Source organism: Cygnus atratus, chromosome 11 (assembly GCF_013377495.2).
Source record: "Cygnus atratus isolate AKBS03 ecotype Queensland, Australia chromosome 11, CAtr_DNAZoo_HiC_assembly, whole genome shotgun sequence".
Lineage (NCBI taxonomy): Eukaryota > Metazoa > Chordata > Aves > Anseriformes > Anatidae > Cygnus > Cygnus atratus.
Window position 1 is genome coordinate 11,671,288 of NC_066372.1, and position 122,698 is coordinate 11,793,985.

A 122,698-nucleotide genomic window follows, 5' to 3' on the forward strand; every position below is an offset into this window, starting at 1 on the left:
TGCAGAGGCATTCCTGACAGCTCAACATCACAGCAAGAGCAAATACAGAGAGCATACATTTGGGGTCAGACTAGGAGAGGCAGCACAGGGATTCCTGGAAGGTCATCCCTTATCGTTCCTCTAGTGAGCATGAAGCAGCCAAAAATAATTGCCCATGTCACAGCTATGCACTGGTTTAACATGCTGGTATTAAACCTGATCTATTAGATTGATGCAATCCCATAGAAACACTTTTCCTGCAATTTAAGAGTGGCTTAACACATTCCTAATGAACCGAATCTGGGATAGACCTGACTAAAGCTAGAAAAACAAAAGAATCGGGATTAACCTCAATAAAATAGCTTTTTCACAGGTCTTTTGCACCCCTCTAACCAGAATGACATTGAAAAAGTGTATTTTATATTAAAAACAGAGCAAAAACCCTAAGATCACTCAACAGCAAAAAGGAAGCAGAAGATGGAGCAGGGTCCTCCATGCGAAAGCAATGAGCACTGTGACGGGAGGCCCTGACCACCTGTATTGCTTGCAGCTCTTCACGGGGCTGTCTCCTGGCTCCCAGCTGACGCGGGCACCGGCTGCGCAAGGGAGCTCTACAGCAGCAGGGGAGGAGAGGAGAAGCGGGACGAGCTGCCTGTTACATGATCGAGTCTGTCTGACTTGCTATCAAATAAGAAGACTAAAAATGGAGATTGCTTGCTCACAACCACACACAGTCTCTGACGTCATTTTCAGTTTTGAGAAGTCTGATCTAACCCCGCATTATGCAACTGTTGAATATTCCACACTGGCAAAGTCTAATTTTCACACGCCTACATGCTATGTACCTGATTTTTATTTTTATTTTTAAATATCAACAGCCTACAGCATTTTTTTTTAAGAGACTTAAATGGTCATACTGGTTGTAAAAGGTCCTAGCTTCACATCTGTTGTTTAAAAGGATTAAAAGCAAAAATACAAAAAACTTCAGTCTAAACAACAGGCAATGATGATAACACAACAGTAACAGATGAAATGAAAATTCAAGGGACAATTGCAAACAGAACCTATCTCCAGCATGTGGGTTATATGCCCATGTGCAAAAATTATTCAATGCTTGTTTCATGTATAACCCACATGTCTTTTAAAGGTCACTTTTATAATAGAGATGTGCTGAGAATAAAAAACAAACAAAAAAACCAAAAAAAAACCTAAAAACAATATGCAAACAGCATGGCATGGGGATTTTATATGAGTCACTGCTGGAATGCACTAACCAGATGCTTAACCAAGCTTTCACCTGATATAAATAAATAATATCCCCTAAACAGAAGTTCTGTCCTGAATGAATTCAGATGCTGTGTAAACAGAATCTCAGACCAGGATACAGAGAAAGAAAAGAAAGAAACTGACAGCAGTCTTAGGGATAAAAGCAAAACTTAGGCTGAATTCTCCTCCCTGGTCCTCTGTACATCAGTTGGTGATGCAGAGACGGTCCTTCTTGCTGGAACCTGATGTACGACCTTGCATTACTCAAAATGTATTTAGAGCTGCTGAATAATCAGTGAGAGACTACAACCCTTTCTGCCTTTGTTTTTTTTTTTTTTTTGACAGTCTAACTTTGTGACTAACACCCACCCCCTGTCCCCTGAGGGGGGGAATGCAGAAATCATAGGAAAGAAAGACTTTGGGTTTCATGCAGTCATTACCTGCAAGTCTCCTGAGCAGGAAGCTGTTTCTGAGTAACACCCTTCCTACTAACTTTATGACGCTTGTCACATCAATGTCTCCTGATCTGCCACTGTGGAAGCTGAACAGCAGTGATCAATGTGCACAGAGGTGCATGTGCCCTGCATACAAAGCAGCAGTACGACTCCTTCCAAAATAAATATCTGGTCCCAAGACACAGGTGTGCATTCTTCAGATACACATAGTGGCTGAACTATACAGGTTCAAAACTGAGGGCCAAAGAGAGATGATCTTGCTAAGAAAGGGAAGCTGTTCTCTCCTACCAGTTAAGATGCTTGGCTTGAAGTAAGAGCTGGAATTCATTTCTACACTGTTAACTTTGCGTGGACCCAGGCAAGCACATGCTACCTGAACTGAAGGTTACATGAAATCCTCCGGATTTTTTCTGCGAATCAGGCCTGATTGACATGGTCCCTAAAGATACTGGCATGCGTGTGAAGTGATTCACTTGACTGCAGCTCATCACAGGCGCATTTTACCAGGTTGATTTACAAACTGCAGGAGCTCCATCTAATCTTCTCTTTGCTCCACCAAGGAATAAAAGTGTATGTTGCTAGGAGCGCTGATAGTCCGGACAAGAAAAAGACTTGTTTTCTGTTTCTATGGTTGCAACAGCCCTTAAGAAAGATATAAATTTCCCTGCAACAACTAACTGCATATTCATTTTAAGGTAGATCTAGTTCCAGATTCCTGAGACAGAACCCTCTACCTGTTCCCAACCCCACAAAGCCGGAGCAGCAATATAGAAAGTTTCTAATCTCAACAGAATTCAGTGAGCAGCATGATTGGTTTGGAAAACAAACAAACAAACAAACAAAAAACAAAAACCCAAAATAACCCACAGCAAATTTTCAGCCTCTATGTACAAAAATAATGCAAACAGGTGGAACATTCTAGTTATATTTTGTAAAACACACGTTTGAGATCAACAAAACATCAAACATCCAGACGCTAGATTACAAAAATCTATTGCCATCTAGTTGTCAACCCCAAGTTTAGACAGTCCTTGTCGGAAATCGTGTAATTCATCTATTTTCCCGTCTAGTACATCTAAAAAATTCTTTAATTCAGTTTTAAGGTTGGTCTGCCTATGTTTGCTCTCTTCAACTTCTGTCCTTAGTGTTCTGACTTTCTCTTCAAGATCTTTGTTCTTATTCTCAGCATCCTTAAAGACAAAAAAGACAGTAAGATGAATCATGGAGAAGAACGGTGAACAGCATTTAACAGAGTAAAGCAACAAATGGCACCAGATCAGAAAAGTTTGCTTCAACTTCTGCAAACTGATTAACACAAGCACCTCTGAAGCAACTGACAAGTGCTAGTCAGATTAAAGGGAAAAAAAGCCCATGCAGGAAAGGACACATTAAGTGGAAAAGATGCTTTGCATCAGATTTTGTCATTTGGTTGATATCTTAAAATTCAGCTGGATTTAAATCACACAGTGTGCATATATTTCTGTCATTGCTACACTTGCAGAATTAGACACTGTGCCAGCAATTACATACAGAATTATCTATGGCGGTTTAACCTTCAAAGACAAGCTTTAGAAAACACTGCCCGAGGAATAATATTGCTTTATTCAGTACTTTGGGATTTAGTGGTACTTTTTTAAAGTTCTGCATCGCCTCTGTGCAAGAGCTCAGGCATGCTATGGGGCAGCCCAGTAACACTTCCCTTGCTGCATTTTGCTCCTGCTCCTGAGCTGTCCTGCCTGTTCTCCATTTCATGAGTGTAGGCACATGCCTACTCTCCCCAAAAGTCAGAGGCATCATACTTCACCACGCTGAATCAAACCATCTGCAGCACCTGCCACCCCTCAGTAGCCTTCTGACTGACTTTACATCACTTAGATTATTAGAGTGGTGGCATGATTGATTGGATGTGATTTTGTTCATGAGCCTGCTTATATCTGCCCTCCTTCCATGTATTAATTTATTGCACTTTAAGCAAGCCCTGACTCTAACAAGTGTTGGCCGTGGCAAGCCATGAGCCCCGCTGGGTGTGACCACCTCCAGCCCCGCTGCAGCCAGCAGTGCTGAGATGAGGCAGACACATGCAGAAGGCAAATGCGGCATCCTGGGAACTTTGTCCCTGGTGGTATGCAGCTATGCTCATCTGCTTCTTTCCTAAAAGTCTCCCCTGGTGTCACCGTAGCGATTAGCCACAGGTCTTGGTGTGCTGCTCAGCACAGGCAGCTGCTGGCAGCTCCACCAGCATGAAGTAGTGGAAACATAGGATGGGGAATAGCCTGGAATCGGCAGGAGATGGATGCAACATGAACCTGGGTGAACCAATCTGTGCAAACAGCAAGGGAAAGAAACAGAGTTATTTATTTACTCCTGTGCTGGAAAGGGCACAGTGAATTTTGCAAGGAATTAGCATTTTTTGGTTTTGCAAAATGGAACTCTTTGCCTTCAAACCTTGAAGCCTGAGCAGAGAAAAGCATGTAGTTATAAGAAAGAAAATAGATGAATCAACTATTCGATAATTAATTTCATTGCTAAACTGTACCTGTAATTGTTGAGATACAGATTCACATTCTGACATTAGCTGTGGTATAATTTCACCCTGCTTTCGGAGCTCTTCCAGTTCCTTTGAAAACATGAAAGAAAAATAATTAATGCAAGTTTCAATTTAAAACATAATGAAAATTTGAGAATATGAAAGGACTTTGCATATTTTATTGTACTCAGCACAGTATTTGGATGTAAAATAATCAAAATAGCATGTCTGCATTCAAAAACACATGCTGATTTTCTGCTATAATACATTTTTTGTTATATTTTTGAGTTTGTTCTTCTACAACAGACAATGTAATTCAATATCTAGCATGAATGCCATTAATTATATTAATGAAATCTTAACCTAAAACACATATCCATGCGAAAGATACATTCAATAGGAGGGAAATCTGAAGTGCTGTAATGCTACAAGCAATTTATAGATGGTAGCAAAGAGCAAATTAGACATGAATTTTCAATGATATGTGGCAGCAAAAAAGGCCAGCGAAATTATGAACTGCATGTAGAGAGGCATCATTACAGAGCACAGCTGTGATGTGCTCTTCTCTGTCGCATAGCACTGAGCAACACCTCCCCAAATTTGTGTTCTGTTCTGTCACTGCAATCAAAATGGCTAGGACTAGCTGAAAGGAGTTCATGAAAAGAGCAATGTGACTTGAGAGGAGACCGTGTCTCTGGTGGAAATTAAGAGTGCTGACTACATTAACACCACAAATGAACACCACCAAAGTGGGTAGTAGGGAAAGACTCTAAGAAAGCCTGTGCATTTTGCAGAAGGATTGTCAGAGTGAAAAGCACGTTTGCAGGCTCAAGAGAAACTCTGTGCCTTGAAGAAAGTGCAAGATCCTCCTGCAGAAACTCTGCCCACATGGGTCATGGTCTCAAGAGCAAATACGTGTGTGTTGACACAGCACAGCAAAACTATTCCCTTCTGGAAGGCAGACTTCTTGGCTATGAAACGTAATTTCTTTCCCAACAGGTGAACTTACAGCATGATACGAGTGTAACAATACACAATTCATGCTCTTCCGCAGAGCCAGACAGTAACGCTTTCCAATACTTAGAGGGGTCTTATAAAAAGGATAGAGAAGGACTATTTACTTGGGTAGGTAACGATAGGACAAGGGAGAATAGTCTTAAACTAAAAGAGGATAGATTTAGATTAGACGTTAGGAAGAAATTCTTCACTGTAAGGGCAATGAAGCATTGGATCAGGTTGCGCAGAGAAGCTGGGGATGCCCCATCCCTGGAGGCGTTCAAGGCCAGGCTGGACGGGGCCTTGGCCAATGTGATCTAGTGGGTGGCATCCCTGCCTATTGTGGGGGGGGGGTTGGAACTTGATGAGCTTTAAGGTCCCTTCCAACCCAAGCCATTCTATGATTCTATGTTTTGCCCAAAGCATCATTACATGAATAAATTAGTTTCTTTTTGAGAAACTCTCTACTTCCAAATCTAAATGTTTTTATTTTTTCCTCCCAATTTTCCAGCATTAGTTTACATTCACATAAAAAGACACATCACTTAATACAATAGATTCTTTTTGTAAACTGCACTGAATAATTTGTTTAACTGATGTAAGAGTAATTATAGCCAGGCAATATCCCAGCCACTGATATGGGGAAGGAAAGTGTAATTTACTTTTTATATTGAGATATAAGTTCCCATGTGCATATATATATTTATATATGTATATATACACATAATACCTGGAAGCTCACGTTAAAATATAAATATATTATAATATATACACTATCATACTGTATACTTACTATATATAGTATGCATTTGCATATATATACACTATATATATGGTATATGGCATATGGTATATGGTATATAATATATATGTCTATACAAATATTTCAATAGATAGTTTTGTCCTGGCTCTCATGTCTTTACATTTCTCTCTCCTCATTTCCTACATGAAGAAGAATATCAGCAGTTCTTCCCACACGGCAACATCCGTGAGCGGACTTCACGCTGGTTTGAATTGCAAACCATGAAAAGGTCACTTATGGGTGGTTTAGAACTAATCAAGAACCTGCTAATGTAAGTATGCAGTTGGAAAACAAGTTAATATATTGCCAGTGTAAATGGATGATAGGCTGTAATATTCACAAGTCAATTGATTTTCTGGTTCATTTGGTACCACATAAGTGTGAATCTTGAGGAAAATGCTAGCAAATAAGGGTTATTATACATGCTATTACCACAGGAAGGCTGGGAAGAAAGCATGACATTTTCCTTTGAAATATGGTGCTGAAAACCATATTATATTTATAACAGTGCATCAAAATCCATCTCCCTAAACTATTTCCTTGTGCCATCTTAAAGCCCCTTAACAGTATTGCTTTTAAGAGCACCAGCTGAGATGCTGTAATGGCACATGGCAAACTTTACTGCACCTGCTGACAGCTTTTTCTCTTCAGCCAGTACAGAGCGTTTGGTCACTGTAATAAAGGAAAAGACAAGGATCCCATTATTTTCCCCACGGTTCAGGGGCTCCAAGCCATCAACATCATTCTCCTTAGAAAAATGACCACCCTGTACGTCAAAATTGACAAACTGAGGTACTCAAAATGAATCTGAATTTCTCACTCCCGGCATTAGTCTTGAGATCAGAGGGAGACTGTAAAATGGCAAAGCTGAAGCATAGGAGCCATTTGGGGGAAAAAAAAAAGAAAAAAAAAAAAGAGGATCCGTTACGCAAATGCCAAATAGCTTTGTAAATGATGTCTTTTTAATGACAGGTCCCCCTGCTCCTGATGTCTGAGGGAACACAGTACACAGGCACCGGCAACTGAAACTGTTCTCAGCGGACATCTGTCTGGCTTGGGGCAACTCGTTTCACCACTCCAGCTCTTCTATTAGGAGTAAAGCACTGCATACCGAAACCACCAAAATAGTGTGCTGTCACAGCAATAACGCATCACGAAACAAAGACCTGAGGAAAACTATTGCTGAAGAGTTCTGCCCGGAAAATCTAGAAACAGGCAACACCCCAGACTTTGGACTTTTTCTGGCTGTAGGTGAGTCAGTTCATAAATCTACATCCACAGTGAGAAGGAGACAGACCAATTCAAACTATAAAACATATGTCCGTTCTGTAATCATGGCACTTACGAGCTCTTTGTCTTGAAGCTCTGTTTCCAGCTCCTGGAGACGTCTGCTTAGCTGTGCATTTCTCTCCTTCTCTTTATTTATTTCATTGCACTGCTCCTCCAGTTCTTCAATCTTTAAGAAAAGTCAGACAACAGGTGAAATAGTCAGTTTTCTGAAAGTCTGGGGCAGATCACGGCTGATGTGAACAAGCATTGCTCCACCGAGCACAGGGAAGCGTGGACAGTGGATTTAGCTGTCATGGATCTGTTTCCTAGATCATAGCACTTGATTACTGCAACAAAATCATCGCTTCTTGCCTTAGAAAGAGTCCATGTACACATCCACGCGGGAGCCCTGGGGCTGTGTTTACTCTCTCACGCACAGTATCTCATATAATTACTCAAGGATGTGCAAAACACTGAGCTGCTAATCTAAGAGGGGCTGGGGATAAAATCTGCACTTCATTTCTGTGAAACCAGCACAGGATGGTAACGGTGGGCCTTCTCAACACAGAAAGGAGAAGAAAACTCTCCTGCACTCCCAGTTTGGCCTCCTCAGGGGTTGCTTGTCATTCTGGCTGCAGTAAGAGGGACAGGGCATCCAACCCTTGCTGGCAGAAGCTGGGAGCAGTGTTTGCCCTGCTGCTCCCTCGCCCAAGGACCAGCTTTACTCCTCCCGTGCCTCCTTTTCCCCCTCTCCAGACATCGCTCCTGGGAGCTGCACTTCCCACAGGCTGATGGACCAGCTCATTAAAGTGTGTATTTTAATTCTCAGCTTCACGCTGCTTTGGGATTATAACTTCACTCATTTGAAGGTAGAGCAATATGCAAAAAATGCTGACCCAGTTAATGAAGGGGAAGGAGCTTCCCAGGGCACTGTGATGGGGCCCTGTGAGTGCCTGGTGAGGAGGAACCTGCATGGGGAAAGGCTGAGAAAAACCTCTCTGCATGCAGAGAGACAGTGTGTTGTACAAACAGTGCTGCTGCACGGTCTGGCTAGTCTCTGGCGTGGTGACTTTGCAGCTGTAGCAAGGTGGTGCTTTGATAATCTCTTCATATCTCGGCTACAGCTACTGGGAAGTGGCATATTTCCTTGGGTAATGTTGGTGAGGACAACTCTCTGCAACCATACAGAAAAGTAAAAAGCTACACTGCAACTTAGGCTATTTTCTTACAACATGCTGTTCCAGGCTTTCACTTCTCCCCTACCCAAAAAGAAGCTGGATGGAGGAACCCAAATCATCTCACTATTAATATTGTTTGTGTAACATCAGCTAACATAGCTCCGATTTGATCTCTGAATTACCACTATGCACACCTAAAATACACGCAAATAGGCAGAGAATATCTGCCTGGGGAGAAGGTTGCTTTGTGGGGAATTTCAGTGCTGACAGACAGCCCAGGTCACTGCTGAAATACTATTTGCAGCCCACTGACATACAAAAAGATATGAAATTCCTTCCTTGAAAGCAAACACTAAGCAAACAAAAATCCTCAGCAGACTGATACAACCTGATCTCTACACCACATCCCGGAGATCCACATAAGCAGACAGGGAAAGGATGCAGCTTTTTTGAAGAAGTCAGAGATGGATAGAGTGAAGTGATCCCTGCAAGTGATGCTCCTGGAAACCAAGCTCCCCCGTGCTCAGGCTGGTGCCATCACTATGTGGGGCTGTCACCGGCTCCTGGCAGACAGCACGGTGTTATTGAGGAGCAGTGCCAGGGAATACTCTAAACTGCAGCTTTAGAAATCTGAACTTAAACTTCTCAGCTGTTCTCTGTTTCAGCTGATGCTCACTCCTATCATTACACTACTGAGAAATGTGCTCTATAATGGAGGGGAGTAGGCTTTTGCTGATGCCCTCTTGCACGTTTCTGGACAACATGTGCTCAGCGTTAGCACTGAAGCACCAGGCTCTCAGCCCAGCCCTGGCTGCACCCTGCTGCAGCAGCTCCTGTCCCTGCTGCCCACTGCCAGGCCTGGCTTTATTGCTGCGTGGTTCTCAGCTTGGCCTCATGTGGGTAACCACGCCATGACCATTCCTTCTGCTCACTCACCCTCTGGCAGCGCTGAAGTGAGCTTTGAAAGACGTATGCAGCTGTAATCATGCTTTTACCACCTTTATCACCCTGGCCAGCAACCCAGCTGACACCGAGTTGCTCAAGCCAAGAGGCTGGGAGCTCCATGTGACGCAGCAGCACGTGTCCTCCTGCTGATCCCAGCCCCTTGAACTCCCCTGCCTGCTGCCTTAGCTCCTCTGGACAGCTTTCCTTTCAAAGACAGCATCTGTCCCCCAACACACATGAAGAGACAAAGCAGCAGAAATGCTAGAGAAAGAGTAATGAAAGGAGTAACTAACCCAAAGAGATGTGCGTGCTCTGCCCCAGGTGAGACAAGGGGAGCACATAACAGTGTTCAAAGTGCCCTGGAGACAACTTTCCCAATTTCATTTAAGGCTCTCACTACAGACACCTTCTCTCCAGAACAGACATTTGTATCCATGTCTAAAAAACCACAAATTTGAACCTGATGGCTGCATCTCAGTGTTGGCACTATTTTGGCTACTCCCATCAAACAAAACCTCTGCACCTTGGCTTGCTGGCGCTGACAAAGAACAGAGCATGAGGGTGCCCTGGCACCCCTTCGCTGCAGCCAGCACGGGGGTACCTTGCTCCTGAGCTGGTCGTTCTCCTCCTTGCAGGCTGAGAACTGCTTCTTCCAGTGCTCTATGCTGGCGGCCGACTCTTGCAGCGCCGTGGTCAGCCTGGCGTTGCTCTCCCTCAGTGTCTGCAGCTCCGTCTCCCACTTCTTTACATTGGAGGAACTGGGAAGAACAGGATGCCATTAGGTGCACTGAGCATTAATCCTGTGTGTTATTACTCTCTGCCTGTCTACAAACTCACCCACTGGCGGCACACGTATGCTGACATAACATCAAGCATCCTCAGATATATGTAACTGCCTCTAGTGATTACCCACCTAAGGAGAACATAAGCCTTGATTTGACTCCTAGCAATACAGATGGGTCCACCAACCCCAGCAACAGAGACCTGTGCTTCTGGAACAGCAGTCCTGCAGCCAAGTCAGGCTGTTGAGCTAAGCCATCACCTGGGATCTCTGCTGTCTGCAAGCAGGGGTTTTACCCTGGCTTTGAGCACATTCCCTGCTGCCATGTGGAGGTGAGAGCTGTGCCTTGTGGTGCTTCAGCCGCATGTGCCTCGCCGCACTCCAGCCGCACTTGAGGCCTGGGTGTGTGGGAGCTCGCAGCAGGGCATCGCTACCCCTTGTCAGGCAGTGCTGGGATCCTTCAGCATGCGCCACGTCAAGGGGTGGACACCACATATAACTGCTTATAACTGTTTATGCTCAGCCTTAAATAGAAAAGCGTTACGCAATGCTGGAGAATGAAACTACTCATTCCCCAAAAGCTTCAAGCTGCCGTGCAGAGCCAGAGATCCAGGAGTGAATGGAGGCTCTGAAAGTCCTCCCACACCAGCTGCTGCATGCCTGTGGAGGTGTCTTCAGCAGGAAGAATGAGCAAGCCTTACGATTTCAAACAGGTTTGGTTGTTGAAATGTCCGTAAAGAGATGACGTACTTTAAGTGTAATATGTGCAGCCTTAGAGCTGGTCACTCTGTAACACTGCTCATGTCACTGCTGCCTTAGTTTTTAAAAGGCTTTATAAGAGTAGCTCGATCCTGATGTATTTTCTTTCCATTCACACACAAGAGGCAGGCAAGGCAATAAGATCCCAGAAGAGCATTGCAATATTTTAATGTTACAACTTTGCATATTCTGCCTCCTGTGCTTTCACTGTGGTAGCAAATTACGCTTCTCAGTATTTCCAATAATTTATCAAAGTAAATAGCAAAATATGTGACTTCAAGAGGCATTGTCTGCAGGTTCAGGAACATCCCCCTAAGACTTCTAAGCAGCCCAGTGAAACTATATTTTTCACTTCAACTTTTTATGGTGGAGCTCTTTCCCTTTAACAATTTTAAATATCCCGATCTACTTGCATTGAAGTAGACATAGCAAACTCAAAGAGGAAGAGCAGACTGGTTTTCCATGTTACCACTAGTAATTGCTCCTAGGTGTCATTTCTGTAGCTCTAAAACTCTGCAAACAAAGGTGGACTATGAGTTGGCATCACCAGAGTGGAAGAGATCTAATCTCATCATGAACCAGAGCAGGAAAAAAGTAAATATCTCCCAATCAGACACCAGGAGGTACTTGCTAAAATCTGCTCATTCATTCATTCTGCTGCATCATTTTAAATTAATGCAATTACATTTGAATAATTTCTGTTAATACCATTAGCCATCAGATAATTACAGCATGCTATTTCGATGCAATTAAGGTATTAAAGGAACCTCACCTTTGGGCTAGAGCAATTTTTAGTTTATCATTCTCAGACTTGAGATGTGTCTCAGCAGGACCGCCATGTGATGCCTTTTCATCATCTGTCCCATTCACACTAGATGCTCGGGTGGAAGATGGTGTTTCACGTCCAGATTCCTGTAGCACAACACCCAGATTAACAGGGGGCTTCTTTCTGCCTCCCACATCGCCTGCAAAACAGCCTGGGTTGCCTCAGCCCAAAGGCAGCACAACTTGCATGCAATGGCTACATGCAACAGGAGGATGGTGGGCTTTCCTTTGTGTCAGCTAAAAAAGGGTCCTTCAAGTCAATGTGTCAGTGCAAGTAGGTATGCGTGAGCAGGACAGATAATGTCCTCCATAAGAATTGCAAAACTGTTCTCTTTAAACAGGATGAGAGAATGATAATGATGCACAAAACAGAAGATTCAAATGTTCAATAATAATAATAATAATACAAAATCTTGTATGTTTTAACTGAAATGTCTTGTGGTTTCTAAAGGGTTTTTGTTTGTTTGTGTTTTTTAAGATAATGAAACAATATGGTACCCCTTAAAGCACACAAAGACCAAACAAAAATATACAAGATACTGCTACTCCAAATATTTGACTTTCACATACTGCTTGGTGCTGACCACGAATGCAGAACCAGCAGAGAACCATAAAGGCCATGACCAAAGTCTTTAAAAAACACCAGTATCCAAAGTCAGCCTCTTAGAGCTGTACTTGGGGACCCCACCAAGGAGGCTGGTTGCAGGAGTAAATATTCAACATATTTTTTCTAAACATACAGCTGAATTTCCTGAACAAAATTAATCTAACCTTCCTCCAAATACCAGCACAGGTCAAGTGCTCCCACTGAACCAGGGCTCATTCTTGGCTAATGCAGTGCTCATGAAATTACAGTAAATTGATTACAGAGAGACTGGGACAACACCCAATTTCCTCAGTTTGTAAGAAACCCAGCTCTCACTGGACACAGAGGCACTTGGCTTTATTGAGGTATGCTGCCTAAAAAAGTATATTACACAGATTGCAAAACAAGCTTCTTCCAGCTACTCACTAAAGCATGGCCTGTTTCTGCACCACAGCTTTCAATTAATCACATCTAGGCAATGAAACACACAATGGCCATGAACAAGCCTCCGCACTGGCAAACTGAACTCCTACGAAAGTAGATTAGACGTGACAAAAAGGAATACCTCAATAAATCTTATTTATTGTCTGTTGCAGAACTATGCTGATGAGCTTTCTAGTGACCCAAACTACATGTATCAGTACAAATCGAAGGATGTACAGCTTCTCCTGTTATTAAAGAAGTTATAACACTTCAAGAACTGCTGAAAAAAATTACATTTAAATGAAGGCAAAGAGCATGGATGGATGAAAAATATTCCTCTGACAATGTTAATGTCCAGCAGCTGACAATTACCTTTGGCAATCTTCATTTGATATACTCTCAGCTTGCTGCCAGAGGCTGGTACAGTCCATTAGAAAATTTAGCTTTAAATTATTTATCCTGTATCCATACAGGTATTAAAGATAAATTACAAACCTGGGAATGATTGCTTGAGGTCTCAATTTTCTCTTGAGATCTGTCTCTTGCTAGTTTGGCAGCCTCTTTCACTTCTTGGAATTTTTCTGCAAACTGGAAAAAGCATAAAAGATACTTATTAAAATCACAGAATCACAGAATCACAGAATCACAGAATCGTCTAGGTTGGAAGAGACCTCCAAGGTCACCCAGTCCAACCTCTGACCTAACACTAACAAGTCCTTCACTAAACCATATCACTAAGCTCAACATCTAAACGTCTTTTAAAGACCTCCAGGGATGGTGACTCACCCTGGGCAGCCCATTCCAGTGCCTAACAACCCTTTTGGTAAAGAATTTTTTCCTAATATCCAACCTAAACCTCCCCTGGCACAACTTTAGCCCATTCCCCCTTGTCCTGTCACCAGGCATGTGGGAGACATGATTTACCATCTATGGTTTAAAAAATGATTTACCATCTATTAAACTGTTCAGATTACTATCTTGATACAGTTCATAGATCTCCAGAAGTAAACAATTGATTTTGATAATTTAAAATTTTTGGCAAGAAAAGGCATTTTAATTCTTTGGCATGGAGGTACTTCCAAAAGGAACAGCAGTGTTGTTTCTAAAAGAGGGACATCTCTGCAGCTCTGGGTGGCCATAGTAAAATCCCACAGAGAAAAAGGAGCTATTGGTGCCCCTTGGTATGATGTGGTGTTTATTTCTTCCCCCTTCTTTGTCTCACTCAGTGTTGATAGTTGAAAGGACATATGATTCCATAGTTTCAAGTTTAGTATATAAGATCATAGAATCATATTTGGATAAAAGAATTATTATCAGTCTTCTGTTCCTAAGAGCAAGTCAATTAAATTAAAGAATGCAAATGACTCACTCAGACTGACATTATATCCTCGGATAATTCGGGACACTTATAACAAGATCGTAAATAAAAGCCTGACAAAAATCACATTACATAGTCAAGGAATGGGAAGAATCATCCACTTACTATTCTCATTTTCTAACTTTTAGATTTACAGCTGGTATTTAGTGTGCTCTCTCCCAGTAAAATACTGGGACTATAAATACTGATAAAATCAATCTTCTCCAACTGATCTAAGAGAAATCATACATACATGTGGAGGTACCTGTATTTTGTGCAGCACACAGAGAGTGGAAATTTCCAACAAACACATGCATTGCATTCTTAAATCACACGAACAAGCACATCCTCAAAGCCAAGTGAAATTTCAGGTGTCACTTATGAAGAATTGTGGAGTACAGTCTGTAATGATGTTTATAAGTGAAGATGGAGCTCTTGAATCCAGCTGTCTTCTATACAACAGCTGGAATTGCATATGCAAAGTATTTAGTTGCTATCTGATGGCATGTGTAGTCCCTACACACACAAATGACTTGACTACGTCTGTAGCTCCATAAAGATCATTAGGAACATCTACTTTACATTTTGTCTTTCCATGATTTAATTCCAACTTTACATAAAATATCTCCTACTGTGACAAAACGGCTATAGTGTACTGATTATTTCTAAAATACGGTGCCAACAGTAAGTTCTACACTTGGGTTTCTTGCAAATAGTAAAGAGCTGTTTTGAGTCTCTCCTTTACAATAAATCTTTATGGGCAAGTATGAAAAAATTATGAAGGTTCTTCATGGACTGTATGAACTATGAAAAACAAACAAAAAGAATTGGAAGTGATCTATCAAAAAATTTTATTTTGTAACTATCTTCATAAGGCACACGGGAGACTGCTGTGAAACATAATGTGAGCCACGAAGACAAGGACAGTTTTACACAGTTCCATAATAAAAATTGTATATGGCTAAAGAAAGCCAATCTTCAATATAAAACTGATGAAGTTTTCTTTGCACAATAGATTTCAGTCATGTCTCCAGTTTACCAACACATGTATTTAACACATCTGCTTTTAGAAACAAGCACCAGTAGGTGGGTTTTTCACCAACTCAAGAGACAGATCTTTGGCTTTAAGAGACAAAATATTACCCTTAATTCTTATCATTGTCATAACGTAAAGACTTCTGTAGCAGAATATGCAGTGAAAGACGTCTCTGTTTTTTGTTTACCCCATATATTTGGAAGCAGTCCATAAAGAGTTCTGCTGCTGCTCCTTTTTTATTCCTGGCTAATTAATAACTGCTAGATTTTACTCACAGTCTATTTTTGAAAGCTACAGAGGATCACTTGGCTTGCTATGAAATTAAAGGCCTTCGTTTGATTATTCTGCTGAGCGCAGAAAGACGATGGTGACAGCCCAAACTTGTGCAGCGTTACCAACACTAATTGCTACACTGACAGAGCAGATGTTCCGGAAACCACCACGATCCTGAGGCCGTCTGTGAGGGGGATGGCAGGACCACAGTATCTGATCACTGGCAGAAATCAGAAAGATGCCATCTCTCCAGTAACTGGCTTGCTCTGCCCCAAACGCAAATAACTGGCAAGTAATCGGTATGAAAAAATTCATGTGTCAGTTGGCTTTGAGCTATCAAACCGTTGCAACAACAGAGAGTGCTTTTAAAATGGGAAATCCTAGTTTAAAAAGTGAAATAGCCTTCTATTTTGTAAATGAAAACTTGGTAAATGTGGTCTCAAGAGGCAACAGCACATGTAAATATCCCAAACCAACTACAGAAATCATCACACTTCTTCTCCTTCTCTGCTCCCTTCACTTTCCCTTTCCTCCACCCTGTCCTTGGGCAGACACAGCTCCCCAGAATTAGCAGAAGACAGACCAGAGTAGGAGAAACACCAGCCAAACACCACGTCAGTGGCCCATCATGGCTACTGATGCATCTCCCCTTGCCCTAGAAAGCTGAGGCCAAGCTGCAGAATGGATTTGCAGCTCCCAACACTTGCAAAGCCCTTCAGTCCAAGGACATGGCAGCACAAGAGCGCTGTGTGATTATGAGTCTTGGCCAGGGAAATTTAGTGGGGACTCAAAGATGCTACTGTGCATTGCACGGATTATTTAAAAGCTGTTCAAATCTGCAGCCAGCCTGTCACCTGGAGAAATATATATATAGAGAGAGACCTTCTTAGCATTTTATACGTTAAGAAGCATTATTTATGTGCATGTAAATTTTAAGCTCCTGATCTGGCATTTATGTCTCCTCCTGACAAATTGTGGTGGTGTCAGACACGTGGAGCAGCTGCTCCCGCCCGCAGCAGTCCCATACATATCTCAGTGCCAGGCAGACCAGCAGGGGACGAGAGCATTTGCTGCAGAAAGCGGCCGGGAGCTTGCTGCAGCACAGCAAGGGCACTGCTAGCATGGTCGGGCTGGGGGCGAGGGTGGGCTGCCTGCGCCCTGCTGGGCAAATACCGCATGCCGCACGCATAAAACACACATGCGTCAATCAAAATTTAAGGTCTGGTGCTTCCCAGAAGCCGTCTGCTGTTACTTTATGATGTGCAAAGTCTGAGTTTGCTGGGCTTCTCACCTGTATAAATCTCCATCCCCATGCCCTTGGCCACCTCCAGCTCCTCAGATTATCATGTCTGTGCCAAAGCACCTTGACTGATAGCAGAAATTTTGCTTAACAGCTTGGTGTGCAAAACACATCACTACTTTTACAGCATCTGCCCTGCCTCTTCATCACGGCCAGCTGCACCATTAATTCTGTTTTGATTCCTGCTTCAATTTTCATGTAGCAACATTTGAGTAATGTCCTGAGACCTTTTTGAGGCATGGGGCAGGAAGGGGGAAAAGAGCAGTGGGTGCTGGAGGGAGGGAAAAGGACCCCGAGCAGGACATTAACTATAAACACTGTGACTCTCCTGGTCAATGTGAATGGCAATTAGGTTACTAGGTCACTGAAAGCAGTTTTCATTAATGGCTCATGTTTAATTTGAACTGCTTGTCCCTATAGGTATGGATTAATGCTTAAGTGTCTCCAGGGAGGCAAGGCATTAGAAAGAGGCATTATCTTTTATTAGGCCAGCCAATATGCTTGAAAGTGCAGAAGTTTTTAGGTGTGCTAACCTCTTCTCATGTCTCATTATTATTCTTTGTTTTCAGCAGATATTCTTCAGTTTTATTTACTTATTTATTTATTTTAAGCTAGGCTATTGATCTCTGGTTTAGAGGAGCTTTAGCATGTCCTCCTAACCCCTGGCTAAAAGCTTCAGTTATTTCCAGTAAAGCTGGCAAGCTTTTATTTGTATCTTTTATGAGTGTAATGACATCAGAATAAAATGAAACTTGATTTTACTATTCCCAATACACTTATACTTCTCTAATCTCTTCACCATCTCTGATCTTTTGTACTAATGGTTTAATAATTAAACTGAGGAGCACGATGATAAAGGATATCTTTGTCCCATTGCTTTGCATGGCAGTAATAAGACAGATTTTCTAACATTTTCCAGACAGACAACCATCAGATTTTTTTTTTTTTTAAATAGATCATTTTAAGCCATTTTCAGAAGTGCCCCTTAAGCCATCTCTCTTCAATATTCTGGCCAGAAACAGTCTTTCTGCTGGTTTTGAAAGCTTTTCCTGCAAGTAGAAGGCTGTAGTACTGGCAACAGGCCCTTCAGCAGGTCACACTGTGCAAACAGATGTGCAAATGGATCTGGAGGGGAGCACAGCTGCTCCTGAGGCCCCTGTGCCCACACAGTACTTTTATCAGATCCGTTCCTGTCTGCTCACATCGTAGTGGCCAGCATTGTGGCTGGTATTTCTAATACCAGCATTAAACTTATTCTAGGTGTGTGTTTGGACAGTGCTGGAGAATATGGCAAAATCTCTCATTAGGGTGCAAGGACCTCCAAAGGTGCTAATTCTTTCATTTGGTGTCCAAATGTGGCGTTGTATCATGCTTATCTGTTACTCAAAACCAACTATTGCCCTATGTCTACTTTAACCCTCCCATATTTCCATACTGCTTATTTAGCTATTATAAATGCCTCTTTGTCATGGGAATGGAGAATATCCACAGGTGAACTGAGCACTCCTCTACATTTGATTAAGTCTAAGAATCATAAAACATAACTGTCACCAACATCTCCTTTTTTAGAAAGTTTTGCATGTGATTGATAGGCTGGCCTTAGCATCCCAGGATAGCAGATTATTGCCATGCCACCTTTATGGACGTCTCAAGTTCAAAAATTAAATAACATGTAAAATAAACTATGCTTTGCATTTAAGAAACGCTTGAAAAAAAAATCCAGTTATATGGAAATTGCAAGAACTTGGTAAGATATTTTTAGAATAATAAAATCCTGTAGCAATTCAATTGCTTAAAAGTCTTCCTTGAATTGCAGTGGCCTGCCTCTGGTATTTTAGACACTACAAGAAACTTCTTGTTCTCAGGCTTCCTTTTGAATCAAAGCATGCAAGAGGACAGCAGCATGAGAGACTGCGTGCCATGCCCAAGGACACAATGTTTAGTTAACTGTTAAAACCTGGTGCCAAGTAGCCATGCTTCAAGTGTCAGCTATGTGCTAGATAAGTAATTCTTTTTTGTTGCATGAACAAAAAAACATCTCAGCCATTTGATGAGCACTTGGCAAGACCACTAATCTAATGACAGAGAGTGTATTTTGAACTGCTGGTTATTCATTACAAGAGGCAGCCCTACACTTTCCAAGCCTGCTGCTGCAGCCAGTCCCTGCCCCAGAGCAGCCCTGTGTTAATACCAAGGTCAGGGTGCAGCTCTGGGGGTTGCAGCTCTGGGGGCTGCAGCCCTGGTCCCACACTTGAGACCAGCTCCCTGGCTGCTCGTCCCCCAGCTCTGCCCACACCCACCATCCCCTGCCCAGCGCCAGGATCCAGGAGCTTTGGGCCAAAATCAATGGCTGAATGCCAGCAGTCCCAGGACAGGGGTAGTTCACTTTGCTTTTAGTGCCGCTCTCTGCAGAAATGAGCAAATAGGCCAGGGAGATGCCACAAAATACTTCAGAGTTGGATTGTTTCTGCAAACATCTGGAAACACAAATGCTTTCAGCCACACTGGGCAAGAGATCAAGATCACCACAGCAGTACTTTTGTCAGTGATCCGATTTAATTTATGGTTTTGACCATGAAGTTTGCAATACAGCCTGCTTCTATACATACAGATGCTAGAAAAATATAGGAAATAGTCAACTTCCATGGATGAAAAGGACATGCAGAAACATCCAGTCTGGAAGAGGTGGGATGGATACATGCAGTTCTTCACTCTTAGCAAACAAAATAGCCTGTGCAGAAATTCCCCGCGCCCCGTTACCTTGGTCAGCTGCTGCTCAGAGGGAAAGCCCAAACCAAACACAGTATTAGCTCTGCTGTCCGCCCACTGGCCGAACTTCTGTGATGTTTTAGTAAAGGTCATGTTGGGTGTGATTGTACTGTTTATGATCACCTGTTTAGAAACAGATCAAAAAAGGATTAAAAAGCAGAAGCCACATCAGAAATGTATATCCTAGCAACAACATCATTCAAAGCAATTAGCAGGTTGACTTGGGAAATTGCTGCATTCCAAAGAATTTTTACCGAAACAAACAGTTTCATATTTTGTCTCACTGGATGTAAGAATTTGGATCTTTTCTTGTCTTCTTTTTCCAAAGTACCATCATGGTCCTTCAGTTTAACACCACTGCAGGAACGCCACTGAACACAAAGCAATAGCAGGGACAGGAGGTATAAAACCACCCTGGCAGAAATGCAGATTCAAAATCCACTTTTTTTCAGCATTTCAAAGCTGGAGTCTCAGTGTGGGAGCGCACAGCCACTGCCACTGCCTGGCCAGGCACCAAGCCTGGTGTCCACCAGCAGCATCTGCCTCAGAACTGGAGAAGCAAGGAGATATTTCTGCATTTCCCCATCTGGCTTCAGGCCTCCACATGTGGGATGCCAGACACATGTGGGAAATAGAAAAAAAAATCAAGACAAGGAGAAACTGATAGCTTAACAATGAGCTTAACTTGGGAAGGTTATAAAGTGCGTCACCAACAATGCATATGCAGTTTCAAATGTGGGCGTCTTCAAGATAAATATTCTGCCACTTTTACACAAGTTAACTAATATCTGGTTCAGCAGCCTTGAAAGCAGCACTGGCTCTTTTAATTAAAGAAATAGCCAACAGGAGGAAGGCCACTGGGACAAAGTCTCTCAGGAACCGACCAGAAAAAGCATAAAATGTAATCGTACAAAAAGGAATGAGATATATGCCAGTTCATTATCAAAAATCTTAACTTTATTTCCAGATACATCGTTATATGAGTCTAGAGACTCCTTCGCTTGGAAATGAATTCCTGCACAATGTTCTTCCTCCTAGCAGAACACAAGCTTTCTTCGGTAATGCGCGCCATCATTTCCAATATGCAAATTATGCAGTAATTAAGCCAAAACTGTGGGACAGTTTAATTAACATGATCAGGAAGTATCCTGGCAACATCATTTACTATGTATTCTGAGCAGTTTTTTTCTTAAACTCTCTCTTACATTTAGCAAAAAGTGTGAATTAAATTTACCAGAGAAAGAGCATTCCTTGCCTCCATCCCCTCCTTAACTTCGGACCCCTGTGCTGATGCTTTTATTTTCTTCCTTAGAACTTGTTCAACCTCAGTGGTTCCCCCTGCTTTGCACCGTCACTTTCCAACAAACATCCTGCCACGAGCACAGGTAATGACTTTCATGCAAAATGAGTCGCTTCAGACCAAGTTCAAAAGCAGTCTGAAAACATTGTCGCTGAAAGCTTCAACCAAAAGGATCAAAGCAGAGCACGGCCAGGTGGCTGATGCTCCTGAAGTAGGGTGGTGTTTTTTTTTTTTTTGTTTGTTTTGTTTTTTTCATGGGAAGAATTGGGACGAGAAGGGAGAGAGGTGATACTTCTTCAACCAGTGCTGGTTGACACATACTGTATAGAAATGAGCTTTTGGAGACGAAACCTGTTTTTGGGTGGCTGTCTCATAGGTGGAGGCATAAAGAAAGCTGCCCAGATGTGCTCTGTTCTAGCTGAGTCACACAGCAGAAATGCAGCCAATATAAAATCTAAGCGCAATTGCAGAGATTTAAATTAAAAGAAAATCAAAGCTGTCAAAGACTTTATGTATGGTTTTGACAATTCAAAGGGAGGATGACGATATGAGGACTGTATGATACAATGAGTCACAAGAAAGGGAGGGAAAGCTACCACCAACCCAGAAAAATCAGGATGTTTTCCCAAAACTTTAAAGAAAGTACTATATGTGTACTCAAAAATCTAACGTCAGACAGATGAACTACTTAAACATTCTTGCTTTCCTGAGTTACTGAATTTATTTTAGGAGCTCTAAAATACCCAGAAATTTCAAGTGATAAAAGGTATTATTTCAGTCCTTCTGTGCCTATCAAATTAGCCATCTTTGGGAAAAAAAGTAATAAAATGACCCCTCATTGAAAGGCAAGAGTGTCCTCCATGAGACGCAGCCTCTGAGAACAGCAACATTCTTCCATACCTCCTAAAATAATAATTTAGTAAATTCAAATAGAAAAAACACACCAAAGAGATCACTTAGACCACGGTCCAATATTATCAAAGAAGTGATAAGAAGAATAAAGAAGCCTGCAAATTGTAAACTGTGAAACATCTTATTGAGCACAGAGATGAAGCACATTAGCTTAGCACCTTAGAGGTTAATTTTTTTTCTATAGCCAGCGCAGAATCCAAGAAAAGGTTGTGGTGATCACACACCTTCAAGAAACTGACAGTTCATCTGTTAAATTTATAATAAGCTGCAATTAGTGAAACTGCTTGGAAGCCAGCTCTACCTTTTTTTCAAACCCTCTCTGTCAGTCAGGCACTCCAGACATCCTGCACTCCTGCAGACAAGTGAAAACCTAAGGAAAAGTTTAGGAGATTAACTCAGAGCTGCACAGGAACAGTCCAGAGAAGGGGGACACTGCACTTGCCCACCTGGTCCTCCTCCCCACCCTCACCCCATCACCCTCGCAGGAAGATGCTGTAACACTGAACTGGAGGAGCACTCAGTTCCTCACCTGTAAACCTGCTAACCTCTCAAGAGTGGGGGCTATGCTCCTGACCACTCCTCCCTCTCTCCAGAACAACATTTCCAGTCTGGGGAGGAGGTAGGGGAGGCGTCTGTGGCCATCGCACCAAGGGTGCTCAACCACAGCAGGAAGGTCTCCTTTTTTGATGCAAGGATGAGCCAGAATTTTCGACTTTCAAAGGAAGAAGGAGCTGAGAGGAATGGCGGAGGAGGGCAAGGGCACTGTCTGAAAGCTGCTCCTGGCAGAAGGAGCACCCCACCCCCCAGGCTCCTGTCCACCCCTACCTGCAATCCATTACCATAATCCTTTAAGAGTCCACTCATCAATTCAAATGTGCTCTTATGAGACAGCTTTGTGGTCAGTCCTCATTCCTATAACACGTCGGAATTCCAGCTGCATCAGAAAACTGGATAAACTTGTGGACTTTCATCCAGGGGAATGGATTCAAAAGCCACGCAGCTCTCTAATCAACTGCAGTCAGTCCCTGAAGTGGTTAAAGAGTTCTCCCTATAGACAAAGGCAAAGGGGAGCATAATATAATAAGCACCATACAGAATAATAAACTCATTCATCACACTGACTGCGTTGTCTACATGTGGTTAAAAAAAAAATCTGCCTATGCTCTCATCTAGATGCCAGTGTATCAGATGGCAAACATTCCTGATATATCTGCACGAGCCAAATAAAATCTCATACTAATTTCACTTCCTTTGGGAGAAAAACAATCCTGACAGATCTAAATTTTTATTTAAAGATGACACTGAAGAATTTTCACAGTACAAGGTAGTGCTACATCAACCAGCAATGACTCCAGACGTTTAGGAACACACCGGGCATATTCATCAGATAACAGCAATGCAAATAAGCTGGTGGAGAGCAGAACACTCAGAGGCTGTAACAGACCCATCTTGCTGCCTTCCCACGGAGAGAAACTGCCAAATAAATCAAGCAGAGAGGTCACACGATGACCTGTGCAGAAGAAAAATTGTTATTGGCAGCTCACACCGCTCATACCCTATGAGCAGTGTATGTATACACAGCCGCCTTTTATTTTAGGGGACTCCTCGAGTATTTAAAGGGTCCCTTCCTAAACTACCTGTGTCACAACACCGCACTGATGATTATTCTGAGATAATAGTGCCAAGTTAGGAATTATTCTGGAATTTCCCCTTTAAAATCACATCAGCTTTTATTCTGAAGTAACCTCACCTCCAGAAAAGCCCTGAGGCTCAAGACCATAGTATCTACTCATTAAGAAGTCACTACATTAAAACCTCCCTGTTTCATTTTCACACCTCTCAATATATGCTTTCCAGTTTGCAGCCCTTGTGAAATTTAATTTCCCCAACCCACCAGGCTGCTAATCTTCAGTAAAGATGTATCTCAGTCTAAAAACAGAATTAGGAGGGAAGGAAGCTGCCAGTCCTCTGGCTACAGCGATCACAGGCTCAGCAGGTTCTTCCAGCTCACCAAGTCGACACGAATCAGAAGTGCTTTGTGACCCCGGATGTGAAGACAAGGAGATGGGGTGGATTTGCTGAGAAATTCTCCCTCTATCCCAAATGTTCAGCAACTCCTTTGTAGAATTTATCCACCTACATTTCCATGATTTGCACTATCCTTCGCTATCTACCATGCTTTGTATCTCTGCTGACAACTTCCAGACTTACATGCAATGTCTTTTCACCAATGTATTACTGGCCTAAGGAGGCAGAAACTGCAGATTACACAAGAGTGAAATCACATCATGAGGAAGGTGCTAACCTGTGTGGTGTTTAGAGCTCTTTGTCTCCTTCCAAATTAAAAAAAAAAAGTAACCTGCAGTCTGTAGCAGCACCTGCACATCAGATTGCATAAGTAAACTGCTTAGCTGTGACCCCAAGATGTCAGATCATCTTCTCTCCAGTCCTACAAAGCTAGCACACAGACACACGCACTGTTAACCAGGACAGCACTACTAAAAGGAAAATAGTGTTCCCAGTTCAGTCTCTCTACCAGAGGGGACCAGGAGAAGCACAAAGATACACTCATAGCAAGAACTTGGGACGGAAGAAAGAACAGCCTTTGGCCAAAACAGTGAACCTGTAACGTAGGAGGATTAAGTATGGTTCTTTTACAAATCAGGGCCAGCAGATATGATGAAATCTGTCTCCCCACCCTATTTGCTAAGTCTTTGTAAAAGGTCCTTAAAAAAAAAAAAAAGGCATGGGAAAACAGCAGCATCTGCACATGTTCTAGCTTTGCTTTATCTGCTGCATCTGCCACATAGGTGGTGCTTCACCTGGGACAGGCTGAGGGTAGGGGTTTAGTAGATTGGAAGCATCATAAACATGTTAAAAAGACCACTGAAATTCTCAGTGTTTCTGTTCCTCCTGCTCCACTGTATCACTTGGACATGACTGGGGGGCCTGGAGCTGCCAGGACATCCACTGCCAGCCTCTTGCTCCAGCCACTGAGCACTGTACCCCCACAGTGCTGGCAGGCCAGGCCAGCCGCTGCTTTTCAAGAATTTCTGTTCTACCCAGTTAACCAGGATGCAAGTATTTCACCCATCCATGGCTTTGAAAAGCTTCCATAACTGCACAGTGCTAAGGAGGCAGGAGTGGAAAGGGAAGCGCAGTGATTCACACACACTGCGACCAGAAGGATGCCAGGGCTCCTCAGAAGCTGTAGAGGACTTGCTGCAGTCCAAAGCATTTCCTTTTCAGCCTGAACTCCCCCTACAGAGAGGAGATTCACATTTTGTGAGTAACACCTCTCACGTGCTGCTGCTGCTGCTTGCTCTGCATGGAAAAGGGACGTTTCTACAGCTGCATTTAGCTTTTTTTTCCCCTAGAGATCCACCTTCCATCCCCAGCATAATTCATTTTTAACCCCAGAAGGCAACAAATCAAACAAAAAACATGCATGACTTGGATGTGGAAGTAGCTTTTGGCCTCCTTTATGAAAAGAGATGTAAAAATACCTTCCCCCCCAGATAAAAAGACTAATAACTGTTTTTCCTCTATTAAAATATTTCTGTTGTAAAGTCCTCACCAAGAACCTGTCTAAATGCAACAAAAGTGGGTTCACAGTGATGTGAATTCTATTAAGCAAATCTCCTGCTACACCTACTCCATTGTGCTCTTTTTCTTCCTGAGGTAATTAACATCTCTGCAGAGTTGGTTTCCCACCTCCTCCACCCAGTCTAAATCTCTAAAATCTCCTATTTTTGCTTTGACATCTGACTAGAATTTCTCTTCCTTTTCGGCACAGCACACACATCCACCCACCCGACTCAGAGCACCAGCAGCTGTTTCATGAAGCAAAGCTACAGCAAGGCTTTTCAGACCCTCTGCTCTGGAACAAATTGTTACCCAGGAATTTCATGCAACGCTTAATAAAATGTACAGACCAATATGCTTGTGTGTTATTTTCACATGAGAAAAAAGATTTCTAACCTATCAGAGATTGGAGAAGAACCCAGTGGAGATCCTTTTTTTTTTTCCTCGTGACTACAAATGGGGTAGAGGAGAAGGTTGCTTTATCTACAGTTATATACAACAAAAAATACATAGTTATATCACATTCATGCTTTTGAGGATTTAATAAAGCATCTTGTCTTTGTGTAGAGTATCACTGAATGCCTACATGAAGCATTTAAGCACACATCATTGTCTGCATCCTTGAAGCTGCCTCACAACATCCTCCTGCGATTCTCTTCAACCTGAAGGCCCCTGTGCAGAGGTCAGAAATGACTTGTCCCAGGATCCCAAATTGTCCTAGTGCTTATGTGTCACAATAGCACTTGCAAAAGGTAGGAGTAGTTAAAGATGCAGAAACTGAATGAGTCAGACAAAGAAAAGATGACCAATACTACTTAAAGACAAGGCTGAGATGATGTCTGGGAAGGAGAAGCCAGCAGCCTGGAGCAGGGATGTAGGACATGAGCAGTATGACACGGGAAGAATGACAAGTCCATGGCCAAGTGGCATCCTTAAAAACTCCTCTATTCTGATTAATAACCCACACACCCCAATGAGCAGTCAGCAATGACGTAGTTTACTGCTGCCTTGCTGAAATCTGGAGAAAAGTGTCCCTTGGCATGAGGAATGACCACGAAGAACAGGTACACTGTTCTTGGGAGAGGACAGGATCTACTTGGCATCTTCTAAAGCACACAAAAGCGGTCACGGTTAGATGACAGTCTGACATGGGCAATCAGGTCTGGCAACACTTAGGAACAACACGCTAACCTAACTGAAGATATGCGGTAGCCATGAGACAATGTAAAATAAAAACCCTTCTGCATCCTCAGAGATGGCTCATCGCTTATTTTACTGTTAGAAAATAAAGGTACGTGGAGGTTATCTGGGGCTCGTGAGATCATTTTGTTCACTCCTCAGGGAGAGCCAACTTTGGATGTCATTTCATTTTTAGCGGTTGACAGTCTTTTATACAATTCCTTGTTTTCCAACTAACAACATTGTTGCCATTGGATGCAACCCCAAAATCCAGAATCAAGGAAGGAGTGATATATATTTTGGTTGCTGTTGTTTGCTTCATTGTTGTTTATTTATTTATTTATATTTTTTGAACTAGCAAAATGTTACATTGAATTATGTTTGATGCTTAAATTTTAAGAATACACAATGCAGTGTAGTTTATTTATAAACTCCATCTGGCATGACTTGATTAGCACGTCTGATACGTTAACTCTCAGAGTGGGGATTTCCAAGTATTATATACCTCTGGCACTACAGCAGGGGGTAGAAGGGAACAAATAATTGATGCAGTTGCTTCATTGGACAAGCAATCCTTAGAGCTTCATAAAGCACAGCTTATAGAAATCATCCTTTATTACTTTCAGTAGCTGAACTTAAAAAAAAAAAAAAAGAGGGAGTAAAAATCTCATATTAGTCAACCAACAGTTAACGAGTGCTGCATTCATTGCAATTCTTGACAGAAGTCCCTAATATAATGCAGAGAAGGCAGAGCTTCTTGTAACAAATCAGGCAAGGTCCTTCTGGGATGAAGCTGAGGAAAGCTCAAGGGGACAGAACGTGCTCAGCCCACCTCCAGGCACCAACCCCCTCAGCATCGCTTCTGAAGGAAAAAAGCAGCACGCTGCAAAGCCTGCACCCAAGCTGAGCACCACCACGCTCCCTGAGTTTTGGTGAGCAAGTATGAAAGCTTTAATGAGGTAAAAACTCACCTATCCCCAAGGTTTTGCTCTGTATATCTAATGAAACCAAAAAGGTAAGGGAAAGCTTCTGCAAACTCTTCCACGTTTTGCCTGTGCTGATGATCTTACTAAAAATCTTGTGTTTTTTTCCTCTCAATTTTCACCTCATTACAGTCATGGATTGTTTTCTCAAAAAAATTGTTACAGATTCTTCAAAAGCTCTGCTAAAATCAAGGGCTGTCACCTGAAACAGAGCTTTTCCAAGAAATTTTATGGAGAGGTTATAAAAAGGGAAAACCAGTCAAGACAGAAGTCTCCCTGTTTGCTGGTGCAACGAGAAATCCGCTGGCATGGATTTTTAACTTTTACTTTTTAAAGAGTAATAAATTGTGTTTATGAGAAGGTTTCCGCAGCACTGATGCTGTGATTCAGTTGTGTGTGCTCTCTCCACAGGGCCTGTGGCACATGCATGCACTGTAGAGGCTAGGAGGAAAATCAGCCAGATAGGATCAAGCAGTGGCAGATGTGCTTCCATTCTTCTGTCAAACGTACAGCTGTTGCCAGCACTGTGTTATCTGTTCTCCTCAGCTTACTAACTGGCTTCTGAAGGATTTCCTTCCAGAAATAATCCAGACAATGAGCAGAGGATTTTTCACATTTCAAATGTAATAACTTGGAAAGAGATTAACAGAGAAACATCGAAGCGATACGAGTTGTACAGCTCCAACCAAAACACACCTTCAGCAGGCACTCAGGACTTGTGGCTGATGCAGTCTCAGGGGACCCACCACATTTCCTAGTATTTACTTTGCTCCATTTCCCAGCTTCTGACAAGCTCTCTTTCACTCACAGCCCCAGGTCTTGTTTGCACAAACATTTTTAATGCTTCCCTCCGTTCCCAGCTCATCTCCACTGGTATTAGCAATTCGGAAATAACTGCTGCAGTTAAGCCTTAACAGCACTTTCTTTTTTCTTTTTTCTTTTTTTTCCCCCTCACTCAAGGACCTGCCTGAACAAGCGCACCCAACGTTACCAGCTCTACCTATCCAAACCAGTCTTGGCAACCGCTGAATTTCTGAATATTTGATATCACCTTAAGCAAATAAAGGATGATGCAAGTGGGTAGTCCCATGTTTGGCTGACAGCTCTGCTTCTCCCTTATGCCGTATTTCCTCACCACCAAACTTCAAAGAAAATATTCTCAAGTTATTTTAACGTCTAGAGAGAAACAAAAACATAAGTAGCTTAGTCAAGCGGGGCACACTACAAACATAGATAACACAAATATTTAAAGATCGCTGGGGGTTGTCATTTTACCTTAATTTCATTCACTCTTATTTCAAAGAAGTCTTTAAGAATATGAACTCTTGGTTTATGCAACAGAAGGACCCACTGCACACCTCGGTGTGCTGGCTGCATATAGCTATTTATCTTCATTTTTAAATGTGCATTTTGTTTTCTATTTGCACGCTGCATCTGCCAGCTTAGTGACTCACTGCCTGACAGATTATCAGAGGCATTTTCCTGGTGTCACCCCAAAATTCACATTTCTCTGATATGCCGTAGGCTGAACGAGTTGTGTCTCGTGTTTGGTGGCAAGTTTCCCTTAAACTGAGAGTCCCTCCTGAAGCCCTTCACTGTGATGCTACAAATCTGGAAGTTAACCTCACTACAACTCTACATCTTTAAATGAAATTGGGAAATAGATGTTAAAACCAGCACAGCAAAAATACAAATTCTTTACTGTGAATTGTTTCACTGAGTGAAAGAGACCACAGCTAGGGTTAGACTGGTGCACTATGACCCAGGGCGGGACAGATGCTCTCCTGCTCTTAGTCTGCTCATCACACAAAACCGATGAAAACTTCGCTACAAAACCACCAGCTGCCTCTCATACAGCAACCCCATCCAGCCTCATTATTTACAGCAACAGCAAGCCCAAAAGGGATGGTGAGAAGCAGCTAGAGACTGTTCAGGCATCTCTTCCAAAGTACTTTGTGTGGTGCAGTTAGTGCTAGGAGCTGTCTGGGAGACGAGCACCCACCTCCAGCTTCTGCTTGGAAATCTGAAGTGGGAAAAGCCCTACTGCAGCTGCCCTACCAAGCAAACTGATCGGATGGCAGTGGATTAAATGGCATCAAATCATTTTAAAGGCTCTAATATGGATTTGCAGAAGTTTAATATGTACACACAGGTATGATTATAGTTGCTATCTCAACTACAAAGTACTTGTCTGTATTATATTTACGTATTTATAAAGATCATAAAGCCACAACTGATGTTTTCACTTACTAGTCATCTCACTAGCAGAAAAGCAGCAAGATGTTTATTATAACATACAAACTGTGCACACTGGAAGACAGAATTATGCATTACAATTGTTTTATACTGTGTTTTCATATTTCAAAAGATGTTCTTTTTTATGTGGGGGTTAATTAGTTCCATTTGTTGGAACTACTCTGTTATGGCTCCAGGATCAACTCCAGTGCTAATGATCATGTTGAAATTAGTTGCAATAGTTCAAGATATACTTAACATACTATGATAGGGATAAAGAGAAGATGAAAGCAACCAAATACACTCATTTTTCTGTATTATAGTACTGAGCTAGTTCAGTACTGGAAATCTCTTGGCACGTGAAGCTTTCTGGATCAGGAACACTGCATCACTCAGAGCTCCAGAGCTCAAAGCCTGTTCACCTCTCCTCTGCCTTACCCCAAAAGTGTCCCTCTTGAGCTGGGATGCGCCTTTGGGGCTCCTCAGAGAGTAGCAAGTGTCACATGTTGCCCTCTTGATGAAAGGGCCTTTTCATGTTGGTTTTCAGTGTCAGAAGTATAAGTAGGATGGAGCTCATGACCCCCATTTTATGGTGAGCAATCCTTCTGGGACAACCACAAAAGAAGCCTGGAAGAAATGACATGAAGGGCAAGAAGAGCACGGCAGAAAAAAAAAAATAAATTTTTTTGGAAAAAAAAAGAAATATCCAGCTCAGCTACTCAGCAGTGAAAAAAGCCTTGTGAAGATGGAATAAGAAGTATTTTCTGCTAATTTAACCAGATTTTACCAGCAGGGTCTCTCTGGAAGTGACAGCCTCACCAGTACTACCGCCAGCAGGGTGAGGAGCAGGGCCTCTCAGCGTTTTGGCAGGCACCGGGCAGCCAGCTTGACCCCGGCAGCACACGACATGGGTGACAGGCAGTGACAGTGTGTAAAACTAGGGCAGGCAAAACGGGAAATAAAAGAATCTCCGTCCCTTTGACAAAACACATATTTGCTCACACACACCTTTCAAAATCATAACGTTTAATTTAGGATTTCTCTATGAGCTTTGAAAGAGGTAGAGGGAACACTTCACCTTCTGAGGTCACTTCTAACATTCTTTTACCTCTCTGGCTACCCAAGGCAGTAAAACACCCTCTGATCATTTCAGTACCAAATTACACAACTCATTATCTGCTTACAATGGAGCCAAGCGCTGTGAAGGCTGCAGAAGTGCTGGGAGGTCCCACGCTCGCCCTGCCGCAGCCCTGGATGCCCCTGCCTGCTGCTCAGCTCCTGCCAGCTCACCCAGCACGGGACCAGCAAACCCACCACTCTGAATGTGATTCAACCCCTGTCGGGGTTGTTCCTACCACTCTTCCTTGCAAATCACATCCCTGAGGTCTTAGAGATACAGTTAAAGGCTACCGTAGCAATGCAGCGCTGTTGCACGGCACACGTTGCCAGAAGCCTGCTTTTAATTCAGTGCCAACTTTGTAATATCTAAATTACTTGTTAGTTTTTTCCTGAGAAACAGTTGATATTGGTTTAATGGCTGAACTTACGTCAATGCAAGAAAAAAAACCACACACATATAAACTAGCCAAATGAAGAAATTTCATCCATGTTACTATACCCCGCATTTTTTTTTCCCTGTGAAGGAAAGCTCCTTAAATCAAAGAGTCACCTTTTGGCAAAGTACCCTAGAATATTTTTAACAACTCCGACTTAAAATGATTTCATTTCCATGGGCAAAGGAAATTATTTGTTTTGAATCTCTGCGTACAGAACTGGTAGAATTCAGAATTTCCTATAAATGTACAGAGGATGCCAGCCTCCATTCGCTTGTACAGAAAAAGCATGGTCATGAGGTGGGGGGGAGCAGCTATTACATCGGGTACCAATTAGGCCTGGTACAGGAAGTGAGACAGCCAGAAATACACCAAAGATTAGCAGATTTACGCATCATCCATTCTTACTGGCCCAAATAACAGCTACCAAAAGCTGCTGGGGCTCTGATACCGTACGCTTCACTCTGCTCTCCAAAACGCACTGGCCGTTCTTGTCAGGATGTGCCCTGACAGATCCTAATGTAAGGGCATATGTTCCACTTAACAACCAAACAGCTTCACCGTACTGTATTGTGTACTGTATTCAATTTGGGTAACAGTATATGAATATTGATTGGCAAAATTTGGCCCGTATTTGTATTCTTACTGACTGCAATTTACTTCAGAAATAGATCCACTGATTTTGCTTTCCCAGCACAGCAATTTTTCTTATTCTCTCTTCAATACTTTAGCACTATTATGTCCAATTTAGTGGCTGATCTTTAATATTCAAGGTAATCATTAGGTAATAAATTCTTTTAAATCATCTAGCAACTGGGAATGAGTGTCAGTCGACCTTTTTTTTCTCTGAAACACAAAGCCCTTCTTTCTGTGTCATGTATTTATCAAAACTACTTTTGCAATCTATTAGTCTTTTGACCCCAATTTTGATTCTTTTTTGGCCATCTGACTAAACATCCCATAGCAACAACTTCAGACAGGCACCTGAGATGACTCTTTCTGCCTCAGTTTTCTTTGTTGCAGCTGTCAAAATGTCCCACTCTCAAGTTTATTGCTGGATATTAAGTTTTAAAGATAGCTATGTGTTCCTTATTAAGAACTTATTTTTCAAAATATAAAAACAATGCTGTTGCAATCCCAGGTTTTATAGGCATATAACTTTAGAACATTTGAAACTGAGGGCAGAAGCTTGTTTCTGAGGTGCAACAGGGTTACATTTCTTTCTCAAACTCTATATGGAAACAAGTTTCATATCCTCTCCCTCATCTATTTGGCTTGGATAATGCATATTTCCAATTCATAACAAATAAAAACAAACAGATTCACCGGTCAGGACACTGCCATGCACTATTTCAGAGGATGACAGAGGATATCGGCCTGTGCAATTTCCATGCTTTCAAACTTCCTTTTCACCTCTAAAAAGCTGCATAATATAGGTCACTTTTAATGAGGAGCCTTGCACATGGCTTCCCCCACACACTGCAGAGCATCCAGGCACTTCTGAGTTCATGTTCTCCCTGTATCATTGCCACAGTTTGTCATTTTTCAACAGGTTTGACTTTTGCCCACAATGCTGGGGACTTTCATATGGTAAAGTTTCTTGGCTGTCTCATTAACTCCAGATCAGTGTGTGCCCTTGCATTTTAGTGTATCATTTCCTCCAGCACTCATTATGCTGCACTTTATACAGCCTCTGGCTGGAAACTTCTTAAAACATCATTATGAAATTACTTTCTCGACAGCATACAAGTCAATTATAATGTAATTAAAAGATACACTAATGTATTCCCTTGTTTGGTAATGGTATCTTGATTAACATCATCCAGTGCATGCATTTATCCTATCTGTGAAATCTTTTGCTATAAATTGTAATCTACTGTCCACAGCACCTGTTTTTCTGTAAAAGATGTAGGAACTATAAAACTCATTCTCTCCTAGCCTTGGAACCAGAGAGGAATTAAAATGGTAAAAGCTATTATGAATCCTGGGTAGCCACTTTTCCTTGCTCGACTCCCCAGGCATTTCAGCAGGGTTTTTTGTCACCACGCACAAAGCACAGCCCACCAGGTTGGCGGAGCCTCAGGAGGGTGCTGAGCATGCCTTTGGTGCATGCCATGCAGCCTGCCCCGTGCTCTGTAGGACAGTGAGGGTTTCGGCAGCCACATCTTATTCTGCACACCTGCAATTCAACGCAGTGCCCAGGGCAACACACTGAATGCCTGAAGCTTATGTGACTGAGTAAGAACAATGTTTAAGTGAAGCGCCCAATATTCTTAATAATTTTAAATTATTTTTATTGTTGCTATCTAAGTCAACGTAAGGTTAAAAAAGAATCCAACAGCTGCATCTGAGTTGGATTTAAATGAGATTTCTCTTCAATCCAGTGTGCATCACACGTGTTTGTCCCACACTGTTAGAACAGCCACTTTGCAGCCAAGACAAGGATGAAGAGTTGTAAGAGATGTGTCCTTCATCTCCACCTTCCCTCCAGGCCCAAGTCCCTCCTTTCACTTGAGCTTCGGCTTTTTGTCATTAAAAGAGGGATAATTTTGCCTGCAGCGATGCTAATCTGCCTGATACTTGCCAACACACGAAGATTCTATTCTAACAAGTGAGATGCATGGAAAGCAGGACAAAGCCAACCAGCGCTGCCTATATTCTTCCTCACAGTCCTACCAGGCTTCATTTTGGACTAGAAAAGTAGGTCACAATGCTAAACAATAGTTGTTTGAGGGGAAAAAAGCAGCTTCTATCATTAGCTGGGTACAAACACCGTCCTTTTTCCAAATCAGTGCTCTTAAACAGACACGTCAGGCAATGGGACTCTCCAGAGGCAAGCGTGGAGGCACCATTTCTTCTCGACCTGCTCCTTAATCAGCAAAGGTTCAATACAAGACGAATAATTCATGTGGCGAGTGATTGATTCTCGCTCGGGAAGCCACAGGAGAGAATTTTAATGGGGAAAGGCTCTCCGTCTTTCGGGGTACACGCGACCGGGGGGACTGGTTCCTTCTCGGTGTCTTTTGGGCTGATGGAGTGGAGCTTGGACGCCCTGCAGCACTGGGCAGGACCCTCCAGCTGAGGGAATGCATTGCCCTGAGCCCCCCCACTCCAACACATACAGCAATAATTGCTTGCTTTTCATTAATTGCTCTTAACGCACACCCACAACCCCAGCAGCTTGCGCAGGGCTGGGCGCTCCCCAGCAAACCAGGAGCTTTCTGGAGCTGAGCACGCCGGCACTGACAGCGTAATGATGGCAATGTATTCGTGCTGTACCTATCTCAATGGAACATCACCATCAATTTCAACAGGTGGTTTGGCTGATTTATAAGCCAATATATAACCAAATGCAGCACAGGGGATGTTTGGAAAAACAAGCATGTGAAGTAGGCATGACAGATAAAAGCGGTTTATTGAGGGATGATTTCTGAGGTAGCTCTCTCCCAGGATGGTGACATTTTAAACACCCTAATTTGAACAGGAACACAGATGAGCAGGCTGTAAACTTGTCTCATTTTTCTGTATTTTGTGCTTTGGCTGAAATGACAGAAATGACCAATGATTTTTGTACAAGAGTGAAATGTTTTACCTTACACTTTTGCGATCTACTACGTGAAAGTGGTCACCTTACAAGTTAGTTTGGAGGGACGAATCAGAGGGAGAAGGTGCTAAAGGTAGTAAAATGGTTGTCTGAGCAACCCACTCAACCCAAGTGACCAGGATTCTTGCAGGAAATACTTCAGCACACTGTTTGGGAATGCAAAACAGAGTAAGAGAAAAAGCATGGGCGGCAGGGAATGTCTACACGCCTAATTTGTCACCCAAGGCTGATGAACCTCAGTGCAAAAGCAGTAGAATATTAAGTGCTAACCTGTAAACATTTCAACCATGCAAAATGGAATACGCAGTTGGCATTTAAATCAAAAGCTCTTGTCTACACATATCTGTCTCCTTGTTCCCCTTAAAAAGAACATTTTTTCACCAAAAAGGCCACACTGTTATCTACCTAGCACAGGTGGTGTGTTTAGATACTGTGCTACAGACAAAATTTTGGCAGTTAAAGCTCTTGGCTCATTAGGACTGAAGTCAAACTAGTCGGTGATAAAATCCTGTCTAGGTCAATTCATTTTGGAAAAATCACTTTTAAGTTGCTCTGTGTTTTTTCAGTTGTCACTACAACTGTCCACAATGGTTTATATATTAAAAAAAAGTGAGTATTTATGAACTTATGTGTTCAATGCAGCCCATCTATGTCTATCGCCAGCCAGGGCTGACGTCCACGATCCTCTCCACACAGTAAACACATCGGGGTACCATCAGCCTCCTACCTTGGCTCCATCCACACTGATAATCCGATAGCTGTTTCTCGTGCTGTCATAGAAGTAGGAAACAGTTACAGCCTGCTTGCTTGCGGGGACCCAGTTCTTCTTCGTGCTGGGGTCAATTTGGAAGACATGGGCTCTGGTGGTGAAGATGGGCTGTTCTCTGGAATAGGGAGGGACAGGAGAAATGGATGCATGAGTCTGTGGAAGATGAAATGTCCCGGAAGCCCAGACCTGACCAGGCAGCACAAGGCCAATTTTTCCTCCTCTTGTTACGCTGTGTAACCCACCTTTTCCTCCAAACACTTATTTCCAGGAAAGGATGCTCATATGTGCGCTTTCCTTCCCCATCCACACATTTTCCTAAGAACCACAAACCCCACACGGCTGGCTTTCCTCCTGCTGCTCCTCGCTGCGAGCTGCGGTCCTGCTTAGAGACAGGACCCCTCCGCAGAGGCACCAACAATGCTACCAAAACAAAGGCAGGGTGCCATTCCTGAAGTACTAACTCTATCCTGAGAACTGCACCATTTTGTGGATGTGCCTGAAAAGCTCATCAGATGCAAATGCAGTTAATCTGCCTGGGGAGCGAGGTGGGGAAGAAACAGGCCCAAGGCCCTGCCAGTGCAAGGGGCCATGCCAGGGCTGAGGTAAGGCCCCCGGCACCCCAGCCCTAACCAGCACTGCTCCTCAAAAACATTTTGTGACCAGTGTTTCCACCCTGAACACGTGGCAATGCAAACCACATGTAGGAGCGGAGAGGATGCAGGACTGAAAGAACAAGAACTTGGTGATACACACCAAGCCATCCAGATCAGAATTAAGACTTACTCAAAGGCTGTAAAACTAAATTCACCTCAAGTTATTACCTTTAATCCAAGTTTAGAAAAAGTGAACTGCAAATAAAGATGTCGTGTTCATATAAATATATATGGTATATATTTTTATGCTTTTTGTTCTTAAAAGCTACAGTATATAATGGTATATATAAAGTGTACCATGATATTTTCTTATCCCATACAAAATATTTTATCATTAATAGAATTCTGACAATATTCAAAAACAACTGTACTGCAATAGACTCCATTATTAACTCCCACAAATATTTACCTCATGCAAACTGAGAAGGCTGCTATGCTGAATTTTGCACAAAGCAAATGAAGGTAGGTATGTGAAAGTCCAGATGATCTCTCTCTCACAAGTCATTCTTTCATATCCATGTAAATAATTCTCTTCTGTTATTCTCAGTCCCATCATTTTGGAACTATATTTTTATTAATTTCTACAATCTTCAGCTCCTTTTAAATCCACTTCTACGTTTTTTAGAATATAACAAGTTCAGGTTCTGTATGTGGGAACTGTACAAAACACCATGCACAATCTTGATCATTACACTTTAAATAAAATTGAGGGAAACAATTCATAAACATCACACAGATGAAGCAATCTAACTGCAGAGCTAGCTCAGGAAGGCTGGTGTGATCTTGCAAAGCCCCATAATGCCCCAGAAGGGATAAAACGAAACATTTTTTTTTCCTTGCAAGACATATGCAAGGTTTTACATTTTTCAGGGGCTGCCATGCATGCTTCTAGATAGACAGCTGTGCCAAACTGTAAAATACTTCTATTTAAATTACAAGGGGACTGTCATGTCACAGCTGTGAAGGAGCATCATTTACTTCAGCTCCTCCTTACCAGTAACGCAGGGAATCTGCCTCTTGTTTCCCATGCTACTGTCACTGCAGTCCGTAGCTGGAAGAAAAGCAGGGCCGGGGCTCCATAATATGTTTTAGATACTTCCATCACACATTACACAGGGTTAAGCAAGGGAGGTTTCCCCCAAGCTACTTACTGTTTTGGTCTAAAAAATATGTACATTCTCTGAGTGAAGAATAATTTTGAATTTATTTAGCCTTCTACTTAGCTCTGTATTTGTAGTGGATTGTATTATTAATTGTTTTTGCTAATGGCAATATGACCTATATATCACAGCCTAAACTTTCAAAAGTTTCAGACTTTTCCTTCATGAAAGCCCAACTCACAAATAACTTTATATACATATTTCTGTTAATTCACCTTAACAATACCAGAAAATACTGCTAAAATTATGCCTGGCCTCTCTGAAGCAGCAGCAGCAACCATATAAAGTAAATCTGGAGATAACAAATGCAGAACAAAGGGAACAACTATCTATCTCCATTCCTTCAGGAGTCTTGTAGCAGCTACCGCTGGCAGTGAGGGCTTTATACATGCATCTGAGTGGGTAAATTAATGGATAACAACATTCAGGACTTGAGATAGCCATCTATCCAGTCATTTGTTGCTGTCATTAAAAGCTAAAAACAAAAGCCGACTATATTTCTAATCCTTATGATTATTCAACAACGACAAAGGCTTCCCCTTGCACTACGCTGTCAGCGATGCCAGCAGCCAGTGAAGAACACACAGGCAACTATAAAACTTCAATTTTCCAATGAAATGCTGTTAGCCTTTTTTTTTTTTTTTCCTAAACTACACCATGGCCTTGGAGACCTCCAGACTGATGCTTTATTCCATCAATGCCTCACTACATTACTTGCAAACTTTGATATTCAGGAAAGCACTTCCATGACTAAGAAATGACTTTGTTTTCCACAGTTTCTTTCCTTTTCACTTTAGCCAAGATTTATCAGGTTTTATGCTAAAAATGGCTGCAATGCTAGCTTGAAATGTTGGCAATGTCATTTGGTGTGTGAGCCCCTGTAACCTGGTCATGATGTGAAAGTGCAGTTGAGAAGCACTGGCTCTGCCAGGCACCCAAACTGTGAGTTGTAAATCAAAAAACAGAGAATTTATGAATGTTTAAAATCTCAAATCTATTAATGATCGACTAAATAAATTTCTCTTTAGAAAAAATCTGTTCAGAAATCTATTTGACAGTAATATCCAGTGTTTCAAGCAAAGCAGCTTGAAATCTAGCAAATGGAGACCTAAATTATAGTTAATGGTTCTTTGTTTAATAACGCAGATTAAGACGGAGAATGCACTTTGATAAGCTTTATTATTACATGTGGCTGGCATGTTTTATAAATATGATAATAATTTTCAAGCCGTGGTTTTATCTATTTTAGTTGACTTTTAATTTCCATCCTTGTGTTATGTGAGACAAACCTCACATAATAAGCAATCATTCTCCATTAATTAAGGAATATGTCACTAACCTTTTCACAGGAATTATAAAAGCAAAAACTAAGGCTCTAAAGCTAACTAACTTCATCCACAGCTGAGTGAGGTACAGTGCCACTTTCTGTTAACATATAACCATGCCAAATTTTACGAGTGTGTGACGAGCTCCTTTAAATACATCTTCATATAGCTGACATCTGGTGGAGGATGTACGTACCTCCAGACCGTGCGGCAGAGTAGAGTTTTTGGAACGTGGTGCTTCCCGCTACGGGCCACCTTTGTGCATGCGCTGAGCTTTACACAGCCTGACAGATCTGCAGTGATTTGCTACAATGAGCAATAGATAATGAGGGTCTTTCAAGAAAGAAGAAAAGTAGGTACAAAGATAAAATCCTACATTGCAACATGCCCCCATCACTGCAACTGATCATCATACAAAAAATATATTTGTTAAACGCAGCCTGATGAACATGGTGCCCTCAGTCCCAAACAAACCTGAACCAATCCATCCTGCACCCTGAGAGCAGAAAGCTCTCCACGCGCTCCCCCATGGCCTCAGAAGCCTCCAAGTGCACCTAAAAGTACACAGAGTTATAGTCACATCATCACACGTAATCGGCACACAGAATTTGTCTTTCTCAAAAGACAAATTCTCAAAAGGCTGTCCTCCAACCAGTCTTTCCAGGCAGTGGAAAACCACACGAATTAGTTTCTTAGTGCTGACGCTCACTTTGTCCTTGCTCGAACTGCCAACCTTGCCACACGTGCTCAAGTCAGCATGAGTACATCCTCCTGACATGTCATGAGCAGCCCAACGCCCCAAGATACCACACACTCAGTGTCCATCACCACGGGGTCAGTGATCAGAAGCTCCCTGCCAGCAGGGGACAGGGATCCTCTGGTGTCCCCACTGTGAGCTCCTGCGAGCTTTCTGAGCAAGGTACATGGGGCAGGGCACCTCTTCCTTCACTTAAATATAGTAACAGCAGGTGGAGGGGGGGTATTTTTGCTTTATTTTAAATAAAGCTGTTTACACACCTCTGCAAGATTCAGCTGTCTGAAAACTAACCAGTGCTGCCATGCTCTCCGTGCAAAAGCAGCTGGGATTTTCAGGCATGCATTGTCACCATCAGGTAATGCAGCAAAAAGCTGGGCAGAGGCAAAAGCTAAGCATGGATGTTTTACAGATGCGATAGCAGCAAACCAGCATTACGAAACGAGGCAGCTCACTACCTTCCCAAATTGGCATGTGCTAATTAATTCGGGTCAGTCAAATCTCATCAGATGCAACACACAAGTCTGGGTGCCGGCTGCCAGCACACATAGCCATCAGGAGCAGAGAGCCTGCTCCAACGTGCAAGACTGCAAAATTGGTAGCATGGAGCAAGCAGGTGGTAATGGCTCCATTTTACACCTGAGGAAGCAGCCATAAAGAGCGAGATGGCATCCCGGTATAACAGAGCCAGTAGCGAGCCTGGAAATAAAATTAAATCGCCTCATTTCCTCTCCGCAGCTTTGCTATTGCTAACATCAGAGGGTGGCTTGGTAGCAGATCTCTCACCCTGGGAAGTTTTTGACTACATGAGTGGAAAAATCTAAATCAATAGTTGAATATTCACCACTCAACAAAAGCGACTATTGTAAAAACCAACAGTCTTCGCAGACCAGAGGGATGCTGCTGGTGGCTTTAACAACAGCTCCCACACAATTCAGAGGCTGGGGGTGGCAGGATGACTGCCCTGCAAACTGGGTCTGCTCCTTGGTGGGACACTTTCCTGCACCTGGTCAGCTCCTGTTGGTCCTGAAATGCAAACACACCTTCAAACACAGCAACTTCCATCGCAAAAATTACTTGGAAGGACAGAGCAGCAACCCTGAGCAAAACAGGCCAGGCAGTATCAGGGCAGAGAGAAAATCAGAGTATCTGTTGTGCACAGTGGATGGGAGGACTGGCCCAGAGCGACAGGCAGGGCTAGCAAGGGACAGCTGCACTCATCTTTGGCTCTGCTGTTTTCTGCCTGTAAGAAAATGCAGGCACCCCTACAAGTGCATTTTTCAGTGCTATGGGACCCAAGCCTCTGACCCCACACCTCTGGCAGTGCCGAGCCTCAGGGTGGACTGTGATCACTTACAGTGCAGACAGAGCGATTCTTGGAAAAACAAGACTATTAGGACAGAAATTACACTGCCCCCCCCCCAAAAAGGAAAGAATGAGAAAAAATATTTAAAAATATATAAATTTACCCAAAGTCCTTCTTTTCAATACTCCAGTTGCTGAAATCCCTGGTCTGTAGGCAGACCTCTCTCTCTCTCACCATGACTGCGATGACAAAGTTGCAGCAGTGCTAACCAAGGGCAAGGTCGTGCAACTTATTCAAATGACTACAGACATAACTCTCTAGTGCCCACTTTATGCTAGATTTGATATCTTTGCACCTGCAGAAGTGTATTAAATTCATGCAAAAAAAAGACATCTTTTTAGCTCCCTTCATTTACAGGCATTATTATTTCAACAGACAATGTAATTAACAAAAGTGCTTCTTACATTTGTAGGAAACATAATAGTTCCAGTTACTTAGACAAAAAAAATAAGAAAAAAAATAGCTAGCTAAAGAGGAATTTTCTGTCAAAAGTACAGATGTTAATTAAACTCATTTTTGGTTCACAGCTGAGTAAGTCCAAAAGAATAAGTCTTCAGGACAAAAGCTCTCAGTGTGAAAGTCGCTGTAACATCTGGGAGCTCTCACAATACCATTATGCCTTTGTGAAGTCAATACATAAACGAAAAGGCTTAGCTTGGGCAGTGGAAAAGCTCACACTTAACTTTTGGGCTATCTCCAGATGGTTATTCACCTTTTAAGACAGTCCGTGAATAAACACACACAGAGGATAGAAACTGAAAAGACCCTGAACTACTCCACCATAGGTAAGATTGTTCTGAAAATAAAAAACAAGTTCGGGCATGTGTGAAACTGGTCCTGCTACTCTGGTTATTTCACAGATCCTTCTTGAGAAGGCACTGAAAGAGGTTCCATAAATTTGCACCCCTGGAAATGTTTACACAGCCTCCTGTGTACACAGGGATAAATTCAAAGCTAATAAAACTGGGAAAAAATGGAAATAACAGTACTCTGTTTACCCCCTTTGCCAGGATAGACGCAAACTCTCCTAGCTTAGTTGACAAATAAGGCTGTGTCAGCACATAAACAGACCCCCAGAAGCTTTCACATTTCTCTGGATAGGTTAAAAATTACATCTTTGGGGCTCACCTCAGCCCCAACAGCATCAATGCTGTTAGCAGAGCTTCCTCCATAGCACAGCGCTCCCCTTGTAGCATTTCAGTGAGAGATTTCGATCAAACTGGAAGTATAAAATTTGGAGCAGAGAGGCCAGTTTTGTAGGAGGGGGGAGGCAGACTGGCTCCCCACCTCACCCCGATGCCAGCATCTCCCGCCCAGGAAGGAGACACCCGCCTGTTCCTTACGGCTAGCAGAGCCATATGCGTGCACCACAACTGCTCCAGCTGAGGAGGATGAAGCCAGCTCGCTGCAGACATGCCCTACGCCAAGTTCCTTGAGCAGCACCCCAAAGTGACAGCCAGCATCCCCCGGCCTTGCATTATGCAGCTGCTATGGATTGGCACCCCTCTCGTGTTACTGTGGTGAGAAATTATCAAGGAGGAGAAAATAATGCAGACAATGCTGGAGGAAGAGTGATTTATTTTGCATTTGTAAGCCAGCAGGAAAATCCCTCACTCTCTATTATTATTATTAATCCTTTACAGGATGCCTTCTATGTTTCAGAAGGTCAGGGATATTTTGAGGTTGTGTGTGCTCTTTGGTGTCCATTTAAAAAATAGAGGTTAAATATCAGAGGATATACAATCAAAATATTTTGTACCTACAAACACAACATTGGAGTGAAAGACCATGCATGTCTTTGTGCAAGCAAACCCACTGCCACCAGCAGGGCAGCATCTTCGTGCTCAGGACATTTTCCTTCCCCACATCACAAGAATTTAAATGGCAGATGAGATTATCTGCGCACAAATCCAAAAAAGGTGATTTTAATCAGCAGCATAATCAAAGCCTCACTATTGCAAAATAATGTGGTTAAACTCCCCATTATCTTACGCACCACAGCACCAAGCAGATCCATGGAGAAGAACTCTTCCGTGCACTAATCCACACATGTAATTATTGATATCCTTTCCCATCCCCTATTCAAACGCTCTCCCTTGAGGCTTTTCTTCCACTTAAACTTGGAGGGGGCAGGGGGAGCCTATCAGCTCTGTTTAAAGAACAAGCTGGATAACTCTGATCTGCTGCCTGAAGGGGCAAATAAGGAATTCCATCAAGCATAACACCAGCAGAAAACGCTAAGGCTTTGCTTGTCCGGGGCCGGGTGCAGGCCCTGTGCCGGGTACACGCTGTGACTGGAGCCGCTGCCAAAGCACCAGGGAAGCGCAGAGGACACTCATGGCCAGGTGCTTTGTTGGAGGACATGAAAAAGGTGCCATGGGTGGTTTAATACAGGGATTCACACCTTTATTGAAGCTGAAGCATGTAAAAATTAAAGGCAATTAAAGAATAAGCAATTTGGTCTATAAAGGATTAGGAAGACGCAAACCCGTACCTACACAGGGCTTTGGGTACGTGTTTCAGCTTGCCCGTGCTGGGAACAGCAGCGGGCTGGCAACAGCGCTGCCCTGCTCCACCAGGTCTCTCGTTACAGCCTCCTCCCAGATTAAGCCATCCAGAAGACAAAAACAAAATCACCAAATGCAGTCAGGAACACCAAAGATTGCATGTGAGAAGCAGAAAAGACTGGTCTGAGTGCATCCGCCACGCTCAACCTGGAATGGAAAGGTGCTGGACACAAGCGAGTGCTGCCAACATGAGTGTCCTCCACTCGGTGCAGGTTAAATTGGACTACGTGGAGAAAGGCAGGCTTCCTTTCTTGGGGAATTTCAATAGTATAATGCCAATGATCATAACGTTTTGGCTGCTGCTGGCATGCAACAGCACCTCTCTAAAGAGCAGAGGAACATACTTAAAGCTAGCGCATTCGCCTTAGAGATCACTAAATGGCATATTTTATCTGCTTCAAGTTAAAAATACAAAGGGAATTCAAACATTTAGAAACTAATATTATTCACTGATAATTTTAATCTTTACCAATACAAAGCTATCTGTTGCCGCCAGATTTACAGTACAGATCTCAGAAGTGTACACTGCTTTGTTGGCATAAAAAAACAGAACAATACTGAAGATCCTCTGGAAATCTCCTGAGCGTCAGAGAAGAAAAAGTACTAAATCTGAAAACCAGAACCAGCAAGTTGCGCATGAGAAACAGCATCTATAAAACAAAACAACGACAACGACACCCCCTCCAAAAATACATCAGCAAAACCACAAAACTAACCCCCTACAACCTTCTAACTCTGCAGTGGAGCACACTACAGTGTTGTGGATAACACTGGGAGAAGATCCTTCCAGAAATTCCTGAACCCAACAGCCACCTGTTTGAGATCCCCACAGTCCCATTCCCTTAGCTCCAAAGCCCTTGACACTTTGGATTTCTGGGTGCCTCTGCCCCAGGCCTCATGGGCTATGTGAGGTGTGGGCTATGTGAGGATTTAATTCCATCAACAGCATTCTTCCAGTGACTGCATAATGCAGGTTACATTACTACAGGTTATGATGAGAAAAATGTGAAAAATAGCATTCTTATGTCAGCAGAGTCGCAGAAATTAGCATGGGCTGGCTGACAATCCATAGAACAAACAAAGTGCAGCACACATTCTTGTTATAAACTAACAGTCCAAGATGTGTCGGGGTAATATGTAAACCAGATCAGTTGTTCAAGGTTTTTTTTGGATGTGCATAGGCCATTACAAATTAACCCAAGGTTCGAAGAGGCCAACCATTCTGCGTGGCCAAGCCAATCCATACCACTGCCAGGGCTGAGCTTCGAGGAGAGTGAGAAGTCGGACCACTCACAGTGCCAGAGCATTTGTGGTTTAGAAATAAGAAAGTCTTGACCTGATTGCAGAATTTATTCCCTCTGCTGAGAAGCCATCTTCTCACTTTTTGAGAGGCGAACAAGAACCATTGGAAGAATAAAATCTGCTGCCATGTATCACGCTAATGATCATGTTTCTCATGTTGCTAACATTTAGCTTTTGCTAAGTTAATACAACAAGAAAGCACTTAATAGCCATTTTTCCCCTGTTGACACACACTGTCCTCTTGGTATTTCTTGACTGAAAGACTGCAAGAAAAACCTGGCTTTGTCTTATTAAAATTAAGGCCTACTGGACATAAAAATCAAATCAGTACTTCCAGAAATTAAGGCATACCATTTTTCATTTACATCAGTGCAGACTTCTTTACCTTTCTGCCAGGGGTGAAGGGCATGGCTGAATGATGTGTTTTTTTCCATCTCATTTATGTATTGACTGTAATAAGGGCAGACAGGTAGGCCTATACAAGCGCTGATTCTGTCAGCAACCAAAGTTGCCAGGACTGTGAATATTGTCACTTATGGATTGATAAATGGACTACATGGACTAATTGCATTTCAGCCTCTCAGGACAGATGGCAAATCTTGCAGCCATATGGCAATTATTTCCACTGCACCAAAAGCATATTAACACTTACCAAAATGTTTAAAGGAATAAGATAATCTCTTTTTTTTTTTTTCTCCATGAACTGGGACAAAAACAATTGGCTTGGAAGGGCTGGTGCTCAGGGCCAGGCTCCCTCCCAGGGTTCCCACTCGGCACAGGCTCGATGCCGGTGGGCATCACACTGTTATTGATGAAACTACCCGGGTGCACCAGGTCGCAGCTGGATATAGCACTGCTGCTACAGCCAGAGGATAACATGCCTCACTGCAGCTGTTCAGCATCGCCCTTGCGTAGTTGCCACTATTTGCTGCTTGATATTCCAGCTGCCCTGAGAGTTGGCGGCACTGGTACATGTACTTACTTTTCCAAATCCTTCTCTCTCTGGTCTAAAACACACTGGAGTTATTTTCCTTACATTTTTCAAGGCAGCCACCTGGCCCATGCAGACGCAGAGGACAGCCCCACACATAGCAGCAGGGTCTCTGCAGGAAGACCATACATGCACTGCATTCATTCAGCTGTCTCATACCTGCTCCCAAGAGAGGAACCAGCTTGGAGAGGGCAGCACCATGCTCCAGCAACACTGTGAAACCACCCCGATTGGCTGGATCGCAAGCAGAGGCTCATCCCGCTCAGTGCCAGCCAGATAAGCCATGGCTAAGTTCGGCAGTGCCACTTCAGCACAAAGCCTGGAGCTCATCACATTTACCAAAGGCAAACAAAGCACTCCATGGGTGATACGTCATGCCGACACGCATCCCCGATGACACAACCTGCTTACGGCCATGTCCTTTATTAATACTTCTGCTGTAGAGCTTTGAACTTTTATAGGATTTAAGTGGTGGTGAATTCACCCTTGAAAACCACAGGAGAGTGCACGCAGGAGAGCTGATCCTCTCTGTTTTAAGTTACTGCTTATTTATACCAAACAAATGTGAGCAAAATCAGCTCAATAAATTCTAGATGGGCTTTTTATGCCAGAATAATAAGCCATATTACACAATTCCAATGATTTATTTATTTTTTCTTCATTTTCAGAATTGAACTCTGAACATTTGTTTTAAAATAGGATTAAAAATCATCTCTTGTATTACACAGCAATTTGTTTCAAGTGTGCTCTCCTGGTATGAGACTCCTTGCTAGCGGAGGCAGATGCCTCCCTTGCTGGAATAGACAAAGTGCATGCACCAGCTTCCCAGTTGCCTTAAGTAAATTATAGCAAGTAAAGAGCTGGGAACTGTGCTCTTCATAGAGCCCGTGGTCTAAAATTAGTGCCTGGTGTTAGCATGCAGCATGGATCAACTGCTCACACAGCCGCTGCAGATAAGGTGCCAATTGGTGAGAAATTCTTACTAGGCTTTTTGCACGTTCACACTTTAGCACCCCAGGAATTCGATCGATTTGTCTCATCAGGCCTCTATTACAGATCTCTAAACACTGTTTTCTTTTAGGAAGCTTTACTACCCTTAAGCAGCAGCCAAAAAAAAAAAAATTTCTATTGCTCATTTCTCCCTAGACAAACAATTGGCTGCCTTTATTTCCATGTGGCCCCCCCAGCAAAATGCTGCTGCCCCACTAGGCTGGGCTGTGCCCCACAGGGAGCCAGATGCAGCAGCACCACGGAGCAAGGACAGACAGAAGGAGATGGAGACAGAGATGGAAGGGAGGACAAGAAACTTAGATCTGGGGTGCAAAGTCTGGACCAGCCTGCTTAACTCCCATAAATCAGTCATTCTCCTAAGGAATATGAGGCAACACTGAGCCATCCAAGCTGTGCCCAGCCGCCGTGAGCCTGTTCTCTCCTCTGGCCAATAATTCAGAGGACATTCAATAATGGAGCTGACGAGCATAAACTCTTTCCAGTACAACCCCGTGTCATCTATGCTAATCTAACAGTTATTTGAAAGGGCACTGTAAATCAGTGCAATGCTGCTTTTATATTTCGTGGGAGAAGCCTCCCAGAGTAGCACTATCTTGCTGTACCTCCTAAGGACAATGGTGCCAATTCATAAGGCAGAAAGGAAAGATCAAACAGGGAATGCAAAGTGGATTAGATATTTTGATTCCGTTCCAAACTCTAATACTCTAATTTGAAGCTTAAAATATAAGAACTTTGGCAATTCCTCCCCCACAGAATTTGAAATGCTAATTTCTAAGTCAATGGAGAGAAGATCTTGCAAGCAGATCTAAACAACGCACACACAGGGTTACTGCTTGGAGACCAAAATTTCAGATCAGACCTTCTCCATAGAGGGAAAAGCAGGTGACTACAGCCATGGGAGAGGTGGTTACCCTGGGCATCATGAGGGGCTCAGTGCAGCCAAAGAGGGCTGCAAAACCCTCTGCAAAACCACGGGCATTGCAGAGAAGCCTGGGGAGGACAAGCGGGGTGAGAGAGCCTGGTGGGAGCATTGGGCTGGGTACTGCTAACGAAGTCCTTGAGAGCTGATGCATCTTCTGTGATGTGCAGTTCTGAAGGCCTCAAAAACCAGCTGCTAAGAACTGTCTGCATCTGGGGAACATCTCTGAGCATCGCAACGTGAAGGGGGCTGTGCGGAAACTTTAAAGATGTTATTTGTCCTTCGGATCTCTCAAAAGAGAAAGGATTTTACATTATGCACAAAAGCCCATTTGCCTGCTCTGAAGCACAGAGGAAGGTGGAAGAGGCACCGAGAGAAGGCTGACGGAGGACGCACAGACCCACGCAGACTTCGGATGTGCGCAGGAGGCCAGTCTCGCCACCCACCCCCAGACCACTTCCCCAAACCAGCAGCTCCCGTCCTGGAGCGTGCAGTGTGACCCTTGCCCACAGCTGCTGTGGTTCCTTGTGCCTGAGATAAGAGATTGAAGCTTTTAACTGAATTCCCTTGAATTTGGGTGGGTGTAATGAAGTGTCAAGTCCCTGTTCTCAGCCAAGCCAGTTTCTGTTTGTCTTGAAAAAGACCATAAACCAAATTAGAGTCTTTTTAAGTATTAGCGTTTTCAGAAGATCCCTTAAATACAAGCTTATGGAGACCACCTCTATAAATGAACAAGAGAAACAGGGCTGTCTCCTGTAATGGACTATACGCAAGTGACAGACAGCTGTCAAGCACGCAAGATAAAATAATCATGAAGGGAGAGCTCTAGTTCACCTCTGTGCCATAACATTTAAGGCAGCTAAATCTCCTTTATTGTCCCATGAAAGAACAAATTTCTCCCTCTTCCAGCTGGAAGAGGGGATTAGTATGACAATCATTGGATTATACGTGTACATAAATAGTGTCCAAAGGTGCCTTTATCTCCTGTATACCCAAGGGCAGCTGTTGATCTCCCCTGTGAGCTCCTTGGGGCTGCCTCTTCTATGCAGAAGCTTCCTGGCAGGTCTGGGAGTGTTTTGGCTTTCTGGTGCCAGGGGTTTGGCATAAGGGGAAGGTGTATGGTGGGGACACCTCTTTACCCGTCTCCTGGAGGTGAAGTATGTAGGTACATCCCAGTTAGACAGGGGACAACACCAAGGCAGGGGGACACAGAGAGCAGGCAGATGTAAATCAATGTATAACTAACATGAGGTCCCTAAGCTGTAGCACCAGCAAGCTTTGCACTAGTGCCTGAGCTACCTACCAGAACAGGGTTCCTGCCTCATCTTTGGGCATCATCATCACCGATAGGGACAGTAATCGGGTATCCCACTCCTGTGTTTCCCCGCACACCCTGCACACAGCACAGCGGCCCCTGCACAGCCCTGGGCGCTGGTGGGTGAGATGTTGCACAGCTCAGCTCAGAGCATCTCTCCCCCCCTTATTATTTTTTTTTTTCAAATGCTCTCATTGACAGTTTTCAATATCACAAAACAGATCACATGTTCCCACTTAAACAACTGCAGGGAGACATTTTAGATGTGCGCAACAGATTTATAGTGGGAAGCCTGAATACAAAATCCCAATAAAACAGACAACAATAAAGCATTGCTGTTGCAGACTATAGAGCAACTCACCAAAAGCAAAGAACTTGACTCAGTCACTGCAATGCAATTAATACGAAGGAGAGAGCATGCATCTTGGTTGAAGCACCACGTTTCCAGAAGGAAAAGCCTTGCTGAATACTCCCAGCTCTGGCTACACTACCTGTCCCTCTTCCAAGGCAGGAACAAGCAGTAATGAATACTGAAATTAAGATACTCACACCTCCACATGATGAAATTAATGTTTCTGAGTCTTTCAAGACTTACATTTCATATTTTTCCCCCAAATACAGTGTTCCATGTCTGTTGAGGATCTACTGCTAAGCGTGAAACAGAGGCAAACAACAAATATTTACACAGTAGGCACTTATACACACACCATTTCACAGTCCACAAGGAAGGATCCTCAGCGCAACTAGAAGTAGCTTTAGGAAAAAAATATTGTACAATCTGGCTACATATTCTTGAATGTATTCCAGAGAGGCCTTTGCTGTCTTTCTGCATCGATGTACTAAATATGGTCTGATAAGAACGCAGTGGCAGGACTCCTATTATTATTATAATGCAATCCTAATGGGAAGCAACATCTAGCAGCTCCAGAGGGCTCTCTCAGGCCCCTCGACGTGTAGGCAGAGGAGTGCAACTTCTACAGAAAATTTCTTTCTGAATTGCAGCAGGGTTCGAGTTTCTAAATCCTGTAGGCTGTGGTGAGAATTCCAGACGGAAATAAAACAGTTTGTCACTTCAGAAATTCTTACAATCTTGCATTTTGATAAGCTGCATCAAATAAATAACATCAGACTGGCGTGTGGGGGAGGCAGGAAAGGAGGATGAGTTGCCACAGAAGGGAACAGGCTTTGCACAGTAACCAGCAGCCACTTCTGCTCACACCTCCACTGCCAGGCCCTCTTTCCCCTGTGTCAAATCTGCTCTCTTCTCCATGATAAAGCCACAGTTGTTCTGCAGCTAAAGCTCCTAGCCTTGCCAGCCTTCACCATGAAGCCCACAAATCCTACAACACCTACACAGCAGAGCCTACTGCTCCCATATGAGTCATTAAGCAGGCTGTCCCGCTTAGTGATGTCATCCAGCAACACCATTTTTTTTTTTAAACAAATCCTAAAACGCCCAGAGCATCAATTATTTAAAGTATTTCCTTCATTTTAATCCTGACCCCAGTGGCAGAATTACCATTACGAAGCATTTGCCAGTGATGCAAGAGGGCCTGATAGCCCCTAATAGCTGCTACGTCAGTAGGAGCGAGCAGCCAGCCACTCGTGTCACACATGAGCTAAGCACAGAGCATCCAAGCCAGCAGCATTGGGCAAATCTTTCTCCTACCAGCAGTCAGAGAGCAGCTAGGATGCGTCATCAAAAATATAATCAAAGATCAACTGCATCATCCAATCTCATCTCGTACATTTTGCATGAGTAGCTGTTACACAAGCCCTCCTCAAGCCGTCCCTAACCTGCACCGGGTGATGTGTGGTTGCGGTGCAGCAGTAACCTCCCCTGATGTTAATGGCCTATTCCCTACCTAATTGCTCTTGCCATTAAAAGTGCTTCTTTAATGCTCAAGCTTAAATGCTTCCTGTCTTTGTTTGAAGGCAGTGCCCTTGCCCTGCCACATTCTGAGATTTAATAACAGGATTGTCAGCTATTTACAGCACAGAGCTGAATTATTGGGAGAAACTTTGCTGAAATACGTTCCCTAAGCACATTTACATCCTAAAGAGCCACCACCAAAGCACAGTATAAATAAGCCGCGTGCTGTATTTGCAGTGCACAAAGGTGATGGACAGCATTCAAGGTGAAAGCAGGCAGGGATCTGACCACAGAGCAAGCTTCAGCACCAAAGACCTTCCCACTCAGCAAACTCCCTATCAAAAAGTCAACAGGAAAACCAACAGCTGATTCAAAATGCTTATGCTTCCTTAAATATAGTTTCAGGGGTGAGGCTATTTATTGTAGGCACTGCATTAATACAGCCAAAAGAATGAATAAAAAACAATGCAGAAAGTCACGCTGCCAAACCAGGCTGATGCCCTTGCTCTTGGGTTCTCAGCAAACTCATTGCTCCTCTCTGCCCCTTTCAGTCATGCTGGGAATGTGCTCAAACAATTTAAGACAATTTGTCAGACCTTGAACCAGTTAAAACAACTTTCAGTTTAAAGGAACTGAACATCAAATAACTTTTCAACATTTCAAATGATGCTTTTGTTACCAGGAGACCTATTCACCATCCTCTATTCAAATAGAAAGAGGGGCTTGAGGGACATCCCAACTTTGGGGAGGATATTTTATTTATAAGCTTCTTCTCAAGTGACAAACAAATTAACAGCAGTAATTAATTAGGCTAGTAGCTAAGAGAAACTTGACTACGATCACTCTCTCTGCATTAAGTTTTCTTTTTGTTCACCTTTTCTTCAACATTGACTACCTGAGCAAATTTTGGTGAAATTTGCACCAGGGCACTTGAACCAGTTGTACTGGTGGATTTTTCCTATTGGAGCTTGTTGAAGTTATCTCTAAACCCACTGTCTATCTCTCATGGCAGTCATTCATTCATCATTTCTTCCTGCTCCTCTATTAGCTTGTTTTGCAATTTCTCCCAATTTCTCATTTTCCTCAGCTTTTACTCACCCATGGGATTTTTGCCCTAATTCAGTTATGTGCATTTATCTGCAGTGTTACAAACTCCTCAGATAATTGTGCATAAAGGGACAAGAGCTCTCGCCTGATGGCAAACCTGTGTGAAAAGCTCCAGCATGAGAGGTTTGCTCTCACCTGAACACACCACACCAGCTCTGAGCACACACAAATCCTTATCACAGTCTATCCACATTGTCTCCACCCCAGGTCTCCAAGCTCCCTGCCTCTCCAGCCTTATTAAAATTGTGTTAAACTTGTTAAAGAAGCTACAGAGAACAGGTTTTATAAACACCATTGAGGTCAGCTGAGTTCTCCCATCCATTTCAGTGAACTCAAGATAAAGCTTCAGAACTTAAAGCCCTCTGGACCTGACTTTTCCACTGGATTTTGTACAAACACCTCCTTGATCTGCACACAGAGATGCTAAATTCCCTGAATCAGAACAGCAGCCATTTATACCCACTCTGCAAAAAAATGGGAATAGCTACATAAGGAACGGACACTGTGAAGAATCAAGCATTCCCAGGAAGCTGCCTTGAAAATCCCAAGATTGACAGCCTTAGCGTCTGTCAGGTCTCAGTCTCTTTCCCTGAACACCAACACGATCACCAGTTGGATGCTGCCTGGTGTAATCTACCCCCCTGAGCTATGCTAGGATCTGAACTGAAGCTGCAGACCATAAAACCGCCTAAAATAGTCCCACAGTGCCAGCTGGGCTGCCTGCCTTGCCCCAGCCCTGTCTGAGGGACACCAGCTTTGCGGTCGCAGCCAGGTGCTGTTGCTTTGGGAATGCAGTGCTGTGGCTGCTCAGGCACATCCAGCCCTGTTCCCCCCTTCCCTGGGGACAGATGGCTCGGCCAAACTTCGGAGGGAGGCAGCGCAAGACTCCCATGGATCCCAGCGGGAGCTGGATGAAGGCCAAGGTGAGTTTCCTCTGCAACACGCCATTCCCCGCTATGGAGCGTCTTAGGCGAAGCTTATCACCATGGTATCTAAAGTACTGCCGGTACCGGGAAAGGCCAGCTTGAACAGCATCCAAAATTAATGCCTTCCCATAACACTAATTTCATTGTATCTTTTGCCTCTGTCACCTTTTTCTTTCCTCATCCTCCCTTTTGTCTTTGTTCCCTGGATGGCTGCAGCCATCCATTGGCCGATGGACACTGCTGCTGCCAACAGCAGAAGGGAAAAGTGCAAGGCAGTCTTCCCTGGTGCTCTTAAATGTCACTGCATAATAAAAGCATTACATATGACTGCTCTCAGAAATATAGGCTCCCAACCGTACCTTTTCATGATAAACACTACAGGAGGGACAGAGTTTTGCTCATGGGTCCAGAAGTCTCCTTAAGACGAGGTTACTTCATCGCTGAAGCCAGGCTTGGAAACTCACCTTCTGCACCTTCCTGGGGGAGGTGGCGGCCCGCAGCCCACCTGGGGCAGGCAGAGGCACCTGCTGGGTTGGGGGGCTGCCAGCCAGCCAGGGCTAGCGCACCACGTTAGCCCCTGTAGAAGCAGCACAGAGAAGCAGCTCTCACCAGCCACAAGAAATGTGTGCTAATTCATCATTAACCTATATAGCACGCACATATACATACACATTCATGCGGCTTTTACATCGGTACGCAGCTTTCCGCAGTAATTTCTAACAGTCGGAGGCCTGATTTTCATTTGATGTGATTTATAAAAACTGATTCGAAACTCAAATTTATTGCTAGAGAATATTTAAATTAGTGGAATTTTAATCCAACAGATAATATAAATAACAGCTTCAGCAGCAGTGATTTCCACATCTAATCCAAACTGGGTACTTGTCACATGCCTCATAACAAGAAATATTTTGTCACTGACAGATAAGGAAATACAAAGACACTAAAGAAACGAAAATAGTAAAAGAATGTAAGCACAGAGGAAGCAACTAGGCAATATCTCCTTAAAATCATCTAATAACTAAGTCTGAGGCATCTTTCTAACTGGAAAGTTAGCTTATACTGCTTAAATTGAGGTCAATTGAATCAGATGCTGGCTATTAGATTAGTATGCACAGCTCACGGAAATCGGAGCCCTAGACAAGCTTGCCATTTTCTTGGGTTTGTTTGGACTTTGTTTGCAACACCAAGACACAATTCAAGCTATTTTCAGACAAAATAAAGCCTCTGCAATGGGAAATTTGTTGTTACATTGTGGTTATTTAAATAACTAAAGTTCAATCCCTGGTACTGTTGAGGTAAGGACAGTTGCCAGATATGTTGGGTAGAAGAAAGCGGTGATTTAGAAAAAGTTTTTTTCTACAAAGTAAACGTTTGTACAGTGGGAGCTCAAACAATGGCTTGACCCAAAGACAATGGTTTTTGGTCAGCAGGAACCTTCACGTTGACTTTAATGAGCACTGAGGCAGACTTTTTTGCCTAAACACCTTAAAAAAAAAATATTGTTTTCACATCCCCTGAATTACATGCATTAATTTTTTCAAACATGTAAATGACTTTTGTAAAACTTGACACTACCTTGCTGCCTTATTGAACTAAACCAACAGTTTAAATAGCTCAGCTCACAGCTAATAAGCAATTTAAATAGCTTTGCTGAGCTCAAGTAGCTATATCAGGTTTCATAGCACCATCAGTCACTGCCAAATCCATAGGCAGCATTTAAATGAATCATTAGCAATGGTCACCCCCCCAAAAAAAAAAATCGTTTAAGTGCTAAGAGTCAAATTATTGTCGCAATTTCGTTGAGAACCTGCCTATGTGACACCAGAGCATGCCCAGGAAGCAAACCCTGCTGGAATTCCTGGGACAAAACCTGTTCCTTCAGATACAAAAGGCTGGGCACCGTGCTCCCATCGCAGAGTGCGTCACGGGGACAGACGAGTACAAAGGTAGCCATTTCACAGAAGGCAAGGCTGAAGCACACCCAGGTAAAGGATTTGCCAGTGGAGGTGGAGCAGAGAGGACACAAGGGGTGGCTTCTGTGTCAGGTGTGCTGAGCCCCTGCTGCAGTAACCTGCACGGGCAGACTCTGAAGTTCTCTATATCGGAAAGGTGGATGGTGAGATAATGGTGGGAGACACAAAACGTATATCCAGCAAACACCTCGCCTGCACTCCGTACAGAGCGTACGAGTGTGTACAACCCACGCTGAAACCCCAGGAATGAATGGTGTCAGGAGCTTATTCTTCCTCCCCAGCATCGGTGTCAGGCTGAAACGACTCAATAGAAGTCAAACACGTTACATCGGGGTACCGAACCGGACCGGCGAAGGTGCCTCATACCTATGCAGGTGCCATGGAGCAGGGCAGCACAGACGGGTGCAGCCACAAGCACACCCGGGGCACTCCAGAGCCCCAGGCCCCAGGGAAGCTCTGCGGGCAGAGCAGCACTGTGCTGAGCCAAGGGCCAGGGCATTGCTGCTACCTGCCCCACGGCTCCCTCCACGCCACAGCAAAACTTCACAGCTGCACTCATCCACCAGCACAGAGCCGGATCAAACAACAACGACAAAACTATTTGTTTTTAGAGACACCCGGGTAAAAAGAATGGGGGCGAGTTCCCTTGGGCTTGATGTTTCTGTCCAGCCTGGGCTCAGTGGGGCCATGCTGCTCCAGCCAGGCGTTGATGTTCCTTCCACAACCCCAAGCTGTAATGCTACCTCTGCTATTTCCAGTGGAACTTTACATAATGAAGAAGAGCCCCTCGTAATCCTGAAGTGAAACATCGGGAGACACTCTTCGGATCTTATTTCTCCCCTCTGACCCTGCACTCGTATTCAGTACTGCTGGGTATCAGATTCAGGCACATGCGTGGCATTTTAATTCATTATTTATCCACGCTGTCTCAAATGGTAGCACTTTGACAATAATCAACGCATCTCGAGTGGGAGGCTGCACAGCTGGGAGCAGCATGAGGATGCCCAGAAAGTGGAGAACGGTTCCTTGCCACAGGGGGGTGAGGAGAGGCAAGGAAAAGGTGTAAGGGACAACAATAGGATAAAAATAAAGCAAATTAGACGTGTGGGTTTGGAATCCCCCAAGACATTCTGGTCGAGAGGATGGGTCTCTAACCCGCATGCAGTTCCAGCCGAGAGCACCACGTTAACCTCCCTTTCCTACCGTTCAGTTCACGAACTGCTCTAACGCCAGCAAGCGGTTTTTGCCCCCTATTAAACTTGGAGGCTAGGAACAAGGCACGGCTGATTTTCGGAAAGCTCAGGCTCAATTCTCCGGGAGGAAAAAAAAGGAGGGGTGCGTGTGCGGGGCAGCTCTTTGCCCACACCCCCGCACGGCTCCCGCGGTCCGGGCAAGTTGGCGGCGGCCCCCCCCCCGGCGGGGAGCCCAGGCAGAGCCCAGCACGACCCCAGCGCACCCGCGGAGCCCCCCGGGGCCGGCAGCGCTGCCCCCGCCGGGGCCCCCCGGCTCTGCCCGGGACCCCCCAGCTCTGCATGTGGCCACCAGCAGCGTGCCCGAGCTGAGGTTGTATTTTTTTATTTTTATTTTTCTTAATTTTTCCCCTCCGCTGCGCTCCCACCCCCGCCGGCGCGGCTCGGGCGGGCGCCCCCCGGCCGGGCGGTAAGTGCTTAATGAATTAATTGCTTTAACGAACCGCCGCCTCCCGGCTCGGCAGCGGCCGGGGCGCACCTGCGGAGGGGCCGGGGCGGGGGGCGAGCACCCCCGCGTGGAGCCGGGGGGTGCCGGGGAGGGGGCGGGACGCGGGGGGCGCTGGGGGCCCGGCACACTCACCCCATGTCTCGGCACCTCTCGGCCGGGGCGGCGGCACCCCCGGGCGGCTCCCCGCGCTCGGCGGCCGGCGGCGGCCGCGTCCCCACTTCGCACATGCGGCCGCCCCGCTCCCGATCCCGCTCCCGCTCCCGGCTGGCTGCGGCTGCACGGCGGCGGCAGGCGGCGGCGAGGCGTCCTGCTCCTCCCGCTCCTCCTCCTCCTCCTCCTCCTCCTGCCGCCGCCTCCCTCCCCCCTTACATAACCTCCCTCCCGGGCGGCGGCGGCACCGAGCAATCTCCCGCCGCCCCCTCGCTGCTGCCTGGCGGGGGGGAGCGCCCCCGGGACCCCCCCCGGCTCCGGGACCCCTCCAGCTCCCCGGCCCCGGGCATGGGCAGGCGGCGGTGGGGGGAGTGGATGAAGCGGGGGGAACCCCCGAGGGCTTCTCGGTGCCCACCCCCGTGGATAAGGGGACGAAGGTGGGGTGGGTTTGGGGTGGGGGTGACCGGCCGGGGGGGGCCGGGGTGGTGAGAAAAGTTTGGGGGAAGTGCCGGGGGGGGCCCGAGCACCGGCTGCGCTGTCCGGCTGCCGGGAGCCGCAGCTGCTGGGGGTGGGAATGGGGGGACACACAGCTGGGGGGGCACCTTTGCGCTCTTTTCATCCCTTTCGCCAGGGAAGCGAAGAAAAAATCCCACTCCCCCCCTTTCCTGCCCCGCCGCCCCGTGTGATTTTATCACGATGAATTGGGATGGTTCCTTCCCACCGAGGGCAAAATGGCATCACCGTGGGAGAGCCGTGTCCTGGCTGCCCCACCGCCAGGGTGACACTGCCGTGGCACTGTCACAGGACACAAATCATACAAAAGCCACAGCCCCGCTCGTGCCGGTCCTCACCACACAGACACCGCTGTTCTCTGCTGGGGACAAGGCGCCCCATCCACACATCAGGAGGATTTTAACTTCTCCCACACAAAGTTATAATTAATACCTTGCCATCAAGAGGGATTACTTTCATCTTCCTATTATCTCGCGTAGATTTATCCTTTCTTTCACAGAAAGTTTGGAAGCTGTGGGGCAGGCTTTAGGTTTGCATGCTTTAACCTTGTGCGCAGTCGCTGGGGTTATGCCCAGGATCAGCTGGGGATCCCATGGGGACCATCAGGGAAGGAAAACCTCACCAGCAACCTAACACCTTCCAGCTACGGACCATGGAGCTGCCTCGCTCTCTGACAGCCAACTGTTGGATGTCTCCTGATGCCTGGAGCACCAAAACGGAATTTCAATCCTATATGCTCAAATAAAGTCAATGCAGTAGGGAAAAAGAGCAGGGTGAACACATTTACAAAGGGCTGTGAAGCCGCCCAGCTGTTTCCCCGGGCTGTGGGGTGGCACCTCTCCAGCATACCTGCGCTTTTTTCAAGTTGCAATGGGAAGGGGACCTCAATCCGTGCTTAATCCCTGCAGTCTGAAGACCTCACATGTCCTGCTCTGCCTGCTGAGTTTCCCCTGGATAGTAATGGGAGAAGTGATAATCCTTTCACGTTCATGATGGTCTGTAGCCTTGAATATTGCTTTGACAGAACTGCTTCCCTCTCCGTGGGGAAATGGTGAGGACTGTCTTTCTCTGAGGGGAGAATACAGCAGCCAGGCAATCTTGTAGAAAAAAACTCCCACCAGAAATCGTATGAGTTTGTCTCACTGGTTTGCACCATTTACTTCATTTCATTAAATTCCATCTACCATGCATGAGAGAGAAATTGTCTTAGTGCTCTCTGGCTTATTAGCTCATTTTGGTGAGCATCAGAAAGCTGTGTGTTATGAACCAGCACTGTGTGGGACTTAGAAATATCCGATGGAATTGGACCAAGATGGAGTAATGCACTTAATGCATGTTTCGTGATAAGATGGAAACTGGAAATTGGAATTGAAGCTTCTTAGCTTTTTCTAATGTTTTAGTGTTTTCCAATCTTGCACTGAAGTGCATTTTCATCCCCAGCTACAAAAAAAAAGGGTTAAGCTTATGGAAGCTTATCTGGCTGTGAAATGAACATGACATGATATTTTGTATATTGCTTTTGTTCTTAAGGTCTTGTCCACCTGTAAACCTTTCTCTTTTCAGATCCATATTCTGGAAGAGACGGAGTTGTGGACCCATTTTCTCAAGGACCCTGAGCTATGTTGTCTAGCAGAGAGAGTTAACCCCAGCTTTCTGCATGTATTTGGGTTTCTCAAAGCACACTTTCTTCTGAAATTCCCTCTGTTGCCCCAAACAGATGAGAGATTCGCCTTTATGAAGTGTAGCACACTGGTGTCTTCTTGTGGCTGCCAAACAGAGGATGAAGTCCTGTCCCCAGCTGAAGTCAATGACAAAAGTGTCATGGACCTGGATGAGGCCCAGGTCTCGTGCAAAATGTTTAACCTTATCAGTAATGGATGAAGTGATTGCTCTACGGCTGATTCCATCCTAACTCCTCCACTGCTACAAAGAGTCCTAAGTTGTGTATAGTTCCCATTGATTCGACTGATTTTCGTATGATGTAGTTTTCCATTTTCTTAGAGTATTTTGAGATCTCTGTAAACAAGAACTATAAATATGCTATCAAAATTAATTAGTTCTTAAGCTTTCATATGCAACATGATATTTCACTTCCGATTTGCCTCCAGCGCAGGATGTGTACGTGATGTAATTCAGTTCTCATTTCGCATTCACAAGTGTGCTCTTATTGCTGTGCCATGGTTCAGGAAGACTCCAAGTACCGAAGGCACAGGATCCCTCAGTACGATTCAAGCTGAGCAATAAATAGGTCTCCATTCTGTAAATGGATGTAACTCCTTTAGACAAAAAATTTCTCCTGTTCCCACGGGCCTCCTAAAGATATAATTTTTGATTCCTAGATATAGGGTGAATATCCTTTTCAGAAAGCTGATCTAGCAACCAAGCGTATGTACCCAGTCTGCATTGTGAAAGGCAAAAAGCTCACAGGTCTCTTCCTCTCTCTCAGTGTTTCTGTTCTCTCCCTTTGTTTGGCTTTCACTATTGTCATCTTTTGCCACTCTATTTTATTTTATATATAACTTTATTTCAGGAAAACTGCTGCTTAGTCTTTTTGAACTATTATACTTCAAGACAGTCTTCTCCCTATTTCCCGTGGCAGATAGTATTAAATAAAATATTCAACACTGTGATTTTCTCTTTTTTTCAACTAGACTGATGAAATCTGCATTTTTTTACTATAACAGAACCATGCCATTTTCCTTTTTTTTTTTCCCTCCTTTGACAAATAACCAACCATTTTCATGCTTTAAATGTTATCCAGAAGTTTAACCAAAAAAGGCTATGGGGAATTCTTCATTTTTACATTTGAAACAGAGAATTAATTTTCAACATCCCCAGATGGCTGGAGAATTAATGTAATTATAATATCATTGGATATAAAATTTTAAAGATGAGTAACTGAGAAAAGAAAGAATTTTAAGTTAGACTGTTGAAAATGCTCGGATTTATGATTTCTGTTAACACCTACTTAACCCAATATCTAATAAACAATTTGGACAAGGAATCCAAAGGGATCTATTTGTTTAAAAAAATCAACACTCCTGTCCTTTCAATTAAAATGTCAGAGCTCACAATAAACATCTGAGACCTTCAACAAGTCCTCCAGCAAGGCAGAAGAAAACCCAAAGCTGACATATTCATGTGACTTCTAAGGCAAAAGCAGTTCTCCTCTCCACTGTCCTCCAGACATAAACCAAAATAATCCCAGAGCAATCGTTTAGGACTGCTTTCTGTGTCTTTAAAAGCAAAAAGGATAAGGCCATTTTTAAAAGTGTTTTGTCAATCATCTATAAAAGAGTAGGCTGAACGTTCTCTTCTTATTCTTTGCAGTTTATTCTTGTATGTATAATTACTTGGTGCCAGGAAGCTCCTGTCTAAGTGTAGTAATAGAAGGTATACAAGCGGTTTCTATCTAACTTTCAAAAAGGTTGGCCTGTAAAATATGCAAATATCAGCTTAAAGCAGATTTTTATGTAAATGCAAAGAGCTGTCATCATCACACCCTGGTAGATGCTGCCTTCTCAATGAAGACAAATATACAGCTAGCGAAAAACAATAAAAAATAGGATTTTTGAGAGAGAAGACATAAAGACATCCACAAAGCTGCCAAAAGCAGAATAATGCCCTACCAGCCACCACAGGTCTCAGACTATAAGTACCCAGGAGTCTTAAAGGCTGCAAAATTGTACGAGGTTGATGAATTTCTGATAATTCTAGTCTAGTCAGACACCTTTGTCACCTTCAATAAACAATTTGGGGCAAATCTTCTAGGCATCCTCAGTACTTTGCTCTACCAGAAGAAATCCAGCCTGGGACACATCTGGGAGCATGCACTGAACTGTGTAGTAAAGGTGGCCCCCACTTGGAGCATGCCTTGTTTACTTTAACTGACCTCTTTCTTCATCCTTATGAGGAAAGACAGAGGAAATAGATGCTCCCAATTCTCCTTCTTAACGCTGTTCATTGATGTAGACATGTTGGTTATGTCCACTCCACTGCAAAGTAAGGAAGGTCGGTCACCCTCCAAACGATGGCTTTTTCTGCACCTAGTGGCTCTTGCTACCCTTCTCTCAAATCGTGCTAATCTGAACTGGGTTTGCAATGGACAAACTGGGACTGTATAGGGTAGGTGAGGAGTACCGTGTGTAACAGTCTTCTTACCTTTTGCATTTGAGACTATGTTCCTGTTTAGATGCATCCTAATACTTTTTTTTCTTTCTTTGTTTTTCTTTTTATCCCAAGTGCACAGGAGTGGAGATCTTCAGAAAGTTCACAGTAATGAACAGGTCTCTCAGCTGATGAGTGGGATCCTGAATTGCTCCTCTACACTATCCCAAATACATTCATTTTTTTTTCCTCCCAATATGCAGCATCTTGCATGTCATATGTTACTTTAGAAGTCATTAGCTTCTTCACTTAGGTTTATTTTGGTTTTCCTTTTAAACCAGAAGAAAAAAAAATCTATTTCACTTGCAAGTACAAATGATGACTCTGGTTTCCTCCCAGGCTTACATTACAAAAATCCATATATTTCTAATTTATAAAATGGAAATTGGAGCAATCAGGAACCGGATATGCAGATGGAGTAGATTAATTTTATTTTTAAGGTGATTCACATCAAAATTTTTGGTCCAGGTAGGCCAATTTGTACAAGAGATAAGAGAAGAAAACAACTATATGCCTTGTCTGTTAGAAGCAGGACTTTCATATTGCAACTTGGATGTGATGATGATGGTGACAGCCAAGGCTACTAGTTGAGAAGCAGATAATACAGCAAGGAAAATATATTCATATTTTTGGTGAAAGAAGCTTAATTTTCAAACATGCAGAATTGCAGGACCATTCATTTCAGCAAGCCATTTTGCTCACATGTAAATTTTCTTGTAGCTCAGGAGTTTTTAATTCTCAGGCCCTTTTTACCATCTGTAACTCAATCTCTATTTTTTAAAGAAATTGCAGACATCTGTTTAAATACCCATCTCTTCCGTCACATGGAATTTTGGATTCAAAAATCCGAGCTCGAAAATAATACCAAAGTTGGATTACATTTCCAAGCAACCACGGAGTGGCATTTTAAATGCTGCCTTTTTAATTAGCCCATTCCGATGCCCCGGCTGCGCTGCGGTGCATGAAGCAGTGTCTGCCGCGGCGGGTGTGGGTCAGTGACTGGGGCCAGGAGCAGGGATGAGAGGCCGCTGGTGTAACATACTTCATTCTTTGTGTTTCTTTAGAACTTGCTCATCAGCGGACTTAGCCTCTTAATCAGCTCCTTGCTTGTCTTACCAGGAAAGCTAGACTTTTCCATGGGTACATTGGACATCTGATTGATTTACATGAATGCCCCATGGCTGGATAAAAGCTGATACATTTCCTTGTGGGCAGAGGTATTTGGATCCCTCTTCTGTATGTATTTCCCTAAGCACTGAGCAGTACAAGGGCCATGGGGATTTCAAACCTATTTACAAAAACAGGTGGTTGAGGTATAGTGGTGAGAACCCCAAAGCTCTCTCAGAAGCCCATAAGGACACAAATAGGACCTCAGCACAAGATTTCCCTCCTCCAATTGTGGAAAATATCTTGATTTCAGGGAAGCCAGAACTGGTTCACAGAAATTAGGCTGGAAGTGCCCAGCTATGAGTGTCCTTCACAGGCAGGGACAACTTTCATTTGTGAAGGAAACTATTTGTCACCATACAAGCCCTATTTTGCACCACTCTGAAAAAGTGTTGAGATTTTTTCCCAGGAGCCTGTCCTATGGAAAGCAATTAAACTGCATTGAAGAGGTAGGTTAACACTTCCATACTTCTAAAATACATTAAAACAAAACAAAACAAAGCAAAGCAAAACAAAGCAAACAAACAGATGAAAAAACTCTACTGGGCTTAATTTACACCACTTTCAAATACAACTAAAGACCTTGACTTGCACTAGTCCTTTTCCCTATGTCTTGCTAAGCTACAATAATTAGGCAATAATAAAGGTGAAATCAGAAGGCCACAACTCATGCAGAATTTGTTCTCTTTTTGCTACACTAACAATTAAAATCTGAAAAAGAAAAAAAGAGTTATTTGACTAAAGAACAATGAGAATACAGCTCCCACAGATAAAGATGCCAGGGATATTTTAATGAGGAAATGCATTTTAAAATAGGCTGTTAGGTGGTAACCTGGGCAATACGTCCTCCCTAGAAAAAACTAGCTCAAGAGGAGATTCTGCATTCCTAATCCCAGCACCATAACTTCATTCTGCGACAATACTTGGATAAATACATATACTCTACCAATCTGTTAAACAAACACAATTGGATTTTTTCAGCTCTATGTTTGGCTTCTCAGAAAACACTATCTGTCAACACACTTAAACCCAACTTTGTGTAATGCTAGTTACATGGAACTTTAAAAAGTGCCCACTTCTAATGGTAAACAGAGATTCCACTTTTCTAGAGAAATTTCACAGTCCTTGAGGGGGTTATAAAATCCAGATTTTGGAAGAAAAGGAAAAAAAAAAAAAAAGCAAAATGTGTATTCACTTACAAATATTAAAAATAAAATAAAATAAATTTTAGGGACATGTTTAAAGCTGAATCACTAGGAAGAGCACTGCTGTAGATCCAGAGCACTTAGCTGGGTTTTGAAGAAGTACCGAAAGGATGGCAGGCAGCAGCAGCAATGTCTATTAATATCATATTAAGTTTTTGAACCATAGTTCAGTTCAGGCTTTGGAGCCAGGGGAGGGACCGCAGTGCACAAGCACAGGAGGCGACACCAAGCACACAGTTATGGAATTCAGCCTAACTCCAGGGGCTTGGTGGGAGGGAGGCCAGAACACTTCTGGAAAAGCTTTGAGCTAGGCACTTCAAATGTTTTGTTTTAAATTTATCTGTAGCCAGTGGAGAAGTACTAGTATACACACATCAAAACCTTTTCTGCATACTTGAGAAAATGAAATTAAGTCAACGCTATAAGGTCCGGATGACACATATCCTCTATTTTTCATTTACTGTTCATTTGCAGAAGAGAACAAGATTTATGTTGTGTATGTACCAACATTTTTCTAAGTTTAATTTGATAGTTTTCCTGCAGGGGTAGGCTAATTTTATCCGTATCTGACTTTAATAATATTTATTACTGTTCTTCTGCTCCTCAGTGGCTGACTGAATATTCTCTCTATGTCCATCTGGTGAGTATCTTTTCCCAAAATAGTCCATGACCACTCTTTCCTATATTTGCATGAGAGACATACTATTGCTATATTTGCGTGGAAGAAGCTGGGTGATCCTGCAAAAACGTTTTTCAGTGACATGATTTGTCCACACTGAAAGTTGATTTACAATTTGAAATGTGACATCATAAGTGGTATGCAACGAAAGATCTAAGCAGAAAATACTCGGCAGTCTCAGAAATCTAGCCAGGGTTACTTTTATTTAGATCCTCTGTTCCCTTGCCCACAAGAATTAACATTTGGTCACAGAGAATAACCAGCAGTTATTGTTACTCAGTATCAACTTTCTTCCCCTATTTAAAGCTGAATTCTTGGTGGTTTTAGGAACATGCTTTCTGCAACAGGATTCCATAGCATTAGCTGAACTGGGGAAAGAGCAGGAGCCAGCTCTGAAAGCGTAACAAAGCGTGTTTTGAATGCATAGGACATGCAAAGCCAAAAATGCCAGCCAAGCAACACCACGTGCTTAAAGCCACATTCAGCAAACTGGAATTTCTTCCTGCACTGTAACGCCTGCTGCGACAAGTAGCTATACTCTTGAGGAAGCAGCCTCTAAGATGCATTTTGCTCTCTAGCTAGAGGAATTCTCACTACACAGACACCTTCAACAAGGTAATGCTTTGCATTTTCATTTGTTTTTACATGCAGCAATCTCAAAACAATAATAGTCACACAGGGGCAAACCTGGCCCTCACGATGCCAAAGGAAAAATACCTTTTTTTTGACTTCACTGGGATTGTGATTTAATTATAATTGATTAATCCTCATTCCATTCCAGTGAGGCAAGTGAGGGATATGTAGAGATCACTTCACACACCGCTACACTGTGGCTGTCTCTGGAAAATATCAGCTGTTCCAAAACAGAGAGGAGCCCAGTTTGGAACAGGATGCAAAGGCCAAGACTCTATCCAACTGGAACAATACAAGAAATGCTGATAGCCAGAGTGGAATCTCTGAAAATAGATTTTGGCCAGCACGCTGGGATTAAGAGCCTTACTTTTCAAAAGGTGTGCTGGGACCTTTAATAACCATAAATAGTCAGGACTTTGTTTTTGTGCCTCACTGGAAAGATGGCACCGCTTGCGATATGGCATTTCCTCACACCGTGCTGTCGCATTGCTTCATTGCCGGATCATCTGCAGCTTTCAGCAGGACCGACGTGGCTTCTGAGCCAAGTGGAGAGCCGCAGCGATGTCCCAGCCCTGCTGAAGACAGCATCAAAACAGTACTCGGAACTCGTGGAACAAGGGCTTCTCTCCCAGGAAATAGCCTGTGAGATCTGGCAGCAGCATTTCCCATCAGATAGCAACTGAGAGATCTTGGATACCTTATGTAACCGCCATCCCTAAATAAAACGTATATCTAGTTCATCTTTTTTTCCCCCTGATTTAATTAGAATCTTGCTTAGATTTTCAGGTTGGCAAAGCCTTAGCTTGCAATATGCTGCAGATGCTACTGCTTGGAGATTAACGTTTGCTTTTTAATTAAAGTTTTTACTCAGGAAGTTTGTGAAACCCCCACAGCAGCATTTAAGACCAAGAAAATAACAGTGTATTATTCTTAAAATGAGCAGTCATAGTGTAACATGAAACAATCACATTCAAAGTATCACCCAAAATTACTGTGTGGTTTCATATAAGCTTGAGCTTTTCTGGGCTTGTTTTTAATGAGCCTCCATCAGAGGCACTATCAGAGCTTTGCATTTCCCAAGGTAACATCCCTATATTTTTTTAAGTTTATATTCCTCAGTAGTAAGCATGCTCTGGTTTCCAACCAACATTAGAAAGCAGCGTTCAGCTGACTGCTAGCAAGCTGATCAGCTGGGTTGCCACCATAGCACAGCTTCTGCGGGCTGTACAGGGATGGGAAAGAAATGGAAATGATGTAAGGAAGTGCTGAAGAGAGACCTGAAATTGGGAGGACAGGAAAAGAGCAGTAATGTGGAAATGCTCCAGGAAAGGAAACTGCCACAAGTCCAGGGGCAAAGACGGAGAAGGATTTAGAGCTGTGCTGGGTCAGGCGAGGACAATGTGCCTCAACATCCGAGGTCTCGGCGAGGGCAGGAGGGGACGCAGGGGGTGGCCACGTCCAGCAGCCACGGCATAGTCTCCTGAAAGATTAGGAACTCTTGTCTGCTGGAAGGAATGATCGACGGTCCTAATTTAGAAACAGGAGGGTGAGTTATTACTGCTGGTAGTGGTGGTGACCTAGACCCCAAGTCAGGGACCTGCTCCAGCACTGTACAAACATAAAATAAGATGTCCTCTGCCACACTTTCCAAATTACGGATATGGTGAGCGATGCGCAGAGGTGAGGCAATGGCAGAGCAAGGAGCAGACCCCTCTGTCCAGCTTTACAGATCCTGCAAGCTTCTCCTCAGCTCAGCTCAGCCAATGCACTTGCTTTACACCACATCTTGCTTTAGCACGGTGTGGCCTCAATACAAATCGGTCTCTCAGAGAAATACTGTTTTACAATATTTTTTTTAAAATTACTTCAGATTAAGAAGACACTCCAGACTTGAAGTAGTACAAAGTTGGCCTATACTTCAGCCTTTGCTTTCTTTAATGGCCCTTAACCTTAAGAGGAGCAGCGGAGAACGTTCAAGAAGTCTCCGTATGTGCAAAGGGAAGACGAGAAAGAAGAGAGACAAGTTCTGTGCTAACTAACAGAGTCCTGGTAAGCTTGGGGGTACAATGGGAGACCTGGGTATCCCCTTTGGAGGCTGAATATTTGGCTTTGTGTCCCAGGCAGCTGATTGCCATGCAACACTCAAACTGCATACACCATCAAACCCAGGAGAAATGTTAGACGCTTACTAAAAAGGCATAACCATTTCCTTCTGCCAGACCCTAGGTTTTGCAAGGGCCCGAGTCCCTGATTTAAACACAACACAAATCATTACCAGATGTGCATGTCAGGGCCCCAAGTACACTGACAGGCCTTAATTGCCCTGACCACCCCCCCAAGGCGCTTCCCCCATGCCCCTGCCAAGGGCCCAGCTCAGCCCTGGGCTCCGGTCCCCTCACAGTGGTGCTGCAGCACCCGACTGGCCTCGGGTTTGTCTCGTCCCCACAGACATCTCTGTCCCTCTGGGCTGCTGGGGGGCTGTGGGATGGGTCCCTGCCCCATCCTCTGTGCTGTTGTGTCCAGCTCCTGCTCCCTGTCCCTCACTGCCCCCCGCCAGTGAAGAGGAAATTCCCTGCACTCCCCTTCCAAACTCAGCCAGGTGCTGCTAACTTGTATCTGACTTACTTGCTGGCATTTCACTGCAGCAGATTTAAATGTATCAGACTGGAGAGGAGCACTAGAAATGAGCCCAAACTAAAAAGAAATATCAAAATACAACAGAAAATTGAGTGTGAATACAATCCAGTCCTAGAAACTTCTGCAAGTACCTCCTTTACACTTTGTAAGTATCTTTACAATAGGCAAATCCATGGCAGCACTGATTCATACCTCCCCACTCACAGGATTGCTTGACATCTAACAAGCAGCTGGGTTGGAGTTCAGACAGCCTGACGATTAGGATGAGTTTGATACCTTAACATTTGGCGACGCCATTTTCCGACTTTCAAACAATTCCACACAAGTGTGCTTTCAGCATCTGAATATTCCTCCCACCGTTCTCCATCTGCGTGGTACCTCCGTCTGGGAAAGAACATAACCCGTGCACCAGATGTGCTACGCAAAAACCCCTGCCTGCCCTTCAGCCACAGCATGCGTGCCTCCACGGGGTCTAACCCACCTCCACCCCAAATGAGGAACATATGGAGCACCATGAATGGCAGGAACAAGACTTCCCTTTGAACTACATTCCTCCTATCAAAGGGCCCTCTGTCTTGCCTTCTCGTCCGTTCCTCTGGGTAATCATAAGGAAAGAACTGAACGTTTGGAAAAGCCTCCTGGGGACAAATTCATTTCTAGTGTAACTCTGCTGAAGTTAATGGTGTTGCACCATGGATTAAAATGGCACCATAATATTAAAAAACAGAGACAGCATACTACTCTGTAATTACTGTCTAAGAGAGCAAAAATAATAAAAATGATTCATTCTTATAGACCCCAAAGGGCACAGCTGGCTTAGTCAGTTTAAAAGGTGAAGATAAAAGAAGGCAGCTAGAATGTAGTGATTTTTAATTTGCATATATATATATATATGTATAAATGACAGTCAGATAACACCACCTCTGCATTAATTTTAAGAACAACATGCTAGAAATATAACTTAATGTGACTGCAAGTTTTAAAAGACTGACAACAGAAAGAGCTCTTAAGAAAATTAAAGGCCTCCTTTCATACTGCCGTAAATTAGGAACAAATTCCTTTTAATCAAGAGTTATGCTGTTGTAAGCTTAATGCAAAGGAATTGGGCCCCACAGCAGCAAAATGGCTATTCTGTAACACAATCAAACACCAGGACTCGCATTTTACCATTCTCATAAAAAAAAGGACAATGTTATTTTTTTAGGCAGTTAACATTTAAAGGTCATTGTTACGGGAAGGAAACATTTCTTGTATTAAGTTTAGTGAAGTTGGCAGAAACGGTGCAGTCTGTTCCTTCATGGACTTCGCTTTACAATACCATATGGAGGTGTGTGAAAGGCACTCTGAAGCTCAGTGACACCGTGCAATATAACAGCAAAGGCAAGGCAGAGATCTGATAGAATTACTGCACGGGCTTCAGAGGCATTTGTCAGCAACAGCTGTTATATCTCAGTCTTTCTTGTTATTTAAGTGAGATTCATCTAGGCAATAATCCTTTCCAGCCACAGGAATAATACCCCATGATGAGACTTGATCTTCCAAGCACAGGAGGTTCCAGAGAAAGAGCACAACTCTAAATATTTCTAGAGATTGGCTAAGGAGCATCTCTGCTCACCTATCTCTCAGTGCAAGGAATGATCCAGCAAATACCTGACCATCATTAGTTACTGAGATGTCCCCTGGTGGTCTTATGGCCTCTTACACGCACAGAAACACAGCTTTCCTTTCATGTGTAATCAATAACAAGGCTGCCACACACCCCCTTTGTACCTGCCTTTAGCCAGAACACAAAGTCTTGCTCTAACAGTGCCAGACATCACCATTTCCTAGAATGAATTATCTGGGGAAGTCAGTTTTTATTGTACAAACAAACCAGGCTTTCAGTTACACTGAGAAAATAAAGGGAAAAAAAAAAAAGGGTGGTGGTGGTGGTATGGAATTAGCTAACAGGAAATCACTGAACGGATTCAGCACACACATACACACACACAAAATCAGAGTTTTGAAGATAAATTTTCACTAAAATATTACCTAATATAAGATATAGTATGTTTTTTAAAAACAAACACACAGACAGACAAAACCAGTGGGATCAATAACAGTGTATGGAGGTTTCTCTTCCTATTTGTTTATAGAAAAAAATTTCCTTGATCAGACAGGCTACAATTACAAGGGATATTGTAAGGAAAGCTGATTTCTCCAGGTAGATATCAACATTGAATTAAAAGGGTTCCTCCTGTTTAAAGATATAAAAATGTTCAAAAATATAGTTCTCCTTTTTTCCTGCTACCAAGATAAATGCTAACTTTTCATTAAAAATGCCGCAGCTGTCAACCTCTACTGAGATAACGCAATCAACCTAGTCATAAAGAAATGAAAAACTGTAAAAAATGTAAGACTTTAAACAAATAAAACTTTAATATTTTTTTCCTGTTTTCTTCTTGCTATGGGCTAGTTCTCCTGTACAAAAGACTTATTTCTTTTCCCCAAAAGTGACCATAATAACAAGGGCTAGAAATAAATTTTTAAATGAAAGCCGAATATAATGAAAACATGTGAGTCCCAATGCTGGGGATTTATGTAAAACATCAATCAGAAAGTCTTGTGACAGAACAGTAAGAGTTATCAATACTAAACAATTATAAAAAGAACTGCAATTTCCCATTGTTTCAGGGCAGACAAGAGTCTGCTAGTTTTAGTGTACGTTTCTTTGTTCATCAGAAAGATTCACAGTACAAAAGCTCCAGTAATTTCCAATAGCCTGAAAGGAACATTTCTTAGTTTAAAAATTAGAAGATAAGGCTTCTTCTAACAGTACAACATTTAACATAATGAAATCGGTAGAAAAAAGCAAAACTTTTGAGGCTTTATCACACTACAGTAGACTTCAGAGATGCTGATTACGAGATTCTGTTTGTACTAAAACAACACATTAATTACCCAGAGAGGCTTGAAGTGAGGAGAAAGATTGCAAGAGTGGATTATCAAGCCCTCAGTCTTGACAACACTTGGAGCTAGACCTTTTAAGTACCTGGCCACCTATGTAGGTATGTGTGATGTGAAACTCTTAGTGGGTGTTGAGAGCCCTACTTGGTGCCAATATTCATTTTTGTGTGTCTTTATTCCTTTAAAAATCACCTGTCACTTTGGCTTTTTCACATGCGGTTTGAACTTCAGTATTACTTCTACAAGAGATCTTAAGAAACTGCCCAGATTATGATCTCCTTCTTGATGTTATAACCTATAGCAGGCAAAAAGGCACGTCATGAAAAAGATCCAAAGCACCAACATCTTAATTTTATATATATATGAACTACTCTGATTTAGCCATTCCCTGCAAGTGTTCTCCTATGTGGAATATGCTGATCAGAGCACCTTAGCAAAATTATAATTTCTGAAGTATGCTGCTCACAGTGTTTACAACCAGTGCACGCCTTCAAAACATTTATATATGCTTAGATTATGCATGTGCTTATATGTATGGATGACTCAAGTCTATAATTAAAAGTTTAATATTAAAATAAGTTTTCTCTTTTAATGAAAAATGTAATCCATGAAACAGCAGACTAGAGTCTCAAAACCATATTACCATTGTATTAAGGATCATCTTATGAATTTTATGCATGAAATCCTCTGTAGACACACCTGAAATTGCAATATCCAGTGGTCAAAATGAAACATGTCTGGGGAAGAAATAAAACCCTACTTATTTCTGCCCAGTTTAAAAGGGCAGTCAGTAGAACAGGGATTATGTGTGGAAAACATAAGCTAAAATATATTATTTTTTAGCAGCAATGACAATTAGTTTGGCTTAGAACTAGGCTAAGATATTTGCATTAGGCTGTTTGGATTGAGGTCATCATTTCTATTCCACAAGAGACAACACACTCCTGCTATAGGTCATGCAGGAGAGCAGACTGTAATTATTTCTGTTTATTTCAAACAAAGGGCACTTATTTTGGTCTAACAATTTTGGAGAATTGGATGCCGCTATCATTGTTGCTGGGGTATTTTCTGTAAAGTGATGTACTTGATTATCAGTCTCTATGCTTTGCTAGTGCCTGTGAGCATAGCAGGGGCCCTGAGCTTATACAAAAAAATACAATAAAACCATCGTTATCTTAAAGGGTCCTACAAAATGTCCTTTTTTTTAATTATTTTTTTTTATTATTTATTTATTTATTTATTTTTAATACAGAGCATAAGAGACAATGCTCTGTTTGAAAAATCTAAAAATTACTGGCTTAGGAAATGTGGAAAATAGTCAGCAATGTAAAGACTTGTAACATCTACATCATGGAAACAGTGCAAGTAGGGGAACATGGACACAAATACCATTTATTCTACAGGAAGGCCTCGATGCCACCAGTCCTTCAGAAAAGGGAGGCAACACGGCATCCCTATACTGTAAATCCTCAGGGCAGCGAGCTGCTGCCAAGCACTGTGGCAGTCCATAAATCTGTAACAACGCCCGGAGCCGCAGAGGTACACAAGCGGAGCTGCAGTTCCTGCTTTGAGCTATTCACCCGCCCGGGACCTTGCTGAGGAAGGTTTTGAAGCCCACGCGTAACTTTGTGTGTGGAAGGAAACGTGCAGCGCTGGGTGGGAGCGCAAATACATGGCTGGAGCAGGTGCTGAAACACAGCATGAAGAATACAGCTTTTACTGTGGTTGCACAGTATTATTCAGCTGCCAAAAAGGCTTCACTCAATCTTTCTTTCCTCACTTAGAAGTCAATGCACCTCGGCACCTTTTTGGTCCTGACATACACTTAGATCGCATTATCAACCCCCACCACAGGGCCATATCTGTAGGCACCGGGCCAGTTTCACCCCCTTCAGTTGTCCCGATCCAAACTGCCTCCCTAAAACCTGCCGGGAAAGGGCCACGCGAATCTCTACGCTATTTATGTCAAGGCATTTTGCATCAAATCCCAATTTCGGGGAACCTGCCCTCCGTCCACCCCCACCAGCCCCTCCGCCGGGCCCAGCAGCCCCCTGATGCCAGGGTCACCTCAGCGGGCCGGGACTCCGTGAGGGGCCGGCGGCTCCGGGAGGCACCGCCCCGGTGTCGGCGGGAAGCGGCGGGGCCCGGCCCGGAAGAGGAGGGCTCGGGGCGGCGGCTGGCGGCGCAGGGTGAGAGGAGCGGCGGCTGCGGGGGGCGACGGTGGCGGGGAGGGGAGGCCGGCGGCTCCTCTCAGCCGGCTCCGGCGGAGCTGCAGAGGGGGGAAGGCGGCTCTGGCCCGGCCGGGAGGGAAAGGGAGGGAAGCCAAACCCGTCCCTTCCAGGCTGCGTTGGGCCTTAGGCGAGGGAAGGTGACTGTCTTCCCTGCTATCAGCCCCAAAGCCTGTAGGAGATACATTTTCGGTCTCAGGATCCACAAAACTCTCGTCTCCTTCCTTCCCTCCAGTTTGCAGGTGCTGCCTGTCAATCTTCAGGAGGCAGCAGAAGACCTTAATCTGGAAGTCAGAGACAAGGACCTTTAATGCTCTAGATTAGCCAGGGCCTGTCAAAACAGTAGGTGTAGTGCTTTTTTGTAGTGTTAGGGCCAGACTGTTACTGATGGGCAACGCTAGGTAGTGCCAACTTCTGCAGGGCAAATTCATATATAGGCAGGTAAATAAGTAAACTAAGACCTTAAATACAAAGCCCATTTGAGAAGTGCGTTATGAGGCAATTTAAAATCATCTTGGGTGCTATTCTTTCTCTGAATCAAATTATTAAAACAAAAATTATTGTAAATAAGTAATTTTTTTGCTTTGCAGGCTATAATTATCTATAAGGTCTGCATTATATTCTGCTGTAGCAAACTTCTCAAGTTGATTGTAGTAATGTTTTTCCTGCAAGGAATGGATTAGGAGTGGCCTGAAAGTGCCTTCTTAAGAAACATTTTTTTCTATTACTAACCTTCAGAAACGCCCCATTTCTTTCAATCACAATGCATCACACTCAAAATTGATTCAAAGGCACTGCTGTGTAATGGCTGACTATATTAGCTATTAATCTGAGTTGACCTTTTCCTGCATGCATGGAGTCCCTTAAAACCAATCCCAGTGTTTAGACAGATCAGTGTTTGCATATCCACTATATACGTCCAAAGACTGGATGTGCAATTGGAATTGATTTCTGTAAGGCATGTCCTTCATTGTCTCGACTCTCCAGAACAGGCTATTTTGTTTGTATTTGTGGTCTTAGGTCATCAAGACAGCAAGCATCAAGTCATCTGTGCTATTGTGCTCACCTGACAGTGTAACTTCTCATTGTCCTTTATTTGCCCTAAGTGGATTGTGGTAGTTATTACAGTAAGTCTTCATACATCATTAAAGCCTCTTCTATTGTGTTTATACTTAAAATTTTCAGGATGACTTCGTTGGTAGACATGCCCCTGGATTACGAAAAGATGTTTGCTCATCGGTTCACATCAGATGATAAAGAATACCAAGAATACCTGAAACGCCCTGCAGATCTCCCTCCTATTGTTGAAGAATGGAGAAACAGATCTGGTAGCAACCAGAGAAGAGAACGGTACTGATGTCTATTTTTTAAAAATTTCGGTAGTTTCACAAATACATGGTTAAAAGATCACTTATTTATTTCAAAATAAAGTTAGGAATTTGTACTGTTAACAGAAGTATCCTTCATAGTTACGTATGTTCAAGGTAAAGAGTCTTATTTGAAAAGTAGTGAGGTTTTACATTTTCTCTCTAGTGATACTGAAAGCTTTGATCTTTGTATAAAAGTATAAACTAAATTGCTTTTCTGAAAGGAATGAGCTGTAACCACTGAACCCATTGCCTTGGGGCTTGTTCCTGCTCAGTCAGGAATACTTTTTCCAGAGGGGAAAGATGGGAGTTCTGCAAAACAAAGTAGCCTATTTTCTGTTGGATAATAATCAGCAGGAAAATATGTGAAGGAACAGGCTAATAACATGATTATCTGTCGCTAGCTGTCCAAAAAACTTTTCATTTGTAACCTAAGTATTTGCTGCACCGTTAGACTAGCCTGCATTTCTTTTATTAAAAATATCTGTAAAATCCATCATGTCTGTCTAGCAAGTGCAATATTAACCGCCTACTGCAAAACATTTTGAATTATATTATTTTTCCAGAATGTAATTGTAGCTTTTTATTTAATCCTTGACAGTAACATCTGATTTTCATGTGACTGAGAAGGGACAATTACAGCATATAGCACATTTGGTAATACTAACATCAGACTTCATATTTAAGTAAACTCCCGTATACCTAACAGTTGTGAAGACTTCTTAGATAAATATCTAAATAAGATTTGTGCCTTATCTGAAGAAAAGGACAGCATTCTTTTTATTACTCTAGAAAGTTGTCATCAAGTTAAACCCCAAATCAGTTCTACAGATTTAAAAAAAAATAAAAAAATTAACAGAGATGTTCCTTAAATGTGTACAAAACTTTGTTCTTCTTTGAATTGATGAACTGTTGCACCTACTCTTTGTTCACAAAACAGACTTCATGTAAATGTTGTCTACGCTGTATTTCACCACACCACTGAGATATCCAAATAAAAATGATTGCCTGGCAGCTCAGGTGTCCATAGCAATAGTGCTACAGTGGAAAAGCCACAATTTAGCCTGAACAATGACTAAATACCACTGATAAGGAGCTCCCTGAGTGTAGTTAAGTTATGCTATATACTCACACTCTGTCAGCTTGGGAATCAACAGGAGACTATGAAGCAATTAGTAATATGTGCTAGGGTATGTGCAAATTCCAAGAGTATGCTGTTAGGTAACTGAATTGTACATAAGCCTGCTTTGCCACAGCTTTCAACCATGAAGCTACTAGACTGAACCTGGCTTCAGTACAGCTACATATGAACCTTCTGGTTGTTTTTTTCAGTATGTGGTATGTTAGAGTTTCTATTTAAAGTTCCAGCAGTGGCTCTAATGCCTATAGAATGCTTTGTGCTAGGAAACAGACTGTCCTTCCACTGCTCAGCAAATCACGTATTGAGTCGTAGTAAGAAATTAATGAATAATCTGAGGTGACTGTTGATACATTTTCATCTGTTTGTCATAAAAAAGATAAGTAGTTAATTGTTATGTAACTGTTTATACACTCAGTTTTAAAAGTTTACAATTTGTGCGAATCCTTTGTTTCTTTTTATTGCAGGTTTCAAGATGGCAGATATTTTAGAGGGGACAGATACAACTGGCAAGGTGACCACAGATCTAATCAGAGGCCAGAAAGAGGTTGGGGTAACAACTACCAGCAGCACAGACAAGGACAATCTTATTCTTCCCACTATGGACAATATGGCTACAACTCGTATAACCCAGGGCCTCGTTACCATCCCTACTGATGATACTTGTGGTTGGAAAGTCCAGTAATACTGTGTGATGAGTTAGATTTTTGACTTTGTTTGTCTTCAGTTTTCTTATTTTTCACGGTTTATATATAACTGAAGAATCCACATTCAAGTCCATTGTTGTTTATCTGTAGCAGGAACTGAAAAAGGGAATACATTTTATTAATAATAAAAGTATATTCTACAATTTGTTTAGTCTGTAGATCTTAGATTAAATTTGTCTTATATTCTTTTGTCTCCACCACTGAGATTCTCTCTGTTACATTTTAGAAAATGAGGCAGGTCAGGGGAAGATGGCTGTAGCTTGTCTGCAGCCTGTAGAAGCTTGTTACATTGTCTTAAGATGGTTCTTTTTTGAAAGTGACATGCTGTGTCTTTCTCCCGACAGAATTTCCTAGTTTGACTTTTGATAGTGAGAAAAGATCAGTTTGAATTTCAGATGTCTTAAAAAGGAGAAGAAAGATACTATTACAGAAATATTTTATGGGGTTGGTATTTATGAAAACTCAAAAGAGGAACTCTTTAGGTATTTGGTAGAAGTGTGATATCTCAATATTTAATTTATTGGGATAAAACAATTTTAGGACAGAAATAAGATCTTGCATATAAGATAAATTCCTGTCTGTTGAGTTGATGGGTTCAATTTATGTGCAGTATTCCTCTTAAAAACATGGTCTAACAATTGGAATAAGAGTTAAGTAGTTTAAATATGTATCTTCTTACTCTGGTAGTTCAGTGGTACTCAAGTTTTACCTGATAAGTGATACTAGACTTAGATTAATTTGTAACATCTTAAAATAATTTTGGTATGTGCATAATGTATTTTGGATTTCCATTTCAGTAAAGCTGTAAAACTGTGATGTCTGTTGTTCATTAGTTTGTATGAGATATTTTGTGGATGTTATAGAAGAAAGGAACCATAATCAATACTGTTTGTATCATACTTTGTTTCATGAGAAAATAGCATAAGCAGCAAACAGTGGGTTTTTTGGTTCATGGAATATAAGTCCCATGTTTTCTTTAATTACTCACACAATAAAAGTATTTCATGTTTAAAGATGTTTCTGAATACTTCTGAAATCTACTTTTGAAACATTCAGAATTGCAACATTCATCTAGGCTGACAGCTGCTCAAGAAGCAGTACTAACAGATAAGTGTTAATACTGGACAGCTGTTGGTTTAAATTAGATGAGTGGCCTACTCAGCTAAAATAAAGAGGATGAGACACTGATTAATTAGAAGTCTGGAGTGTTAATCCTCTAACTTACTTTTGACCATAATAGGGTCAAAGTTCTCTATTTCACCATTAATATGATAAGCTAATTTGTCTCAGGAGAGCAGTGCATTTCTTTCTACTTGACATCTTCATCTTCAGCTGTTGTACAGAAACACAGAACCATCCCTGCTGGCTGTTGGATAAGTCATGACATTATGTGATAAGTTCAAATTACTGCATCTTCCTTTAAAAACAAAGAATAAATATAGAAGTCAAAAGCACCATCTCAGCTCAAGGTGCTTTTGAAAACTAAAGAGCATATTTATTGTTGATCTTAGAAACGTGCTGTGTGCAGCTTTAGCATGGAATCATTTAGCTTGGAAAAGACCTTTAAGATCATTAAGTTCATCACCTAGCACTACTGAGTCCACCACTAAACCACATCCCTAAGCACCACATCCACACATCTCTAAAATACCTCCAGGGATGGCAACTCTGTGACTGCCCACTCCAGGGCAGCCTGTTCCAATGCCTAATCATCCTTTCTGTGAAGAAATTCATCCTGACATCTAATTTAAACCTCCTCTGGCAGAACTTGAGGCTGCTTCCTATCGCTTGTCACCTGAGAAAAGAGACCAACACCCATCATACCACAGCCTCCTTTCAGGTATTTGTAGATGGCAATGAGGTCACCCCTCATCCTTCTTTCTTCCAGGCTAACGAGCCCCAGTTCCCTCAGCTGCTCCTCTTGTCTTGTTTTCTAGCTCCTTTGCCAGCTTCGTTGTTCTTTGCATTCCAGCAACTCAGTATCTTGCGGTGAGGGGCCCAAAACTGAATACAGTACTTGAGGTGTAGTCTCACCAGTGCCGCGTATAGAGTACACAGTCTGTGAAGCAAAAGCTGTGGTGCTTAAAAGTGGCTCCACCTACCTGTTAAGTTCTTTCATTTTCCCCTTTTCAGACAATATTAAGAGCTTTGATACAATATTTAATATCGTACTCCCTGACGTACTTGCCTTGAATTCAGTTGTTTAACTTTAGAAATGTTACAGTGAACGGTTCATTCTTCCTTGAGAAGTTCTACAGGATGAAATGCCCTTTTAACCCTTGATAATTAACCCCCACTACTATGGAAGAGCTGTTACACCAGGGAATATAAGGTTATCCAAAGTTCCTCTCTGCGCACTATCAAAAGCCTGCAAGGTGGTTTGGTGGAATTCCTTTTTAACGCAGAATCTCATGCAAGGAGCCATAAAACCCAGACTCCTACCTCCAAGAAAGGAGCGCTTCTCTTTCTGCAAAGAGCCTGACACTGCCTTCTGTGCCAGGGAAGCCAGGCTGTGCCAGGATATTCTTCCTCCTTGCCATCTGGAGTAGCATCTCAGGTTGAAATAAAACCTGGCAAAAGGAATGGGTTCTCTCATCTGTTGCTTATCCTCAAAAGCCCAAAAACTATTTTAATTTTAGTGTCTTTCAGCTAATGAATGAAGAATCTACAACACTGTGGCCAAGCTGTAGAAGAAGATATATTAGGGTGGCCTAAATGGATGCTACAGCTTTAGAATAACACATTGTACGACCTCAGGTGTCATATTCAGAGTTTCTTGACCAAGTGATCAGGAGAGACACCAAGGCCACTGCAGCTTCCTGGTTTCTGTCTTTCTTTACGTCCCTGACTCCTGTTATTGACCACCTGTCTCACCATTAAAACTCTCAATTCAACTTCAAGGGATTGTATGATTTACAAAACTTCCTTGTAATAATTATGGCAAGAATATATATTTTTTTATGGATGCATTTCTAAGTAAATGCATATCTTGCACTAGACAAAAAGATAAACAGAATTTAATATATATATTGTCTCCAAAAGTTTCCACTTGGATGAATTAGTATCTATGATAAAGTCCAGATTATTGCTTCTTTCAAGCTAAATAAAACCAGTAAGTACTGTCTCCAATCACAGTTTTTGCATTATGGTGTGTTACAGATGATAAAACTGAAACTAGATTAATTTTAACATTTGCAACTTCAAACATTGCAGAAATTGTTTGCTTTAAGTATGATGGAGATCGCAGGGTAAACATTAAAATTTAGTGTCTGGAATCTGACTTTAAGAGAACTCTTCCCTCTGACATTTGCTCAGACATCATTATTAACTTGAATAAAACAAAAGAAAGATAAGTGTTATATATTAAAAAATGACTGCCATGTTGCCAAGAGTTTAATAAATGCAGAAGTTTGACTTCAGCACTCACAGCAGTCCTAAATCCCTTCCTGAACATGTAAAGCAATTTTGTGCGGACAGTTAATTCATACTGAAGAATTATCACGCTAAATTACAGGTGTTGCAGCAAGCAATTCCAAGAAAACTCAGTAGCTTTTGTAAAATTTCTTAACTAGAATTTTAAAAAATGCTAACCACTAAGCCACTAGCTACTTGAAGGCAAGAGAGTGCATAGAAAAATTCTTAGTGTGATTTGTGAGATACAATTTTCCAAGTGTTCACTGCTATTCAACCTCTATTTTATCCTAACTCTGCAGCTGGGAATAGAGATGTGCCGACGTGCTTCGAAAGGTTAGCTAGAAGCTGAAATACTTTCAAGAGGCTCTTTAAAAGATATTTCAGACAGTGAAGACAGTGTCGTATTTCTGATATACGTATAATTATCACTCAACTTCTAGAAAAAATGTATTTCATCTCCCCCTGTTTAAATATATCTGAATGTATTTAAACTCCTACTATTAATTTGCTAATAAATATTCTCCTTAACCAAGAAGCATGGTCACATTTGCTTCTTATGTTGAGATGCTGGAAGGAAAGTTCTTTTTATATCAAATTTAAGCTAACGTTTCCTCTCCACTACCACTCCTATTCCTTACAATATCTCTGAATTACACAACTTTGGGTGAATTTTCTTACCTGATCCAACTTGTGCAGTCCCACCTCCTCTGGCTCTGACAAACAAGAGGGGTTAGGAATACGTGGCCCAGGAAGGGAAAACAGGACTGCTCCTTACAGCAGCAGCCGGCTGCCTTCGGAGCGTTTTTATGAAACTGCACCTCCCTTATGTTTCATTTGCCAATCAGGAAAAGTTACTATAATTTGTCTCCTGTATGTTAGAGCAAAGCTACATAATCCCACTTACATTATGCACAGCACTGGTGTTCTTATGATCAGAAACTAAACAAGATTATGGGGCAGGTCAGGTTTCCCTAAAAGTACCTAGGGAGTATGCAGCCTGATTCAAGACACACAGACACAAATCCTAGAGATCAAAACGGAGTCCAGCGGCTCCAGAACTGCCAAGATGGTAGATGGCGACTATAATATGGTGGTGCACAATGATCTTTCCTCTCAAGATGATTATTTTTACATTAGGCCCTGCAGGCTGGAATTTATTCTTGTTTACCATGGCCTATATTCTTCTTCAATAGGGCACGGACTGCACTCAGTGGTTGTCAGTCCTCATTTGTTTATGTGAACAGCGATGCCGAAATGTTATCTCTCTGCAGCTCACCCCCTTATTTTCTAAGTACTCTGTCCTACTAAAATGCAAATTTATTACAGAAGAGTTGGCAATCACTACATTTTCCTGCAAGTCTAATAACACAGGACATCATTTGTATTGGTTACCTTCTCTGATATTTCTAGCAAGTGGGAATACAAATAAGTGTTGTCTTTTTCCTAACACACAGATGCTTCTTTTTCTAGTAATATTTCAGCAGATGGGTAACTTTTTTCCACAAGTATGGGGCGGTGTTTTTATTTATTTATTTATTTATTTTTAATGATTATTTTCATATTCTGTAATTCAAAACTTGCTTCACTAATAAAAGATGTATTAATATCAACTATAAAAGCTGCTCCTGCTCATCATTTGAAGAAAAAACTTATCTATTCAAAAGATGAGTTAAAGTTCAGGAAGTGACTTAGCTATTTGTTACAGAACTACAAAAGCAAGCTTATTTGTGAAAAAAATCTAAAGGGAAAAACTTCCAACTGAAGATTCAAACAATTTTCAAACTGAAACTTGTTACACATTAAAAGAATGACAATAAGTTTCTTCAAAGCTCTTTTACAGTGTGAGAGAAGACAATTTGGTAGTTATATACCTACATAAATTAATAATTTAAGACTATATCTGGTACTGTTTAGATAAAGGTTAAAAAATCTCTCTCTATAAGCATACATAAACACATAAGATATTTGATATAGCTTTTGGCCACCATGTGCCAAGCATTTGGCACAATCAGAGCTGATCAGAAAGCCAAAGTCATGTCTGAAGTTTGTTTCTGAAGAAATGCTTGAAAAGACCTATTTCCTATTGAACATGCGATCAGTAAAAATAAGTTAATAGTGATAATTACCAAGTGCAACCAGCCCCAAGCTATTACATAATCGTTTTACATAATAAAAAAATTAAATTTTCTGTGGCAAAAACTTGCCTTTTTTATGTTATAAGTTTTTCCTTTTTGTAGTCATCAAGTAACCTTGATTTATGAATCCTGCTGAGCTCTCAAAACAAAGTATCTTTAAGAATAAGTTCTTATGTGCTGCAGTGTTTTTAATGGCACAAGCACTTGAATACAGCAAACGAAACCCTTGGAGTTTAGGCTTAGTGCAAGAGCTCTGCGTGGATACATGTTCTCTTCAGATCAGTATTACTCATGCAGATGCCACATGCTCACAATACCCACCCTGAAACAAATGGTTGCAGCATCAGACTTGGGGTACATATACCCACCTCTAATCCACAGCTGCAGCTAAACTGCTGCAAGAACATAAAGGAGCTTAACCTTAAACTGCCACAGGGGCAAATCCTATTTCTCCAGCCCTGCAGCTCAGAGGATATTTCCATCAGCAGAACTATGTTTTTTTTGTTGTCCTAAGGCAAGATGGGACTGGGGAGGGTCCCTTGTACAGCCCAGGCAGAGACTAGAAGGAGCACTGCTGAGTTAAAGGAACAGTTGTTTCGCGGCCATTTGCTCTTGTATACTGAACCCTTTAGGGGAAAATATGTTTTAAGATGTAATTATTGGTTATCAAATGACTTTAATGCCCCTCCACAGCCTGGGAAAAAAAAAAAAAAAAAAAAGAGAGAAATTCCTTCTTCCTCTAGACTCCAGGGACCTCTGCAGCCTACACCAAGCTGGCAGAATATTGACTCAGGAAGCAGTTAAGCAGCTGGCTCATTATACTGGCAGAGTTTTTGAGCCCTTAAGTAAGGTGGATAGATCCAGGGAATGACAAACAAATAGCTATTGATGACATATCCTGCAGTCTGCGTAAATCCCAGTGAAGAGCGTTTCTGGACCTTACCAGCAGGATTTTAGTTTTTAAGAGACAAAATGGATTTAGTGCTAGCTAATAAAAGATCAGCCTAATTCTACTTCCCTCCATATCTGCATTAGATATATTCTTATTACTGGCCTACACTTTTTTCTTTCCTTTTTTTTTTTTTTCTCCAGTCCTATGCTCTTTTTACTCTTCCTCCTATCATTCCACAGGCATCATCAGGCTATTCTATCTCAGATATCCATTTTACCAGTTCCTCTTATTCTTGAATGCTCTTGAAGATAAGACCTTCTAAAGCTACTGTAAAATTTGAAAAAGACAGCTTTGCCACAGTGCCAGTCATTCTATGTGAACTAAAAAGGAAGTTAAAAGGCAAGGATGTTTTCAAAGACAGAACCGGACGTGTTAATTCCCAACTCAGCTACTACCACTTTTAATGATTTTGTGTCTCGATTTCCCATCTGTAAAACAGTTGTTAAGTCTGCTCTGTTTCCCTCCTCTCTGCTATGCATTTCAGCTACAAGTCTCCTAGGCAGGGGCCATTCCATTTAAAGTATAGTTATGGTGTACAACAATCTCAGCTGGGTCTGTACATCCCGGTAAGAGGCACTAGGAATGGTCTGGTGGATGAATCGATCTATTTTCTGGTCATTATTTTTTAAAAAACAAAACAAAAACACATGATAAACGCTATGCAGGCAGGGCCAATTTAAACACTGCCTTTATTTCTCTACAGAGTTACATAGCACACTATTTACATGTGCACACCTGGGATGCTGGGGCCGAGCAAGCTCTCAAAGCCAGACCTACACTAAAACAATTCTAACTCCTATGGGTGTAATAGAAAAATGCTTAAAAAACATAAGCAGTATAAAGACAGCATCATCATAGCTAGTAGTATGGATAGTCCAATCTGACAGTTAGCACTGAATTCAACCGAGGTGAATTAAAAATGAGGGGGCAGTCTATGCAAACTTGATTACACATCAGTAACATTTGTGCTGGTTACTGTATTGAATGTACTATTCATTTACATCTAATTGATTTCAGAAACATTTACTCTCTTGTGCATGCACACCATATAATCACAGTAAGAGTAAAATTCTGACCTCATGGAAGTATTACAGCACTTTTTTTTTTTTTTTTTTTTTAAATCAAGCTGTTTTACACCTACAGCAAAGGAAGAGGAAAGAAAATACAGTGGGGAAAGAGGAGGAGTGGAAGTCAACTAAGATGAAAGAGGGAATGCACCGGTGCAGGCAAAGGAAAAAAAAGTCTTCCTCCGGAAGAGTCTATTGAAAGGTCAAAGAGAGAGTTCTTAGAATCTGAGGAGATGAAATCATTCCACTGAAGGTAAAATGCAAAGCTGTTTAAAAGCCATTTGTGACTGATGAGAATTGGAAGACAAAGATGGCATCACAATCTCTTGGCAAGAAAATTCTTCCAGATGGCATCTCTTTCTCATTAATGCTCTGGGGGAGGATCCTAGACAGCCCAGCAGGTCCCGTTGTGACTTTGGATTCGAAGCCGTCCACAAACTCAGCTGCTCTTTGGCTCAACTCCACTTCTGCTGCACATGCGTGTGGCACGCAGCAGTGCTACAGGACATTAGCTGATGAATGAAATTAACTGCCTATTTTTACCTCTTCAGATCACACCTCCCAACTCTGTTCTAAAAGGCAGAAACCTGCACATAACCATGTCTCCCACCCTGTGGCTTGGACAGAGAACCTTCTCAAGCTCTCCAGGTCTTCTACTACTAGTACAGAACCCTTAAGGATTGCTAGAAAACACTGCGATTTTTAGCATAAAGAAAGGAAACATTACCAGGTGAAGGTCAACTCATTTTTTGAATTCATGGCTCCCAAAGTGAGCATCAAGATGATCAAAACTTCTATGCTGAATTAAGACCAGACTGAATGCCTGCATCTTGGCTTCACTTGGCAAAATCAGAGCAAGGCTTTAAACAGGTCTCTAAATGGAAAATTATACACACAAAGAGCAACGAAGTGTCAGCATTACCTGGTTACTTACAGACTGGACCAAAGGCACATTATTCAGAGTAAGCCGACACACTTAAAACATCTGTGGTATGCTTGCACATGAGGCTGTGGATGTGCTCCTTTGGTTTAAAGCAGACTTGTAACAAATTAGAAACAAGATCAGATGCAATGGAAATAGGACACTAAGGAAAAAATGCAAAATGCAAAAATTTTGTCTTAGACTAACTAAAACAGTTCCACTCAACCCGTGCAAACCTATGGGCAGAGCAGTTCTTCAGGGGGGTACAGCTACCTACTCAGGGCCTTCCAGGCCCCTTGTCAGTAAGAGCCAGTCCCACACAACCAGCACATGCAGCCCTTACGTGTTTTTTTTTTTTCCTGAAGGTATGCAACCCTTCACACTTGCACAGAGAAATGTAAGCAAAAAAAAAACCTTTATTGCTACATTACACTAATCAACATTACGGCCTTCAATGCTAAAGAGCTCTTTATGTTGTGAAAAAGATTCATCAGCGGCACCCTACAGAACACCCTTAGTATGAGCATGCTGCCCACTGCAGCTAGGCCTACCCAGACTGCCTGAAGCATGTTTGGGTTCTTATTTAGACAGGAGGAGCTCCAGTTGCACTGAAAACTGCTGAACTTTCCTCATGAAAAGCTTTTGTTCCTATCACCAGCCTCTTTGTTGTCCCCAACTGTCCCCAACAGAACATTTGTATTTTTTCCCCTCCAGTCTAATTGTAGATGAATTGAGGGACAGACTTCCATACTTCCCTCTGGAAATTCTCCTGTAAGCCTGCTGGAGCTCGTTGCCTATCCCTTCTTTCTGAACTCTGTCTGAAGCATGTGACCTCTTCCTCCTCTACACCGTTTGTCATCAGCTCTGAATTTGCTACTTTGGGTCAGATTCCTTGTGGAATGGTGTGGGGCAGTGACTTCTTGGTATTTTTGTCTGTGCCACACCCAGCCCATTTATGGATCCCAGCTGAATTCAGGAGAATCCAGGACCCTTACAGTGCCAAGCACCTACAGAAATCTCTACTGAGCGAGCTCCCATACAATTGCTCATAAGAAACCCAAGGAGAGTTTAATATGGCAATCTCTCACTGCACAAGAGTGGCTCAGTTTCAACAACTGAAAGGAGGTTATTTAACAACAGAAAATGACTGTATGTACCAAAAAGTCATTTACACATCACTAGGATTTGTCTGGATTAACACAGAAAGCAATGGACAATGCTACAGACCTCAAGCAAGCGAAGGGTCAAAAGGTAGAATTTATTTGAATTCTTACAGATTAAGCTGCTAAATAAAACACATTCTTTCCTGTGACCATAACAGATATAAATATATAGCAGCAATCAGTCCCCGGCTGCATGCTGGGAACCTAAACAAATGTTATAACGCATGAAGGATCTTGTGCATGTAACATCTGCACCGCAACTGCGGTGGGGAGCGCCACGCTGGGCCCGTGCTGCTCCTGAGCCTGGCAGTGCCTCGCTCGTCCCCGTGACATTGCTGGCCTGCAGGCAGAGCTGCAGAGTGCACAACGTGGTAACAGGGCTGAGTATCCGCAGGCAGATGATAAGCTGCAGCTTCCCATGCAGGAACAGCAAGGACTTCTATTTTAACCAGCAAAACACTGATCTGGAGATGGGATATCATTTAATGCAGTAAATTGTTTACTTGGTTTCCACGCCTTACTCAGTTTCCATGTCAAATTAACACATCACATCAGGTGAAGGCGAGCACGCCATCCTGAATACTGATACAGGCCAGAATGCAATTCCAGTAAAAATTAGTTTAAGTCATTTCCATTGGCCCTTTGTCAGCAAACTTCACGGTACACAAGACAAAGAGGAGGTAAAGGAATAAAACAAAATCAAACACAATATACTTAACATATTGGGAACAATTAAAATGGGCATTTTAATTAACCTCTGTAACCTTCTAGGAGCTTTCAAATTTATATGGTAAATGATAATGATTTCAAAAAAAAGCATTTTTGTTCCTCTGTAAAAGGTATTAGTAGGAAATCGAAAAGCTGCAGGAAAATGAAATTGCATTTTTCACATTTGTTATGAGCCTGCTCTAACTGTGCCACAGGAGAGGTATTTAATCATGCTCCTTGCTTTTGGATGCTCTCTTCCTATTTGGGTTGGAAGGATACATATTATAGGGTCATTAACCAAAGTCATGTACATCATCTCTCCCTCACAAGTCAACACCATAAACACTGCAACAGCCACAGAGCCACTGTATAATCAGGGCCCAATGCAGGCTTTGTGGCTCATACAAGACCAAGTGGACAGACTAAATTACCCCAAAGAAACCTTTTTCCCTCCCAAAGAAAGGGCAAAGGCCTTGCAGCTGCTGGAAGACTTCTTAGAGCTGTCTCATGTGCAAACGACAGAACCTGCCCACACGACTCTGGTCCCACAAGGACCTTGGCACCTGAAGTCTCAGCACTACCAATCTCATTACCTGGTTTCTAGATGGATGGTGCACTTACCCCCTGTATTTACACAAAGTTTTAAGCATGTGACAAGAGCTTTACACTCTGAACACATTATGAAAGAAGATGAGAGACAAATACCACATTGCACTGGCTTATACAAGTCACAACGGCAGTACTGAGCACAGCTGCATGGAACAAAGGGCTGGGTCACAGAATCATTTCATACAATGTTTTCACATCAGTACACTCCACAACATTTTTAAATAGAGTCATACCCCTGGCTGCACAAATTCATAAAGCAATCAGATGCCATGGTGAGAGGTATACAGAAGGCTTCCTTTCTTCATAGTTACATTCTTGCCTCTGTGCACTAAATGCAGGATCTCTGACTACTGAACGCAGTGAGATGCAATGCACTTCCAAAAATCACGGAAAACTAATTTTGAGACTGAGCTGATTCCTGCTTAGTTTCTCCCACATAAACTTGTCTTTTATATGGCATACTTTGTCCTTAACACACAGGGGTTGATCTATGCCTCAGCATTTTGGAAATTATTTCAGGATGGTCTTTTTGCTATAAAAGACATGCACAGGAATACAGTGCCTGGCTTACTGAAGAAAACTGAGCAACATTTCATCTCCTTCAAGGAGTCTCATGATCTACTTTCTTACTTTTGTCATTACTATTTAATGGTATTATAATTACTGTAAGCCTCTAGTGTTCATAATAACCACAAAACAAATACAACCTTGATTATGCTCTTATTATTATTTGTATTACAGTGGCAATTAGAGACTTGAGCTTTACCCAAGGAAAAGAGGAATGTGGATCTCCAAGAACCTGCATCTAATCCATAATGAGAATTACAAATAAGAAAAGATTAGGGGAAAAGGACAAAACACAGAGGTTGCTATACCTAGATTACATGCTCTTATTGTCTTATTTTAGAGGCCTGACATTCTTCTTTGGAAAAGATTCTGTCCCTCATGAAACTGGACAAAAAGATAATCAGCAGTCCTAGCCCCTAAAATTGGCTCACATCTTATTGTTTAGTACATGTTCTTCTTGACAATGCTGAAATACATCTCGTTCTCCCCTGCTGCCAGTTCTAGGTTCACAACGGTCTTGATAGCTTATTGTCTGCTGCCAAACCTGCTGTCAGTCATGCTTTTTTGTTGCAACTAAGTCATCACAGATTTATTTACCCTTTAAAACTGTGGGCTGTATTTATCCTCTAAAACTGAACAGGCATGTAGCAGAAGACCAAAGACTCCTTTGTGGAGAAAGCTTTTCAATGTGGAAGAGGCAAAGATGGGTGTCACTTCTGCTTGACGCTATTCACAGGCAGTAAAGCAAAAGAAAACAAGTGCTTGATTCACCCTCTCACGTACTACACTGTTGAATGAGCCAGTTAATCAGAAGACCTGATTTCACCATTCTTAAGTGATTTCACTTAAACCTTGACATGTCTTCCCCTTTTGGTATTTGTACTCTTTCAACAGTGGAAATTAATACAGCAGAGGCGCTAGGTCTAAAATTCAGACTTGATGATTGGTACGAATTTCTCTGAGTTCAATTTTCTCTTACAATTAAGTCTAACGCTTTCCTGACAGAGAAAAAGAATGGAGTGTCTCATCTGGAAGCAATTTTAAAGACAGTCCACAGTTATCATCCCCCTGCAGAGCAAACTCGCACCGTAGCCACTAACCTGAATGAGCTCTTCTGGCACCAGCTCCTCCCACCACAAGAGGCTGGAGGCTGGCTCGCAGGGCTGCCAATTTAGCATGACGAAAACCTGTGGGAGCCTTCGCTTTACTTTGGAGCAAGCTCTGCAGATGAGGTAAGACCCCAGGAGTTGCAGTTGGCTGTCTCTGGTGTCGTGGGGATGTGCCAGCCTCTCCGAGTAATTACAAATTGTTAGTCCCGACTTGCTGCGAAGGATAATAGTTCAGTCACCAAAAAGAAAAAAATACTGCCAGGCTGTAGCTGCCTTTGTAGAATCAATTTACTTAAATGAGATGAAAAGGCAGAACAGATGAACTAGTTATAATCAACACACAGACTTTCCCATCTAAATTTGTATTTTAACTCACACATCTCTAAATAACAATAGCACCAGTAGATGCTCTTTCTATATTACACATGGATATGGCCCTTGCGTGGATCTATGATTTCAGAAGATGAATCTTTCCTTCCTGAAAAAAAATCAGTTTGGCATTTAAGAGCTCACAATTCACACTAAAAGGGCCATAGGCAATAGCCTTTTCCCATCTAGATTCATAGATTGTAAGTAAACAAATAACTGTGAAAGATGGGGCAAATTATGTTGCAAATTATTAGATTTACGGTCTTTGAAAACATGACAAGGAAGGTATTACTCTTGTGACAGTTTTTTCCCATTTTGAATTGAGTGCTAAACAGCAGAGCAGATGCTATAAAACATTCGGAGCCCATCACATTGTTTATTCTGTGCATGCTTCTCCCCAGTAGAGCTTACGACATGCGGCAAATACTTCCAACAAGCCAAAAAAATTGCTAATAGTTCAATAAATGACCTTTGAATAATGTAAATTATTCTCTATTCTCCCCTCCCTACCATGTTTTCTCTTCTTCATTTTCTGATTTGAGAAGTTTGCCCGTTACTCAACCCCAGGAATCAAGCAAACAGGTACTGTTTCTTCAGAGTCTAATCAAGGTACATCCCCATGGACATCTGAGGGACAAAGCCTAGAACACAGCATGGAAATAGCTAAGATCTGAAAATGAACTAACAAAATTTGTTTATTTAAATTTGTAATGCCAGGCATGTAAAACTTGAAGCACTTCACTACATTATTTCCCAGGTAAAAGACTGAGTAGATCCACTGGCGTGAGCAGAAATCATACGCAGCTGAGAGACCAAAGGTTTTCTATATAAGGTTGTTAAACATTCTTCATAAAACACATCTTTAATGGAACTTTTCTTAACAGCCATGTGATATAGACAGTGGTGCAAGAAAAAACATTCCTTGTGTAAGTTTATCTTCCAGAAGATTAAAGAAAAAATACTTTCACATGTGTGATGACAACTCCAATAAAGCTGGCAGAAAGGCTTATAGCGAGCTTTGGCATTGCATGTTCTTCTGGTCTTGTTTCCCTAAGTGCATAATATGTATGCCAACACCTCCATGGACAGTTTTACTTCACTTATTTTTTGCAGATTTAGGGTTTATATAGGCTTATATACTTTATAGACTACTGAAGAAAAATATGTTTAATTAGATCCTACACCTTTTCTACTTTCACACACCCAGACATTTGGAAGACTAGTCTTGCTACACATACACAACTTAATGACAGCTATTGTCAAATTAGTGTTTTCAGATGCTCTGATTTCCCATTTATCCCTTCCCAAAAATATCACCTAGTGCTTCATTAAATAAAGACTTTACTTTTTTTTTTTTTTTTTTAATTCTAGCTGATAAATGACAGCAATCACAGCAAAAAGAAGTCTGACATTCTGAGAATACCGTTATGAGCTGATCATCTTTTAAAAATATTTGACCAAAAAGCTCTTGGATCTGCTTTGGTAGCTGAACCTGAACTAAGTGTGGAAGTGACTGAGCAGAATCAGACGTCCTCATTAAGTAAAATTAGTCAAGTACAATTTGCCTGGCTGGTCCCCTCTATGTATTAACACCGACATTCAGACATTGATGAGTTTAATCAGGATTTTCAAACAAAAAGAAAAAAAATAAAAAACCACTCATGAACCTAGCAGGTTTATTAGGAACAGATTGCATTTTCGCTGTCAAAAGGCAGCAAAGAATCAGCTGAAATACTGAACAAAATTCTCTGTTCATAAGCGCGTCCTAATAGCTAATAGCAATCTTTCCTCATAGCACGAACATGACCTCAAATATGTGCTAGCTGATTGCTGTCAGATTTACTGAAGACAAAAGGAGACATTTTATTAAAGGGCAAATGCCAAGAGGCTACACAGAGCTGCTACAGGGCTTCACTAGAAGGGACAGGCTTGCCCTCTGATTGCAAAGATTACATCGCTAGGGCTTTTTTCCCCTTCCGCAATGAATGCATCTCAAAGTGCTGTCAAGCCCAAGAAATGAAGAAAAAACAAAATACTGTAGCAGCTAAGGAGATAAGTGTCAGCAACAATGCTGATGTAACAAATAAAGAGCAGAAACAACCCCAGGGAGGCTGGTCCTGCTCGAAGGCACTTACCTGAAGCACCAGCAGCAGAAGTGAATGTGAGAGGGCAGCAAGAGGGCATGTGGACTCAAGGGATGGCAGGCAGGCAGCTGCTTGAGCAAGGCTGGTGATACTGCTACCAAGTTTACCCCACAGACCTTCTGAGCATCAGAAAAGAAGCACTAAACTTTGTAGATTTTAAGACAATCTACTGGAAAGGGCACCAGAAAAAAAAAAAAGTTATGTAGAAATATCTAATTTTATAAAATTCATAAAATTTGACTTGCCAATGCCCCCTTCAGAGAGATGGGCACTGCAGAGGTCCTCATATGCATTTAGGGTTCTGATTTTTTTTCCCTTAAATTATGCCTTAATGCATCCTGCTTTGCAAGACACTGCAGCAACAACAGCTGGCCAAAGGAACAACGTGCTGCAGCCCTACCAAGAGCACCACACACATGCTGGGTAATGGGAAAAAGGCAGCTTAATGACAATTATGCCGGAATTACAATTTGTAACTCCAGTTATTCTCTTAAGGCAGACTGCTTTATCTGAGCAGCACAACGTGAAGCTTCGAGCTCATTTCAACACTCTTTTCTCCCTAAGTTAATGGTCAACTGTTCGCTTTACAGCACGTTTCGATAGTGACCAACTGCTATAGCAATACTCAATATATTTCACTTTCCCCGTGTCTTTAAACTCAGAAACTCAAAATATTATTTAAATGACATTCCAAAACCTGAGCCTTGAGCTGCAGTAAGATGGTATGGTAGACTACTCTGCCATTCTAGCTTTCCCAACTCTTGAGACAACAAATAAAAACTAATAAATGCAGTATGTATAGAGGAAAGCAAAATTCTCCATGGCTTATTAACAATTACTTGAAAAACTATACATAAAGGACTAGGAAGAAATGAATTCCAGTACCTTAGAGAAGCAGCAGACTCCTCCTTTCAGGCAAGTATTTCATTTCTTCAGCAGCTTTTTGACTGTTTATTGTGCCTTGGTTACATTAACAGCACTTTAGAAAGGCTGCTGCACTCGTGGCAGAGAATAACGGAGATAGACTTTACATGCAGGTACAGCACCGTGTTCCCAGAAGGAGCCAGGGGAGCATATTTTCGTACTAGCTAATATGGCAGTGAATCATCCTCCTGAGATAAAGGCTAAAAACATTAAGACGGGAATATAGCAGGCTGGAATTAAGGGGAGAAAAAAAAAGGGATTCAGCTGGTTCAAGTTTACATATGCAAATAAACAGTGTGAGAAGGGAAATACTGAGAGGGCGATGTGAAGTAATGAGGAGAAAGAGCAGGTGTATCTATCTTCCTGGAGGCTGAAGGAAGGAAGATATTAAATGGTGCCTTCTGGTAAATTGCCACTGCCAGTTATTGACAAAGTTGTCAATTACACAGGATTATTTAGACTGATGATACAGGAAGAAATAGGGATTTAGAAACACATGGGACTAAAAGCAGAGATGGGGATGTGCTGCAGATGATAAATGGAGTGGATTGAAATGAAAAGAGCAAAGAGGCCAGTTTCAGAGGGTATAATTAAATATCCTTAATTAGCATATTAGAGTGCTGCAATGAAACATATACCTACTTTCAAAGTTGGATTTTAGAAAGTAAACATTAACTGAATGGAAGAAAGAGCAAGAATATTCTATGCCATAAGACTGCTTGACACAGAATATATTCAGATAACTTCTATTTTGCTAATGTTTAAATAACTCAATTATATAAAAAAACCACTGCCTGCCCACATCTATAACCACTAAGATATTAAATCACCATTACACAGATCTTACTGAGATTGGTCAGACAATGCATTAGGAAAAGAGCACTGAGCTTGAGTAAATAGTAGGATTTCAAGTCACATTGCTTTAAGAAAAAAAGACGTTCTTATGCACATAGATACAGTGGGGACCAAGAAGCTAAAGGAGCTACTGCTTTATTAAAAATATATTCTGCTGAAAAGTTAGGGAATATTTACTACCATAATTTTCTAAATAGAATGGAAGATATTTCATTGTGTTCACCATGAGAGTTGATGGCAAGGAGCTAGGCCTAAATCATGCTTTTGGCATTGACGTCTTGTTTGGTGATGCAAGCCACTTACCTCACTGTGCCATACATCAGCAATACCTTCCTGCCTCCCAGGCACGTCACAAGAATAAATATATCAATGACTATTATAGATATTATATTAGATTATAGATATAATCGGGAGACTACATGAAAACATCAGTACCCTCTGAGATAATTCTGGTTACTGGTATCAAACAAATTCTCTGTTCCCAGCATGTAAAGGCTTCATTTGCCACACTACTCGCTAGTCCACTGGGTCAATCTCGAGCAAGGCAGAGCACTGCTACCAGGGTAACTGAGTTTCCACTTCTCTGCTTCCATTGCCATTGCTTTTTCACATCTGCACTGAGGTCTCAACTAGTTAATGCCTTGAGCAACAGAAGTTAGGGCTTGAATATAGGCCACCGATATTATTTTTGCTTCCAGAGAAGCAATGCTAAAAAAATATAACTGCAACAACTCTCGAAAAAACACCTATGACGACTGAACAGGACAAACTGAAGTGAGTATCAAGTGCTGTATTAGAAACCAGACAAAAGAAAAAGAACTTGGCTTGGCTAAGAACAAAATCAGCTTTATATATGGGCCCCAACACACTCACAAACGCGCAGGAAGCAGAAATGCAAAAGAGAGGCGGGCACAGTGGCTGCCTAGCCAAGGACTACTAACTTCCTAGCTGAATAGGACTCATCTTCTGATTGACAAGGGTGATGAATGTGACTGTGTCTGGCTCAGATTACATAAAAATGGCAGCATGACACACTGACAACACCCTTTTGTCTTCATACCTTCAGTGCTTCGGAAGAAAAGATGCAGAATATTAGCCGAAGGAGTTTGGGAAAGGTAAAATCTCTGAAGCAGAAGCTGGCAAAGAGATTAGGCAGAACACGTTGACAAGACATAGAAGGAACTGAAAGATTAAATTGGTCACTTTTGTAGACAATCATCACCAAAGACTAATGTACCTCAGACACTGCACCTGCCTACCCACCTCCTACCTCAGTCAGGGTCTGAAGTCCTGGTAAAGTGTAATATGTTATTTCAATATAGAATATATGCCATGTCACACATGGTATCAGCTTCCTGGGAATTATTTATAATGGCTGTTGCAGCATCCATCTCATACAGCTTATTAAAGCAGGATTGTACAATCTTTGGATTGTTGTGTCCCAGTCATAATAAACAGAAACTTGGGGAATAAGACAAAAACAAACAACAACAACAAAAACAAACCCAATAACCAACCAAACATGAACACTTATTTTTTCCTTGTTCTGCCTTAATTCTTCTGCAGGACATGGTACCCCTCTGCTGGGCAAGAACAGACGCAACGCCAAGGAGCTACAAACCAGAGCTGACAGATCAGTAAACCGAAACTGGTCCATATGGACTGAAAGTGGTAAGGGAAGACGAGCGAGGCAATGTGTAGCTGGCCACAAGCCTGAGAACATAGGGAGTCCAGATACAAAACATACAGCAAATACCAGTCACAATTTAGTCTTAGTTCCCTAAACACTGTCCAAACTACAGCATAACATTTTTGTAAAATCTGTGAAAATGAGTCACCTTGAAGTCTAAATAAAATTGTTGCAATATTTAGGATATCAGGAAGAAGAAGGAATTTGATAAAATGAGATTTTTGATCATGAAAAAATGATTTGTGAGCTATAAAGTCCGCACCATGTGACGCTAGTAAAGGAATTTAGCCCTAACTTTTACAACCATAATTTTTTTTTTTTTTTTAGTTTAGGCATTAAATATATATACATATGTAAACATAAGTACTTGTAAAACATGACAAACATAGTAAAGATAAGAAATTCAGACATTAGTAGTGACTCAGATGAAAAAGCAAATTCCTACCAGAGACATATGATATCACAAACATATTTGGGAAATAGTTAAATCTTACTCTGGCCTCTGAAGAATGTCAAAAAGAAAAGTCAAATCATCTTATTGCCCTTAAGACTGGGGTATAGTTGCCCATTTTGTTTCAGATTTCTTGTTCAGTTCTGCCTGCTCGAATTCTGACTCTGCTTGATTTTCCATGGGTTGAGATACTAAGCAGTTTTAAACCAAGGAACGATCACAAAAAAGTCCTGTTTAAATAATAACAATCTAGTATGTGGCATCTAGAAAACCATGTTTCTGTTAAAAATATAAACACAAAGCAAAGTTTGATAATATTTTTTGCCCCTTTTATTAAAAACAGTCATTACACTTGACATACATTTGGCAAAGCTTCTATCATTGTATCTCTGATTTTCAGGCAACCGATTGCAGGCTATTACAAAGTGACACTAGCAATGCAATTACTCGGTTTGGGGTCAGCGCTATAAACTTCAGATTTTGCTTCAGTTATTTTGTTGATTCTGTTTTTAGTTTGCCTGCGTGATGATCAAGAACAGTATATTGGCTCCAAATACTTTTGTATTAGATGTACATATGCGAACATAGTGTAGAACTGCACCCTATACCCGCCACTAGATATCAAAGAGAACACTCTTCTAGGTCTTCACTGTCCAGATTGATTTATCATTTTGCACCACACTTCTTTTCACATTGTCCCAATGCCTTTGAAGCCTATCACTCCAAGCCTTTTGCTTGGTGAACCAAAGTTTGTTGCATTCAGAAACAATTTTCTTAAACAACTTTTTAGAGTCCATGAAAGATGACAAATCTTACTGACAGGAAACTCTCCAGAGGGGAAAAGGCCTGTGGTAGTGACAGAAGCCGATACAGAGCCTCAGTAAAGACAAGTTTTTCTAAGCAAACCTACACATGCACAAACACTTCAGCTATACAGCAGCTATATTGACAAAGGGGGGGTGGGGTGGGGGACAGAGAGTGTCTCCTCCTTGTCATTATCCAAATTCTCAAAAGGACTAGATTTACATAAGAAAAACCATCAGTCCATTTACCAAGATGCATTACATTGTTCCATTTGCTGCTCTTGTTTTAGGTCAAGTGGAAGCTTCTTTTTTCAGTTTTTCTAGTATCTCATCTGGTGTCACTGATACCAAAATCTTCACCACTTTATCACGGGATTTACCACCCTAGTTCAGACACACACAAAAAATTATCTTGCAGAGAATCACCACCAAACACACATTGCCAAAAAGCTCATTGTGATGCCAATACATCAGGTATTGAAAGATTATACAGGTATTGTTGAAAAAATAATTCTTAGAGTGTAGGTACGCAGAAATAACAGCAGTAAGACATGGTTCATCAGTGTCCTTTCTAGTTATTTTAAAAGTGGAAAGCAATGCCTCATCTACTCTGCTTTTAAAATTGGATACAGCTCCCAGAGCATGCCCTGAATTTATGCCCTTTTTATAGTCATAAAAAGTAAGGAATGGTAAGTTTCCAAAATTCAGCTGTATCATCTAGAAGCAAGACTGCAACTGCATTTGCATTTTATTTTTTTAAAGTTACTGTATATAGTTGATAGATGTGGACTTTTAGATCTTTCTTTAACACTGTCTCCCACAAAGTATTAGTTACTCTTAAGCTGAATTCTCAGGTTGGTAATAGCAACAAAATGAAAATAGATTGCATTGTATATAACTTGTAAAATATTCAGATTAGTATGGCAGTTATTTTAAATATCGTTGACTTGTTTTTGTATTACTGACAAAATTGCTATTTTACATAGGAACTGGCAAATTTGTAATTTCTTTTCATTTCGCCTGAAGCTACAACTTTGCCTGTATTCAGTAAAAACGTGAGAAACAAATATGTTGCATTTTAATCTGCAGCCTGACAGAAATCTTTAAAGATCCAAAAGGACATCCTGAATAAGGAAAATGTCTTAACACTGCTATACAGAAATATGGCATGAATTTTAAAATTAAAAATAGATTTTTGAAGCAGACTAGCCAGCTGATGATGAAAATCAAGCCCCTTGGGTGGAAATATTACCATATTTCCAAAGCCCTATTTTATACTGGATTGTTTCCCACTTGGATTAGTTTTGGTAGTGTTATCACTTATCATAAAACAAGTAGCACATAACAGAGAGCAAATAGTACAAAAATCACTCAGTGTGTACACCCAGCAGATCAGGATGGGAAATCTAAGTCACAGATAAAATACTGACTTTACCACAGTGCTTCACTGAGAACAAACAGTGGTTTGTGAAAAACAACACTAGCATGCAATTATTTGGACACTGTAGGTCAGATCAACTGAGTCAAGAAGGTCAGACAACACTGGCCCCTTTTATGCTCAACTCTGCTTAGCACTAATGAGAATAATCTAGTTAAACCTAAACGTCTCTTTAAGACAGGAGAGTGTTAATGTAAAATGTTGATTGAATTAAGGAATTTGCCCAGGAGTCAAGAAAACATGAACCAAGCCTTAGCATCTCTACCTTTCATCAAAGCAGTGCTCAATTCATTAATTGTATTCCATTTATTACCACTATCTTTTAACAGACTTCTACAGCTACATTAAACAAGCACAGAAAAATAAAAAGCACAGTTTTTCATTGTGCTCTCACGCTTACAAACTGTAAATTAACATGGTTGGAAAGACTGACATATGAGTTCAATGTGTTAATAAAACAAATTATTTATTCAGTGCAATGAATAATAGTTTCCACTTGCCAAGTCAACACATGCAAGTTCTACTAGCACAGAGAAACTGTTAAGGCCCAGATAGAATGGATGTGTTTACAAATGCTTTTACTTATATGCAACAGTTACTTTTCAGAAATTTTTTACTCAAATACAGAAGTACCTTCAAACAACGAATGCAAAGTTATGAATAAAATGCACATTTTTCTGCAAAGCACAAATTATGTGTATTGAATTTGAAATGAAAACAAAAGAATCTTTAAGGGTCACAGAAAACATGAACTGCATAAATTTTTGAAAATACATCATGATAAGAAGTATTCTATGTACTCGAGCTGTGGTTCTTCTTATATTAGGTTTTTCCTCAATTAATCATTCCATTAACTCAAACACTTTTCAAGTGTCTTTTGGACTGAACTTGGAGAGTATCTCCAATGACTAACTCAGTGAATAACAATTCAGAATCTTGAATTTAAAATGCAGTAAGAGAAGACTGAAATAAAGAAAAAAAAAGTACCTTTTCTAAAATAACTTCACTCTTCTTCACTTCTAGCACCTTAGAGAGGTAGCGACACAGCTCTGCATTTGCCTCCCCTTCTGACGGAGGTGCAGCAATAGCTACACCTACTGCCTCAGCTGTCACATCTAGAACAGATATTTTAAAGAGTTTATGCTCGGAATACTCAAAAATATCTAGTTATCATTTCCTAAAAATGAACGCTTATGCTTTCAAAAGCATTTCAATTTACAAACAAATGAACTCCTACATCAGGAGGGAACTCCTAGATCAGCAGGTAACTCGGTATTTTTATACTTCACAAATTCCCTTAAGATAGCTGTCAGCCAGTATGAACAACGATAACCTTCCAGCACAAAGAACATCAAAGCCTTTAGACCCGTATCAGTCGGCAGCTATGAATTATTGGCTTTTATACTCTAGCAGTCGGGGCACTATGGTAATGTTCTCTCTGTATTGCCCATTCTGCTGCTGGTGTACTCCAGCTTGGCACTGTGCAGCATAATACAGATCGTATTAACCCCAACACGCGCAAAAAAAAAGCATGACCAATAGGCTGGCCCCGAGATCTTTGCTATCATCACGTTTTCTCTGGCTCAATTGGCAGCACATCTAAGCGTGCTAACACGTGCTCAGATTTTACTGACCACAAGTAAAACTCACCCAATTGATCAGTGTTTCTTGGATGTAATGACTGAAACGTGATATTCACATTCACATTCGCTTCTACTCTGCTCCAGCTTTTAGATTTATACATTTTTAAACCGTAATTATTATGGCCTAGAACTGCTTTTAGTTTTACCCCCGTTGAAACAGCTGGAAAGAGAGTTCAGCATCGCTCTTCTCGGAGGGAGAAGGCACCCTGCAGGGAATAGGTCCCTGTGTCAGGCTCACACCTATCAATGTAAAAACCTGCCCTACTTTGTCCAGAGCACCCAGCCTTGTAGCGAGGGAACAGATTTTGCAAGCTCCAGCTTTTATAGCAGGAGGAAACCTCCACAAGCCCTTGGGATCCAAGCAGCTGGCGTAAAACTGAAGCGCTGTGCCCGTGCGTTTGAAGGGAAGACCACAGAACCATTCAGGTTGGAAGAGCCCTTCAAGGCCATCTGGTTTGCTGTCCCTCCTTTCACAAATAAAATCAAATAGAGGTGCGTTGAGGATTCACAGCGCGAGCACGGGGCTGCCTGGGGGGCCGAGGGCTCCTCCTGACTGTTCCCGTCTCTCCCAGCCGCAGGATGACGGCTGCACGGCTATTACACGGCTATTACACGGCTACACGGCTATTACACGGCTGCACGGCTACACGCCGCCTGAGCCCACAGAGCCCCTCGGGCTCCCCCTGCCGAGCCCGCCCCGCCCGCCCGCAGCCCACCTGTGACGGCGCTGCAGCGCGCGCCGGGCTTGGCGCGAACCGTCACCCTCACGCCGCCCTCGGCCGCCACCACCGGCCCCGCCGCCAGCACCGGCCCCGCGGGCTCCTTCGCGGCTCCTCGGCCCTGAAAGAGAGAAACGCGCCGTCAGCGCGGGCACCGGCCCGGCCCGGCCCGGCCCCGCCGCCCCGCACGCACCTTCCCGGGCATGGCCCCGCCAAGCCTCCGTACCGCCGCCAGCAGCACCGGGCGGAAGCCGCTGGGGCCCGGCATGGCTCCGCGCTGCCCTTCCGCCAACACCGCCCGGCCCCGCCCCCGGCCCGGCAGGCACCGCCCCCGGCCCCACGGGGCCTGGCCCCAACAGGAAATTTCCAGGGAAGTCCCAGGAAATAAGAAAAATGAGATGGGGGTGGGTCCGTCCCCCCTTCTCACCCCCAAATCGTTCTCCAAGCAGTGCTCTAGTACACCATCTGGGAGGGTACAGAGTTCTGTCCAGGAAGAAGTGTTAAACTGCACCGACTGCATCCGATTACCATAGGCAGGAGAATGAGTGGCACACACATTGCCCTTAGTTCATACTAATTCTTTAGTATCAGGTTATCCAGTCAAAATAGCATCATTACGAGTCCTGTATTCCCGTTTTCACATTATACATTTTCTTATAGGCACATACGTATATACAGTGGCTATGTCCATAACCGGCTCTGTGTTCCAAAACAGCCCTTCTAAATTAAGAGATTCCGGAAAGATCCATTTATTGCAGAATTGGACTTCATCTTTCTTTGCTGCAGCTGCTGTCTGGAGTGTTAACTCCATTAATTCTCCACGGCTCATCCAAAAAGTCTAGATGATAGCAATACGAATCCAACTTTGCTGATGTACTTCCAAAACAAAATAATATACATACACAGCAGTAATTCACATCCTTAGGGTCATTCCAAGGTTATTTTGGAGAGATGTGCAAGCTGGTAGTAGAGCAGCAGAGTTACTTTTTAGGACAAGTTGGGGAAAATGTACATGTGAAGTTCATAACTAGTACAGATTTTCCAGTTCAAAAAATGAATTGTACTATGTGAGAAATAAAGGGTTCAAAATACAAAGCCATTAATCACAACATACTATTTAAAACAATCTTTTCAATATACAGAGTACTTATGCCACTTGATGCTTCATTAAGAGGAAAAACTAAGTTACATTCTGCAGACAATGACGCAGAGAAAATAGCTTTCCTGGTACCTCTCAAACAAGTTAGTTTTGTTTTAACACATTCATGTCATTTCACAGAATTGTCTTACTGTCACCAATAGTGAGCTAAAGTCCAATGATACACTGACACATCCAAGACGATCATGTGAAATTATGTATAAAATATTATTTCTGGTATCTGTCCATCTTCTATTGATGTCCCATTGTTGTTACCCGGCGAACTATAAAAGACAAAGCATGTTTTGCTAGCAGTAGGAGATTCGTGGATCACCTTCTTCAATCCTTTTGTTCCATAGTGGGAATCAGGACCCTGAAAAACACCAGAAGACATTAGCAACTGAATGAAAACGTGCAGCAAGACCAATAAAGTTTTGAAGTTCAAACACTGCTTAATTAACAGTAAAAAAAAAAAAATAAAATCTGTATTTATTTAGACACTTTCCCATCAGAAATTAGACAAAAGACAAACCCTTGGATCAAAACAGCTTTTTCTTCTATACTGTTGAGCATTCTTACTTTTAATGTTGCACAGGCTGTGTAGCAAACCGTCGGCAGAATCTCTATAGGTTCTTTGAACATGACTCTGAATGTACTGGCAGTTCCGTCGCAACTAAATCCAGTATCATTTTGTCCCAGTGTTTGATTCTTCTCATAATCAATTATCTGCATAAAGACACGAAAACCATATCTTCAGATTTATGAGCTTGAGAAAGATTCTTACTGTACACACATTAGAGTATTACAAGCGAAACGCTTGCCTACTCCACCCAGTTTAATTGCAACAATAGTGCAGTCTCAGAATTGAGATAGGTGCAATTTCCTAACAATACCGTGAGGGCTGGCCCGGCAGTGTGGTGAACCATGGCTTTTGCATTTTTACACAGGCTGTCCAATCTGTGCGCTAAACTCAGCCCACAATGCCGCTCCAACCAGGTTAGAGGCTTTGCCTGAGAGGAGATGAAGAATAGCTCGAACCTTCAGCTTTTGACCTTAATAAACTACGTATGATCCTATACTTAGATTTGCTGATCTTTGTACACCTACACAGCCCCCATAAGGGAAGCACACGAGGCTGGACCCACATGCTTCACAGGCTGTGGTTCATTTAGAAAACAAGTTTTTACAGATAACATAAACAGTCAATGATATATTCTTAGAAGAAAACAAAAACTCGTGCTTCAATGTTTTATACAACTTATTTCTATTCCATATTCAGTAGAAAAATTACACTCAGACCACATATTTCTTTTGCCTTCAGTTTTAGCGGCAAATAGGAATCTTTAGCTGAGATGTCAGAAATAGCAGATATCATACTTCTCATTTTGGATAGCAATTTCTGATCCATGCTGCTGAACACCTCCTGCAGAAGTAGGATACCACAGCTTTAGAGGAACACACATACTGCTCATGATTACTCCGCTAACAACAATCCTAACAATTTTAATATTATTAAATTGCTATATGATTTTATTACTGCACCAGTGGGAGCATATTTTGCCTCAAACAGGGCTTCAAGTTTTTTTTTCCAGCCACAATCAAAAGAAATACTAACAATTCTAATGCTGAAGGCATATGCCCCTTTAACATAAGCGATGTATTTGCAATATACATTACTACTATTTTAAGGCAAGTATAAAAGATTTATTTTTTTTTCTGAAGCTCTGCCAGTATTGTAGGCACATTCAAAATGAAAGGTGCAGAGACAACTTAAATGGCTGTCTGTAAGGACAAAGTTTCAGATTCATCAGGAACTGGAGACAGTTTCAGAGTAAAGAAAATCTGTAGAGGATGGGTGGCCTTCATCTGAACCACAAAGGTGCATCAGCCTGTCAGTTTGGATCAGGAGTGTGTTTCTCAAGTGAGTCTCTTGATCATTCCTACTTAACATGCTTTGGTTTGCCTTGCAAGAACTAAATTCTTTTCAGATGAAATAAATCCAGCAAATATATTGAGGGACCACACAAAGTGCTTTCATCTGCTAACAGGAATTTAGTCTAAGGGAATCAAACAAGGTTTAATGAAAAGTAAAAATCCCCCAATAAGTATAGTGTGGTACTGATGACCTAACAGCTAAATCTTTCATTCTAAAGATTCACCCGAGTGCACTATACTACTCATTTACACAGATGTATAGTTTGAGAAAAGCAAATTGATAACATTTCAAACCAAGGGATTTGCAAGTGAGTTTTTAAACTGAGGAATGTGGAAAAGCCAACAAATTCCTTCAAAACCTCAACCCAGATACACTCTCTTTGGAACATCATAAAAGGAAAGATTTTTTTTTTTCCCCTGCAAAAGACAGACACAAAATTCCTATACTTAAGTACGCAATGGTCAGAGAACAGTAATCATCAAACAGGAAACAGTAGACAAACTGCCCTTTAAATAGGATGCCAAGAAAAAAACTGGAACAGCATTTCCAACACATGCTAGAAGTCTACAAAATAAAATGGGGACATCTGTCCCCAAATGAAGTCACGGATTCTTTCACAAAACATTCCACACACCTAGTAAATCAATGTGATGCTATAGTAGTGAGTTATGAAATACACAGCACAGAGTAACTGTGTCAGCCACAGAACATTAATACCTTGCTAGAAAGCTTAGAAACAAATCAAAACTAAACTCAATAAGAGAATTCAAATGGACTGAAATACCATACTTAAAAAGGGAAAGATACAGTGATGGATCAATATTACTAGAAGACAATCCTGACCACACATGCTAAGAGAGATCAGACAGGCTACAGGAGCAGGAAATACAATTTTAGTGGTGTCTCCAGTTACCCTCTCAGACTGGGCAAGTGTCATATCAGGACACGAAACAGGGGTGACATTTTTAGATGCTATCACTGACCATTTCATGAGATTGCTAACCAATTGCTCAGTAGGAAGAAACACAACCCTTGATTTGGTACTGAGTGATTAGTAGGATCAGATTCAAAATTTCATAATGGAAACACTATGTAACAGTGTCTATAATATACTTAGAGTCAGCGTTCCTACATGAACAACACAAGCAAATCCACCACAGCTGTGCTAAACTTCAAAAAGAAAAGTGAGGAAGCTTGTTCAAAAGAAGCTAAACTAAGCAATTAAGAAAATCAAATCCTTTTAAATAGCATACTACTAAAAGACATCACACTCCTCAGTACAGTACCGGCACACATTACCTGTTAGAAAGGCTTGAGAAAAGGGAAAAAAGCTGGCATGACTAAACAGCACAGGGCTATTGCTGTAAACAAACAAAAAGGGCATCCTATAGAAACACGAATTAAAATAGAAAAGTTCAAATTGACACATTAAAATATAAAAGATATACATAAAACTAAGCTTAACTAGAAACGTTATTAAAAGGACAGACTTAGTGCACAACTGAATGCATTATAAAGCTGTGAAATTCCTTTGCAGAAAGCTTACAGGAATTCAAGGTTACACTGGACAAGTGTTCTGAAGCAAGATTCACTGGGAGTTACTAAACAGAGAGACCAAATCAGTCTCAGGAAAAGCCTGTTCTGAAAAGGATCAAAGGACAGGAGACTAGAGTGGATAGGAAGAAAAGTTTCGTATTGTACTTACTTTTCCCTAGTCATCTGCTTATGACACTGTTGGGGATAAAATACAGCCTAGATTCCTGCCTATCAGACCGCTATCCTATTTAGATATACAGCAAACCTTTTGTATTAAGCATAGTTTCTGCCTAAGCCTATTTAAACAGAATATACTGTACCTGTATATTGACTTGATAGTCTGTAGGTCCATGAATAGATCCATATAATCCAAATCCCACTATAGAAATTCTTCTGTTAACTGTGAATCTAGTAAAACACAAGCCAAGAAAGGAATTTAAACAACTGTGATGGGTGTATTACCTTCTTCCCAGTCAAGGAAGAAAAAGAATCCCACTGAAGTGTGCAAAACCAAACTGAAAATGACATTGCATTAATATTTTTCAATAGTGTTTTCTATTTAGATTTCAATAGTAAAAATAAATAAGTTGTTTTTTTTTTTTAATCAGTTTTATAGCATAAAGCTTTGTGAATCCACTGAGGCTTTTTTTTTTTTTTTTTTTAATATTTAGGATTACTAAATGAAAAATGACCAGATTCTTGATCTGTTTTTATTTCAGAGATATTCAGAATACTTTGTATTTTAAAACTGGATATGCAGCAAATAACCCACACCTCCAGAAAGTACCCAGGCCTTTTGAACTTTGTTCTTTGCTACTTTATATTTCATCAGCGCAACAGCCTAAGTTACTTTAAAAAGGAAAAGATTAGATGTGCCCTAAGTACCAGATAGTCTGTTACTGTATCTTATGCCAAAAATTGGAAGTAGAATAATATCACTGCCGTTCTTCCCACACTTCTCCGTCTCCCCTTCAAATAGTTTCCAAAGCCATACCTAATCCGATCACTTGTTCCACTGTAGCCCCAGCGACTCTCCACTTGCTGGAACCTGTTAATGCTGCATTCTTTTCCTCTAAGGCAACATCTTGGTCGGTCAATATAATCTACTTTTGGCTTAGGATTGACAGTAAAATGCAGAAAGAGATTTACTACTTCCCGATCTGACAAGATTCCAGACTGAGCAGGGCCTATGAAAAGAAAAAACTTCCAAGATAATTCTAAAACTTAATCCAACTATCATATTTAAACCACATATACTTGCACACCAAGGATGGCAATAACATCTTCCAATGGCCAGACCACATTCTGCAGGATGTTTTGCTTTCATTAAGACTGCATCACAATGTTTATTAATACAATATTAATAATAACAGGATAGAGTGTTAAGGATCTCAACACTCACAGATGAGCAGTGCAGAACTACTGTGCAGAACTAGTAAGACAAAGAACCCCAGAACTCACCTGCTGCAAACTCTTCAATAGTCATTAATGGAAAACGAATTAAGGAAAGAGCTCTTCCAAGGACTTTCTGTTTGTTTCCAAATGTCACAGGCAGTTGTTGTCTTTGACATTCAGCTTCTGCCCAACGAACAACAGCTCCAAAAAGCCTACTTTCTCGAATACTAAGGGTATCTCTTTCTAGAACTGCACACAATGTGTCTGTGTTATGTGAAAAAATATTAACAGATTTGAGTCAGTATTAATCCAAAACAATTCTACGCATTTTAAATAAGCTTAAAACATTAAACAAATAAATGCTCAGAACTTTTATAATACCATACAATGTGTCTTATGACTGAAGAAGTATCCCAAAAGTGTACAGGTGTCCAAGCTAAAAAATAAAATAAAATCCTTCCTCTTCCTGCCATGAAGACAGCACAAACTTTCTTCTTGATTCCTAAAGGTGTGACTATATATAATCTATATACTATAGGTCCTATATATAGGATATATAGGTGTAATATACTATATAATCTATGCAGTGACAACCAATAAATACCCTAAAGAATTTCCATGGCTATGGCAAGATCAAAGCTGGCAGTGATCAAGTACAGTGGTGAATGTACAATACCACTCCAGTTATTCATGACAACACTGTCATGTTCTCAGCCAAGTATCCACCTGCCAATCTCGACCAACTATAGACACAAGAAGCAGCAGTGCACACAAAACCAGTTTAAACGTACATGAAAGTGATCTTAAACATTGACGCATTTGCCTCCCACAAAGTTTTAAGGTGGAACACAGAATGTCAGGCAAGCTACTCTCACTTGCATTTTATAAAAGCAACTTTTCCTGTATTTCTTACATGTTCTGACATTTTAGGAAGAGCATATGCAAAAAGTCTCTACTGATTATTTAAGGTTTAGTTTGCTCAACTCTCAGTTTAACATAGAACATGAGCCGTAAAAAAAAAAAAAAAAAAATTTTCACATTCTGAATCTTCTGTCTTCTTCAGGATTTTTTACATGCCCTGAATTTGAGCGAGGCATGTTTGCTGTCATAGAAAAGTCACAAGTCAAAACAGATTGAGATTTATCAAGAGTAGAGATTAACATTCACAGTCTGGGTCTAAACCCACTGAACACAAGTTAACAATGACTTTACAATTTCTTTAAGCAGCTGGAATACCTTTCTTCAGTCTGCGTTTGGAATACAATCTAGCTGATCTGGAGTAAAATCTTAGACATATATAGTAACAATCAAGTTTAAGTAACCAAATACACAACTGCTGACTTTTTGTAAAGGAAAAAGTATAGAAAGCAGAATTACCAGCAGAATTCTAAGCCAGTTTATATTTAAAAAACAACAACAACAAAAACAGATTCTACACATTGTACCTGATTTGTGCAGCCCTGAAGAGAGAAGTGTCACACAGCAACAAAACAGTATGATTCCCTTTGGAAGTTTAACACTTAGGACACAAGAAGGAACTTACCTATATCAATATCGGTAAAGCCTTCTGCACTTATTGCATCCATAGTACTTTTGTCTATTGTGTCGAGACAAAGACTAGCAAGCTGAGGTTCGTCAAACAAACGAGCCTGAGAAAGTAAAGTAGTATAGCTTTGGTTACTGCGCTGTTACAAGCATCAATCTGCTAAATCGCTAATTCTAAGAAGCAAGTATTTTTTAACTCAATGTAGGTCTAAATTAAAATAGGCTGATTTGTCTAAGTATGCCTGGTGTTTATACCTTGTAGAGCACTTACATTCTCAAAGGAGAATATAACTGAGGAGAATTCACTGCATACAAGGTTTTCTTTATACTTATAATTTTAGTTTTGGAAATATAACTTTAAAAAGTACACATCATATCTACTATAGTGAACTATCTTATAAAGACAAACAAAAAACCAATTAGGATATTCATGTAAACATACTGTAGAATACACAGGTCTCATCTGAAATGTCCTAGTACACTGTGTATAAAAAAAAAAATTCCTCTACATTACCAATAAAAGCCAAGACAAGTCTGCAAAAATGCTAAGAAAGCAACAAGGTATTTTCAGACATAAATTAAACGATGTGATGGCAACCCCCCTGCCTGTGAAGTAATATTACTTGGTTATTCCCATCCAAATACCAATTTTCATAGTAAACCAAAACTAAACTTAAATTTACCTACCTGAGTAAGCAGCATAAAGGCATTATCTGCTCGGAGGTGCTTCGTCAGAAAATCCACACAATGTGCTTCCAGGGCTGGGACTGCATACTTCTTAGCAGTGTAAAGAGTAGTCATGACTGTTTCTGGACCAATTTGAACTTCATCTGAATAAAGAAACCTAGAAATCAATGCACAGATAGATATAATAAAAACATATCTTGAAGTGCTGTCAAGCACAACATAATCTCTTTACATTTAGAAAGCAGGTAAAAGATTTGCACTGCAAACATGTAACAGTTCACCACGTAGCATTTTTACAAATTAATAAACTAACTAAAGGGTTGAAGAAAGACTGTTACATTAACCTAATTGCATACATTTGTTTTAAATACACATTACTCCCTAAGACTGATCTGGCTGTGCTAGTTATACATAGCTACCAAACTGTAAACAACAGCTGAGCTGCAGAATTACTTAGTGCATTAATGCATGCTCTTTTGATTCACTACTAAAAGCTGTATTCCTAAATATCAATACACAACCCTCTATGGCTGTATTACTGATTTTAATTTACTGAAAGTGCATACTAGCTTCTTCACAATAAGGAGAAGAGTGTCAAGGACTTCTACTGTGATAACATCTTGTGTGACAGTCACCATTCTTCAGCATTCAGAGGAGAGGAAAGGGAGTAATATTCTAACAGATGACCTTGACTCTATTCCTGCTGCAGACTGACATAGGAAAAAACCCTGGCTTCTCTCCACTGCTCGAGGTTATATGATTGCTTGAGATTTAGCATAAAGCAGTGAACCAAACCATACAAGTCTCCACCAAAACCAGGAAAAAAAATTCTCTTTCCTGAGCAGCTGTTACTTGAAAACAGAGAAGATAAGATTTATTTTGAGGTTCTGTATGGAAAAGATAACTTTTTAAAAATAACTTTTCTTTCAGATGACATTGAAGATAATCTTATCGTTATTTCACCAGGTTATTTCACCAGATAATAATCAAGATTATTCTGTCATTTACAGAAATATCTCTCTACTACACAAACACGTTCCCCCCCGCAACACACACAGCTGATTAAATATAATAAACCAAGGCACATTTGCAAATGCAGGAATTGTACAGGGAAGGACAAATCTTTTAAATTTCTTAGTATTTTTTGTTTGAACCTCCTGGAAATGAATGGCAAACAACACATTGAGAAGGAAGGCATGATTAGAAGGGTTTTTAACGTAATAATAATAATCAGTTTGTATTTAACACAATAAACTTGTGAAAGGAACAGACTCAGACTTGCTTGCAACATTGGGAGACCTAAGTAATGGAAAGATGGAATAAAAGTTTAAGATAAAATTCTTCACTGTTTGTATTTCTTATTTTCCTTAGAAAACCCTAATTGTTAGTAATTGCTAACTATTTAGTTGCGTATCAGTATGAATGACTATTTCTAACAGCCTTCAACTGAACTCACTGCCACTTATGGGTATGTATTTATCATTACAATACTCTAATCCATTCAAATGGCCAACTTTCACATAACTTAGGAAATATGAACGAGGCTCCAGATCAATCCTTTAAACTGAATTTACATCAAAGCTTTTAGAAAGGAATTTAATTGAATGCTGACCTTGTCAGTAAAAGTTTCATACAGTTATTTAGAACTGATTTATGAAAGCTATAAACTATTTGCTGATGAAAATGACAGGCTGATTTGCCAGCCACAATCACTGACAAATTTAAGAAACTAAAACCAGTATGTACAGTTTTCAACATGCAGCTCTGTATACCAAACTGACAATTAGCTCATGAAAGCACAGAACAGCACATTATGATTTTGCTTTTAACATTTTTAAAAGGCCATTTAAAATGTCCTAAAATTCCTTGTATGATTTTAGAGAGCTTGGAGTCAAAGATCACTCAAGAGTCAAAAATTAAGAGGCTGTAAAAGAGCACCATTACCACACACACACACACTACAAATTTTTACCTAATCCTACCAAAAAAATAAAATTTGCCAAGTTATTTTTGGAACACAATGCTGATTTTATTCCGTAGGTGTGTCCAACCTGTGGCCAATGAACAGATTGGTTCACTTTGTACACTTTATAAGAATCAGGGTGCAGTTCCAAACTGTACTTTTCTCTGGCACTTCTCAGTTTTGCAGGTTCTCTCTCTCCCCCCCTCACCCCCCATATGATCAAAAAAATCAATTACAAGGCCAAAATTAAACGTGGCAACATTGAATGTGCACTCAAGTTTTTCATTCACGTGACTTCTGTTAGCTGCAGGATGCTTTTTCATTCCATGAAGGACATACCTGAGGCTCTCTGCTCCCATCCCTCCCCTTCTGCACGCCTGGACGTACATTAAGAGACACTCCCCAGCTGAGCGCGTGTCAGTGACAAAAGTGATGGGACTTAAGCGGATAAAGCTCTGACAACTGAAAGTTACCCAGCATCAAGTCCATCACCTAGACCTCATGATGCACAAGGGAAGGGCGTAACAACGCATAGTAACAGCACATGTGATACAGTTACATACTTTTAAACTGAGTAAACTCATGATAAGGAGTATCCAAGTATATTAAGAATGTCACAGTCAGGTGTGTTTGCGTGTTCAATATTCCACGTTTTTCACAATGTCAATATTTTCAAAACCAACCAGTAGTCTTTTGCAAGTACTAAAAAGTGTGAATTTACAAAGCTAAAAGGTAGCTGTAAGCACTACAAAAATTGTAATAAAGTGCATTGTTCTAGGACGTTGTATAATCCTGTTTCCTTTAGCATGCGGACGGGTGGTCATGATGTATTCACCTACTCATAAAAGAGGAACTCTAGGTGTGTCTTCTCTAAAAATCCCTCTGCTCCTGTGCCAGGAGCTCCGTCTCTGTGCTGCCTCTCCCACTTGCAACACGCCTGAACTAGCACTCCTTTGTGTTCATACCTCTGCTCTGCCTCCACTCAACCCAGTGGGGCTCATGATCACTTCTCCTCCTCCCTCCTCTCGAGACTTACAGAAAATGACCTGCACTTTAGATAGTGACCAGTTGTACTGCCATCCAGGATGGCAGATGGGTGCATAGACCACTTTTAGTGACCCGAACAAACAATTTTCCAAGTGACCACTTCATTGACACATCATTCATTTTGCCTAAGCATTCAATTTTTACATGACTTCTTTACTCTCAGGTTAGCACTTCCTTATACCCTAGTCCCAGCATCTTCCCAACAGTTGAAGTATTTTCACCACTCTAAAAAACACAGGAGTCTTCTTCCAGTTGGTCATGATTAACCCTCCTTTTACTGCTTGCCGAAGTCCTCTGCAAAGACATTTGGAAAATGGACTGCTAAACTGGTGTCACGTTGTCACTTTCCTTTACACTCCGACCAAAGGATAAGTTAAATTGTTTTAAAATGTATATGAATGGAAACAAACAAAATAATCTGACTACAAACCAAACTCTACACCACAGAACCCTAGTACAAGTCCACTTCAATGTCCTGGATCACTGCAATTCAATCTGTGCAGTTCGAAACATACAGAAAAAAAGTTTATTAATTGTGAATTAGAGAAAGCAGATTCAAACTTTGGGACTCACATTACTTCACTTCTTCGGGATTTATCTGACAAATTACTGAAGTAGTCAGCTGCTATAAAAAAGCTTCTCTGGCTCACGTTTGAAAACTCTTCAGGCAAAAGGAATACTGGGTGGCAAGCCAAAACACACACCAGTCATTTCTACGTCTTTGAGCTCAGCCAATTATTTTCTATCAATGTTCTTGCTCCTTGCCCAGTCAGTTCTCAGTCTCCCTTTTTGCCATCTATACAGTCAAGCTTTTAGCCAACAGACAAGGAGAACTATCTAAATTTCCCAAGGGGAAGGAAAAAAAGAAAAAGAAACTCTAGAATTTATTACTGAAATTAAGCAGTACTATCAATTAAAGATTCAGTTCATTATTTTTAAATGACTTAACTCTAAAAATTCAGTATTTTAGAGGATGATCATCAAATAGAAACAATTGTAGCCAATTTAAAATAGGATATGAAAATACCCAAAAGAAAAATTGAAAGAGAGAGATGTCACATTAACTTTGTGACTATCTGATGTTTAAAAGGTTCAGTATCTAGCTCCTTTTTTCTTCCCCATAAATCTAATTCAATCTACAATCTATTTCGTAACACAACACTAACACCGAGGAACATTTACATCACAGGACAGGGAAACACCACTCCATCTCATTGGACGTGGAATTAATTTAAGAGAATCTGAACTTTTTTCATCACAAACATTTCTTCCTTTGGCTTTACACTATAAGAAGCATTGGTCAATAGATCTTTAAGAAACATAACTACAGATAGAACATAACAAAAGACATATGTAAATAAAACCAGAAATTAGCTGTGGAATGTTAAGTAATTAGTAAAGTATCCCTCAAAGTTTTTTCATCACTTTAATATTTCTTTTATCTTGATGTTCATTTGTTACGAATATATAAATGTCTCAACTCAATTCCTAGCCATTACACTTCAAATTGGTCTTTGCAATATAAATATATAAATATATATGTAATAAATAATAAATTAATATAATATAATTAATATATATATATATATAATTTTATATATATATATATATATATATACATAAATTTTATATATATATATATATATATATATATATATATATATATAAAATTTATGTATAAATATAAAATGCAACCATCATTACCTGACCAATTTACTAACGACAGATAAGAGGCCAGCAATGCAAGGTGCAATTCATGAAAAAAACAAATAGGCTGTCCTATAGTTGGGGTACTTTAAAAACCATGTATAGGAGCATGGAAGAAGTCTAGTACTAGTCTGTACTAAAGAAATTCTCCTTAGATATGTTTCTAACACGGTGTTGCAATTTATATTTATTTTTATATATATATTTTTATATATATAATTTATATATTTTGCAATTTATATTTATTCCATTATAAGCTCAGTGTACACATATCAGGGTTTGATTACGAAGAGGGAGCTTGAAGGGATGCTACCACATCCAAGGAAGGCAGCAGGCGTGCAGGTTACCTGCTCCTGACCTAGGGAGGTAGTAACAGAAAAATAACAATACAGGACTCTTTTGAGGCCTTGTAGTTGGAACGAGTTCACTCTAAATACGTATCTATAATACACGAGAAAGTTCTAAAAAGCTGCCAACTATTTCATACATACGTCAAACCTGAAACATTTCAGTTCAGTCTGGTGATATTTAGACCAGACACAAGTATAATCAATTTATTTATGCAAGTGCCCTGGCCCTTACGTACCAGGGGCTCTACAGACACAAGGTGGCTTTTGTTTGCTTCGCTTACTTCTACAATTTTCAAACACTACCCTTCTCACCCTCCTGCTTCTGCATTTGTATATTTAATCCAAACAAACTTCTCTCATTATAACCACTTTTCACTGTCTGGTGTTTTTTCCATATCTGTATACAGACACACGTCTCATTCATTTGCTATTAACCTTTGTAACAATTTTTGCTTGAAAGACACTTCCCACCATGCTACACAAGCACTTCACCTTATATTTTTGCCACTCCCTCTTTGCTGAGAAACCAGAAAATACAGCTTATTTGCTAAAGAGCAACACAGAGAAGTTGCTGCTGTGTACTTTTTAAAGCAAAATCAGTTGCTGTAATTCCTGTTTCCATGATTACTAAAAGGACTACCTGATTCTTCTCGGCCTCAAAACAAAAAGAAATTGTTAAGATTTGGGCCCTTATTGCATTACAGAAAGCTCTGAGACACTACAGATTTCTTTCCAGGCAATTATATTATTTGTTTTCAAAACGTTCATTACAGATACCCATTTAATACATTTTATAGAGATTATGCCTAGCAGAGGAGTTTCCTGTAAAAAAATAATCTTAAGGTTAAGCAGATATTAGACATCAGCAGCCCATTTTACATACTTTTTCCCCACCACTGCACTCATGGTCTCCCCTGGGTGGTTTGCATGTAAGCTCAGTTAGCTAACTGCAAGCTGCTGCACTCTCCACCCAAAGTATCTGAAATGTGTGACTGCAATAGGCATTTCTCTGGTAAAGGGACACAGTTCACCACCACTGCTGAAAAAGACGAGAGAACTGCAAGACGAGTAAGTTGTCGAAGTAAATTATCAAATGAAATTAAAAGCTCAGTACAGGCTCGGTTCCTTCTCAGCCATTAGTAGGTGGATGTGCGGTTGCGACACCCAGAGACTGCTGAACCACCAATTCCCATCACCTTCATTAAAAGACAAAACCAAAAAGCCAAATGAGCCCCCCCCCCGTCCCATCCTGCAGGGCCACCGAACCTAAAACCAGGCCACCTCTGCTGGGGAAGGGATGCGGAGGGCAGAAGCACAGAGCAGGACGCCGTGACCTTGTGTGCAGCCCCCGCCTGCCCGGGCGGCCCCCCGGCACCTCGGGGGGGGGCAAACGGGACGGGGCTGGGGGGAACCGACCCCCGGCGGCTCCTGGGCGGCGGGCGAGGCTGAGGGGACGGAGCTGGCGGGGGGCAGCCGCCGTGTGGGGGGACACCCACCTCACACCCCCCCACACACCCTCCTCACGCCCCCCCCCGGCCCCGCAGCACCCCCGTCCCGACCTGAGCAGCGCCAGGAAGGCGGCGGGCTCCACGTCGGGCAGCTCGATCTCGGCCGAGGTGGTGGCCATGCCGCCGTTGAACATCGCGTCGAAGACGGCGCTGCCGGCCGCCAGGACGAAGCGGTGGGCGGGGATGCGCTGCTGGCCGGGCCCCGGAGGTGCCCCCCCGCCGCCGCCGCCGCCCGAGCCCCCGCGGGGGCCGCCCTTGCCCACCACGAAGTGCACGTCGCTCAGCAGCTCGTTGGAGAAGAGGAAGGCGAAGCGCTCCCGCAGCGAGCCCTTGGTGGCCTGCCAGTTGTACAGCGGCTCCCGCTGCAGCACCGCGCCGCTCTCGGGGGCGGCGGGGGGGACGGCGGGGGCGGCGGAGGGAGCCGCAGCGGCACCGGGAGCGGCGGGAGGCGCCTCCCCGGGAGCCCCCGCACCACCGCCGCCGCCGGCGGCCGCCATCGCCGCCCTGAGGGGGCCCCGCCGCGCCGCGCCGGGCCGGGCGCTCAGGCAGCCCCGCCGCGCATGCGCCTCGCGCAGGCTCCCTGTGGGGCCGTGGGTGGCAGGGGGACGCGCGCGCGGCTGAGGGAAGCAGGGCTCGGTCCGTCTGCTCCTTCTGTCACTTCTGTCACTTTGTCACTTGTCTGAGGGAGTGCGGTGACCCCGCGTGCAGTGGGAATGCAGTTCCAGCGGGGAGAGTCGGCTTAGGCCGTAAAGAGGCAAAAGGCAGCTGTGCAGTCATGGAAATTTATTTGTGTGTGACTGAGTAAAAGTTACGGCCCTCCGGTTAAGGCATGTGAAACGCAAGTTCGTTTTTATAGCACCTGATTCCTTATAATGACACTCCACACAAATAAGGATGCCCGTTTTAACTATTTCTGAAATAACTTGAGAATATGAATGACTGTTGGTATGTGCACCTTAAGATTTGTACACAAAAGCAGTCCATTTAAAGTGTGCCTTCATGTCTGACACTTTAAACTTCTGAGGAGGCAAACCAAAGCAAAACTTACTAATGGTGAATGTAATAGAGAACACATTTTTTTCTGTCTAAACCAGTGGCCATCAAATTCAGCATCCTTGGACCAGGGAATGGTCGTCTAAGGTCACTAAGGTGGAGAATTAATTCGGCAAATACTGAAAAAATAGGATCTATTTTATATTATTTTTTACTTTACTTTACTACGTTTGTGGCTTCTGGAAAAGAAGGAAAAGGTTTGCGTTGTCACAGTCCTGTCAAACTAGGCACTGTCAGCTGAAAAATAAGGCGGATCCTTTTGCCATCTGCTGGAGCTTTGCTGTAAATGCAGCAGCAATGTAAATTATGGAGCTGAAAGCTATTTATCATAGCTCCTGACTTGTCAGCATTTATGGAAGCATGTGGCTAAAAGAGGAATATAATATGTCACCACTCTGCGTTTAGGTTTATAATTAGGACAAAACTGAGACCAAGCAAATGTGGTCTGTTTCGCAGAACAAATTTTAGAGAACCTTAAGCAAGATGGAAGCAATTTCAGCGGGGTAAAGGGCACAAGAAGATATAGTATACCAACCATAAAGCAGCAAGCAGCTTTGCACTGAGGCTATATTTAAAAGTAAAGTCATGCTGCTGACTTGGGAGAACGAAGCTAGCACCTTTGCACTTTCCTTGTCCCAAGGTGGACAAAGGGCGGAAAGGGGGAGAAGCCCAAATTCCCTCTGATAGGCTAGGGACTGGAAGCTCAGGAAGCTGAGATATACCACAACTTGCTGCTTTGCTGCCTCATAACATTTCCATTCCGGGGAACCCCAAAGGATCATCTTGAGAACTCATTTTAGGGGGAGTTTTTAAAAAATGAAAAGAATCACTTGTCACTCAAAATGGGGAAAAAAAAAAAAAAAGAGGAAAATGGTGACAACATGGACAGAAAAAAATGTTGTCTGGGAGTATATATATATATATTTTGTTATGGGATGATCTGGACATTAATGAGTTTCCTGCATTGTTGTCTTTCTCCTTTTACCTTACTGTGATCACTGACAAGTTAGCTTGTCAACTGGGAGCCAACAGACACAACTGTCCTGCTTATACAGAACTGTGAAAATGTGAACATGCTGTCATTAACACACTAGAGAAAGTTAACAAGGCTGGAAGAGGGTTGAGGAAAAAAGGGGGAAAGGTAGGCCAATGAATTAAAAGAACAGTGGCTGGGGCAGACAGAATATGTAAGATCTTCAATCATAGAAAGAAAAAGCTATGCAATAAAAACAAACAAACAAACAAACAAACAAAGACCTATGGAACAGCCTGAGAAAGAAAGCTGAGAGTGAAAATGAGGAAAAAAAAATAGTATGAAAGAAATCCAGTGTCTAAAAACAAAAACAATAAACAAACAGGAAAGGAGACAAAAGAAAGGAAAAATGTGACCTGGATACCCATCAGATCTGATCAGCTAAAAGCTAAATGGACTAATTCAAACAGTTTTGGAAGTGAGAGCTAAGAGAATATTAAATAACAAATTTCCCTTGAAAAGTTTTTTTTTTTCCCCTGCATGTAGACAATAAGCCTCAGACATTTGTTTCACCTTGTAATTTTCATGCCAGTTTCCTTCTTTAAAAAAAATCATCTGGCTTTTCTTTGGCATTATCAGTAGATAGATCATAGCCATTTTTATATATGATGTCACAGGATTGTATTCACTGGTCCAAATCAGAACTAATGCACAATGCTTTTCCCAAAAGCGGTTACATATGAAAGTCACTAAAATGCTGCCCCATTTTTTTTTGCCTTCTTATTATGCTGTGTTTTTATCTAGGAAATATCATATCAATTAATACAGACAGAAAAAAAAATAACATAAGCAGTTGCAAATTGGCCCAAGCAGAACTTTTTGTTTGATCTCATGTAACAGAATGGCTACAAATCAAGGGCTGCAGACAAAAGTTCAACAGTATTATGTTATATACTGCGAAGGTTGTCTTGATCACTGGCCAGCAAAACAGAAGGTCAGGGAGTGTCCACGCTTTTGAGCAACACACTTCCAAGGCCTATGTAATGGCCTGAGATAGTTCAGGCTGTGTCTTTTTGCTATGGAAATTCATAGAACTTCCTAAATTATGATCTTCCTTTACCCATCAGCAGGAGGGTAGAAGAGAGACTGGATTTACACACACTGAAGAAGAACTGGAGAATTTGGTGATAAAACTGCAGGGATTTCTGAGATACTTGTGACGCCAGGGATGTCCCAGACACAGGAATGTCTGCCCAGAGGCCCTGTCCTTCCCCGCCAGTTAAGCCCAGCCAGTTCTGTGAGAGCCATCAACAGGGTTTGGGTTACAAAGCATATTGTTTTCAATCATTTGTTCCTGAGATTATTTAAATTCTCCTCCCTTTCCTTCGTTTCCCCACATGAACTCAGCTTTGTGTATGTTCTAAGTACTTGTTATGATCTGAGTTTTTGAGCTGGCACATATTTTTACAGGGATTAGTAATTGTTATCATAAGCAGCTAGCATCACTTCACTGCTTCATGAGGGAAGAGAATAAGTCAGTGTAAATCATAGGTTTGTTTCTGATTAAACTTCCCGGTTGGGACCATTCGACAACTTTTCCTTTCTGTGCTCAATTAGATTCTTAAAAGTTGTTACCATGCCATTGCTGTGGATGCCACGCATACATAATTCCATTCCTGTAACTGAATCACTATTAGCATTAAAATTATTCAAATGTGTAAATTTGTAGCAACAATGCTTTCAAATAATAACAATAAAGTTAGCTCTGGATCCATGCAAGCACAGAAAACAAAATCTGAGTCTTACATCTGAGGACCACTAAAGGTCAGGGATTTTTTTTTTCAATAATTCTTTGCCCTATCATTTCTACAAGTACTTCTTTTATGTGAGCATGTAAATGTGCATTTTCAGCTGTGCTGCTTAGTTGTCCTGGAGCAATAAGGTTGTTATGTACCTTGTGTCCCCAGTTATATTGATATACTCCTCCAATTTTTAGTGATAATACTCATAATTTCTACATAATTTCAGTTAATATATTGTAATTGTAGCTTGTAGTGCATCATTGCCATAAACATTCCCACTAATAAATATAGTCCTGGAAATATTTTCAGAATCCTAACTTAAAGATGTGTGTAAACATCTGGCACAAACTGGCACAAACATCACATGGAAATTTTGCAACACTCCAGCTGCGGAGACGGCTTTCATTCTGCACATTTTTGTTCTACACATTTTCATTCTGCACATTTATACATTCTGAAGATATACTACAAATAATATTCTTCACATCGTTTATCTGAAAGTGATTTATGAAACCAATTAATTAAGCCTTAGAGGATTCTACTCACCACATACCTGTTTTAAATAACATTTCAAATACTGACATAGCTGGCTCTATGAAAAACATTATACTATGCCATATTTTTAAAATAACTACGTATGTTCTGTTACTGCATAGCTGGGGAAGCAAATGAGGGAAATATCTTTTATTACTTATTAGTTATTACCAACATATCTTTATGATTTAACAGTGAATGTTTTGTGAACCTACTTACTTTTCAGTCACTGCTAAGTACATGCAGTCTGTTGAGGCACAGTAGCATTTCAGACAGCACACACAGCTCCTCCACTTCTAACAAGGTGTTTAGTTAGCACTTTGATTTCCACATGATTAACAAGATTCTTACTGAGAAGCCACACTCTTGCCACTTGCAGTTTAAGTTAAATAGTACAAGTGACATACATACTCCTTTTACTGTAATGCCTATTAAATTTATTCTGAAACATCTCTTTCCCTCTTAAGATTATTCATTGGTTAGTAAACAGCCTGTAGCACAGAAAGCAGCTCTATTTTGGGGGTACTGATGCTCAATTTTGGAAGTGAAATAAACACTGATCACTAACTCCTTCTTGTTGCTTCTGTGCTAGTGTGATTGCTGCTGGAGAATCCCCCAAATCCTCAGCAGATCATCAGCATGTGCCCTCCTGATCCCCGGTGTGTACCATATGAACTACATTATATTGCCTCTGGTGCACCATGCACTCTGAGTTACAACAGAAATTCAGAAATAGAATAGGTTGGATTTAAAGCTGTCGGGGGGTTGCAATTATATGTAATCTAAGCTGTTCTCTCAGCAAATGAACAGATGGAACAAAAGTCCCAAACACGACGCTTTTAATTCATCTTTTAATTCACCTTCTAATTCATCTTTCAATTCATCTTTCATTTCATTTTTCAATCCTTCTTTTTCTGGACAATAGGTTACTGACTTCTGCCTTAAAAATGTAATTGCACTTACAGGAAGTATACTCTAAGGAGTGTATCAGCTTAGCTCAATAGAACTGAATGACACAAGTTGTTTTGTACCAGGATGGTATTTTGTAGCTGGCATCATAATGCAATGAAAGTTTGCTGCTTGGCAGAGCCATATGCGAACACATGAGCAATGCTTCCATGAGCTATAAATAGAGTCTCTTAATCCTTGCATTGATCTTTGTGTGTTTCCTTAAGGTTCACCTACCTATATTTGTATAGATTAATGTCATTCCTTTGATTTAAAATAAAATCAGTTATGTCTCAATATATTGTTAAGCCCTACAATTTGTTCTGATTTAGGAGGCGGTTATTAAAGGTAAGAGCTGTTTCCCAGACTAAAAGTAGATGCAAAGACCTAGTGGTCAGTTAGTCTCCTATTTTGAAGCTGACCATTAATAAATAAGCATATTTATGTCCTCCACAGTACTCTTTTGCTGGCACACTTACACATGCCTTCTTAGTGCTGACATCAAGACTGATCTACTGCCATTTAGTAGAGAGACTGAAGAGAAACATCATCCGTATTATAAATACAGATCATTGATCCAGCAATGGTCTAACAAAGAAGCTGACAAACACCACCCCCAGCTTATGGCTTGTGAGTTGAGTATCACCAGTCTGGTGGCCACACACGTGGATCTGGTCTGTTGCTGAGGACAGGATTCCCAGTGAGGAATCCATCACGTGGCATAAGGCTGATGCTGGTGATTTGAGAAAGAGTTGAGCTACCTATCTGAAAATGACCATTTGGACAAAAAACTTATAGTTTCTGACACACGAATGTTATAGTGTGGTGAAGGATCATTGGTTTTGACACTGTGCTGCTGAAGAAGTTGTCTTTCGGATGAAACGCAAGACCAGAACCCTAGGAATCACATGTTGTCAATAAATATGATTCTGTGACAATTTCTGCATGGGAAGGAATCTAAATTTTCAAGTTTTTGTTATTCCATTTTGCTTTGCTATGCTTTGCTGCAGTTTAAGTGGGGTGTACTTGTTTTTCAATCTCAAACTGACATCCAGGATTGCTAGATAGTTGAATACCTGCACGAATTTCTACAGGAGATGGCACCCACATGCCTCATAAAGACGTTACCATTTATAAAATTCAGGAAAAAGAAAGAGAAAATGCTTTTCCAGCATCAAGAAATGAATATAATTGATTATGTGACAGGAAGCTGAGAGGTTACACTTATTCTGGTGACAGCAGCTTATCAACACCACTTTCTTGTAACACTTTGATTAGTAATTAAGTTGTTAAAGACACCCTATAGCTACCTTCATTTTTATATTGCTCTTCTGGTACACGGGGTGTTACATACAGTTGAAGTTCTTTTCCCCTCCTCCTCCACAAGACTACTTTAAGCTTTCAGGACATACATGTGTTGGAGGACTCCTGCTTTTAAACTGAAAGTATTCACTCGGTAAGATACTTTGCTGTTTGACTAATTTTTTTTTTGACATAAAGCCAAGTTTTGAACTCTTTGCTGCTAAGGAAGTTGGTCAGTGGTTATGGGTTGCACTAACTGAACAAGTTTCTAGAACTGGTGTCTGATATACAAATTATTGCACTACAATGTACTCAGACTCAAAACCACACTTTTTCCTCTTTGAAAAGCTAAAATGCAGGGTCCCACACCTGACCCTCTGCTTGATAGAAAGTTTTTACCCACTGCTGTTGGAGGAAAAGATCAGTTTGGTGGCTTTGAGTTGCTAGAGCTCCAGAAACAGGAATGCTGGGGATGTTATTTTCTTTATAAAGGCTGAAATAGAAGCCAGGGTACTTTGGCACAGAGAAGCAAAGTTGGAATGAGAAGTATCTGTAGCTACTAGAAATAAAGATTTCAGTAGTGGAAAGGGAAGAATAGCAGAATTCACATGTTCAATACAATTATGGATGGACTTGGGTGTTCCTCTGTCCAAAATGGAAAGGAATAATGGAGCTGGAAGGCTTAGTAGTGCTTTGTTCACAGGGTGAGAGATGAGAATGTAAGGAAAAGAACATGCCCTTTTGAACAAACACTTCAAACATGCCATATTTTAGGGGTCTATTCTGCCAGCAGATGCTTATAACTTATTATTTAATCAAAATTTGATAGATCTCAACACAATAGATTCAAGCAGTGAACCCTCCTACTGGCGTTTGTCTACCAAAAAAAAATATGCCCTGAAAATTCCTACTCAGAAGCTGAAAGAGGACTCAATAAACAATCATAGTGCAAATCAGCTCTGGAATATGCTGGCAGAGTGGTAAGGAAGAAGTTTCCCACATAGCTTTTGGCTATACGAACAGAGGCACCAGGAGAAGTTTGAGACACGAATCTTGAGACTGCTCTGTGGCAGCTGCATACAAATGAGCAGCCTATACATTTGAAAGCTTGAGAAGTAAACTGGCTGTGCATTGAAAGGTAGGCATTTGGAGGTGATAAATTTAGCCCTGACTCATCCAATGGCAATTTTGACACTTGGGTGGACTAGATTACTTTTAGGAGTTGCATCATATTTTTACCAGATAGTTTGATTGGGCATGGTTTAACCTATTCGTATTCCTATGGCCAGATTGTAGACCTTTCTCAGTTGAAATAAATATGCAAGAATTAGTTTGTGTATAGTACATAGAGTATAGATATGTTCTGGGTCAACAAGTTTCTTTCTCTAAGAGGCAGTCATGTCAGTTGGTCTATTGAACTTAAACTTACCAAATGACATCTTAAGGCTTGACTTTTTTTTTTTTTT

General features: G+C 41.7%; 4 protein-coding genes across 7 annotated transcripts; 1 reads left to right on the forward strand and 3 right to left on the reverse strand.

Moving 5' to 3' along the window:
* Positions 1-1,585: 1,585 nt before the first annotated feature.
* Positions 1,586-56,853, reverse strand: HOMER2 (homer scaffold protein 2). 2 transcript variants are annotated; one of them, XM_035554745.2, is made up of 9 exons: positions 56,722-56,853; positions 35,605-35,761; positions 19,518-19,649; positions 13,287-13,379; positions 11,730-11,869; positions 10,019-10,175; positions 7,371-7,481; positions 4,237-4,317; positions 1,586-2,890 (listed from the first exon to the last, which is right to left on the reverse strand). In XM_035554745.2, the coding sequence occupies exons 1-9, from the start codon at positions 56,814-56,816 to the stop codon at positions 2,702-2,704; spliced, it is 1,155 nt and encodes a 384-aa protein (XP_035410638.2). In that variant the 5' UTR covers positions 56,817-56,853; the 3' UTR covers positions 1,586-2,701. The 2 variants fall into 2 exon arrangements, with proteins under 2 accessions (XP_035410638.2, XP_050568930.1); XM_050712973.1 differs by lacking the exon at positions 56,722-56,853 and adding an exon at positions 36,709-36,813 and having other exon boundaries at positions 1,647-2,890.
* Positions 56,854-72,817: 15,964 nt separating this feature from the next.
* RAMAC (RNA guanine-7 methyltransferase activating subunit) lies at positions 72,818-77,139 on the forward strand. Its single transcript, XM_035554749.2, has 3 exons — positions 72,818-72,875; positions 74,100-74,264; positions 75,887-77,139. The coding sequence occupies exons 2-3, from the start codon at positions 74,101-74,103 to the stop codon at positions 76,074-76,076; spliced, it is 354 nt and encodes a 117-aa protein (XP_035410642.1). The 5' UTR covers positions 72,818-72,875; position 74,100; the 3' UTR covers positions 76,077-77,139.
* Positions 77,140-85,986: 8,847 nt separating this feature from the next.
* C11H15orf40 (chromosome 11 C15orf40 homolog) lies at positions 85,987-100,115 on the reverse strand. Of its 3 annotated transcripts, none has more exons than XM_035554747.2 (4): positions 100,002-100,115; positions 99,806-99,929; positions 98,434-98,561; positions 85,987-86,243 (listed from the first exon to the last, which is right to left on the reverse strand). In XM_035554747.2, exons 1-4 carry the CDS (start codon positions 100,074-100,076, stop codon positions 85,995-85,997), a joined length of 576 nt encoding a protein of 191 aa, XP_035410640.1. In that variant the 5' UTR covers positions 100,077-100,115; the 3' UTR covers positions 85,987-85,994. The 3 variants fall into 3 exon arrangements, with proteins under 3 accessions (XP_035410640.1, XP_050568931.1, XP_035410641.1); XM_050712974.1 differs by having other exon boundaries at positions 100,035-100,113; XM_035554748.2 differs by lacking the exon at positions 85,987-86,243 and adding an exon at positions 95,228-96,392.
* A 262-nt stretch (positions 100,116-100,377) lies between these two features.
* Positions 100,378-115,117, reverse strand: BTBD1 (BTB domain containing 1). The gene is made up of 8 exons (XM_035554707.2): positions 114,672-115,117; positions 108,046-108,202; positions 107,357-107,462; positions 105,880-106,077; positions 105,413-105,605; positions 104,739-104,826; positions 101,526-101,672; positions 100,378-101,319 (listed from the first exon to the last, which is right to left on the reverse strand). Exons 1-8 carry the CDS (start codon positions 115,115-115,117, stop codon positions 101,161-101,163), a joined length of 1,494 nt encoding a protein of 497 aa, XP_035410600.1. The 3' UTR covers positions 100,378-101,160.
* Positions 115,118-122,698: the final 7,581 nt, after the last annotated feature.

Coding starts and splice junctions, on each gene's coding strand:
- C11H15orf40 (XM_035554747.2), bottom strand. CDS start 100,076: ATGCCGGGCCCCAGCGGCTTCCGCCCGGTGCTGCTGGCGGCGGTACGG. Junction 99,930..100,001: donor GCGGGGCCATGCCCGGGAAG/GTGCGTGCGGGG, acceptor TCTCTCTTTCAG/GGCCGAGGAGCCGCGAAGGA. Junction 86,244..98,433: donor GTGAAGTTATTTTAGAAAAG/GTACTTTTTTTT, acceptor TCCCATCTCCAG/ATCAGTGTTTTGCTGGTTAA.
- RAMAC (XM_035554749.2), top strand. CDS start 74,101: ATGACTTCGTTGGTAGACATGCCCCTGGATTACGAAAAGATGTTTGCT. Junction 74,265..75,886: donor AGCAACCAGAGAAGAGAACG/GTACTGATGTCT, acceptor TTTTTATTGCAG/GTTTCAAGATGGCAGATATT.
- BTBD1 (XM_035554707.2), bottom strand. CDS start 115,117: ATGGCGGCCGCCGGCGGCGGCGGTGGTGCGGGGGCTCCCGGGGAGGCG. Junction 101,673..104,738: donor ACTATCAAGTCAATATACAG/GTACAGTATATT, acceptor GTCTTTATGCAG/ATAATTGATTATGAGAAGAA. Junction 101,320..101,525: donor CAGCCTGTGCAACATTAAAA/GTAAGAATGCTC, acceptor GGTGTTTTTCAG/GGTCCTGATTCCCACTATGG.
- HOMER2 (XM_035554745.2), bottom strand. CDS start 56,816: ATGTGCGAAGTGGGGACGCGGCCGCCGCCGGCCGCCGAGCGCGGGGAG. Junction 35,762..56,721: donor GAGAGGTGCCGAGACATGGG/GTGAGTGTGCCG, acceptor TCCCTATTCCAG/AGAACAGCCCATCTTCACCA. Junction 2,891..4,236: donor CTGTATCTCAACAATTACAG/GTACAGTTTAGC, acceptor TTTGTCTTTAAG/GATGCTGAGAATAAGAACAA.